Source organism: Macrosteles quadrilineatus, unplaced genomic scaffold (genome assembly GCF_028750875.1).
Source record: "Macrosteles quadrilineatus isolate MER2022 unplaced genomic scaffold, UCM_ALF_1.0 Scaffold_3__2_contigs__length_128488019, whole genome shotgun sequence".
Classification (NCBI taxonomy): Eukaryota; Metazoa; Arthropoda; class Insecta; order Hemiptera; family Cicadellidae; genus Macrosteles; species Macrosteles quadrilineatus.
This window is the reverse complement of record NW_026542596.1, coordinates 80435356-80562175: the sequence shown is the minus strand read 5'-3', so window position 1 is coordinate 80562175 and position 126820 is coordinate 80435356. Positions and strand designations below refer to the sequence as shown.

The 126820-nt window shown below is 34.8% G+C and overlaps 7 protein-coding genes across 11 annotated transcripts; 5 read left to right on the top strand and 2 right to left on the bottom strand.

Moving 5' to 3' along the window:
- The first annotated feature begins 9982 nt into the window (after nucleotides 1-9982).
- On the top strand, nucleotides 9983-13393 carry LOC128991069 (E3 ubiquitin-protein ligase siah2-like). Its single transcript, XM_054413796.1, has 2 exons — nucleotides 9983-10185; nucleotides 12576-13393. The coding sequence occupies exons 1-2, from the start codon at nucleotides 10183-10185 to the stop codon at nucleotides 13320-13322; spliced, it is 750 nt and encodes a 249-aa protein (XP_054269771.1). The 5' UTR covers nucleotides 9983-10182; the 3' UTR covers nucleotides 13323-13393.
- A 3872-nt stretch (nucleotides 13394-17265) lies between these two features.
- Nucleotides 17266-24639, top strand: LOC128991172 (E3 ubiquitin-protein ligase Siah2-like). 2 transcript variants are annotated; one of them, XM_054413953.1, is made up of 2 exons: nucleotides 17266-17421; nucleotides 24235-24639. In XM_054413953.1, the coding sequence occupies exons 1-2, from the start codon at nucleotides 17419-17421 to the stop codon at nucleotides 24622-24624; spliced, it is 393 nt and encodes a 130-aa protein (XP_054269928.1). In that variant the 5' UTR covers nucleotides 17266-17418; the 3' UTR covers nucleotides 24625-24639. The 2 variants fall into 2 exon arrangements, with proteins under 2 accessions (XP_054269928.1, XP_054269927.1); XM_054413952.1 differs by lacking the exon at nucleotides 17266-17421 and adding an exon at nucleotides 17743-17775.
- Nucleotides 24640-26078: 1439 nt separating this feature from the next.
- On the top strand, nucleotides 26079-29114 carry LOC128989325 (uncharacterized). The gene is made up of 2 exons (XM_054411206.1): nucleotides 26079-26229; nucleotides 27691-29114. The coding sequence occupies exons 1-2, from the start codon at nucleotides 26079-26081 to the stop codon at nucleotides 29112-29114; spliced, it is 1575 nt and encodes a 524-aa protein (XP_054267181.1).
- A 900-nt stretch (nucleotides 29115-30014) lies between these two features.
- Nucleotides 30015-31232, top strand: LOC128989324 (uncharacterized). The gene has a single exon (XM_054411205.1). The coding sequence runs from the start codon at nucleotides 30015-30017 to the stop codon at nucleotides 31230-31232; it is 1218 nt and encodes a 405-aa protein (XP_054267180.1).
- Nucleotides 31233-34633: 3401 nt separating this feature from the next.
- On the bottom strand, nucleotides 34634-52718 carry LOC128988833 (heterogeneous nuclear ribonucleoprotein H-like). The gene is made up of 9 exons (XM_054410518.1): nucleotides 52639-52718; nucleotides 50410-50512; nucleotides 47135-47293; nucleotides 46803-46946; nucleotides 44233-44371; nucleotides 42007-42191; nucleotides 41052-41260; nucleotides 39307-39496; nucleotides 34634-35014 (listed from the first exon to the last, which is right to left on the bottom strand). The coding sequence occupies exons 2-9, from the start codon at nucleotides 50498-50500 to the stop codon at nucleotides 34935-34937; spliced, it is 1197 nt and encodes a 398-aa protein (XP_054266493.1). The 5' UTR covers nucleotides 50501-50512; nucleotides 52639-52718; the 3' UTR covers nucleotides 34634-34934.
- A 22242-nt stretch (nucleotides 52719-74960) lies between these two features.
- LOC128989323 (aladin-like) lies at nucleotides 74961-96080 on the top strand. The gene is made up of 12 exons (XM_054411204.1): nucleotides 74961-75189; nucleotides 84365-84504; nucleotides 88063-88187; nucleotides 89396-89549; nucleotides 90360-90556; nucleotides 91705-91864; nucleotides 92532-92719; nucleotides 92901-93053; nucleotides 93310-93540; nucleotides 94132-94260; nucleotides 95335-95419; nucleotides 95860-96080. The coding sequence occupies exons 2-12, from the start codon at nucleotides 84379-84381 to the stop codon at nucleotides 96010-96012; spliced, it is 1701 nt and encodes a 566-aa protein (XP_054267179.1). The 5' UTR covers nucleotides 74961-75189; nucleotides 84365-84378; the 3' UTR covers nucleotides 96013-96080.
- Nucleotides 96081-103357: 7277 nt separating this feature from the next.
- Nucleotides 103358-124835, bottom strand: LOC128989575 (elongation factor 1-delta). 4 transcript variants are annotated; one of them, XM_054411483.1, is made up of 10 exons: nucleotides 124717-124835; nucleotides 118270-118373; nucleotides 117140-117382; nucleotides 115938-116024; nucleotides 113624-113720; nucleotides 112911-113086; nucleotides 112374-112443; nucleotides 111240-111365; nucleotides 104175-104290; nucleotides 103358-103602 (listed from the first exon to the last, which is right to left on the bottom strand). In XM_054411483.1, the coding sequence occupies exons 2-10, from the start codon at nucleotides 118360-118362 to the stop codon at nucleotides 103564-103566; spliced, it is 1047 nt and encodes a 348-aa protein (XP_054267458.1). In that variant the 5' UTR covers nucleotides 118363-118373; nucleotides 124717-124835; the 3' UTR covers nucleotides 103358-103563. The 4 variants fall into 4 exon arrangements, with proteins under 4 accessions (XP_054267458.1, XP_054267459.1, XP_054267460.1 ...); XM_054411484.1 differs by lacking the exon at nucleotides 115938-116024; XM_054411485.1 differs by lacking the exon at nucleotides 117140-117382 and having other exon boundaries at nucleotides 124717-124834.
- Nucleotides 124836-126820: the final 1985 nt, after the last annotated feature.

The window sequence follows — 126820 nt, the reverse complement described above, 5'->3', positions numbered from 1 at the left end:
TCCCATGGTCCGATCATGCTGGATCGCGAACTCGTTCGAATAAACGTAGGTTTACACGTTTGTACCAAATTTCATCAAAATCGGATCATTTTTGCTCGAGTTATCGTGCTAACGGACACATATGCTAACGGACACATATATATATATATATATATAAATATATAAATATATAAATATATAAATATATATATATATATGAATTTGAACGAATGGTGTTTTTGGCCTCTAGGGACCTCAAAACGAAAAAAAAATCGGTCCCGCGTCCAGGTCTTACCATGAGTACTACGGTAATAGCTTATTCCCTATATGGGAAATTCGCTAAAATGAACATTTTTACAAAAACAAGCAACAGCTGTTACACAACAAATATGAAAACAAAGCATAGACCAAAGGCAACACAGCTGTGGCTAAGTTGACGCCACATTGTGTTTTTGGTGAGTATCCAGTCAAAGAAGACCACTAAGAAAAAAGAGTTCACACTCTATAACGCATTTCCGCACTTTACCCTCACTCATAGTATTAAAGACATCACCTTCAGTCATTTGGGGATGAGGCGATGAATGTCAGCATCAGATATGTTTCTTGTACCTAATCAAAAAACATATCACTGACCTTACCTCGGAGGCGGCAGGAGATTAGATGTTGAAATACCCCCACCGCAGCAAACCTGCAGACTAAGCGAATTTCAACTTGTCTGATTACATTTTTACTAAAATATTTCCATAAATAATACATATTATTCCCTATTTAAATAACATTAGATTTAACGAGTGCTTAGGTTTGCTGCTACAGGGAAGGTAAAAAGTGTTTTTTGACCATACGTCAATAGTATAGGATGAAATAAATAAATTTGCCAAATTTGATCAATATACATATTAGTAAAAAGTCTCTTATCTATACACAAAGACTAAATCTAAACAAAGACAAGACTCAACAGCTCATCTGCTCCCTCGCGGGAGTTGTTGTAAAAAATCAGCCAGTGAAACTGCTTGGATTCTATCTAGACAGCAAGCTCTCTTGGAATGATCATGTCAGCGTTGTGTGCAAGAAACTGTCAAGAGTGATCTCCCTGATCAGAAAACTGAAAAATTTGGTCACTTTGCAGTATCTTGTCGTCATCTATCACTCCCTGTTCCATACACACATCTCCTATGGACTGCTTTTGTGGGGGCACTCTGCAGCATGTGAGAGAGTCCTCCTGTACCAGAAGATGGTTTTGAGGATTATGACAGGAGCTGAGTATAGGCAACACTGCAAACCTTTAGGCCCACCGCACATTGGAGCGAGGCTAGGTGCAGGCGAGATGCAGGCTAGGTGCAGGCGGGAGCGAAGACTTTTTCTTGTCACCGCACATTGAAGCGAGGCGGGACAGAGGTTTCCTAGCTTTGGTCGTACTTCGGAAGTAGAGGCAGATTTGTTTGATGTTTACTGATTCTAATTGTTAGTTGAATAATTTAGTTTTACTCTATTCGCTATCCGAAAAACGACTTTTTTGGAAATGTGATTACGGTAGATGAAAAAAGATTAAGTCGTGGAGATTATGTTTTAACTAATGAACTGCAAGACCGGTCTTTTTATGAGCATTTTTTCGTGTGAACAAACAACAGTTTGATGATATCCATAATTTTATTAAAAGTGCCACTAGCGAAAAAGAATGCAATGCTCAACAACTGTAGCCATCTGAATTAAATGCTCCATTACTATATCTTTCACTACAAAACAGTAGAAAACCAACGCAGGCGTGAGCGAGGTGCAGGAAAACTGTATTCTAACCACAACGCCGCGGAGGCCTGACAGAGGCTGCAGCTGTGCTGGGCGGAGGCTGCGTGCAGCCTCTGCTCAATGTGCGGTGCTCCATTTAAACACGTGTATTACAGAATCAGCCGCGCCCGCCTGCACCTCGCCTGCACCTAGCCTGCACCTCGCCTCGCTCCAATGTGCGGCGGGCCTTATTTCAAGAGCTTGGCATCCTGACAGTCTATGGGAACTACGTGTTGAGCTCCCTCCTCTACGTAAAAGAGAATTTAGCTGATTTTCAAATAAGAGGGCAGCTTCACGGTCACAATCTGAGAAACAACAACCTGATCTCTATTCCCAGATGCCGCACTTCTAAAGTGAAGGACAGTTTCCCACTACTGGCTTGTAAGATGTTTAATAGACTGCCTGAGAACATTAAGAACCTGGAGCCGAAACTGTTCAAAAAGAAGTTAAAGTCGTGGTGTTGCCAACAGAGTTTTTATTCCTTGGAGGATTACTTCAAAGCCCAGTTAGTTTTTTAATATTTTTTATGCCGCCTGACACTCAAGTTAATTTATTTATTTATATGTTGAAGTATTTTTTATTTGTAAGTTTTATGATATTTGTATCATTACTGACGCGACCTATCCAGAAATGGTCATCGGTCAAGAGGATGGTAATTATATATACCCATAAACAAGTAAACTACACCAATTTTCATTTTCTCCATAAGAATAACATGGGAATTTTAAATTACACTATTTTTGAATTTTCTCCGTGACCGTTAGGCATACAAAAGCCCTTCAATATACTTAATTATTTCTTTTTTTAAGCTCTACAAAACGTTTTAGAAAGAAATCGCAATTTTTTTTGTTTTTTTTTGTCAAAAATGGGAAAACCCCATTTTTACCCCATAAAAACCCCCATAAACCCCCGTTCCCATAGTCCGATTATGCTGGATCGCGAACTCGTTAGAATAAACTATGGTTTACACGCTTTTACCAAATTTCATCAAAATCGGATCATTTTTGCTCGAGTTATCGCGCTAACAGACACACATATATATCAATTTGAACGGATGGTGTTTTTGGCCACTAGGGACCTCAAAACTAAAAATTAAATCGGTCCCGGGTCCAGGTCTTACCATGAGTACTACGGTAATAGCTTATTCCCTATATGGGAAATTCGCTAAAAACACACAGCAAAGATTACATGACAGCTACAGAGCTGAAATTTGTGTAATTCTGTTCACCAATGATGCCAGTAAAATGGTGATTATCCTCGGTGTGGCGTACAAGCGAACTACAGATTTATACCTGAGACCAGCACTGGCCCTTACTTAAAAACCACACTCGTATTTAAATATTTTGAGGAGTCAGTTAAACCAAGGATGAATACAAGGGATTCTACTGAAGGGAGACAAGACCAAAACCGGTTATTAAAATAAAATTTAAAGAATTCATTGATGAAATTATGATATTTACAATTCCCCTCAATTTGTCCAGTCATTACTAAAGTGATGTAATTTTGTAATGAACTCTTGTAAATAAAAATGCATGTATCTCTAGTACATACATTTAAAACCAAACTGTCTTCAAGTCTCTAAAAGCTGGGCTGATAAGTTATACCAGTACCACTTGTTAACATCTATCTATTTATCTTCTATAATATTAAAACGAAACAGTGTTTTTTTATTTCACGATTCTGAATCAACCACTCGAAGGATTTTCATGATATTTGTGTTGAAAGGAAGATCATTTTGAAAACTAGGGAATGTCGAAGCCATAATTTTAGTTTAGGGTTCCAGTTTTTTAGAAATTAAGTTTTAATTTTTAAAAAGTCTAGCAGCCGACGCTAAGATTCTAAACTAGCTTTTGGCATAAAATAATTTGCTAAACATAACAGCTGTAAACATTCAGCTTTTGTGTGACAAATTCAGCATTTGGATAAAAATTTAAAGACATACTTAGGGTTGACTTATTTATACTATGTGTAATGCTAATTATTGATACGTCCAATTCTTCTGTAAAAGGATGACAGATTAATTAAATATACATAGTAAAATACTAGGATGTTCAAATTACTTTTTAAAGCAATCTTTGTAATCTTCGATTTGTTTTAGAGGGATATAATTTGTTTTAACTAACAGCTGGTTAAATACTAACTATGGAACTATGAGGTTATTTTATTACTTTCTCCCCCTATACCATAGTATATGGAGAAAGTATTGTTTTCGTCAAAATTTTCGAGTTTGAGTTTTGAGTGGATATATTCGTTTTGGGTCCCCCTGGACCCAAAAAAGTGGTTTTCGAAGTGATGTCTGTGTGTGTGTGTGTGTGTGTGTGTGTGTGTGTGTGTGTGTCTGTGTGTGTGTCTGTGTGTCTGGATGTGTACAGAGCTAGAGACTACACCTGTGGTCCGATTTCGATGAAATTTGGTATGTAGGTTCTAATCCATGGTATCTCCAGGCGTTTTTTTCATTTTTTTGAAATTTTTATTTTTAATGGGGATTTTCCCATAAAAACCCATAAAAAACCAGAAAAATCAAATCGTCTCAAAAATGGCCCGAACGATTTTAATAAAAATTTAGTATGTTGTAGCCCTTTAAATTCTGAATAAAATGGTACAAATCCCATATCTTTAAAAATTACCCTTCAAAAGTTATGGTCAATTATGTTATTTTCCCATTAAAAATCCCATAAAATAACAAAAAATAGGATTTTAGAAAAAAATCCGGCTTTGATTTAACATAGTATGTTATAGTCCTTACAGTTTTAATAGTTTTTTAAAATTTTTAGAATTTATTATTTTTAATGGGGATTTTCCCATAAAACCCCATAAAATAACGGAAAATACGATTTTCCCAAAAATGGCCCGAACGATTTTGATAAAAATTTAGTATGTTGTAGCCCTTTATATTCTGAACAAAATGGTACCAATCCCATTTCTGTAAAAATTACGGTTCAAAGGTTATTTGAAATTATGTCATTTTCCCATAAAACCCCCATAAAATAACAGAAAAATCGGATTTTCCCTAAAATGGCCCGAACGATTTTGATAAAAATTTAGCATGTTATAGTCCTTTAAATTCTTAACAAAATTGTACAAATCCCATTTGCGTATATTTACTCTCACCACTTACACATAATAAAGGTTGTTGACAAACTTATGGGATGTGTCAGAATGCTGATACCGTTTATTTACTCTTATTTTGTCATTGATTATAGGAAATAAGTAAGATTAGTAGAGATAATTAGACCACAGTTTAAAATAGTTTAGACCAAAATTAATTAAACCACAGTACAAATCGAGGCTCTGTACATGAGTCTTATAATGAAAAAGGATAAATGAAAATTATTTTACTGCTCCAATTTCAAGGAAAGAATAGAAAAATAACAATGTTTACATGTTTTAATTCTTTATGGTAGCTTTTTGTTTACAATTAATGTTTGGCTGCTTTAACTTTGTTTGGATATGGCCCGGAAATATTGATGTCATAAAAAGAAGATCAAGAATAATCAGGAATCACGATTTTAAATTACCACCACAACCTCAGCCGGGTTTTATACAAAGATAAACAGATGGATGACATAGATGAACACAACGTCAACTTGACCTAGGATACTGCAATTAGACAAACCATCCTTTTATGAAATCGTGTTCAGTTGTGGTTACGTTTGGGGGTGCCTATATCAGCGCCCCCAAACGTGAAAATATCACTTTTATTTCAACTATGAATATATTGTAGTTTAAATTAACTAATGTGGGAAATTACGATGTACATTTATTCAATGAGGGTGGGTAATTATCAAGGATAGAACTGATAACGGTATGGATAATAAACATTGACAATTACGTCATTAGCTTTACTAGCGTGTTTACTTTTTATATTCCTGCTACATGAGACCAGTTCTTTTAGTACCGTAATCGTTTTTTTTTAACAAGTATTTATTTACAATCTATTCTATACTAGAATAATAAGTAAATTTAATAACCATTTTAACATGGGTTAGTTACACTCCATCAAGTGCACTAACATACATAACAAAAACTTTTAAAAAGTTTAACTTAAAACGATTTGGAAGGTCTAATGGATTAACTCTTTTGAGCCTATATGTAGCTTCACTATTGTCGAGGAGGTTAACTGCCAGGAAATTTTGATGGGTTTCTAATTTTCTTTGGTATTTTTCACTTCGTGTTTTTATTTCTTCTTTAACATAGGGTAATTTTGTATCTTGATGAATTACTTTATTTGTGACAAACCAAGGTGCTTGTAAAATTTTTCTCAGTGTTTTCGATTGAAACCTTTGAACCATTTCTATGTTTGAGTTGGAAGTGGTTCCCCAGGGTTGGATACCGTAGGTCCAAATAGGTTTCAATCTAATTTTGTATAAAAGTAATTTATTTTCAACAGATAATTTTGAATTTCGACCAATGAGCCAATTTAGTTTGTTTGTTTTTAAATTTAAATGAAGTCGTTTGTTCCAAATGTGTGAATGCCATGTAAGCCGTCTGTCGAGATGCATACCAAGGTACTTAACTTCGTTGGATTGTGGAAGCATGACATTATTCAATGTTACTGGGGGACAAGTTCTTGCAGACATAGTAAATGTAACTTGAACGGATTTTGTTTCATTTACTTTAATTTTCCAATTCTGTAGCCACTGAGACAAATCGTCTAATGCAGCCTGAAGGTTTGATGATGCTAGAATAGGATCCTGATTTGATGATAAAAAAGCAGTGTCGTCTGCAAATGTTGAAACCGTAATACCCTGAGTACTTGGAAGGTCATAAGTGAACAAAATATACAAAATAGGTCCAAGAACACTGCCTTGTGGTACACCTGATTCAATTTCATGCACATCTGTAACTATATCTTGATATTTAATTTGAAAAAAAACGTTTGGACAAATACGATTTCAACACTCCATAGTATGTATGGGGCAGCAAAGTTTTAATTTTGAACAATAATCCTGTGTGCCAGACTTTATCAAACGCCTGGGCTACGTCCAAAAAAGCAGATGAACAAAAACGTTTATTTTCAAGATCTTCCTTGATTACATTCACTATTCTATGCACTTGCTCAATGGTGGAATGCCTTCGGCGGAATCCAAACTGATGGGAAGGCAACAATTCTTTTTCATCAATTATAATTTGGAGTCTTTTTAAGAAATTTTTTTCAAAAACTTTAGAAACCACAGGAAGAAGAGATATAGGCCGATACGAGGATGCTTGATTTAAAGGTTTACCAGGTTTCGGAATAACAACAATTTGTGAAACTTTCCACTGTATTGGGAAGTATTCAAGGCGTAAAACTGCATTGAAAAGTACTGTAAGGAAAACTATTCCTTTTCTAGGAAGCTCGCTGGGGGTGGCCACAATAGGCGACAGTTTCAACCTTTCAGTTTACTTTTTTACCATACCAGTAAATATTTTTTCAAAATGTTGTATTGTATTTTCAAAATCGTGACATTAATTATGGAAATAAATAATTATCTATGACAGTTTTTGATTGTTTTTGGACGATTTTAGAATACATGTACATGTTTTTTACTATTATTTGCAGTATCATACAATTTAAGCGAATTTTTTACAAATTAAATCATATAGTTACAGTATTTTCATACGTGCACCGGTGCCTCTTTATATTTCGTACTAGGTCACGTAATAGTTTTTAACTATTTACCTGCAACAAAAGAAATACAATTTTTACCGAATAAAAGTGTTAAATTATGTTTCTTAAACCAATGTGGGCGTCAAAATCGCCAAATCACAGTTTAATGCTTGCTGATGCTATTTATTGTATATCTAAATACCCCCACCACAAAAAACCTGCATACTAAGCAAATTTACATTTGTTTGGCTAGATTTCTATTAAAATATTTACTTAAACTTGTTGGATTTATTTCCAATTTAAATAAGATGAATTTAAATTAATGCTTAGGTTTGCTGGTACAGATAAAGTAACCTGCTGAGGTGTGCTTGTAAATTTAAATTTTAGTATAGTTTAAATTTATTTATTATTTTTTTTTGTATAAAATTAACAATATTGACAAATTTTATTAAAATATAACCGTAAACAAGCAAACTGCAACAGTTTATTCTCCATAAAAATGGGCATTATAAATTTACAATTGTTAAAAATTATCTCCGTAACCGTTAGGCGTACAACAACGCTTAAAAGGACAAAATCATTTTTTTTAGCTTACAAAACAGTTTGGAAGGGAATTGTGAAACTTATGTTTTACGGTCAAAAAAAGAAAACCCAAATTTTATACCCCATAACAATTTTTAACCCCCATTCTCATTGATCATTCTGATTTGAGAGTTCGTTTGAATTAACGTTGGTTTCAACATTTATACCAAATTTCATTAAAATCTCATCATGCTCAAGTTATCGCGCTAATGGGCACATCGAACTATATAAACATAAAATATATACACTGCATATTTATATAGATACATATGTACTTATATATGAATTTGAACAGAGGATATTTTTGCCTATGGGGACCTCAAAACGGAAAATTAAGTCGGTCCCGGGTTTAGTTCCTACCATGCAACCTAAGGTAATAGCTTAATCCCTATATGGAAAATTTGCTAAAAAGAAGATAAACCACAGGTATGGAGTGAATTACCTGAAACAACAATGTTTATAGATGGCGTATTTAAATATTGTAACTTTATAGTAGTATCTTCGGATGAGCATAGCTTTGGCGAGCTAATGACATTGAAGACTACGCTCGGCATTTGAAAAATACACGAGGTTTTGGATTCCTGTTATACCAGAAGAGTTAACTCTCATATAATATAATACTATGTACCTATACTACTATATATAATACATATACTTATATTATTATTATTATATTATTATATATACTATATGTAATATAATAATAATAATTCATATAATGATAGCATATAGCATATTATGCTACAGGACACATTTTAACATGTCGACACTTATTTTAAAGATAAAAATATTTGTATTTCAAAAGCATATTTTCCATATTTAAAAATTGCCAGTCCAAAACTAAACAATATAGATATGAAAATAGAGCAGCAAAGGGGGTGTGAGCGAGCGACTTGTCGCCTAGTATAGCCGGTGCCATAAGATAACATGGGGAGCGTATTTGTCGCCGCGACCGAAAAACGCTCCCGGTCGCGTTTATTTTTCTGTCGCCGGTGGTCGCTAGTCGCGAGTCGCTTAAGTGTGGCCGCCTCCATTTCATTTAATGCTACGTACTTTCATTCATTGTCGCCGCGACAAAGTCGCCAAGTGTGGCCCTAGCCTAACACTTATTTATTTAGCAATTAATGCAGTGAAATTGATATAAAGGATAGGTGTGACGTTTTATGTGTACTGTGAATTTGATTGGATATTATCGTTTTATTTTAGGTCGTTTCTATTCAGACCTACTGGAAATTGTGTATAGTAGTTGTATTGTGGTGAAAATAATTATGGAAGAGGCAGGTATGCTATGGAAGGTGGTATCGTTGACTAAGTCTATACACTTATCAATTGACTATTACTCTCTCTACTGTAGGCTACTTATAATCAGTGTGCGTCTGTGCGAATCGGCTGCAAATCTCACTTCAACGCTTTTCACATCGTAAAAATTGCAGAATTGCTGTTTTATTGTAAAATTATCGGATTTAAAAAGCATAACGTATAGGCCTATGATGGAATAAAAACATATTTGGTCACACAAAATATGTTTACAAGATGATTTTTCACATTAAAACTGCAAGAAACTTTGTCTTTATATGTGTAAACTAGCTGATCTGAATTGTACACGGTTTTAACTGACTACTGAATTCCCGTACGTAGGACGGGCTAACACCTCGTTTAGTTTATAATAAATTGTGTACTGAAGATAATACACCCTCTTATGTTACAATAACTATAGGTATTCCAAACTTCTTTTAGTACATTAGGTATTTACATTAACTATAATATTATGTTAATGTAACTAGACTAGAATTGACAAATTGATTCAAGTTTAGTATTTTATGTTCAAGGGTTGGTATAACTTAAGTCAGGACAAAAAGAAACATAGATCTTGTTATCTGTTATCCTTATCTTGACTAGAAAACAACTAGCAACTAGCTAATCAGTGTTTAGTTGAGTAGAGAGTAACTTCAGGGCACAGACAATGGAAACCCTATTGTAACATAATAACATTAAAGTATTATATTGTCTGTGTTCAGGGAGGTTAAACTGCACAGTTATCATCCTAAACACATGATGATAAACTTGATTTGATCAACTCTTGCAAATAGGAAGAAACAGGAATTTTTCTTTTCAAATGCTTGATGGTAGATAAAAATTACTGTAGACTTGCTCAAGAGAGTGATGTTGAATTTGAATGTTTAGTTGAACAGAAAAGGATATTAAAACATGGTTTGAATGTTTAGTTGAACAGAAAAGGATATTAAAACATGGTAAGTAAAGGTTATTTAATATTTTAGTTTACATCTGTTATCGAAGTAAAGTGTATATTTAAAACTGCATTTTCTGTAATTTATGTATAACTGCTATTAACTTATTCATTGTTAACATGAAATAGTTATTTACCGGTAAATAATTTCGGTTTAGTGTGTGAAGTGACACTTTGCTGCACGGCATGTGCGGTAAGTTTCTTGAGTGCAGTAAAAGGCACTTTGCTCTCTTGTTCGTGTTACATATTATATTTTTCCTACAGTTACTATCAGGCATATAAATAATCAATCTTTCAAACACTTAACAACATGTTTTAGATTAGGTTAAATCCAAGCGTTGAACGGAAATAGCCTGCTTTGTCAGGTAACTGTAGGAAAATATAGGTTTTTATTTGTGTTTGAAATTCTTTGTGATTCATAGCCTACATGAAATTCTATAGTAGATTATATGGTCCCGGTAACATCTATACAGGGTGAATATGTTTAATGGGACAACATACAATTGTACCCATTAATTTATTTAATTCTAAATTTTAAGAAAATTGGTTCATAAAAGGGAGGTAACTCATTTTAAAGATAGGCTGTTGATCAAACAATATGAGTGGTCAATGGTCATTATGGTTAAGATCAACACCATGTTCGAATTCATATAAATGTTTACAGGCAAAGTATGGTAATGCAGACATTTTAACTTGCTTAAAGCTTATAGGCAAAGTATGAAATAGTATAATAACAATTTGATTTTATTCACTTTGACTAGGCATAAAGGCATTTTGTATGTCGACATGTGTGTCAGGCAAAGTGCTTGGAAGTATTTAGCATATAAAGATTATTTTTGTGTATAATTAGATTAGGTTGGCTAATTTTAGTTAACTCTAGAATATGAATATACTTAACAGATTACCCGTCCTTCATACAGGGTTGGCGTATAAGAGTGTAACATGCTCATTGCAGTTATACTCATGCTTGCGTTTGCAACAGGGGGAAGAAGCGGTTTTGGAAATTTTGGTTATTAAAACTACGGTGATGGTTAACACATCTACCATCATAACCATAATGTTTTACCACTGCACCTAAACTAGCCTATAGAAAAAAATAAATGTTCAAACAATTAGCATTACAACTGAATCTAATTTCCCTTTAATGTACTTTTAGTAATGATACAGAATAAACTGGAATATTACGATTCTTAGTTGTAAAATGGGGTAGCATAAGGCCCCAGTCGGGCTTGCCCCATTTTACAACTAAAAGCCATAAAATTTCAGCTATTTCTTATTCGATTATTTTGAACTTGGCAACGTTTGATAGGGAATTAAAAATTCTAAATAAAAGTATCCTTGACATTTTTCATAAAATCAGCCATTTTTTTGTAATTTAAGTTAAAAGATTAAAATGGCTGCCACTAACATTTTAGTCGAATGAAGATGAGTTTTTTCTTCTAACATGGGTCTTTTCAACCTTAACAAACATACCAAGTTTCATAAAGTTCGGTTGTAAAAATTAAAAGAAAATGTTTATGTAAAAAATACAAACTGGCGATCTCTGGTTAACGAAGCTATTTTGAAAAAAATGTTATTCTTGGTTTTCTCTTTTTATTTTCACCCAAGGAATAACCACGTAAAATACATGTCCCCGCATTTTTTTAACATGCTGTATAAGACTATAGGATATGTATCAGTGGAAACTCGACAACAAGAGTCTCATGGGGATAATTTAATAAGACTTGTTATCAAGGTTGACTTCTTATCGAGGTTTGCAATGTGATTAGGGGTAAAATAAGTCCTAGGGGATTAAAAAATTACACTTGTTATCAAGGGTCTTGTTAATGTTAATTTGGATTTAATTTGGAATTAACACTGTATATATGAATTTGAACAGATAGTGTTTTTGGCCTCTGGGCTGATCAAAGTGAAATAGTAAATCGGTCCCGTGTCTAGGCCTTTCCATGAGACTTACGGTAATAGCTAATATATGGGAAATTTGCTAAAATATTATAAGCTGTCAGCTGTTATTTCAAACCTGTTGTTGTTCCACTTCCAGGGTAAGGTGGGAAGGGTGGAGGGGATATGGATTCCACTCTAACCTCCTAAATTTTGTGAACGGAGTTTAACAATGAGCTTATGTGTGTGTGTGTGTACGGTCTACACACGGGGACTATTTCAACATCTTACATTCATATATTTCTATTTATTTTGTGTTAAAATAACTTTAATTAGGTTAGCCTAAATAAATAAAACAAACATAAGATTATTGCAACCTTAAATGGCAATTTTACAATGAATAGTTTTCTGCAAGGTTCCTTTTCAAGACAAATATTTTGAGTTGAGGGTTCCAATTAATTATTTATGTTGAAGGACGTTAATTTGTGTTTTCTGAAAAAATTCCATTTCCAGGAGGATGAAGATTTAAAACAGTTGCTGGATCGGGTAGAGAGGATCGCTCGATGTCCAGTGTGCCTGGAGTTGGTCAGAGCACCAATCGTCTTGTGTGTCAACGGACACGTAACTTGCGGCCGGTGTAGGAATAATGCTGGCAACTGCCATGTGTGTCTTCAACCGTTCAGTGACGTCTCTTCCAGGGTCTTGGAGGAGGTGCTGTCAGCGTTGCCACAGCTCTGTCCTAATGAAATGTGTGGGGTTGTTACTATCTTGGATAATCACTCTAAGTACTGTGTTTACAGACAGATAAAGTGTACCAATTGTCAATGGTTTGGAGCCGTCATTGAGTGGATTGAACATGTTAAAACACACAATTCCAGTGTTCTAAAATTAAATGTCACCAAATGCTTATACATCAACGATTTCCTGGACGGTTGGAAATCTAAGTATTTCAATTATCCAATCGAAGACCAACATTTTATTTTTAAATGTTGGAAGAAAGGAAACAAATTGTATCACAGCTTCAGACATGTTATGTGTGAGAGATCTAGTGTTGAGTACGGTGTGATATTTGAGTACAATCGTGGCCAGCAAACTGTGTATAAAACTTTTGTCGAAGTCCTACCATACGAAGATGATGAGTCCATGGAGACAAATGCAGCTGTTTTTCCTATCCATGAATTGAAGGAACTAGTTAGTGAGAAAGGCAGTTTGCCAATCTCTATCACAGTAAAAACTCTTTCTTCAGGGAAAGTAGAATAACTGTGTGAAACCTTTTGTTGCACATTTGTATAAGAAATAAAATAACACAAGCGAGGATTTTTTAATAATTTTATGAGCATATATATATTATAATTATATTAATCAGAGGTCTAGCATATCAACAGATTTTCTTGTTTAGTATTCAATTAAATAACCTTGGGAAATGTTTAGCTATAAGGTAAAAAAGAATATACAGTAAATAAGTTTTTTCTTGAGACTTTGTTATCAGTTTAGCATTTTTTCCCTTTAAAAAACCTCTTGAAAAAAAACCTCTTGAAAAAAAACCTCCTGAAATCCTGTCAGTCTTAGGGATGTTTTGCAGATTTTGTGAGGAACTACAAAAGCTTACTTTACTCACCAAAATAATAATAAAAAAAATGTAAATCTACAATTAAGTTTACAACCCTTCATATACTAAATTATTTGATTTTTAAGCTCTGTACACATGACCTAGACAAACATTGCTAATTATTTGTTTTGTAAAAAATGGGAACATCTTTTTTTTACCCCATATAATCCTGTTCCCTTAGTCTGATCATGTTGGTCTGTGATGTTCGAATAAACATTGTTTAGTATGCAGTTTGTACCTTTAAAGAGGATAGCATAGCTAGCTTACCTTGAAAAAGTAAAGGTATACTATAGAACATACAGCAGGCACACAATAATTCGTCACCTGGGACTTTGTCAAGTGTAGAGAAAGTGATAAAAAGTTAACAAAATGGCTGCTGTCATGGCTATAGCCAACTATCTAGTGTTGCTACATCACTAGGTCAAGTCAAGTCAAGTCAAGTCAAATAAATTTTTTTTCAGATATACAACAATGTGTACATGAATGCATGAATGGTCTATCTTAGGTTAAGGTTGGAGGGAGTTCTGGAGTTGGTTACACACTGGATTGCCAGTTCCCACCTTCCCAAATTGAAAAGCTTTCTTTAGGTGGATGGTGATCAATAATTTAACTTGTTCTGTAACGATACGTCCAGAGTGCACGCCGATTCAGATTCAGATTTTCGGCACGTGATTAATCTGAGTCAGATATTTTGTTGGTGGCCACAGTGGAAGCAGGAAATACGTTGCCGGTACTGACTCGGTAGCAAAGAAGCAAGTCAGTCGTTGTTAGGAATTGTCGGATGAGGAATTTACGTGTAAAATTATATCGTCTGAAAATGTTGTGAAGTTACAGCCAGTGAAAACTGGTGTTCATGATATTATATAAATCTTTTCCTATAGCTGGAATAAAAATGATAGAGCTTCTTTCTAGGTTTATTGCGATGAATGGAGCCCGAAACCACCGAAACTTGTTATTAAAATTGGACATCGTATTGTAAGAAACTGGTGTAACCTAGATAAACAAAAATCCTGAAGACCGTTTAGTGGTAACCTTAAATGTAAGAATGAAAAAAATTCAATATTTTACTATAAAAACATAATTTATTTAGCTAAATAGTATGCGTACGAGCCAAATCTGAATCGGAATCTGAAACCAGAATGAAGAATTCATTCCGGTAAGCAAGTGCCTGCGCGCGGGCTCGGAAACCGGCAGCCACTACAACCACTTCCATTTGAATTCAAGTGCTATTTCTGTCGCCGAAAATCTGAATCAGAATCGGCGTGCACTCTGGACGTACCGTAATTCGACAATGCTGACTACCTTATTAGACATTACCAGACACCTTATTATCAAAGGTTTGTGATTTTATCTTTAGAATAGAGTTTAATCTTTAGACCAGGGGTGGCTAAAGATAGCGTGAAATTGCAGAAATATGCTAGGGAGTTTTAAAATGGCTGTGAAAATGGTCATTTTGGAAGGAATTGTGTTTTTGGTGAGTATCCAGTCAAAGAAGACCACTAAAGCACGGGTCACACTAGACTGTTTGCCAGCCGCTGGTGATCAGCAGCTGGCACCAGCATCACCGGCTCACCAATCCAGGCTGAGTCAGCTCAGTGTCAGCTGCGAATTTTCTGGTCACATTAAGCTGACAGTCGCGGCTTCTTTCAATTCGCCGCTGATGCCAGCCTAGTGTGACCCGTGCTTAAGATAAAAGAGTTCACACTCCACTCCATAACGCATTTCCGCACTTAACCCTCAATGGCCTCACTCACAGTATTAAAGACATCACCTTCAGTCATTTGGGGATGAGGCGATGAATGTCAGCATCAGATATGTTTCTTGTAATCAAAAAACATATCACTGACCTTACCTTGGAGGCGGCAGGAGATTAGATGTTAAAATACCCCCGCCGCAGCAAACCTGCAGACTAAGCGAATTTCAACTTGTCTGATTACATTTTTACTAAAATATTTCCATAAATAAGACATATTATTCCCTATTTAAATAACATTAGATTTAACGAGTGCTTAGGTTTGCTGCTACAGGGAAGGTAAAAAGTGTTTTTTGACCATACGTCAATAGTATATAGGATGAAATAAATAAATTTGCCAAATAAATTTGCCAAATACATATTAGTAAAAAGTCTCTTATCTATATACCCATAAACAAGTAAACTACAACAATTTTCATTTTCTCCATAAGAATAACATGGGAATTTTAAATTACACTATTTTTGAATTTTCTCCGTGACTGTTAGGCATACAACAGCGCTTCAATATACTAAATTATTCCTTTTTTTAAGCTCTACAAAACGTTTTAGAAAGAAATCGCAAATTTTTTTGTTTTTAGGGTCAAAAATGGGAAAAACCCATTTTTACCCCATAAACCCCCGTTCCCATGGTCCGATTATGCTGGATCGCGAACTCGTTAGAATAAACGTAGCTTTACACGTTTGTACCAAATTTCATCAAAATCGGATCATTTTTGCTCGAGTTATCGCACTAACGGACACACATATATATCAATTTGAACGGATGGTGTTTTTGGCCTCTAGGGACCTCAAAACTAAAAATTAAATCGGTCCCGGGTCCAGGTCTTACCATGAGTACTACGGTAATAGCTTATTCCCTATATGGGAAATTCGCTAAAAACACACAGCAAAGATTACATGACAGCTACAGAGCTGAAATTTGTGTAATTCTGTTCACTAATGATACCAGTAAAATGGTGATTATCCTCGGTGTGGCGTACAAGCGAACTACAGATTTATACGTGAAAACGGCACAGACCCTTACTTAACAACCACTCTCGTATTTAAATATTTTGAGGAGTCAGTTAAACCAAGGATGAATACAAGAGATTCTACTGAAGGGAGACAAGACCAAAACCGGTTATTAAAATAAAATTTAAAGAAATCATTGATAAAATTATGATATTTACAATTCTCCTCAATTTATCCAGGCATTACTAAAGCAGATTTAATTTTGTAATGCACTCTTATAAATAAAAAATCCAGGCATTTCTAGTACATACATTTAAAACCAAACTGTCAAGTCTCTAAAAGCTGGGCTGATAAGTTATACCAGTACCACTATTGTTTAATATTAATATTGTTAATATTATTGTTAAATCTTAATTTTGTTAAATTTTAATTTTCATAATCTATAATGACTATATAGTTTGTAAACATAGGTTTAAAATTTACTTGGATAAGGATGGTAGAAGTGATCTTTAATATAATGTAGAATCAAGTTTCTTTTTCTTTTAAGGTTTGTATGAGTAACTACAAATTGTAAGCATTTAGTTTATAATAAATTGTGTACTGCGAAGATAATACACCCTCTTATGTTACAATAACTATAGGTATTCCAAACTTCTTTTAGTACATTTTACATTAACTATAATATTATGTTAATGTAACTAGAATTGACAAATTGATTCAAGTTTAGTATTTGATGTTCAAGGGTTGGTATAAGTCAGGACAAAAAGAAACATAGATCTTGTTATCTGTTGTCTTTATCTTGACTAGAAAACAACTAGCAACTAGCTAATCAGTGTTTAGTTGAGTAGAGAGTAACTTCAGGGAGGTTAAACTGTACAGTTCGTCTTAAACACATGATGATAAACTTGATTTGATCAACTCTTGCAAATAGGAAGAAACAGGAATTTTGCTTTTCAAATGCTTGATGGTAGATAAAAATTACTGTAGACTTGCTCAAGAGAGTGATGTTGAATGTTTAGTTGAACAGAAAAGGATATTAAAACATGGTAAGTAAGGTTATTTAATATTTTAGTTTACATCTGTTATCTAAGTAAAGTGTATATTTAAAACTGCATTTTCTGCAATTTATGTATAACACTATTGCTATTATTCATTGTTAACATGAAATAGTTATTTGCCGGTAACTAGTGTGTGAAGTGACAATTTGCTGCACGGCATGTGCGGTAAGTTTCTCGAGTGCAGTAAAGGCACTTTGCTCTCGAGTTACATATTATATTTTTAGTTGAACGGAAATAGCCTGCTTTGTCAGGTAACTGTAGGAAAATATATTTATTTAAGTTTGAAATTCTTTGTGATTCATATTTTAGCCTACAAATTCTGTAGAAGATTATATGGTCCTGGTAGGTAACCTCTATAGGGTGAATATGTTTAATGGGTCAACATATAATTGTACCCCATTAAATTGATTTGATTCTAAATTTTAAGAAAATTGGTTCATAAAAGGGAGGTAACTCATTTGAAAGATAGGTTACTGTTGATCAAACAATATGAGTGGTCAATGGTCATTATGGTTAAGATCAACACCATACGTTTGAATTCATATAAATGTTACAGGCAAAGTATTATAATGCAGGAATTTTAACTTGCTTAAAGCTTTTAGGCAAAGTATAAAGTATGAAATATTATAATAACAACTAGATAGCCTGTTGCTCGAAATCGAGCAAAACTGCAACTTGTAATAAAATAATGAAGAACAAAAAACATAAACAGCAAAACCTCAATCATTGAATCGCTCTAAAGTAATTAAATGTGAAAAATATTATGATGTAAAAAATTATAAAAGTAATCTACGGTAAAATATTTAAATATAGATCCATTCTCATACTGCTTTGGTTATCTCTTATGTACTGTGGGTGGGTGTCCTCTATGAGAACTTACATGTCAACCACACACTGTAAAGCTGTGCTGTAAAGTTAGTTTTTCAGACCTAATGCAGCAAGCTAAATCCCTCTCTTGACGCCAACCAGTACGACACATACTATAGCATTGTTAAATTATTTCTACGATATGTTCTGTTTTAGGCGTGTTTAAATTAGGTGCCCCAAACAAAGTCTCCGGTTTGGAACAAAAGAGTGGATTTAATGACGTATCTAGAAGGGATTCATGTTTGACACTATTCTTTTTAGAAAAAAAAAGATTTATTTGGGCAGGTGGTGCTCTGTTTTCAGCTTTAAAATAGCTGCGACGTCTATACAGGTAGCATCATTGTAGCAAGGGAAGTCACTTATTTTGTCTTTTATGCACTGAAGAATCTAACTTGACTCCTCGGAGCTCTCGTCCCTACAAATTTCTGCCACAGTTTTAAAAGATTGGGCAAATGGGTTGGCATTGTCACCCTACTCCTGCATATTTTTTCGTTTCATTTTTTGTTTGAATTGTTTTACATGCGCTGTTGGGTTCTAGTGCTAACGTCGTACTTATAGATCTGTGCGTATTCAGGATCATGACCTTCTTGAGGAATTAGATTACCTACTCAGTGGTAAAACGTGTCATGGATCTTGAAATTGTAGATCCCCCTGTGCGACCCTCTCGTCAAAATTAACTTCAGAGCTGACCATGGCAAAGGCGGAATTGAATTGACGAATTTTATCCAGATAATTTCTGTATCCAAGCCTCACAGCCTTGTTTTCAGATTGGGAGTTTCCAATAAGTTCCTGAAAGTATGGTGAATTCCGAAAATGAGGTAATCGAACCTTTCATTTATGGCAACAAAGAGTAAAAATTGAACTGTCTCGGCCAGTCTTTTCTTGCTTAAAATGGAAGCCACCACAATGCAAATATTTAACGTGATCAATTATCAATTATTTAAGATGGGGATGCCACTATGTGCGTATTTTAACCCAAATATGAGTGAAGGATGAGTGGCGCGATCTTGTAGTCTTGTTAGTGACTAAGGCCGACATGTTAATTTGTCCGAGGTTGGATGTATCACCACGGTGGTACTGCCACTCTGTATCCGTCAAATTGGGAGGTTGATGCAAGCGGTCACGTTTGCGTTCCCTCCAGCCACTCACAGTTCTTTGTCTTTCTTGTGGCATTTAATTTTAAATTTAGATAAAATGCTTAAGTTAACCAATCAACAGAAAACACTAAAAGGAATTTTGATACTCATTGTAAATTACATGATAATATGGTAATGTAAAGGGTAACTGCACTGTGAATAATCACTTTCAAACATTCACTTAATCACGCCGAACTGTAAACAAAACTACCGGTACACGATAATTCAGTAAAATACGATGTAAGGTAAATAAATTTAACATTTACAAACAATTTGTTGTCAGGTCTTGCAAGGAAACTCTTTATTTTTATGAACCAGACTTAGTTAACAGATGTTTAAATAAAAATATAAAATTCCGGCTTTGCTCTGTAAACAAAGGAAATTGAGTTTGTTGGTTTGAACTATTGTCAACAGATAGCGCCGCCGATCCCAAACTTTAGCCCTTAACTGTACTTAAGTGCTGCCCTTTCTTAATATTCTGGCACATCTACATGAAAATACCTTTAATTTGACACCTCAAACGTTAAAATCCGTCCAGCCGTTATCGAGTTATGACTGTGAAAAGAAACCTGCTTGCGTATTAATATATAGATTTGATTTTATTCACTTTGACTAGGCATAAAGGCATTGTGTATGTCCACATGTGTGCCAGGCAAAGTGAAAGTGTTAGGAAGTATTTAGCATATTAAGATAAATTATTGTGTATAATTAGATTAGGTTGGTTAATTTTAGTCAACTCTAGAATATACTTAACAGAGTACTGTCCTTCGTACGGGGTTGGTGTATAAGAGTGTAGGTAACATGCTATTGCAGTTATACTCATGTTTTGAGTTTGGAATGGGGTGAAAAGTGGTTTTGGAAAATTTGGTTATTAAAACCATAGATAAAACATACTCCCTTAGTAGATTTCTCATATGGAACAGCTGAAGACAATTTTATTGTTAGTTCTGTACGGTTTATGTAGAGGTCGTGTTTTGTTAACAATTTGCTTCCCGTTATTACAGCCATTTAAAACCTCGTTTAAACAAATAATACGATCTAATCATAAATAATAACTTGTCCCCTAGTTATATAACCAAACAGTAAAGCACAAATCAAGAAATTAACCCTAAAATAATAGAAACAAAGTTTCGTCGACACTAGTGCCCATGTGTCACATACATGAACTAGACACGAAAAATGTGCTTCAAAATTTACTTGATACTTACTTGATACTTGTAGGTATCCCATTAGTAGCACGGGTGTGCCATGGTCGTCAAAGTTTTGGCCTATTCTTGATTTAAGAACTCTTCTACTGAGTAGTAAGGCCTAGTCGTTAAATATTCTTTAAACTTGGATTTGAACTTCTCCGCATCTTCAATTTCCCTTATGGCAGCTGGAATTTTATTGTAAATTCTTATGCATGTAGGTCTTGGTTCATCTCTCACTAAACTGGATGAAACTTGTGGTACATGTAACATTGGGATGAGAAGTCTACTTGTGTTGGTTAGTCTATGTTAAAACTATTGAGATTGTTAACACATCTACCATAACCATGTTTTACCACTGCACCTATAAACTATAGAAAAAAATGAATGATCAAACAGGGTGGTCGCGAATAAACGTTAAACATTTGATTGGAATTTTGAATTTTTTATGTTATTTTAAAACTTTCATCAACATTTAACAGTACCATCGCGTTCTCCACAAAACTTTGTATAAAAACACATGTATATCAACTTGCCTAAATCTGCATTGCTACTTATAAATTTGAATAGAAATAAAAATTTGAGTTTTTCAAAAAAATATTAAAAAATTTGTAAACATAAAACTTTATTAAAAAAAGGTTTCAAAGAGCAGCAAATACTTTTAAAAACTGCTCCATAATCTAAGCTTTCAAACAATACCATAAAACGTAATATTTGATCCCGATATATGTCCGCTATTCAAGTTTGAATGGCGTGAAACACAGGTTATCCAAAACATTTTACTATTAAAAACCGTAAAACATGGGTCTTTTTAACCTACACATACATACCAAGTTTCATAAAGATCGGTTGAAAAAATTAAAAGAAAATGTTTATGTAAAAAAATACAAAATGGCGGTTAACAAAGCTATTTTGTGAAAAAATTTATTCTTGATTTTCTCTTTATTTTCACCCAAGGAATCACTATGGATGGAATCACATATGGACTCCAAAACCGCTCGACAGATTGTAATGAAACTTTCAGGCATTATTAAGCAATATTCAAGGATGGTTTGTGTGAAGTTTGGCGCAGATCCGTCAAAAGGGCTCCGCCCCAGTGGCTCTGGAGATTCCCATGTTAACCTTATGAGTACTCATATTTAAATGGAATTAAAGAATCTTAACAGCTGGTTCAACTAAACAATTTGATTCTCTGATGTTCAATAGCATTAAAAAGTTAATAGGTTTACCAACAGAGTGCAGCACTATTATTAGCGAATTTCATATATAGGGAATATTAGCGAATTTCCTATATAGGGAATCAGCTATTACCGTAGTACTCATGGTAAGACCTGGACCTGGGACCGATTTACTTTTTCGTTTTGAGGTCCATATAGAGGCTAAAAACACCATCCGTTCAAATTTATATATATATATGTGTCCGTTAGCACGATAACTCAAGCAAAAATGATCCGATTTTGATGAAATTTGGTACAGACGTGTAAACCTACATTTATTCTAACGAGTTCGTGAACCAGCATGATCGGACTATGGGAACGGGGATTTATGGGGTAAAAATAGGGTTATCCCATTTTTGAACCTAAAAACACAACATTTCACAATTTCTTTCCAAACGATTTTGTAGAGCTTAAAAAATAAACAATTGAGTATATTGAAGCGTTATTATGCGCCTATTGGTTACGGAAAACATTCCAAAAAACTGTAAATTTAAAATTCCCATGTTATTCTTATGGAGAATAAGTCAACGGTTGTAGTTTGCTTGTTTATGAACATATTTTGGAAAATACATTCATTTCTTACTAAAATATTAAAATTTTCCAAAAAAAAAATGACTTTTTACCCTCCCTGTTACAGCAAACCTGTGGATGTAGTTTTACAATGAGCTTGTGCTACGGTCTACACACGGGGACTATTTTTACATCTTACATTCATATAGTTATATTTATTTTGTGTTAAAATAACTTTATTAAGGTTAGCATAACCCAAACATAATAGTACAAATAGTGATGTGGGCCGGGTAAATACCCAGTGGGTAGGTAAATATAAATTGGGTATTTACCTGGGTATTTACCCCAGGCCTGGGTAAATACCCAAAAACTGGGTATTTATAATTTTTATTAAAGTTAGAGAAGATTGAGATTTTTTTTGCAATTATTACCCTGAAAGGATAGTAAAATGATGATAAAATGTGTTGAACAAAATTTCATATGGTCACTACTAGCATTTTACTTCTCGGTATAATCGCCATAAATACCCAGGTCTGAGCATAAAGCATAATCTGCATAAATACCCTGGTCCCATGGTTGCACTGGTCCTGACTACTTGTGATTTTTTAATTTCTATGCTAGATAGATGAATTTATTTTATTGGAAGTGAAGAAAAATAATTTGTAAAGTAATAATTATTATTTAGAAAGACAGGAAAATGTAACCTAGTAGTGGCCTATGTGTAAACAACTTAAGAAAATAATTAAAATTCAATCTGTAGGATGGCAGGATTTAATAATATTTTTGTTCTAGATCTTTTGTTGGTATTAATAGTATCAAAATAAAAAAACTAATTTCATAAACTTGTGGTACAAAACATTTGAATCTATAGCACAATAAATCTTTCAACAATTCCTGGATATTTATAAATCAAAATAATTTTGTTTATGTTATTTAATTGGTTATAAATTTATAAAATGATAAAAATTGAAATAGCTACAGCCTTTTTTAATATAGGCTACTATTTTTTAGTAAGTTAAATATAACTGATGTTACTCGATTTAAGACACGAAACCCCATGCTTATTTATAATAAAAAAAAGTGCTAAATCATTAAATAAAAGGAAGCCTACTAGCAAAGCTTGAAGTAAAAGGTGTTATAGACTATCCGTTATTAATCATGTAATGATAACAATAACATATTAAGGGGTAAATATAAATGAATTTCAATCGATTTCATAAATACCCAAAATACCCGGGTATTTATGGATTTTGGGTACTTACCCGGGTAAATACCCAGGGTATTTACCCCGAGTTTTAAATACCCGGGTATTTTACATCACTAAGTACAAACAGTCGAGAACCCCTGAGTAAAATCAAATATCCATAGCAAATTTATCTGTGTAAGTTAAAGAACATACAAAGTATCCTTTAGTCCCCTCCCCCCTTTAGTTCTTTGAGTTTTTAAAGATTTGTACCTTAAATGGCAATTTTACAATGAATAGTTTTCTGCAAGGTTTCTTATCAAGACAAATATTTTTAAGTAGAGGTTTCATAGGGTGTGTTCCAGACCGCCTCGTGTATAATCCAATTTTTTAAAGTTGAAATATGCAAGAGGTTAATTTTTCTTTTAATCTGTCCAAGTAATCCTAAAGTTGTCTGTAGGGCAACCAGTTTCGACGTCTATGGTTGGTCTAAGGAGGTTGCGATTTTAAGTCCAGCTTGACAATGACGCCATACCCGTTGAAACCGGTCGCCCTACAGACGACTTAAGGATTATTTGGACAGAATAAAGGTAACTTAACCTCATGCTTATCATTTGTGAAGTAATCCAGAAGGCAATACACAAAATAAATATATGTTGAAGGTCGTTAACTTGTGTTTTCTGAAACAATTCTATTTCCAGGATGATGAAGATGTAAAACAGTATCTGGATCAGGTAGAGAGGATCGCTCAATGCCCAGTGTGTCTGGAGTTGGTCAGAGCGCCAGTCGTCTTGTGTGTCAACGGACACGTAACTTGCGGCCAGTGTAGGAACAATGCTGCCAACTGCCATGTGTGTCGTCAACCGTTCAGTAATGTCTCTCCCAGGGTCTTGGAGGAGCTGCTGTCAGCGTTGCCACAGCTCTGTCCTAATGAAAGGTGTGGGGTTGTTACCTTCTTGGATAATCACTCCAAGTATTGTGTTTACAGACAGATAAAGTGTAGAGTTGCCAATTGTCAATGGTCTGGAGCCGTCATCGAGTGGTTTGAACACATCAACAACATCCATACCTCTCAAACATCTAATCTATAAAAGAGTACAAACTAAATGTGGTCATTACATACTATTGTCAATCACCAGTTTCCTAGGCAATTGGAAATGTGTTTATTACAATCATGTAGTTGAAGACCAACATTTTATTATGAAATGTTGGAAGAAAGGAAACGATCTCTATCACAGCTTCAGACATGTTATGTGTGAGAGATCTAGTGTTGAGTACAGAGTTATAGTTGAGTACAAGCGTGGTCAGCAAACTGTGTATAGAACTTTGATTGAAGTCCAACCATATGAGGATGATGAGTCCATGGAGACCAATGCAGCTGTTTTTCTTATTGATGAATTGAAGGAACTGGTTAATGAGGATGGCCATTTGCCAATCTTTATTACAGTAAAAACTCTTTCTTCTAAGGGAGAGTAAAATAACTGTGTGAAACTTGCTGTTGCATGTTTGTTTGACAAATAACATAATACAAGTGATGCATGTATTTTTGTTAATCAGAGGTATAGCATATTATTTTCTTGTTTAGTATTCAATGAAAACCTCTTTGGGAAATGGGAATGTTGTTTAGCTTTACGGTAAAAGCCATATTATACAATAAATAAATATGTTTTTTCCTTGAAATTTTGTAATCTGTGTAGAATTTTTCCCTTTGAACCCATAAACCTACCTCAAATTCTGTCAGTCTTAGGGGTTTTTTTTTTTGCATATTTTGTGAATAACTACAATAGTTAACTTACTCTATAAAAGAATAATAAACTAATTTTAAATTTACAATTCTTAAAAATTGTCTCTGTTACCATTAAATGCACAACACTTTAATAAACTCAATTATTTGATTTTTAAGCCGTACATTGTCATTGTGGTTTAAAACGCCCATTAGTTATCCCATTAAATCCTGTTCTCCTAGTCTGATCATGCTCAGGGCCGCAGCTACACATTTTTCTAGGGGGAAGTCCTAAATTTGCCACCCTTTCACTATGCAACTATGGATTTTGATGATACTTTTATGTTGTGAACTTTATTGAATATGTTTCCACTTCATTGATTTTCCTTTTGATCTGACTGTTATATTTTTTCTAAAATACTGTGTTTTGGTTTAACACATGTTAAATATTTTGTATTGAATTAATTTAATTGTTTGAAGATTCAGTTAAGACTTTGGAATAAATAAAGAAGCCTACTAATCTGTTTGTGAAATAATTATTTTATCATTTCTGGTAATTATTTCAAGATTCAAAACATTTTGGCGACCGTGACAGGACCTTTTCTTTAATTTAAGACATCTGGGTTATTTAATAGTTATAATAATATGGAAAGCCTAGAAAATATGAAAAAGAAAAGATCACAGATTAGAAGGCTATTCACCAAGGTTTATAATGAACTGGAAGAAGCATTTAATAATGAAGACCTGTCAATGAATGATAAAGAAACTCAAATAAAAGTAAACTTTTCTCAAATTGAAGACAAAATAACAGCATTAATGGCAATGGATGGAAAAATCTCTGATGAAATGCTGATGAAAGATGCTTCTGATGCTGATCTGGACAATGAACTGGACACACAAGAAGAATACAAGAAGAAATGGTACCTGATGAAGGCTAAGTATGAAATGTTTCTTAAAACACCTACCAACAATGGTGAGTCAAACATTATTTACAAACCAAACCGTAACTTTCATTTGCCTAAATTGCAATTACCTTCATTTGATGGGGATATTAGGAATTGGATTGGGTTTTGGGGTCAGTACAAAAATATTCATGAAGATAGTGAAATTAAACCTGAAGACAAATTTCAATATTTAATTCAATCCTTGAAACCTGGTTCATCAGCTAGGGAATTAATAGATTCTTTTCCTCCTTCTGGTGAAAATTACATCAAGGCTATTGAACAATTGAAATCCAGGTTTGCACGTGATGAACTTTTGATTGAAGTTTATGTAAGAGAATTACTAAATTTAGTTTTGAAACAAGCCAACAAACAAAGTATCATGCCACTTTCAACCCTTTCTGATAAACTTGAGACTCAACTGCGTGCCCTAGAAACACTCGGGGTCACATCAGATAAGTATGCTGCCATGTTATACCCACTGGTTGAATCTGCTCTACCAACTGATACTCTCAGAGCATGGGAGCGGTACAGAACAACAAACAAAATAGGCTTAGGTGAATTTAAAGGTAGCGATCAGTCATCTAATTCAAATTATTTACAGCTATTGTTGAATTTTGTACGTTCCGAGGTCGAAAGCGAAGAACGTATAGCTCTTGCTCGGAACAGCTTTGCAGTCGACAGAGACATTACACCAAGTGACCGGCCACAGAAGAGATACCATCACCAACGTCCTGGTATGAAAAGTGAGTTTGAGAAAGGACTACTTTTACCTACAGCATCTACAATAGTTGCTACAGACAGCTCTTCAGTGGTGAGTAAGCCTACATGCTTATTTTGTAATAAAGGAAATCACAACACTCAAGACTGTTCTGGGTTACAAAAGCTTACTTTAAAAGATAAGAGAGAGTTTATGACAAAAAAGGGAGCTTGTTTCTCATGTTTAAAGTTAGGTCACAGCAGTAATAAATGTAAAGTTTTTGTATCCTGTGCTATCTGTAAAAGGAAACACTACTGCTTAATGTGTCCTAGTTTAGAGAAAATGATGCACAGTAATACTCATGATTATGACAAATCAAATGTCATTGAAAGTGTTCAAATTAATGACAAATCTGAGTCCTTGATTGCAAATCAGAATAAGGAAACCTTATTACAAACTCTTCTAGTAAAAGTAATAGGACCTGACCAGCAATCTTTACTAGTAAGAGCATTGTTGGATTCTGGATCTCAAAGGTCTTATATCTCTAAGGACTGTGTAGAGAAACTTAAATTAATAGAATCTGGTGAGGAATTAATAGTTCATGGTTTGTTTGGAGGTATTAAAACTAAAGAGACTCCACATAATCTTTACCAAGTAGAGTTACGTGACACAAAGGGTAAATTTGGCATTTCAGTTAATGTGCTTGATCAAGACAAGATTTGCAATTACATACCCAGATTAGATACAAAAAGGTATTTTCCCATTTTAAAGAAGAAGAATATATACCTTTCAGATATTGGACAAGATGCAGCAGAAGAAATAGAGTTACTACTAGGAGCTGATATCTTGGGCCAACTGCTCACAGGTAAAATTGAACAGCTAGATCACACTCTGGTTGCTGTTCAGACTGTGTTAGGATGGACAGTAATGGGACAATGTGGAAAAAGTTACCAGTCACTTATTAGTATTAGTTGCTTTGCTAAAATGGACATTTCAGATCTATGGCGTTTAGATGTTTTGGGCATCACTGATCCATCAGGTAGTAAAACAAAGGAGGCGAATGCATCAGATGTTTTGAAGCATTTTAACAAAACTATTGTAGTAAATAGTGAAAATAGGTACGAGGTGACTCTTCCATGGATTGAAGGCCATCCGGAGCTTATGGACAACAAAGTTACAGCCGAGAAGCGACTACATGCAGTGACCAAGAAGTTGATTAAGTTAGAAAAGTTCAATGAGTATGATCAGGTATTTTCAGAGTGGTTAAATTCAAACATTATTGAAAGGGTTGTTGAGTCCTCTGTAACTGATAGACCTGTACACTACTTACCTCATCACGCTGTGGTCAAAGAATCCAGTTTGACTACTAAGGTTCGACCAGTCTTTGATGCTTCTGCTGTCGATAGTAGGGGGAATTCTCTTAACTCTTGTTTGGAAAAGGGACCTAATTTAATAGAACTAATTCCAGCTCTCCTAATGAAGTTTAGAAAACACCCAATAGGCGTTATTTCAGATATTAAGAAAGCTTTCTTGCAAGTTAGTTTAACAGAAAGTGACAGAGACGCTTTAAGATTTTTGTGGTGGAAGGACTATGATTCTAGAGAAATATCTGAGTTTCGACACTGTAGGGTGGTATTTGGAGTTTCTTCTAGCCCATTTTTGTTGAGTGCTACTTTAGCTCATCACCTGGAGAACTCTCCTGAAACTATGAAAGATACGGCAAATAAATTGAAAGAGTCTTTCTATGTTGATAACTGTGTAACCAGTGTAGAGAGTGAATATGAACTTCATCGATTTGTAGAAGAATCTCAGCTTCTTTTGTCAAAAGCCAAGTTTGAGCTTCATAGTTGGGCAAGTAATGTTTTGCTGCCAGAAGAAATATACAAGTCTGAAGAAAAGAATATGTATCTCTCAGACAACTCGGTTCCTGTCTTAGGATTAATGTGGGATGTAAAATCAGACGAGCTTTACTGTAATGTGAATTCTGTAAGCATTTTTGATAAACCAATCACAAAAAGAAGTTTATTGTCGATATCTCATCGTATATTTGATCCGATAGGATTCACTTGTCCATTTACTTTGATCCCCAAGATGTTACTGCAACAGGTTTGGAAGCTAAAACTGAGTTGGGATGATGAACTACCATATGATATCTTACAACAGTTTGATAAGTGGATAAAAGACTTGCACTATTTGTCAAGTTGTAGGATTCCTTGAAGGTTTAGTGATTGTGTAGGTCCATCATTGTACATAAGTCTCCATACATTCTGTGACGCGAGTAAAATGTCATATGCAGCATGTATCTTTATAAGAGTTGAAGTAGGTGAACATGTCACAATCCAACTTGTTGAGGCCAAATCCAGATTGGCACCTGCAAAATCCCTGACTATTCCACGTTTAGAATTAACAGCAGCACTGATAGCGTCAAGATTGTTCGTTTCTGTAAAGTCAACCCTGAATATTCCTAATTGCAAATACTATTTTTGGACTGATTCAATGGTTAGCCTGACATGGATTAAGACAAAAGGAAACTGGAGTACTTTTGTGGGAAACAGGTGCAATGAAATATCTCTTAATACCAATGTTGAAGACTGGCGTCATATCCCTGGTGCTTACAATGCAGCAGACATTCCCTCAAGAGGCTGCAGTGGAAAATCCTTGGCAGAAAATAAATGGTGGTTAGGTCCTGAATGGCTAAAGCGTTCAAAAGACATGTGGCCACGTAGTGAAGCTATAGCAACAGCAGATGAAGTAGATCAAGAAAGGCGAAAAACTGTTGTTTCATCTGTTTCAGTTAAAGATCCTAAGTTCACTGATCAGTTGAATTATTTTGATCGATTCACAAAGAACGTCAGGGTAATTGGTTGGATATTCCGTTTCTATAACAATTTAAAAGGAAGCAAGACTTCTGGTGAACTAAATGGATCAGAAATAGAACATGCGGAAACAAAATTACTGTGGTGTATACAAAAGGAATCGTCTCAAGAGTTAACATCAAGAAACAAAATGCAGACTTTTACTGATGAAAATGATTTGTTAAGAGTGAAATCAAAATTGACTTTAATGAACGATGACGAATATTTTAAGTTTCCAATATTGTTGCCCTCAAACCATGAGATGACGAAGAAGCTTATAGCAGAAAAGCACCGTCTACATCTTCATGCTGGGATCAATACTTTGGTGTCAATTTTACGTCAAACATTTTGGATTTTGAGGTGTCGGAACTCTGTCAAAAAGATAATATCAAGATGTGTCATATGTAAGCGACACAAAGGAAAACCTCTTCAGTGTCCACCCCCTCCCTTGCCACTTGAAAGAATAAGTGATTCAAAAGTTTTTGAGACAACGGGTGTAGACATTGCCGGGCCATTGTTCTTAAAAGAAGGTATAAAAGCATACATAGTTCTGTTCACATGTGCTGTGTATAGGGCGATCCACCTCGAACTTACAACTTCTCTGTCTACAGAAGCTTTCATTTCTGCTCTTCGTCGGTTTGTAGCGAGAAGAGGTCGTGTTGTCACAATTTATTCAGATAACGGGAGGAACTTTGTTGGAACAAGTAATCTTCTCAGACGGATCAACTGGGATGAAATTGAAAAGTTTTCATCTGTCCAGAGGATTAAATGGAAGTTCAACCCTCCTTCAGCGGCATGGTGGGGCGGATGGTGGGAGCGACTTATTGGAGTGGTAAAGGAAATTTTACGACGAAACTTGGGAAATTCATCAGTCACGCAGGAAGAACTCTCAACAATTTTGTGTGATTGTGAAGCAACTGTAAATTCAAGACCTTTGACTTATCTTTCGAATGATGATGACTGTTTACAACCATTAACTCCAGCCCTATTCTTACAACCAACATCAACAGCTGAATTACCAGATTTGGATGAAATTGAGTGTCTAAGTTTAAATAAAAGAGTGCGTTATATAAACAAATTAAGAAGATCACTAAGAGACAGGTTTAAGAAAGAGTATTTGGCTACACTCATTCACAATGGAAAAAACAAGAAAAGTAGAGAACCCATTATTGGAGAAGTTGTATTGATAGGAGATGATAACACAAAACGAATAAGATGGCCTTTGGGGTTGGTACAAGATGTATATCCAGGAAGAGATGGATTCTCCAGAGTCGCAAGACTAAAAACTGGAAATGGTATTTTGACAAGACCACTACAAAGACTTTTTCCATTAGAAATCACAGCTTGTGAAAAAGAGTGTTTGAAAGAAAATAAACCACTTGAAGAAGAAGATGTTATAGTTCAAAACGAAGGCTTTGATTTCGCTAAGAAGAAAACCAGATGTGGAAGAGAAGTCAAAGTGCCCGAGCGATTTTACTGATTTAAAATTGCACATGTTTGGTTAGCAATTTTAAATGGGGGGAGGATGTTGTGAACTTTATTGAATATGTTTCCACTTCATTGATTTTCCTTTTGATCTGACTGTTATATTTTTTCTAAAATACTGTGTTTTGGTTTAACACATGTTAAATATTTTGTATTGAATTAATTTAATTGTTTGAAGATTCAGTTAAGACTTTGGAATAAATAAAGAAGCCTACTAATCTGTTTGTGAAATAATTATTTTATCATTTCTGGTAATTATTTCAAGATTCAAAACATTTTATTTAAGTTATTAAATCTCAATACATGAAGTTCCTCAATAATTAAAATAGATTTTTTCTTGATTTTTAGCTGCAAACATCTTGATTATGTCATAAAATTAAATTACACCTTACATATTTTAATTAAGATGATACTTGCTGAGTCTTTGATCGTCTTGTCTAATGTTCAGTGGCGGATCCAGTCAGGAGTCGAGGGGGGAAAAGAATTGCCTGCGATCGCGGCAAAATCGTTAACACCTCCCACTCACTATTACGGGAAATCGTTATTGTTACACTCTACAGTAGGAAGGGGTAAATTAGTGGGAAACAATGCTGTAATTAGTTAGTTTCAGCCTCCCATTTAAAATCATTATCCAAGTCCAAAGTTTCCCACTAATTTATTTTCAACTAGGGCCAGCAGCATGTGTCTAAGGAGGACAAGAAAGAAGTGGAGGACTCTTAGAGAGTTTGAAGATGGGGCTTGAAAATACCAGCTTTTTATTAATTTAAATAGCAATTTTTTATTATCTTTCCATGTAAAAAAAAATCATTTAAGGAAGATAAGTTTTCTTTAAGTCCAATATGGTGGCCAGTGAGTTGCTGTTAAAAACACAGTTCCAGTTGAACACACACTAAGATAGTAAGTGTGTTTAAGTATTGTGCCGATTTTAAATTCAAAGATTTAAAATCCGCGCCAGGCAATGGACAAGTCAGTCCAACATGACGTAACGCGGAGGAATACTACACTCGAACCGTGTCGCGTGCAAACGTCTCGTCGTCACTCGTGGCTCAGTAATCGCGTAGTCAACATGTGAAGTCGCGTTTTGTCGCTGGTGTAGGACGAATTTATTAATATCTTAATTCGTAGCTCGGAAATTAGCGTTCGGGCGGAAATTGTACGTGCATCAAACGATCGCAATTGTCAAAATTTCGCCGAATTGCATTTGGGGGTGTGTTTTATTAGTATTAAGTCGAGACAGTTGAGATGCCGGATTGATTGTTCGCGTTTGTGATGAAAATTCGTACATGCATCATATCGATAGCAAATGTCAGTTTCTAGCGAATAGCGGGTCGTCGTGAAGGTATTTTCAATTGAATCATTAAACGCCAGCTCGAAAAAACAAGAATTAATAAGTCCTACACCAGAAAAAACCGTGTCGTGATGTTCCGCTCGGTCAGACAAAAAGTCACAAATTACCACGAGTCAGTTTTTAAATGTTCGGTACGCGTGAATCTTCGTCGGAATGAATGTGTATGTGTCGACATGTGTACGTAAGTAAATGTTTGTGTTATTTGTGTTTTAGTATTAAAATAGTCTTGCCAATCTGCCATTTTTTCACATGTTCCACTAGCTTTACAAGTCAGAAATCATGTCAGAGCTGGTCTGAAAATTTCATGTTTCATTTGGTATACCTTGAGCACATGGTCGCAATTCAGGATGAAAAATGTTTAATTGAATTTTATCACGTTATGCAAAGAATTTAAGTTACATTAGTAATTATAGTCAATTGAAAATTATTTATTAAATCTATCTATTCTTATCTATTATTTTTAAGAACAATGATTGTCTGTGATATTATTATTTTGTGTTCTATGCAAAGGTCAAATTCTATCATCATCAGTATTATTATTTATAACGTTTTGTATCTCATATAAGGTAATAATTTTGAATAGAGTGTTACATTTTTAAATAGTGAGAGTTTGATTGTGTAACGTAAATGGGGGTAACAGAGTGCTCGGTCGAAGGCTAGGGTTGACAAAAGGTCATGAGGATAGACTCCCATTAAATTCATAAACATTAAATACTTAATAAAAATTATCAATTAATCGACTCAGTAGTCGATTGGCCCCGTTGCATTGATCAGCAAGGAGTGATGTAGATCACAAACTACATAATAGTCCCTGTTTGATTAAATTGTAAACTGGCCAGTTTGATATATACGAACATCCTTGGGGAGTCTGGTGGCCTAAACTAAATAAATAAAATCGTCAAGGCTAGGTTTTCCCGAGACTCTGCAGTGTTAAAATGTGGCAAATCACCAAACAACTACAATCAATTATCTCACTCTCTCTTTCAAATATTAATAAATTGTGCATAAAGTTTATTACATTGTTTATATTCAATATTTGTATCACAGCTCGTAATTCTGATTCATTATACAGTATTTTTACAAATCATCATCTTATCATTATCCTGTGTTTTATATTATATTATTAATATTATACTGGTAAATTTAAGAGTATTGGTTTAACTGAAGAAGTATACAAAGTATACACAATGAGTGTTGATGATCACATTTTTTAATATCAAGTTGGTGAATTCATGAATAATCGGCTTAACCGAAATCCAGTGTATACAAACATCTTGAAGTCATACTTTGATAAATAGTTTCTGAACAAACAGTTTCATAAATATTTTCAATCAATATTTTAATATGTTATTATTTGCAGTATTACAGTTTTACAAAGAAAACAATTCACATCACAATCTTTCATCTGAACTGACATTTCAATTCATAGAGTGTTCAAATAAACACATCCATTAGTTTTAAGAAGTGTTAGAATTAAGCTGAAGAAGGTGTGAAGGAGGACAACATATCAGACCTCTCACGGTCCATAAATCGGACTTCTGGGATGTTTAATTACAGGGCCCACACTTAACATCTTTAACTCCACTGCGCAGCTCTGTGATTGTAATGTCCTCAGTAGTTCAATTAAAATTAAATTAAATTCATTAAAACCCCACCAGGGGCCTATTTCATAATAAACTACAAGTTACAAGTTACAACTTGTAACTTGTAATTTCCATTAGATTTGCATTGGGCGATCAGCTGATTTACTAATAATATTAGTTTGTACTTTATTATGAAATGGGCCCCAGGGGGCAACTTTTTGTTATACTCACACCTGTATGAAATACCTAAATTGTATTACATAAAGGTGTGAGGTGATTTTGCTTGATGGAATGATCAATTAAGTAAAGAGTATATTTTGAATATAAGTGAAGAATTTCTTTTTTTTCTTTACAGTATTTATAAGGTGAGTACCAGTAGGCTAAGTATATGGCTATCTAGTGTACATTTAAAAAGGAATGCAAGTATATTTTTGTTTACGGGCCAGTTATAAATAGACAACAGCATACTTATGACAAGATTTATTTTTAAGTGATCACAACAAAAATCCACATAGTAAAAAAAGAAAAGATTAAAACTAAAACACATTTGAGTTAATACGAAATATACAAACTGTCTCGGCAACAGTTAATTGATCTAGTCTTCAATGATTGGACAAAAGAGAAAAACTTGAAGTTAGTTTCACGTTACAGAACAACACTACGGACCCTGTAGCCACCGATCTCTATTGTGCTAGACTGTTACAATCCGAACAAATCACTTTAATAATTAGTGTTATTATACCCTTATTTTAGAAATGAATTACATTCAAAAAGAGCTGTACTTAAAACCTAGATTGTTGCTGCTGCTGTTTGAATATCCACCACCTCGGAATTTGCTCCCCATCCCTGCAACAAACAGCACAAAATTTCAAAGACAATTAAACTGTGAAGTTTCACAAAGAGTATAAATCAAAGATTTTTGGAGTACTTTTTTTACCAGAAACATAAAGTGATTTTTAAAATAGAGTCATGGAATGATTGTTGGTTATAAGGGGGGAAGTCAAGTAGTTTTATCTTTTCTGATAAGTTTAACAAGCTACCTTTTACGTCTTACCACACACATACTCTTCCGCCAGCTTAATCAAATGGGGTTTCATACTGTACTGTAACGAGTTTTTACCGGACACCAAACAGCTGATTATACTGTATTTGGCAATGAGTGGTTATAAACAAAAACATAACTTCTTGTAGAGGTTATGACTAGTAATTGTTAGTCCTTTAGTCAGTGGTAATATATACGCATTTGTACAGATTTAGTAGTATGGTGTAAAATATCGTACGTCACTCTTCCAAAATGTGTTTACCGGACTCGTATGGTAATCCTGTACTCGACTTTGTCTCACACTACTCCAGTAAACACCTATTTTCAGGACTAGTAACGTAATATAACTATTACGCCACACTACACTGTTTTAATGAACTTCCCACGCAAGGATTTAATCAAGAAAACAGCTGTTGGCACCAGCTTAATCAAATGAGGTTGCATTACATACTACTGTACTGTAATGAGTTTTTATCTGACACCAACCAGCCGATTATATTTAACCCCTTCGCTTACAACGACGGCGATCCGCCGTCGCGCTCCCGTTAGCCATTGTGTGAAGCGACGGCGAATCGCCGTCCGCTATTAAAACCTGTTTGTGCCGAGTTAGTTCCCCAGAAATCCAATAGATCGCATATGCTTCTTGTTCTATGATTTCCAGGCTTTCTTTTGGTTATATTTTCGTCATCTCAGTCCAGTCCAATCGGCAAAAAAACTGAAGTTGAAATGGTGCAACTTAGCAGCTGACGACGTCTACTCTGGTTTCACAGCTGATACGTTGTTGTGTTTACTTCGACGATGTAAACATTGTGTTAGAGCCTTGTTTTACTTTATTATTTTATTGAAAAGTGTAGTTATCTTATAAAATAAGTTATAGAATTTACTTAGTGTAAGTTTTTATCAGTATTTTACTTTTTCGTCGTTATAATGACTGAGTTATTAGGCCTATCATGTCGTGTTTCACTTCGTCGTGATAAAGATTGAGTTACAGTATCTTGTTTTACTATATTATTCAATTGAAAAGCTTTTGTATAATACGATGAGTCTTCAAAATAACTTGGTATTTGTGGATGAATGTGGAAAAGAGTTAGATGAAAGTGACATCATAAAACTTATAGGGGATTGTGACAGTGACAGTGATTGTGACTTGTTTGAGGAGAGTGGTTGGAGTGATGATGATGATTTGGAAGGGAGCAGAATTCAAGTGAGTAATAAGTCTAATACGCCTATTGATTATGAGACCACAGTTTCCCCAGAACATAATACTAATTGTGTTAGGCCTAGGCCATTAGAAAGTGACCAGTTGTTGCTTGAACAGCCTTCTTGCAGCTATGCTAGGCCTATGACCCCTCCAGATGCCCTTACTGTCCAATATAATTCAGATTTGTCTAGTAGGCCTGAAATATTTGATCAGCATGTATCTTCTCCATCACGTGATGAAGAATTGCCTAAATCAGTCCAGTTTCTTGATCGGTTATACCGCGGTAGTATGAGCGCGCCTTCTCTCTCGCCTACACCGAGTGAGGAAGCTGACGACCCTGGTTTCCCTGACTCTAGGCCTATAAATGATATAGATAGTGGCAGGCATAGGCCTATGACCCCTCCAAATGTCCAATCTGATTTAGATTTGCCTATTAGGCCTGAATTATTTGACCAGCTTGCATCTTCAATCGTGCCTGCCCTCTCACCTACACCGAGTGAGGAAGCTGACGACCCTAGCTTTCCTGACCCTAGGCCTAAAAGTAAACCTGTTAGGGGCAGGTCTAGAGGAAGAGGTAGGCCTATAGGAAAAAAAGCTATTTCACAACCATCTAAGCCTACTAAAAGGTCCAAAACTCAAACTAGTAATGATACAGCTCCACCAAAAAAGAAGAAAAAGGAGGGTTGGCAGTGGACCAGTACCATAGAAAGTAATATAATAAATAAAATCCCTTTTACTGGTTGTCCTGGTGTTAGAGCAAGTTTGGCTAGAAGTTTAGGCTCAGCTCCCTCTGAATTAGATGTTTTCAATGCGTTTCTTGATAATGACTTTTGGCAACATGTTGCAACAGAGACTAATAATTATGCCAAAGAAACAATTAAGAAAAAGAACGAAGCAGGCGGGGTAGGAAAAACTATATACTCAGAATGGTTTGACACAACTGCAGATGAGATGGCTTGTTTTTATACACTGTGTGTCCTTATGTCGCTTGTAAAAAAAAGAACCATACAATCATACTGGTCGCCTAATGCTGTAACTGAGACCCCTTTTTTTTGTAAAGTGATGCCATTCCGCCGTTTTTTGCTACTGTCCACATTTTTCCACCTTACAGACAATAATAGGAAACCTGTGAATGATAAACTGTGGAAGTTAAGGTACGTTATTGAGTACATGAACAGGAAGTTTTCCCATCTGTACATACCTGATGAAAACATAGCTGTCGATGAGAGTCTTATGAAGTTCCGAGGGAGGTTGGGCTATGTTCAATTTAATCCCAAGAAGAGAGCCAGATTTGGCATAAAGTTTTACAAGTGTTGTGAATCTGGAAGTGGTTATTGTTCTAAATTTAAGATCTATACTGGAGCTGAAGTCAAAGAAAATGTACCGGTTGAAGAAGGAAGTGGGGATTCTACACAGGAGGAAAAGCTGTTAACGAGTGAGGCGATAGTCGTTGAAATGACAAAAGATTTGGCAGGAAAAGGACATACTCTGACAATTGATAATTGGTACTCCTCACCTCTTCTCTTCTATAGACTTAAGCAAATAGGTTTCAATGTAATTGGAACAGCTAACTGGTGGAGATCAAACATGCCAGAGAGCTTCAAAGAGGGTAAACTTAAGTTGGGCGACTACGAGACAGCCTATAGCCACGATATGTTAGCAGTAAGGTGGCAGGACAAGAAGCAAGTTTGCATTTTGTCTACCTTTCATCAAAAAGCTGACAAAAGATCAACTGGCAAGAAAGACAGAGTTACCCAAGAAATTATAACAAAGCCAGAACCAGTGATCTACTATAATCGTTCAATGGGTGGAATTGACCGCGAGGATCAGCAATTAGCGTCGTTTCCTAGTATGAGGAGGTATGCTAAGGGATACAAGAAGATCTTCTTTTACATAATGGACATTGGCCTTTTTAACTCTTATGTAGTGTTCAAAAAATTAACCAGAAAAAAATTGGGGTTCAGTGAGTTCAAGGAGAGGTTTGTCAAGCAAATGTTTGAGTCGCGACAACTGCCACCGTACAATCGAAGAGGACGATCATCCAACTCAGAAACACCTCTGAGGCTCCAGGCAGCAACTTGGGGACATTTTCCTAGGCCTATTCCTCCAAATGAAGTCAAACAAACACCTTCAAGAAGATGTAAGGTGTGTAGTGCCCAGGGAAAGCGCAGTGACAGCCGATGGGAGTGTGAGCTCTGCCTTGTCGCACTTCACATGCCAGAGTGTTTCAAGGCATACCACACCAAAATGAACTTTGCTTGACATTTGGTGAGTTTTTATAAGTGTCATACAGTATTATAGACTAGTTCCAAAACATATATGAGCCCTATGTAGCTAAAAATTACCAATAAAAAAGTTTTTTTTAATTTTTTTATTTTTTTATTTTATTTTTATATGGTATAATAAAAAATTATAGTTATATTTTTTTGGGAAATATTTATATATTTTGAATCTACATTTAATTTTGAATAAGAAAATAATAATATCTTGCATATAAATAGTAAATGTTGCCTGAAAAAAAATTAAATCAGAAATGAATGAAACTAGCCACAACAAATTCGTTTGTTTTGGCCTAGGCGGGTAAAAAAAAAAATCATAAGTGAATGGGTTAAAAACATAACCATGAGTAGTGATTGTCCTTTAGTTGGTGGGGATAAAAGGGGATTTGTACAGAGATTCGTTATTGTTCAGTTAGCTTAGAGTAGTATCGCGTAAAATATTGTACGTCACTCATACAAAATGTGTTACCGGACTCGTATCGTAATCCTGCACTCAACTTCGTATCCCACGGGGACGACCACACTCGTCTGGTTAACACCTATTTTAAAGGACTAGTAACATAATGTACTATTACAAATCTTGATTTAGGCTACTTGTAAATGTATATTGTCTCACCATATCCGCCACCGCCTGGGGTGGAGTTGAGGAAGAGTTCGATGTAGCGATGTTGCATGTGACTCTTGTCTTTGGACATGGCTCGCAGTGCGTCGTCGTGAGATGCAAATTCTACATCCGCCTCTCCACTTGGCCGCCCGTTGTCATCGTACACTATGCGAATGTTCACTGGATTTACCGGTCTGAAGAACTGCAACCAAACACGATAAATATTTTGGTCGGGTTATGTTTCTAGTATGGAAACTTGTTTGTACAAGATAAAACACCAGACATACTTATATTCCAAATATTTTACACCCTCCGAATATAATTTTATTCAGATGAATTATAACTTCAACACAAAGTATAAAGTTGATAGTGTATTTTAGCAATTAATAGTTGAAATATGTAGAAACGAAGAAGGAATAGTAGCTGGCTTACCATTACCTTAGAGGAAGTATAGGTAGGCCAACACAGATAAGACATAAAACACACAATATCTCGTCCCTTTGGGAACTTTAAGTGTAGGTACGACATGAAGAGTTATAGCTGTAATGTAAACTACACAGGGGAGCGAGCTGGTGTAGTGGTTAGAGCGCGGGACTTCAGTCCCTGAGGTCCCGGGTTCGATCCCCGCCAATTCACCAATGGATTTTATCTAAGTGATAATGCCGCAACCCCTAGGTCTAGTCTTAAGTAATGTGAAAAACAATCCTAGGCTTGTGCCTAGCATCCTAGGACAAAAAAAAATGTTAACTATACAGTGTTGCCACTTTTTACTAGTTCCCTAACAACCAAGTATAAAAAAAAATATTTATATACACCTAACATACAGAGTGTCCCATAGAGCGGTTGCTATTTTTAAATTAATTTACCAGATGTCTATTGTGTGTAAAAAAATACCCACAAGCCTCATTTGATTTTGATCAGGACAAAATGGCAGAATAACAAAATAAGCAAATGAACCAAATTAATTTCATTTATAATTTGCCACTGTCCTACATCTTCAAATACTAAAAATTTTATTAATATGAGGAACAATGTAAAACAAAATCAAGGATTAACTTAAAATTGGCATGTAAAATCACTTTACTAAAAACACACTACAGTATTATTTTATATATGACATTTTGTTCTTATTGGTCGGAATCAAGTGGGACTCTAGGATTTTTTTTATACGCTTGTTGCAGCTGTGGAATTTCAAGTCTGTAGTATTTTCAATGTGTCTGGATTCAAAAATAGCAATCTCTTCCTGGAACACCATATGAACAGGCCTGTTTTGCATTTAGGTAGCTCGGTAGCTGCCCTAGATAGGTTGAGGTTGGAAGAGCTCTGGAGTTGGTTACACGCTGGACTAGTTCACATCTTCCTAACATGGAAGGGTTGCAATAATCCTTTGATTTTTTGCCTTTTGTGGTGAAGCAGCTACCAAAAGCTGTGTTTGTTGGCATATGAATGGCAACTGATTTTCTTTTCCTGTTTCAACATACTGTCGTCGTCGAATTATCCTCTCCCTTCAGGTGTTTTTGTCATGCCAAATTGGGCATGGGCATTGTTGCCATCTAGTCAATACTCAATAGCCTATAATGGCTATTACGGACCTTTTCCGTTAATTCACTACCACTTGTGGAATGTGGTTAGGTTAGGTCAAGTTTTTCCAACTCTGACCTGGTACCGGTAGTGAATAAACAGAAAATGTCCGATATTTTGATTCAAAAATTGGCCATGACTTGAACATGGGGGTGGAATGTCTAGGTTCTACTTACATCTGCAATGTCAGTCTGTTGTGCTCGGAAGGGTAGTCCTCGCATGTGTATACTGTGTTGTCCACTGTTGTTCCAACCCCCTGAGTTGTTCATGCCTCCACCATAAGGTCCACCCTTTGGTCCTCCACGACTCTGCATTCCCCTCGGCCCATTGCCATTACTCCATGGCCCATTGCCTTCCCATCCACCATCATCAAAGTCACCATAGCCTGTGATGAGAATTTCAAATAAACTTTTTGTAATTTAACCAGTTTTCTTCAAACAAAAGAAAAATATGTTTTTTTTGTTTGTTTGTAACACTGACTTCTACTCAATTCATATTTTAAGTTTGGCTTTGATTGGAATGTTTTATTTTAGTGATATTTACATTGTTGGATTTATGTTTATGATATCTTCTGTGCATACAAGAAACTGGATATGATTTAGCAGTGTTTGTTTTGATTTATGCTGGGTTTGTTAGACTCAATTGTGATTATATCCTTAACTATACTCTCTATGTTATTTAGATGTTAAAATTTTGGGAAATGTTATTCAAATTGCATATTCTTTTCTCTACAACAGGACGGGATTACACAGAACAAAAGCATTTGAAAAAAATCCAAGAGGAAAAGAAATTTTGTTAAGAAAACTAACTAACCTACATTAGAAAATTAAAGTTTATATGCTGATACTGTAGATAGCCTATACAATAAAAATTCACATAACATAACACTGCTATTTGGCAAATTATTTTTTCTTTCTATTTACCCACTGTATAAGTCCTATTTTATAAGGAAATAATTGTGGTTTTGTGACATTTTATTGAAAATTTGTTAGACTCTTGAATTCCTTGGGTAAGCTAGATAAACACAATCCATTTAAAAAAAGAAACTACTAAAGACCATAAGTCCTATAATTGGATACTATAATTTATGTACTTTATTCACTGGGATAGTTAGTTGTCAATATGTCAAACCTTTGAAGTTTCTGGAAGGCCTGGACATGGGGCCCATGTTGCCTCCGTAGCGGTTTATGCCACCAAATCTGTCACTGCGGTCGTAAGGAGCCGGACGTTGGTTGAAGCCTCCAGGAACCATCGGACGCATCTTTGGTCCAGCAGACCTGATCTCTGCTAGACTGCTCCGGAATATCTCAATGTACCTGTCACATTCCAGATCGGTCAAAGTCTAACACCATTATAGATTGGTAATTGTTTTCGGTAGATAATTACTTCGCTTAATATATATTTTGTCATATTAAAAAAATGGCCAACTTTTAGTACAACCAGTAACGTATGGTATTTGTACGCAACAAAATATGTAACTTATTTCTCCATTGTAGACTTAAAGAACTTAGAGAACATCACCAATACATGTCTAACATTGTTAATGTTTGTTATAGATTTAATAATGTGTCACCTTGAGACTACACTCATAGTAATTCACTAACTATTAAAAAAATATGAAATTGTAACTGAATGTAGAGGTAAAGTAGAACCCTTCGTATCTGTTGTGAACGGGACGATGTGGTACAAAAAGACGAGAGAATCAGAGGAGCAAAAAAAGGGTTGGATGGGCATTGAATCAAGGTTGGAAAACGCATAATACTTAAATATTTTGAGGAGTCCGTTACCCAAGAATGAATACAAGGTATTCTACTGCAAGGAGCCATGAACAAACACAATTAGTACAATATAATTTAAAAGAAAGCATCTTAAAATTAAAATATATAAATCGCTCTTCAATTTTGTACAGTCATTACTGAAGCAGATGTAGTTTTTTAATGCACTCGTATAACTAATTTCTAACAAACTAGCTATTTTTTTAATATAAAGGATTTTAAATTTGATTATACAGACTCTCCATTTAGAAATCTAAGCGTTTTCAGATTATGACAAATTAGGTTCTCATTTACAAGCCTACCTGTTACGTGAAATCAAGCTCTATGAGCCGATTTATGTTATATTTCAAAATTAAGTAATAAAACCAGTAAATAAGCATAAAGAATTGTCATTTGTTAACTCTTTTGTTGATACTTTTAAAGTTTACAAAGTTTCATTATCTTTTGGTGATTTAACACAAGAAAGATAATACATTAAGATGAAAACTTAACAAGTGAATAATGTAGAGCACTAAGGTTAGATTTAGTTTGAAGCCAGCAAAAGTGTATCTAGAATAAAGTTTTATTTGACAACAAATACATAGAGGTTACAAGAAGTGGAATTTTGGGTTTGGGCTAAGTATTCATTATTAGGCTCCAGGTAATTTATGGGCAAAGTTAAAAATTTATAAATTAGTTTTTGTGTACTTAATTTGGATCCCAAAATATCAAGTACTAAATCCTGATACAATTAACAAAAGATTGGGATATGTCAATTCTTGGTACCAAAAATCTTTTGGACATTAGTATTGAAAATTGCTTGTCCAGAGTGGATGACCAGGCTATTGGGGATTATTGAAATTTTTTATTAATTACAAAATTCACTTACATTATAGACTTTTTCAAGCCATAAAAATTCACTTAAAATCTATTTAATCAGTTTGGCTGGAAAACCCCGCCGGTATTGGCTAAAAATGCAGGCATATTTAGTACCTAGTTACCAATTGGCTGATAATATTAATTATCATGAAGCCCGATTTTGGTTTTTTGAATAATTTTAATTGGCGACATTGCTGATCTAAAGGTGTTTGGAACATTTGGACCAATGTAAAGCGGTTTTCTCGATTCTTACATTATTATTTTTCAATGTCAAAATGAACACTAAAACAAATTACTCGCTTACCTGGTTTTGCTTTACTTTACCAGTTTACCTTATTATTTCAAGCTAAGTAGAGAAAAAATTTCTGTAAGTGTAACTAAAATGTTTCCATTGTACAAAAAAAACCTTGTAAAATGTGCTATATTCACATATCACAAGGTGTACATTCTGAGCAAATTGTGTTCAAAAAATATTTACTGCCACCCTAAAAATTTCAAATGAAATTTGGAAAAAACACAATGCTTTGACACAATATACATACCATTATACAAAACTACTAAAACAATTCCAACACGAGACGAATGAATGAAAAGTGCAGTGATGTCTCTTGGTAAGTTAAATCGTAATAATTCATGCATTAGACAACCTACCTTCAATACCTAGTAAACAGTAACTAGCCACAAGAGAGGTAAGACCCATGTCCCTCCCTCCCAGAGCCCCCACCTGTGTCCTATTTTTTCCTTGTGTTTCTGCAGACCCTTTTCTGCCACGTCTTTGTTTACAAACTGAACGTAAGCCTCCCCCGTACTCCGCCCATTGTAGTCAGTCGGAAGTATAATGCCATTGGGGACTATCTCCAACCCTACCCAACCAATCAGATGCCACATAATCAGTTCAAATCCCAACAAAAGTACAATCTCATACAAAAACAAAACACCCAGTATATATTTTCTACAGTTGACAATATTGTATTAAATCAGTTATCTAACTTTGTTACATCCAAATGGCTCCCATCAAATACAGGAAATAGGGCAGGAAGAAAACTGTTGCAAGAACTAATAACTAATGGAAATGCAAATTTCTGAAAATACAGTTTGGATTTGTATAATGTGTTTGTATGTTGTTTTTTTTTAGCTCAGTCAATACTTAAAATAACAAGGACAACAGTTCATGATCATTAGAGAGTGTTTTTTGTTTGATGAATTATTTGATTGTATATTTGTTAGTGCATTTATATTATCTATTTATTTATTACATTGCTATATTTCAGGTTTGCAAGTTGTGTAGTCTATATTCAAATTATATTTTGTCTACGTTGCGGTTTTTATTTATACACAATCTCTTGTAGGCCTATATTATGCTTGTCTTTGTAATTTGTATGTATTGGCTTCAGCCGTGGGAAAGGAATAAAGAATGAGGATTGTTTAGAGTTTGTAATGCAATTAATTGGAAAAGTGTTTTAAGTTTTTCTTTGTTTACAGCAAGCTACACTTTGGTTGCGTCATTATAGCGTTAATTAGGGCATTTTTTTATTTAATGTGATCCTTTACTTTTGTGGACAGCTTATTTCTGGAATATTTGATACAAAACAAATTTGCATAAATTCCTATATCATCACAGATATTATCTAAAAATGGACCACACTAGCAAGTTTACTTTTCGTTTTTATCAAAAGAATGGTACCAATTAGAAATCCAAAGCAATGTACCTACAGTCATTATCATTGCATTATAGATTTCCACGATAGAATAGAACCCGAATACTAAGACAGTTAACCATTGGAGCAAAAACTTCCAAATCTTGTCTTGAGAAAACAATAGTGGTGATTATTTAAATAATTAATCATAAATAATTCTTGGACACACAGAAATTGTGGTTCCTGGTTTTACATAGCCTATCTGGTGTTTTAAATAAAGGTGTTTAGTCCATTGTGTCAAAGTTGGTTAAATACACAGAAACAATTTTGGAACTTCAAGGAGTTGATGGGAGCCTTTAAAATGTTTAAAAGAAATATGTAGCCTATTGTAAATACAAACCCAACCACTTCTGTCCCCTTCCCCTGTAAAAAAGTCATTATTAGACCTGAAAAAGCAACTACTGTAACCACTTGAAATCACATGTTTTACATTATATTAATGCAGTTAAATAAGTTGTTCTAGGCCAAGGGGATGTGTGCTCTGGTTTAAAAATTAATCACCTCCCATGTTGTAGTCGTAGTAAATCACCTGTTAAATTACTAAATAAAAATATGGGGTGGAAAATGATGTAACTAACAACCATGAATGATCAAGTTTCTAAATGTCACTTTTGGTATTAAAATGTTTACCATGATGTATCAAGAATGTGATCGCCTAATACTGGAGTGAAGAGAAATTTAGAATTGGTTTCTTAGGCTCTTAAGTTAGTTTCTTGTACCGGCAGAAAAAAAACATGATTAGACCTATTTTGTTAACTTACTCTACTCCCATGGCCATCGATACACTAGGTGGTATTTGGCCTCACCAACAAGTTAACAAAATTAGGGGGGGGGGGGGGAAACAACTTGTGCATGAATTGATTAACTTTGGCAATGAAAGTGTAAAAGAAAAAAAACTTACATTGACCTGACTAAATTAGTTATCAGGTTTATTAGATTATTATATAAGGTCACCGGTCTGATCCTGAGAAAGGCGTTTAGCTTTTTGATGGTTCAAAACTGCTGTCCTTGATCATTGGGCATTTAATAAATGGTCCTAGCTAATGAAACAGCTGATCAGTAACAAAGCTTCACAAAGCATCCAACTCCGTTCTACACTTGTCTTTCACTCATATTTGGGTTAAAATACGCACGTAGGTGGTGTCCCCATCTCACATGATAATAATGATAAATAAACCCAAACTCTGATTTCCAATTTAAAGTCATATTGACATTAAAGATACAAATTCATAACACTTTAAAAGTAACAATTTGATGATATTTACAAAAGGAAAGAATAAGGTGAAGTATAGGCAATGATTTTAAAAATAATGGATTGAAGAAGCCACCCTGTGTATACCTATAATAGAAAACTTTTTATAACTAATTGATTTGTAGCCTGGCCCGATGAAATCAACTAAATGAATAATAATGTGTTAGTAGAAAATATAAACAAATAATATAGTCGTACGAGTAAAAATAATTTATACATAGTGACACTAATCCAGACAATAACACATAATCTTTGTACACAAACCCCTTTCAAAATTTGTTACAGTAATAACATTATTCAAGTCCACATCATGCAAAATTGGTTCTGTTCTTTTATGACAAATACCTGCAAAAAAGTTGGCAATTTCTTCCTTAGTGCATCCGAAAGGCAAACCTCTCAGTCGAACACAGCCATCGTCCATTGAATGCTCCATATTCAGGCCACTTCTCTTCACCACCCAGTCCATCTCGGACCTTTTGGCACGAAATACTGAAAAAAAAAAACGGTTGAGTTAAATTTATAATTGCCATGACAGAAACTCTTTATCATCTCAGTCTTAAGTTCTAGCAAGATTCTGTATTGAAAGGAAGAGGGTTTTTACAATTGATGCTAGACAGCTTTGCAATTCTTTTTATCTGGGAAACCTATCTATTTAGAAAATATGGTAATTACATTACCTTCTATATACCTATGACCCATGTGTTCTCTGTCTTTCTTACACGCCATCTCTACATCTTCTTCTGTTTCCATCTCTACGTAAGCCTCCCCACTAGGCCTACCTTCCCTGGACATGGTCATTTGAATTCCCAGCTTCCCGCCCTTGATGTTGCAGCCACCTAGCACAAAGTTTCATCACATACAAATACAGGAAGTAAATAAAAATGTGTTAAATAAAACTTGAAACATATATATTTACACTCTTACAAGTATGTCATACCTACAGAAAGTCTTAAAATGTACGTAGTTGCTCTGAAGGAATTAAAACTTTCTTGCAATTTCCACTTTTACAGAATATTTACATTTTAACTTCATAGCATTGAGTTCTTACTTTCCTTAACTATTATATATAGAACAATGACCTGCTGTTCTTAACCCAGTTGGTAACACAACACACACTTAGAAGTTGTGCCTGGGGCCCTATTTTTGAAATGGTTGACAGTTGAGTCTACCGTCAACACTCAACTCAACCAACAACAGGATTTGGTATTTTTGAAATCCAACAGTTTGGAAGTGAGTTAGGAATCACTAGTTGAGTGACTCGTTTTGAAAATGTAGGGCATACGACTGCATGAAATTCAGATGACGTCATTTTAAACCAATCACAATGCAGAGTTCTTGCGATCTTCGATTTTACCTCTTCTTACTCTAAAATCTGGATCAGCTAATCTCAATCTACCATATTTCGAGATACTGAGGTAAACTGTCAACTCCGTTCTTGAGAGAATGAGGTCATATCTTGTTTAATCTTAGTGATTGCAAAAGTACCTTATATAAACTTAAGTATTAACAATCTATATATTAATACGCAAGCAGTTTTCTTTTCACAGTCATAACTCGATAACGGCCTGACGGATTTTAACGTCAGAGGTGTCAAATTAAAGGTATTTTCACATAGATGTGCAAATACGTCTGTAATATTTCATTTCATTTCATTCATTATTTAGTATTAAGTTTTTTTTTAAATGTTAACTTCTATTCATACACCTAATAATAACTCCTCAGAAAGACTGTCCTAATATTCATTTTCCTAATTTATATAATTTCATTAATATGTTCAATTAATCATTAATAATATTCATTCCATAGCCTATATTTTTTTTTACAGCCCACAACCTAATTATTTATTAAATATGTAAGAGAATTGCAATACATCAAAATTTCTTATAATATCATTTCAAAATTAGTCCTTAAGGAATCAAAATTTAAGAAGCAGTGAAAGTGATCCCATGTGTTCAACAATGAGTGATGTGAACATTGAAATTGAGAGAGAAGGAAGCCATTGAGAAGTTGAAATTGTTAGAAGAAGGACTCAAAATTTTACCTAAATCAAATTCATTCATCAAGAAGACCAGTTTCAAGTTATATCACAGTTTTTTTTAGCCAACTCAATCATTATCTTCAAAATTATCTCAAAAATTATCATTAAAATAATCTTAAATGAATATTATAAGGTGAGTTTACACGTCTCAGAATATTAAGAAAGGGCATCACTTAAGTACAGTTAAGAGCTAAAGTTTGGGAACGGCGGCGCTATCTGTTGACATTAGATCAAACCTTATATAAACTTAAGTATTAACAATAAAATTTTCTATGGATGTTTGTTTTATGGTGTAGGCCTAGCTCATTCTAGTACGATACATTATTATTTGCTTTCTTCGTATCTATTTCAGAACACATCACCTTATTTTATTTTGGTGCTGCTTCATCGTTTTGTTTCATGTTATTTTTAGGCTAATTGTGTTTTTATTAAAGGTTAAAGCTTATGGCTATTTGCCATTGCACTGAAAGCTTATCGTAACTTAAATTAATTTGATCCATTTATTAGGTGAATGATATTGAAACAAACGATGATATTGTTTCTCTCTACCACAATCTTTAATACCTTAAATCATCTGTCTAATAACAATAATTATCTTTTAATAAGTTCAATTAGTATGCCTAGTCTATTTCAAACATACCAACAAGGATAAAACGCTTGATTAAATAGTCTAGTATTGACAAAGTAAATAAAATTAAAATGCAATTATTCTACGGAAAACAATCACACAAAGTATTGGGCTGCTAATACATTGACAATAAATACATAACCTCTAAATCACAATTAGTAAATTAAAGCAATAACAATATGGCTTCGACTCAAAAAGAGCAATTTTTTGCCGAAAGAGAGGAAGAAGAAAGTGCAGTCAACCGTCCACTCAACAGCTCGATAGGTGGTGAGTAGTTTTGGTTGGATAAGTCCACCGTCAATTGTTTGGAAAATACAAAACTATTGGAAATAGAGTGTCTCAACACAAGACTCAACAGTCAACCATTTCAAAAATAGGGCCCCTGATTCGGGTCCACGGATTGTTATAAAAATTATAAATATTCACTTTGGTATCAAACGAAACTGTAGGCCAAAACCAAAAAATCAATCAGTTTAGAGGAAAAGCTGATTAGGCTATATTATATTATATATTATAATCAGCTTTTTCTCTAAATTGATTGATTTTATGGTTTAGGCCTGGCCTACAGTTTCGTTTGATACCAAAGTGAATATTTATAATTTTTATAACAATCCGTGGACACGAATCAGGCACAATTCTGTGTGTTGTGTTGCCAACCATAAAATCAATCAGATTACCAGTGAAAAAGCTGATTATAATTATTTATAATCAGCTGTAACTTAGGCCTACAGCTAAACGAAACTGTAGGCCTAAACCATAGAATCAATCAGTTTAGGAAAAAAGCTGATTATAACAATCAGCTTTTTCTCTAAACTGATCGATTTAACCTTGTTTAGGCCATGGTTGTTAAATATTCTCTACATTACAATCAATATTTTGTGTGCAAACCCTCGACACATGTACACCTGTTTGAATCATACTACATCACGACTGAGGAAGTTGACTGTGAATGTGACCGGTCCAGTAGAAAAACGTTTTTCTTACATATTGGATGGCAGAGTAGGCCTACTTTGAATTGTAACCAAAATAATACATCACTTTGTGGCTAGGGATCTTAATATTTTTTAAAACCTACTTAGGCGGCTTTGACGGATTTTTGTACAAATTTTCAATATTTGTAATGGGATTTACAACTGCATTGACGTCGAATCTAGTGAAAAAGATAAGAATTTTACATAGGCCTAATGCTTAAACTAGCCTATATGATTTTCAATAGGCCTACGATGAAGACTAAACACTTGAAATTCTTAAACTTATCTTGATCCAATGAAGTCAGGGTTACTTACCAAAAAACTTCAAGATTTCTTCAACAGTGGTGGACCATGGAAGCCCACGCATTTTGACAACACAGCCTTCCTCATCATGGTCCCCAGACATGGTTGCGTCTCTCTGCAATTATATAATGTGTTAGATTTGCTTCGTTGCTTCCAACATTGTGCATGGATCTTAAACCAATTTGAGTGGCCAGTGAAATGTGTACCAACGCCATCAGTTTTGTTATATTGTAAAGTAATTTCAAGAATTAATTTAATAATAACTTAGTAGAAGGCCTATGTACCTGTGTGATACTGTTTTGTTGAACCCACATACAAAGTAAGATAGGACCTATCTGATTTAAAATAAGTTTGGAAGTACCTAAATAGCAGCCTAATGTAAATAGATATAGAGGTAGGTTAGATTAGGCCCGATGGTATCCCTGGCTTCCGGGGGCGATGGGGCTTGCGTGCTCTGACAACCTCGAGAGCTGTGCCGGCGGTAGCTTCTGGTAGGGCCTCCGACTGGTAGGGCCTCCCTTGCTGGATAGGACTTCGTGAGGTAGGATCCAGATTAAAAAGAATAAGTTACACTGGTCCTCCAGGTTTGGGGTTGGGCGTAAGGCTGACAACCTTACCCCAGAAAAAGTCAATTGTTCATAAAAAGTCACTTGTTCAGAAACGCCAAGATTTTGCCTCGGACCCATATGGAAGTAAGCTAACGGATTTGCTTACGATTTGGAACTAGCAACGTTAGAACCTCAGCTTTAACTGGAAAAGCGGATATAGGCAGTTACCAAATTAGAATCATATAGCCTAAAGCCGGGTTTTCATAGGCGCGGAATCGGCGAGCGGAGAGAGGAACGCGGAGAGCGGACTCCACTTGTCTTAGGCAATTTAATGTTACTGTTTTCCTAGAAGCGGAGCGGAATGCCATGTTAATTTCAATTCCGCTCTCCACGTTCCTCTCACCGCTCTCCGCTTCCGCGCCTAGGAAAACCCAGCTTAAGTTAGATACTTACAGTTGGTCTACAAGAGACCAGATAGCCATTCAATGGCAAAATTAATTCTAATAGCTTTACCCTATAGGCCTACTATAGAGGCTGTTATAAGTTAATGGGAGAAGGATCACATTACAGCGCAGGGCTGCCAAAAGCTACTTACTTACATTTCTTCCTCTTCAAAATGACATATTATATGACTAGTAATAATAACATACACTGTATGTAACTTAATTTGTATTTCCCATACCATCACCTTGTGATGGTTGGCCATTTGTTATAAATTTCGAAAACAACTGTTTTCATAAAATCGTACCGGTTGTCCAATCAATATTTAGTTCTAAATATCACTATACCACAATGAAGATAAAATCAATAGCTATCTAGTGGTACCACCCGCAACATCCCAAGCCGAAAATGACCCGAGCAGGGTAATGCCAAACAAGACGTGTTTTGTCAGTTCCCAAGGGTCGGCTGCAAAAGTCGAGCCGCGCCAAACATTAATTTGATTTCTAATCGTCGTGACATTGTTATAACTTAAACCTACCTGCTACAGGGGGTTTGTTTATGTAAGTAATAAAATGAAAGTTCAGAACGTGATCTGGTAACTTATTATTGTTCTCATCTGAGTTGTTTATTGTGTTTTTTTACCGTTAAAATAATTTCTGTGGCCATTCTAAGCACAAACAAAACCGTCACGCGGTGACGGTTGGCCACTGGTAGGCCTAGGGTCAACTTAGGGTAGGAGCTTAGGCTGACTTAAAAATAAAATTAACTTGGCCTACTATGAGTTCCTATTTTATTTTTTTTATTTTAGGCCTAGGCTTACTCATATTTGAGGTCTCGCAAATTTAATCCAGCCAAAAAAACTACTTAGGCCTATATGAACTTATTCATCTGTGTCTATGCCGATTGACAAGGTAAGCACAAACTTAGTCCTTGGCTACATATAAAAACAACGAATACAAACAATAGGTGGCAACAAAAAATGTAGGAATTTGCTCAGGGATGCAAAAATAAGAGTTCTATTGATCAAAATACACTTCACTCTATCCAGTGGATAAAATGCGATAGGCCCAATTAATTACGAGTAGGCCTACGTAAGTTAATTACGCCGCTTATTAGGACCGAGTTTACTCTATGTGTCTTATAAATAATAAAATACCATTAGCATATAATGAATAATGTTAAGTATAAAAAAGGCTTGGAAGGCATTATTTCTTTATAAACTAGAATAATCGTTCCTAAAGAGCAGAATTACCTGTGTAGTGTATTTTAAGTGGTCAAAATATAATTGCAATGAATGCAATGGCGAATGGCGGAGAGACGGAACGAGAGGAACTGAAGTGAACAGAACAGACAGGAACGGGGACAGCTCACTTACTCTACAGATCATAGACTATACGAGCTTTTTAAATAATATTGAAGGTTCACTTGCACTACAGGCTCGTATACTATACGAGCCTATTGAAAATAAAAAGTAAATGAAGAGGGTTCACTTACTCTACAAATCATTGTGCCTATGAGCCTCGTGTATTATATTTAAAAATACAGTAGGAAGGTTCGCTTACTCTACAGATCATAGTGACTATGAGCCAAGCTTACGAATTATTTGAAAATTCAGGAATCGGCTCGTATAGTATACGAGCCAAAATAATGAATAATATAAATTATAGGAATAGGCTCGTATACTATACGAGCCTGCAGAAAAATATTAGATGGCTCACTTACACTACAGATCATTGGCACAATGATCCGTAGAGTAAGTGGACCCTCTTCAAAATATTAGATGGCTCACTTACTCTACGGCTCATTTAGCTACTCGTTGCGCGGTTGCGTTCGTGAAACTCTAGGCGCTATGCCCGGCTTCGACTGCTGCGACTGCCTACATAAGTGTATTGCATCACCTCAATTATTTATTAAAACGAAATAAATATGTATGTACAAGTAAATTTATTACATTTTTGGACTGAATACTTTAAAAATGGAGGGAGCATGACTTTTATGTTTAATTAAATTAAAAGTTATAGAATAAAACATATTTTGACTATGTGATTTGATCATGTTATATAATACACACTTGTATGATCCAGATACAGAACTACAGACAAAACCTGTGGTCCGATTTAGATTAAATTTTATCTGGATTCATCCACGAGTCACTAATTTTTTAAGCACGGGTTGAGAAATAATGGCAAAAATTTATAAAAACAGTTCACCAGTTTAGAATATTTCTCAGTTACTGTGAGTTGCAAAAAAGTGTATACAGAAGCATATGTGTTCACAGAAAATATAGAGGACTAGATGTATACAGAAGATATATTAAAATACAATACGCATACAACTATCAACGTTTACATATGTAAAATTAATGAATTTGTTGTGGTATTGAGTATTTTTAACATTATGACGAAGCCTTAACAAAATATATTTTCATTTTGTTTGAGTTAAGCCTCCGAATCACTGATCAATACGTGTACTGGTGAAATTACCTGCTGTCAAGTGATCCTTTTGACCTTGAAAGGCGACCGGTTTCGATCCTCACGGGATCATCTTCACCCCATTAAAAAAAAAATATTTTTTTAAGGAGTTCTAGGGTGTTAAACTATATTGTATTTATCTTTTGTGGAAGATTCTGTCCACGATTTATGATTGCTAACAATTTAATACAAAGATTTAAGTCTCTGTACGTGAAGACTAAAAACACGAAACAAACTTTAAAGGGATAGAAAAGATTTGATCAGGAGCTGGCGTTTGATACCTTTTGGGAATAAATATAGCCTCTACTTCAAAGGTATACATGGTGAGGTAGCCTCTGGAAGTCCATCTTCTTCAGGTTAACAAAAACGTCAATAGGTCATCTAACCAATTTGGTTAGATGACCTATTGACGTTTTCTGAAGATGGACTTATTTTCAAGTCCGAAACTATAGTAGTGTAATACTGAAGAAGGATCACTTGACTAAGCCAGGTAACTTAAACCATTTAGCTTAAAGTTATACAAGTTGGTTTCACACCAACATTTCATGCACATATGAAATCTATATAATTAATACGCGAACACGAAGTTTGTCGGTTGAACCCTCCACCATTTCTAAACCGATTTTATCCACTGACGTCTTATTGGAAAGAGCGTGTTGCGTAGATTTGCAAACTGGCCTAAATTTTTTGAAAAAGTCCCTTGGCCTCTGCCACAGTGGCTTTTTATTAAGTTCCCATGTTATCCTTACGAAGAACATAATATTGTTTACATCAGCTGTTTAATTTAATTGTGTTCTTTGTTTTTCAATTCAACGAAACGCATTGGTTACATTAACTGATTTTGTGGAAATTAAATATCTATCTATATATTAATTACGAAAGCCGATTCTTTGCGTCAAAATTGTGGGCGACTGGGTAGTCGTAGAACGACGGGAGCGGGTTCAAATTAAAGGTCTCGATCCCGGAAAAATAGTGAAATTCCCCAAATTTTAACACAAAATTAGACATAACCTTTGACTTAGTCAATGATATAACGTAAAATGTTCTCCATAAGAATAGCATTAGAAGCCATTTGTCTGTTGATTTTTGTTTACCTCAATACAGCTGATCGTGATTTATCATTAAGCCAGTAAGCAATATTACATTTGGATTTAACTAGTTTGCCAGTAAATTCTGCAATGTACTGTATACTATATAAAACCAGGGATGACGTTACATACAATTGAGACTTTTGTCGTTATGTCTTAGAATGTTGAAATTAATTTTACTGTGCAATTTGTGTATTTGTATGTAAATTAGCCAAGCGCATGAAATTTAGTAGAATCGTGGGAGATGGTTAAAATCAAAGTAAATGGAAGTAGAATGGCTGAAATATTTAAGCTTTGGTTTTTTTTAAACATATGTTCACGAAGTTTACAAAATTATTTTACTTTGATTACATTTCTTCACATTAGTAGGTTATTGTTGTGCTGAAGGAATGTTTAACATGAAATAGCCCCATTGACTAAATAATCAACGATGCAAGATTAGTTAGAAAACTTCTGTTTTGTTTTTATTTCAAAACATATATTGAAAATTTATTCAAAACTTTTGTTTTAAATTTCATAACATTTAATTTGACACGTAATTGTAGTGTTTAATCTATACTTTGTATCGAGTGGAATAACCTTAACAGTTACTCTAGAGAATAACCTGGGAATAAAATTTGAAATAGGTTTGTACAGGCAATACATATATTCCTTTCATTAATTACTATAACAAATTCCAATGGGCGGAAAAATAAAATTGTTTGGAGTAGATTTTAACCAGGTATCTACTGTCTGTTGCTCCAAGGAAAAAAGGTTAAAATAATATAGCCCAACATGCATTGTATATATATATATACAATCTATATAGATAGTAAAGAGAGAATCTATAACAGTAAACCCTAGAGGTAGTTTCAGATTCGTTATGTTTCACTAACCAAAAATATGTACCTATATCAATGCTGATGAATTTGTTTTCTTGATTGGTTTCATTAACATGATAATGGAACCCTAACCAGTGGCAAAAGAGTTAGTAATCAGTCGATGATTAGTTTTTTTAACTGTAGGCTAAATAAATAATATAAACGGTAAAATGTTTCCAAACAAAATTTACATCCATTGAATGAAAAATAATCTACTATTAACATGACTATAGCTGACATGGCTTAGCTGTCGGCTGTCTGTACATTGCGTCATAACAGCAGACAGCGCTATGTTATTAACTTAAAAATTATAACGGATTAGCAAATAAATACTTTACTATGGTCTTAACAAACTATGAACCCACTGAACGTTTAAATTGGCCTATTTTAAAGAGTGTATAAAATCAATCACAGCTTAAGGACGAATACCACCACATAAGCTGACACAGAGAGTAGTTTATATTTTATGTTGATCAGAAACGAAACTAGGGCAGCCTTTACACTAATTCAGTTGTGCCTTTACAAAAGGAGTAGAGCTATAATATTAGAAATAATAACTGGGCCAGGGTACTAATATGAGTACATGTAGTATTGTAGCACTGTATCGATTCTGACACATGGATAATTTTATTCTGAGTTTGTTTAAATATTACAATAGTTTGTTTTACATTTGAGCTTTTTAGGGACTTATGTCCCTACAAGCCACTAGTTGATCAATATAAAGCCCAAAGTACACATGAACTTTTGTGAAAACTACAAGTCACACCCCCATAAACCATATACTTAAAATGTTCGTCATGACGAGAAAACTAGCGCAAAACTATCCATTATTTCATAAATCACCCTTTAAGGAATTGCTTTCCAAAGGGAACTTTCCTTATACATAATGTTAAAAAAAAACCTCAGCTGTCCTTATTTGAATGTTATTCTTTCAATGTATTTCCTTATTAAAATCAGGCGTAATTATTTGTTTGTATTTCATGTATTCTGTTTTGTTTATTCAAGTTTAACTTAACCAATCAATAATTTTATTAATAGGGTGACTTGCCCAGTGAATGACCGGTGCCTATGAATGACCGTTTCACTCTAAAATGTACATTATTTTATTATTTTATCTAAACAGCTGTTAAGATTCATTAATTCCATTTCTCATAAGGTTAACATGGGAAACTCCAGAGCCACTGGGGCGGAGCCCTTTTAAGAATTTCGAAACGGGAAATAGTTTACGTCCGATTCGCATACCTACAGAATTTACACACCAAATTTAATACAAAAGCAGGTTTAATAATAAACTTTGCATATATTTTGCTAGCTGACCCGGCGAACTTCGTATCGCCTAAGTTATAGGTTTCCCCTAAGACAGACCGATGGAAAGAAAGTACCGTTACGTTTAATTTTCAAGATGATCTCGTTCGCATCGCTCAATCACGTCCTGGTTGAAGTTCGTTCGCTACGCTCACTCACCTTTGGGTTGGAGCTCGTTCGCTACGCTCACTCACCTTTAGGTTGGAGCTCGTTCGCTGCGCTCACTTGCCTTCAGGTTAGCTCATTCGCTACGCTCACTCGCCTCCAGGTTGAAGTTCGTTCGCTACGCTCACTCACCTTTTGGTTGCAAATTAGCTGTTGTCATAAATTTAAAAGAAATAATAGTGCTGCACCCTGTTGGTAATCCTTGTAACTTTAATGCTATTGAACATCATAGAACAGAACCAACTTGTTTAATTGAAACAGCTGTTAAGATTCATTAATTCCATTTCTCATAAGGTTAACATGGGAAACTCCAGAGCCACTGGGGCGGAGCCCTTTTAAGAATTTCGAAACGGGAAATAGTTTACGTCCGATTCGCATACCTACAGAATTTACACACCAAATTTCATAACGATCGGTGAAGTCGTTCCGGAGGAGTTTGCAGACAAACACTGTGACACGAGAATTTTATATATTACTACCGAGTTAATAATACTCGGTTAAATCATCTATAATAAGAGTTAAATTAAGACTGGAGTGAAAACAACTAGTTTAGACAATAGATATTACTATATTCTTCATATTTAATCGTAATTTTTTAATTATTGTTAATTATTTATGTTTATTTTGATGGTTTAGCTTGGACATGTTTTGAATTTTCGTTCTTAGCTTCTGCCACTATAAAAACTCTACAGGAAAGGCATATTTCATTACTTTTTTTGTGAAAAAGGCTGTTGAAATGGCGATTTATTTGGCTAATACTTAATATTAGAAGTTTATATTAATCTTAAACTATCTAATTTTATACGTAAGCCAAAAAATAAGTTTTTATTCAAGCGGTCACACACTGGAACAGATTCCTGGGCTAAACCAATGAATGACCGCTCGGACTCAAATTTACAATTTACTATCAAAATGCTCAGAAATTATAAAGGAATATAATTATCGATATCAGACTAAAATTATAATTCATTTTCTTTTATCCAACCAGTGAATGACCGGACTCTATGTGAAGTTATCTACTTATTTTTCTAGTAAACATTTGTCATTGAAATGGTTATTGATTTGTGTTTTAATTAGACCAGAGTTACTATTAATCCCAATCGAATATCCTCTTTGGCACTTTAAGACGTTTTTTCCATCAGCTAATCAGGCCTGCCTATGTTTTCATTTTACATTACATGTCAAATGTTATATACTTCTGATAATGTTTTTATATAGCATTAGGCTTTTTCTTTTAAGCTTTGTTAACATTTTTAAACAATATAAATCCCCTTTTTTGTATATTACTGATTTTATAAGTGATTTACTAAACCTTCCAAAGTCGGTCATTCACTGGCATAGGACTGGTAATTCCACTGGCATGTCATCGGTCATTTACTGGACTCATGACTTTGGTGTATAAAAAAACAATTTTTACATGCATAATTGATCTTTTATGGACAATTTATGATATAGGGCAAACCCTTGAATAGCAACCAAGAAGTAGGTGTAATTATATATATAGGCCTAATTAATACTCTCATTTAAGAGCATTGTTAAGTTAACAAAGAATTTTACCCTTAACCGGTCATTCACTGGGCAAGTCACCCTACTTATGAATTAAAACGGGGTGAAGCCCGTGGGTAACAGCTAGTATATGCTTTAAAACCTTTTTTCTCAGCTTATGTGCATCGCAGGGAAAATCTACGCATACTGTTAGAAAGATAGTTTCCTGTGGATGTGCAGAATGCCTTTATAAATTAAAATACAAAAATAAGCACAAAATTATAAGTGCTTCGCTCAATAATATAAATGGGGTATTTGCATTTTTGTGACGCTTAACATCACGCACACTGCGCCTCTGCGATGAAATCAAGCAGTAGTGAGTAGACAGACACAGCTAAAAACCGCCAACCGGGCGCTCGAAGGCTTGTACAATAGGAAACAATGCCATTGTTTGCGCTTCCGTTGGTAACGCAAATATTTAGAGCTCGATATACTAGGAGCAGCACACTACTATAGCAGGGTTTATTGAAATCGTATTGGTGGATCTTTTGCAGTTAAACACTTTACCTGCTCTGGTTTAAAAAAATGCTAAATTTTTATAATTTGTTAGTAGTGATTTCTATATGTCCGCTATTTTACCAGTGTAAAGCAGATTAATCTATGATTTTATATAAGAAAAAATATCTGTTTGTTGAGAAGGCACGTTCTAACTTCAAAGGGATGTATATCCGTTTTTGATTTTTCCTTCGTCTTGTCGCGTCAGTTCATATCTTACATATGTACTTCTGTGCCAATGAATAACCCTCTATCATAGTTTTGAGAAATTGGTTGTGGGGTTACTGTTAAAGCTAAAATTCATTGACATGGGGGATGTCAGTTAGTTGTCTCAGCCTTATACATAGGCTACATAAAGTTGTCAATTAATCTCTCTACGTAATGTTAGGGGCTTACTCGTTTATATGGTCATGTGGCTTCTTTTGCAACAAATGATGCAAATAAAATAGCAATGTGGCATTTCCAAAAAGCAAAATAAATACTGTAAATTGTTTGTTACGTAAATATTAATTTGTCTGTATACGTAACTAGCCAAATTAATGCCAATCTATCTATCAAATATGACAATATGTATAATTTTACACTACTTTTTAATGAAACAGTATGTATTTCTTGTAATTTCAAGAAATACATAATGGTAATTTGTAGGAAATCTTATTCTCTTTCAGAATATCACGCTCCACTTTGGTCGATTTCCTCGCCATTTCAAAGTTATTTGCAAAAACGTTAAGCAACCTCCAAATGTATAGTAGTGAGATAATACTGAATTAAAGATGTTGTTCTTAAGCTTTGTACAATTAAATCTACAGTTCTACTGAACCGATTTTATTAATTAATAGGTCATTGGATAGCCTAATTTGTGAATACACTGTATTTGCAAATAATTATCAAAGTACTGTTGAGGTTGCAAGCAAGATCGTTTGGATATAAATCGATGATAAAGAACTCAATTTTTTGAACAATTTGTGTTGGTCGTGATTTAGCTGTGTGCTTTAATGAAATGGGAGTGGTATTTCAATGAAGGTTCTTAGGTCAAAACAAATAGAATAACGTAGTTAGAATAAATTAAATATATTTAAAACTAAATTCCATATCCAAGATATAATACAATTTATACTTTATGATTGAGCGATACAGTATCTTGAACTTAATTGATTAAAACTACCAATATCTCAAGTGAAAGCTTTTGAAGTATTTTAAGACCAAGACATATAAAATAACTTAAATAAAAATAGAGTTACGTATCATTGATTGCAGATAGGTAATTATCGTTGATTCGTGATTCAGCAGTGTGCTTTTGGTAGTCCGATCTCAATAAACAATAGCTCAAATAAATCTGCGGTACGTCCTTAGTTGGCGAAAAATTATGAAAATCGGTCGGGTAGAAGAGCTAACCCGACTAGGAAAAGAAAAACCAATTATTTTTATAGATGGTAATAATTGGTTTACCAGTATGTATAATCTAATCATACGAAACATGTGTTAATAATTCAACAGCTTATTGTTACCTATCTAATTAATTTTTCTTTGATTAAATGTTGTTGTTAAATTTGCATTTGTAATTAAAGTGTGTTCATTATGGTTAGTATGTGATTCTAATGTTATGTGCTTAAACTGTACCATTAATATTAGTGAGTAAAGTGGTGTATGGATTTCATAACCATTATTTTACTAGATACCGTCGTGTTTAACCATAACGGGCACTGTTGCTAGTAGATCTATAAAGCAGTTCCTTTGCTTCCTTCATTAGATATAAAATATGGACTAACAAGATTGGGTAACATTTAATTGCGATTTGCGAAGCATTCGTTTTGGCTTGAAACGGTCAGACGAAGCGGTATTTGCGAAGGTTTATATGTATTCCTATACAGTAATAGTTTTTCCAGCATATCTGGAAAAGTGCACACTAAATATGGAAACCAACTCCTGTTCTAAATTTAAGAAATTTCTACTTACTCACAAGATTCCCGTACGTAGAATGGGCACCAGCTAGTAGTTAAATATACTTACTTTAATAAAACCACTCGGTCATTATAGAATATCTACTGTGAAATAGGGATGTGATTCCTAATTCCAAATCAACTAATTATTATTTATTATTTAATTATCGTCTTCAAATTACTCACGATTCCCGTACGTAGAATGGGCACCAGCTAGTAGTTAAGTATACTTACTTTAATAAAACCACTCGGTCATTATAGAATATCTACTGTGAAATAGGGATGTGATTCCTAATTCCAAATCAACTAATTATTATTTATTATTTAATTATCGTCTTCAAATTAAGTGATGGTTGCTTTTAAAATAATAAATTTAACATAAGCAAATCCATATATCTATCTATCTATAATATTAAAACGAAACAGTGTTTTTTTATTTCACGATTCTGAATCAACCACTCGACGGATTTACATGATTTTTGTGTTGAAAGAAAGATAATTTTGAGAACTAGGGAATTTCGAAGCCATAATTTTAGTTTTGGGTCCCAGTTTTTTATAAATTAAGTTTTAATTTTTAAAAAGTCTAGCAGCCGACGCTAAGATTCTAAACTAGCTTTCGGCATAAAATAATTTGCTTAATATAACAGCTGTAAACATTCAGCTTTTGTGTCACAAATTCAGCATTTGGATAAAAATGTAAAGACATACTTAGCGTTGACTTATTTATACTATGTGTAATGCTAATCATTGATACGTTCAATTCTTCTGTAAGAGGATGACAGGATTAATTAAATATACATAGTAAAATACTAGGATCTTCAAAATATTTTTTAAAGCAATCTTTGTAATCTTTATTTGTTTTAGAGCAATATAATTTGTTTTAACTAACAGCTGGTTAAATATAAACTATGGAACTATGAGGTGATTTTATTTACTCTTATTTTTTCATTGATTATAGGAAATAAGTCAGATTAGTAGAGATAATTAGACCACAGTCATAGATAAAACATACTCCCTTAGGTTTAAAATAGTTTAGACCAAATTTATTGAACCACAGTACAAATCGAGGGAGGCTCTGTACACGAGTCTTAATAAAAAAGGATAAATTCAAATTATTTTACTGCTCCACTTTTCAAGGAAAGAATAGAAAAATAACAATGTTTACATGTTTTAATTCTTCATGGTAGCTTTTTGTTTACAATTAATGTTTGTCTGCTTTAACTTTGTTTGGATTATGCCCGGAAATATTGATGTCATAAAAAGAAGATCAAGAATAATCAGGAATCACGATTTTAAATTACCACCACAACCTCAGCCGGGTTTTATACAAAGATAAACAGATGAATGACATAGATTGAACACAACGTCAGCGTTTTGTTCACTAATTTACTTATTTATTGACCTAGGATACTGCAATTAGACAAACCATCCTTTTATTAAATCGTGTTCAGTTGTGGTTACGTTTGGACCGCCTATATCAGTGCCCCCAAACGTGAAAATATCACTTTTATTTAAACTAAGAATATATTGTAGTTTAAATTAACTAATATGGAAAATTACGATGTACATTTATTCAATGAGGGTGGGGTTTGCTGATATAGGGGTTTGCCCTATATCATAAATTGTCCATAAAAGATCAATTATGCATGTAAAAATTGTTTTTTTATACACCAAAGTCATGAGTCCAGTAAATGACCGATGTCATGCCAGTGATAGACCACAGTTTAAAATAGTTTGGACCAAAATTAATTAAACCACAGTACAAATTGAGGCTCTGTACACGAGCCTAATAAAAAAGGATAAATGCAAATTATTTTACTGCTCCACTTTTCAAGGAAAGAATGGAAAAATAACAATGTTTACATGTTTTATGAAATCGTGTTGAGTTGTGGTTACGTTTGGGGGTGCCTATATCAGCGCCCCCAAACGTGAAAATATCACTTTTATTTAAACTATGAATATATTGTAGTTTAAATTAACTAATATGGGAAATTACGATGTACATTTATTCAATGAGGGTGGGTAATTATCAAGGATAGAACTGATAACGGTATGGATAATAAACATTGACAATTACGTCATTAGCTTTACTAGCGTGTTTACTTTTTATATTCCTGCTACATGTGACCAGTTCTTTTTTTCAAATGAATGTTATTTGAACCAAACAGCTGTTTCAAAACAAATTGTTATTGTTTTTACTTTTCTTTGTTTAGACTTATTTATTTAGTAATTAATGCAGTGAAATTGACACAAAGGATAGGTGTGACGATTAGTTTGATGTTAGGACACCAAAGTTAAATTATGTGTACTGTGAATTTTATTGGATATTATCGTTTTATTTTAGGTCGTTTCTATTCAGACCTACTGGAAATTGTGTATAGTAGTTGTATTGTGGTGATAATAATTATGGAAGAGGCAGGTATGCTATAGAAGGTAGTATCGTTGACTAGGTCTATACACTTCTCAATTGACTATTACCTTTGACTATTGGATACAGAAGTTGTATAAGATAAAGAAGTGTTGTATTAATAGTCAAAGCTATTACTCTCTCTACTGTATGCTACTTATAATCAGTGTGCGTCTGTGCGAATCGGCTGCAAATCTCACTTCAACGTTTTTCACATCGTAAAAATTGCAGAATTGCTGTTTTATTGTAAAATTATCGGATTTAAAATGCATAAAAACATATTTGGTCGCACAACATTTGTTTAAAGATGATTTTACACATTAAAACTGCAAGAAACTTTGTCTTTTTTAAACTAGCTGATCTGAATTGTACACGGTTTTAACTGACTATTGAATTCCCGTACGTAGGACGGGCTAACACCTCGTACTTATTTAATACGCAAGCAGATTTTTTGTGACAATTACTCCTCCGAAACTACAAAACCGATTGACATGTTTTTGGTGTCATTGGAAAGAGCGTAACGTGAAGCTGTGCAGGAAACTTTTTTTTATAGGGAAATAATTAGAGAGTTAGGCCCTGGGGCCCTTTAAAGTTTTGTATTTCTCCATAAGATTAACATGGGAAACAAACATTGTTATGAAACTCCAGCTGTTGTCAGAAATGCTGTTCTGCTATTTAATTTAATTTGTTTACAAGGAGAAGTTTCTTGGTGCCATGTGGTCAATGAGTTATACTTTTGCATATATTTTAAATTATATACACTATATAAAATGATGGTACTGTAATACATTAAGAGATATTCATTTAAATAATCAATAGGTACGATTGAGCCTTTGCCTATATGTTTCCTGGTAAGTGTGTTGTAACTGTACCTTATAGTATATTAAAGTAAAACCAAATGATTCTTTTCTGCATCCTCACCCCGTAGCGAAGCACGGGCAGAGCAACTAGTACTTATTTAATACGCAAGCAGGATTTTTGTGACAATTACTCCTCCGAAACTACAAAACCGATTGACATGTTTTTGGTCTCATTGGAAAGAGCGTAACGTGAAGTTGTGCAGGAGACTTTCATTTTAGGGGAATAACTAGAGAGTGAGGCCCTGGGGCCCTTTAAAGTTTCGTATTTCTCCATAGATTAACATGGGAAACAAATATTGTTATGAGCCTCCAGCTGTGCTGTTGTCAGAAATTAAAAGTGAGAAGAAGAACATAATGTTAATTGTAAACAGTCAATAACTTAGCTAATTTAACAGTTTGCTACAAACATTTACTGAATTTAGAATTTAGAATTTTCCTAACCTAGCTTTTGTTTGTAAATGAACGTTACTGTTAGAAGATGAGTGAAATGGATAATGATTAATATTGTTCGTAACCTCCTGTATATTGTCGGGTCAGGTAAAATCTTGTACGTTACACGTTACGCAAGAGCGTGTTTATACATCACTTAGGTAAATTATGCAACTCGCTTCCGCTCGTTGCACAACCTTTACCTGCGTGATGTAAAAACGCTTTTACTACACTTGTAAAGTAAATAGCTATTAAAAACAGAAAATAACATTGCAAATACTTCTTTTGGACAGTTCAGTAACTCCTAATAAATGTGTGTTGTTTAAAATACAATTTAAAAATTAACAGCTGTTTCATTAAAAAGTATTATCCACATGACCAAAATGTAAACAAATCTGTGGAGGGATCTTTAAAGGCTTCTGGGGCAGAGCCCTAAGTGAATTTACTTAGTTTTTCTTTTGATAACTCATCTACAGACCAAGACCTTTATTTGGACACCTCTACCAAGTTTCTACGCCCAGCCGTTCTCTCGAATTAGTGGACACAAAGTTTCCAATTAAATATTTAGATTCCTCCATGTTAATCTTATGGGAGAAAACCTAACTTTGATGGATACTCCTGCCCAAACTAATAAAGATTTCAAAAATTTAAAAACACTTTGCAAAACTACAGATCAGGACAATTTTTTTAACACTTTAATCATTAAAATCGGTCCAAAAATGAGGGAGGAGTTCTGTTTACAAAAATCGGCTTAGCGTATTATATATATAGATAGATAGATAGATGATGATGATGATGATGTTTTGTTCTGCATCATCTGATGTTTTGCAATATAACGATCAATTACGAAATCTTTGGAAAATCTGAATACTACAATAACTCTTAAAATGTTTTCTTATCGAATTATCTTATATCTATTGTACGTGTTGATACAATAGATATAATTGTACTGAGATATAATTACCAGGATTACTATATATTTAGCTAAGTAAATTCCCTCACCTCATCACATCAGTAAGCCTCTCTATGAGTGATTTTGATCTTTTTAAACCATGGATCTTTCATATAACGTAACACACTAAAGAAATTTACACAGTTAGTTCTTGAGGGTGTAAAACTCTCTAGCCTCTACTCCTCTGTAGAGGTAAAAGAAACTTACGAAAACCTTGACCAAACAAAATTTACTTCAAAGGGGGGGAATGTAACTAGGGTAGAGTACTCAATAGGTGGAGGACCTCTAGGATCGTGGAATAAGTGAACATCAGTTCCAGTATAATAATTATGATTTAATAAAAATAACTAAATGTGCACACATAAAATAAGTACATAAAATGAAGATAATTGTTATACAGTGATATTATAATGATTCAGAATAGAAAAATTATAATTAAAATTTAAATAATATAAATGACTATTTACACCCTATTTTGTTTTTATACTCTGTTTCTTATATAAGGATATTTAAAGAAAATTTCCCTTAACACTTAAATTGTATTTAAAATTTCTGTATACAAATGATAAGAAACAAAATAATATTTCCCTTGACACTTAAATGTTATTAGTTATATGAATCGTAAACACTTAAAACATTCTAAGCTAAATTAAACCCAATATTTACATACAAGTTAGTTCATCTCTCTGATAATATATATTAACTAAACATACATTTAAAATACGTGCTTACGTGGTTAACACCCTAATTTTCAATTATTTACTCATATTTGAAATTGTCTCTATTATTATATACACGTCTATATTAATAGTCTAACTAACAGGTTTATTTATTTGGATTCGTTTTGAATCCTGTTTTATTCAAACTTCAAAATTGCTCTTGTTTAGGTTGACCCCTTTTAGTTTAATTGAGGGTTGATGTTTATATGAATTTTAAAGTAACTCTACTTCGTCTGCCCTATTTTTATATATTTACATTATCTTTCTTATAGTTTATTTATTTCATTTATATATAGATTTTGTTATATCTTATGGAGTTTCTCCCTAACATTTAAGTTGTGCACGCTACCAATTGAGTGAAGATATTTGGACATACCACAAGACGAGGCAGTTGGGCAACGATTGGAAGGTTCCCCGGGGCGTTCCTTTGGTGCGGGCGTAGACTCCGGGGTTGTTCGCTCGAGACTCAAGGGTTGATCCAAGCGTAGTCCTTCCTCTCGTCGTCGGTCGCTCGTCCTGGGCCGTCCTCTTCGGGTCCTCGCTTTGGTCCTTGGTAGCGTGGTAGTGTAGTGGTGCCTTTGGTCTTGAAGAATAGCCGTGGTTGTGTCCTCGTGATCTTGAGTCTGGTCGGGATCTTAATAGGTGCTTCAAACTACCCTGTTAAGTCACTGTCCCTACTCGATCAGGGACTCCCGACGGTTTCTTCTTTGAAGTGCTACTTCTTGAGACCTCTCCAAGACTGATTAACACTTTTCTTCCCCAAGACCTCCTTTCCCCTCCTGGATTATCGGTTCTTCCCCCCGATGTCTTCGGGAAACGCCTACCCTCCAATCATCGGTGGAATATCTTCGATCATCGTCCTCATTGGCTTCTCCCCTCATGACCAGCCTCCAGAGGGCGTGGTGCTGACCGTAAGTAAAATTATTTCTTTATGCATGTAAAATTTCTCGGAATCGGTGGGAACAATATTGTTTCTCGTCGATTGTTCCCATCGGTTACAATTTCTTCTACGATGCATTCCAGATCGAAATTCAATCTATGCCTGACTTGTTCTCAGCCAGGTCTTTGCCCATGAGAACGTGACTTGAACTTGAAATCTTGCGATCATCTTTACTTTTCATTCCTATGAGGGGTCAGCGAACGTTTTGTATTGTTCATGAGTTTGTAAAGAAAATGATTTAATAATTAATTTAAATTTTTAATTTCCATATGTTTATAAGGGCATTTAACAACCGCGCAATTAATAAGTACTGTAAACCATATTACTGTAAAAGGCCAGTCTTTATAAATTATATAGTTCTAAAAGAGATTTCTATTTGACCTCTTTGTCACAAAAACATGCTTCTTTGTATAAGGATTGTTATGTAAATGCAGTTGTCATCGTAATTTACAATTATTGATCTGTCTAATTGTTATTTTTTCAATAAGTGTAAATATCTTGTTTGGTAAACAAAGGATGTAATTGAATCTGTAAGTTAAGACAAGTATGCGAAAACTACAGTTTTCCATTAGCTCAAGCCTAAATTATATTGTATGTAATGTAGCTTGTTATATTTCGTTATTTTTGTCACGTAAAAACATTTAAATTCTGTATGATGTATAAATATAAAAAAATTTAACAACAAATCCATTTGAAAGTAAAGTTTAGACATTGGTACGGTCGACATTGGTACATTATCATTGACGAAAATGCACATGCACATTAACATTAATGCGGCTATGTTCAGTTCAGTTCGAAAATCTTTATTCACATAAAAAACATTTTTTTATACAAATATTCAACCATGTGTTGTAAAACACGCGCGGTTGAAAAACTTAAAACTATACTTATATTCTATAAACACTGTCTTGAGTAGGTTCATTTTATTTTAACTGTCTTTTTTCTGTTTAACTTTAAATTCACTGTCACTGATACCTTATATCTAATTTGATTTTTCTCAAACACTTAGTGTTCATCCCTTCACTGGCTATTCACTCTTACATACTATTTTATATTTACAAATCGTTTAATGGTATAGGCTACATTCGATAATTAATTATTTCACTTTGTTTGTTTGATTGAGTTATTCTTTATCAATTCCTTTAATTTATTTTTATATAATTCAATTTTCAAATCCTGCATATTTTTGAGTACTCTAAAATTAAAGTTAAAACATTTTACTACTTTATGGTAACACTGTAACCTGCTTGTGTCTTTCATAACAGGTGGTATCATAAGCATACCCTCAGTATAGTTTCTCGTATTCCTATTAATAACAACTGTTTGAAATAAACTAGTAAACTTTTTATAATAACATAAAATTGAATATAAATATATCTTCTCTAGCTGCATTACGTCTAAGTACTGAAACAGTGGTGCAGCTGAGTCAAATTTCTTTACACCACAAATAGTTTTTAATGTAAGTTTTTGCATTATTACAATTGGTTTAAGTATTGTTGAAAACGTCCCTCCCCAATGAATTAAACCATACTTAAGAGTAGATTCAAACCAGGATAAATATAGCGTTCTAAGAAGTTTAGGAGTAATAAACTGTCTCAAATGAAAGAAATTATAGTTAATTTTTCTACGTTTTTTACATAGTTGATTAACATGTGTATGCCATTTTAAATCTGAATCTATATGAAGGCCAAGATACTTGACCGAATCAACAAAATTAATTTTTGTACAGCAACAATCATGAAAACAAGTAACTAAATGACAATGTAGATCGATCTCTTCTTTCAACGACTCTGTCAAATGAGGTTTGTAAGTAAATATCATTGCATTAGATTTAGAAGTATTGACGATTAATTTGTTTCTTATCACCCAATTTGATATTACGTCCAAATCATTATTAATTTTCATCCTCAGTAAATCATAATTGTTAGCACTGCATACTAAAGATGTATCATCAGCAAAAGCATATATCTTCGATTTTAAATCCATTGATAACATGTCATTAATATAAATTGTGAATAAAATTGGGCCAAGCACTCCCCCTTGAGGGACGCCAAGCCTTTGAGAACATACATCTGAGTAAACGTTTTTTATTTTAACCATCTGTTTTCTTTCATTTAAAAAAGTCTCAAACCACTTAAAACTATTGCCCTGAATTCCATATAACTTTAGTTTATGTAATAATATGTCTTGATTAACTAAGTCAAATGCCTTAGTAAAGTCAAGATAAACTCCTATTATTGGTTTACGCTCATCAACATGATTAACTATCTCGCTTATATGTATTTCAACTGCTAGGTCAGTATTTTTACCTTTCATGAACCCAAATTGATTATTTGAAAATAAATTGTTATCTGAAAAATATTTAACTAATTGGCTTTTCACACAAGTTTCTAACAGCTTAGCAAAGGTGAAATCGGTCGGTACAGCTCGTGACACCTAAGCTGGCACTTGGCCTATCGCTACTAGTACCTATTACAAAAACATTATGTCTCGTCATGCGGGTTGCATCAACTGTCCTCGCGACCGATATGAAGGCGCTCAAGTACAATGCAAGGAGAGTCAACCCCGTGAGGCAGCGGAAATGTTTGCAGTCCGGTCTTTTCCCTACCTCCACTCTCCTCCCGCCTACACTGCCCGCGCTAGGCCAAGTGCCAGCTTAGGTGTCACGAGCTGTAATTATTAATTTGCCATGGATCAGCTGCCTTATATACTGGAACAATGAGTGCTGTTTTTAGACTAGAAGGAAGTAACCCAGCTTTATAGATAAATTAAAAATGTGACGTAATATTGGGACAAAAATCTTAACATTTTCTTTTATAGTATTTATGGAAATACCATCAAAGCCAACAGACTGTTTATTTGGTTTGCTTAAGATTAAACTTTCTAATTCTACCTCAGTAATTTCAGATAAACGTAACCTTGAGCTGCACGCTAGACCGATATCCGGCATGGCGGGGAATCCCGGCCCATACAATTCTCTAATCAGCTTATCCGGCATACCAGTTAAATAGTTATTGAATGAGTCAGCAACTATTTTTTCATTACCCTCAACCTGTACAATTTTATCATCTATATTAATGGATGTTAGTTCATTTTTTGACTTTCTCATAATTGATTTGCATATATTCCAATAAGACTTTGAGTCACCCTTTACTGCTTCAATTTTAGATGAGTAGTAATTAATTTTTTCCCGTCTTTTCAAATTAGAACATTCTCTAGAGAGTTCTTTATACCTATTAAACAAATGTATGTCATAGTGCTTTTTCAATCGAGAGTGAAGTCTGTTTTTTCATTTATCTTTTTAATTAGTGTGTCCGATATCCATGGAGTTCGATGCCTATTTTTACTGTTAATAGGCCTTAAAAAACTTGATTGCTCAATACATTTATTATAAATATCGTAAAAAACTGTTAGAGATTTATCAACATCCTCACAATCAAACACTGGCATCCAGCTCACTTCAGCCAACCTTCTTTTTAAAATTGAATGATCTACAGCCTTGACAAACTCCTCTTTCAAAGCACTATCACAACTTGTTACGCAATTTACATTAACTCCAGCATGATCAGTAAAGTCATAGTTTTCTAAATTACTATGAAAAATTAAATTAGTCTTACTTCTGATGAATACATATGGTCTAAACACTTTACCCAATTTTCTCTCCCCCAAGTTGGCTCATTTATAAACGACTCAAAACCAAATGAGTTCATTATACTTAAATAATCAATGACACTGTTATTTTGTTCTAAAATGCATAAATTTATATCTCATAACATAATAGCTGTGTTTTTACAATTACTCAAAATACGTTGCAAATCATTGCGGAAAAAATAAAAATCATATTTATAGTTTCTATACAAAGCTATTAAGTCAATTTCAAAAGGTTTATCATTTATGGTTAAAACTAATGTCAGTTTAATTAATTCAACTTCACGTGACTGAAAGCGTTCATAATTAAAAGTTAAATGATTAGAAATATAAATTACCATTCCACCAGTCTATGTGTATAAGTTGAGACACGTTTGTAGAAAACACTAAAAACGCAATCTTCTAAACAATTTTAAAATATTTACAACTTTAATTATATAGAAATGTTCATAACATATTAAGTAATTCCATTAGTTGCATAAGCTTTTACGTGAGTCTTTTTAATTAATTGAAAATTAAGTCTGTAATAACTCTTAAAATAGCTCCTGTAATACCGGTACTTGATAATTGCTTGATTTCTAGCAACGAGTACACAAGTTAAAAATTCAACAATGCATTAACATAACAATTAAGCTCTCTTTCACGCTGCAAGACTAGTAAACGGCAGAAGTAAGGCAGAACGGCAGAACTGCGGTATTGGTTTACCATACACGCCTGCAACGATGCGCTGCAAACCGCGCGACGAGTAGCTAAATGAACCGTAGAGTAAGTGAGCCTTCTAATATTTGTAGAGGGTTCACTTACTCTACAGATCATTGTGCCAATGAACTGTAGAGTAAGTGAACCGTCTTCTATTTGTGTAATAGTTATCATGAAATAGGCTCGTATAGTATACGAGCCTACTCCTGTAATTTATTTAAATTCAGTATTTTGGCTCGTATACTATACGAGCTTATTCCTGAATTATTCAAGAATTCATACGCTTGGCTCATAGGCACAATGATCTGTAGAGTAAGTGAACCCTCTTCATTTATTTAATATTTTTGATCGGCTCGTATAGTATACGAGCCTGTAGTGCAAGTGAACCTTCAATATTATTTACGAAGCTCGTATAGACTATGATTTGTAGAGTAAGTGAGCCATGTGTTTTAAGAATTACATATTTGGAGGCTCATTGTGTCAATGATTCGTAGAGTAAGTGAACCCTAACCGACAGGAACAACTGAATTTTATAAAAAATAAATGGACGCGTCACAATGCTCACATTCTGATTCTTTCCTTAAAATCAAAGACCGTCAAAATCACTTAGTCAACACACTCACACAAGGCTAGTACAGCGCTACCATAGTTAGTTGTCGCTACTTAAGGTGGCCATGGCCAAGCCCACGGCCGCCTTTAACTCCAGGCCGCGGCCTTCGAAGTGGCAACGTCGCAAGTGGTGTTGTATGGTGTTGTAAAAGCTGTTTTGTTTGGAAGCAACTAATGGTATTTGTGTATTTACGATAGATTGGTTACTGGACTATGACAAAATTGACTCTTCTTAAAATTATATAGATTTTTAATTAATTTATGATGTTTCGGTTTTCAATTCTGTATGTTTTTATTTTCAATATTTTAATACATTTATGTTCATAAATTTAAATTTAAATCAACAAAGTGCGAATTAATGAGCTGATGTCACCTGTCTGCCATGTTATCTTATAGGACGTTTGTCACTAAACAACACCACTTGCGGCGTTGCCGGTCATAATAAACTACAAGTTACAAGTTACAAGTTACAACTTGTAACTTGTAATTTCCATTGGATTTGCATTGGGCAATCAGCTGATTTACTAATAATATTAGTTTGTACTTTATTATGAAATGGGCAGGCCGCGGACTGTAGAAACAGGTGGCCATGACAAGCCCCTTTTGTTTGTTTTGGATATATTCCCAATAATTTCATCTCTCGTAGTATATTCTTTTTGAATTTAAGAAATATTACACTGACTTAACGGGTTTTCTCGGGGTTTGGACACGGCCACCTTCAATTCCAGGTCCCGGTGTTTGAAGTGGCAACACTGTCACTACTGTAATGTTTACCAACAACTACTGTTGTCTTTCCTTCCCCTAAGTTTGTCTACTGTTTTGAAGTTCATAACTTATATTGTACTAGCTGTAACCCGCGGGCTTTGCCCCGTTTAACTTCTTAATTTTCAAGATTATCTCGTTCGCATGGCTCAATCACGTCCTGGTTGAAGTTCGCTACGCTCACTCACCTTTAGGTTGGAGCTCGTTCGCTATGCTCACTCACCTTTAGGTTGGAGCTCGTTCGCTGCGCTCACTTGCCTTCAGGTTAGCTCGTTCGCTACGCTAACTCGCCTCCAGGTTGAAGTTCGTTCGCTACGCTCACTCACCTTTTGGTTGCAAATTAGCTGTTGTCATAAATGTAAAAGAAATAATAGTGCTGCACCCTGTTGGTAATTTTTGTAACTTTAATGCTATTGAACATCACAGAACAGAACTAACTTGTTTAATTGAAACAGATGTTAAGATTCAATAATTTCATTTCTCATAAGGTTAACATGGGAAACTCCAGAGCCACTGGGGCGGAGCCCGAAAGGATTTTTGAAATAAGAATATGCCTATATGTTAATCGGGAATGTGAGCTATCATCATGCCAAATTTCAGCCCAATCCGACCAGTATTTTTCGCGTTCACTTGTCACAAACATACATCCATACATCCATACATCCATACATCCAAACTTTCTCATTTATAATATTAGTAGGATTAGTAGTAGGCCTACAACCATTATGACTCTGTCTATTACATTAGGCAATAAAGATTGATTCAGATTCAGACTTTGAATATGAATACTGTAACACCACATAGAATAGACTAAAACGCAATTAAACTAGCGGACGCCACCTGTCTGTAATGTAAGATCTTCGGATGTCTGGCTCTAAACCAAACTTCTTGCGACCTGGAAAATTTTACTAGGTTGCGGACTGCGACTGAGGTGCCCGTGGTTTGGGCCACGGCCGCCTTTAACTACAGGCCGCGGCCTGGTAGAATTGGCAACGTCGCAAGTGGTGTTGTTCAGCGACAGACGTCCCATAAGATAACATGGCAGACAGGTGACATCAGCTCATTAATTCGCACTTGATTGATTTAAAATATTTAAAATATTGAAAATAAAACCCACAGAATTGAAAACCGAAACAATATGAATTAAAATCCATATCTGTACATTATTAAGCGGAGTCAATATTGTCATAGTCCAGTAACCAATCTTTCGTAAATACACAAATGTGACAAATACCATTAGCTGCTTCCAAACAAAAACAGCTGTTACAACACCACTTGCGACGTTGCCAGTTCGAAGGCCGCGGCCTGTAGTTAAAGGCGGCCGTGTTTGGGCCCAAACCTGACGTATTTAGATTAAACGTTGAAAATTATAGCTAATGATATAAAATAGGCATAATAATGTAGAAATACTTACATTAATAAAGTATTATTAAATTTTCGTAACATACAAAAAAATATTCGTTTTACAATTTTATGGCCAAGTTCGTTCATTGAGTAGGTTTAATCAGTGATAAATTCTAAATTTTCAATACTATGCAAAATGAAGAAGAGGAACGTTTGATTTTTATAACAAGAAGAAAAAAGAAAGAACAAAGAAGAGGGAACTTGAACTTGGGGAGGAATGGAAGAGGGAGCGTCTGCGTCAGCCTCAGCCCAGCCGAGCCGGTCCGGTCACTCGGTCAGCGACTCAGCGTATGCCGCCAGCTGCAGCAGGGAAGGAGGGAATTTTGGAAGTTGAATGGAATGTCAACTTCAAATCAAAACAGTCAAATCTCACTTTTTGTCCTCCTCTCGCTCTGTCTAGTGTCTACTTTTATATCTCAATTTTGATTGTAATCTTCTTGCCTACTCTAAGGTTAAAAACTAATTCGTTAAAACCTTAGGAAAACATCACGTTTAACGTACCAAGGTAGGCCTAAGTTACCTACATGCATTTCATTTATTGTTTATAGGTTATGCCGCTTGATAGACTAACTTACTAACATAGCAGTCATGCCTATCGGCAATAGGTAATGGTAATATCACAATCATATTTTTAAACTATTGACTTGGAAATGTATACTATAATAAAACTTAAATATTGAAGATTAGTCGGAAAATTCTTTGTTTATATTTAAATCATATACTCAAGTTTCATTTTTTCACGCTTTTACGTTATTGTCGTGTTAAAGGAATAAACGACATAGAATAAATATTCTGTATAAATAATCAAAGAGTCGAAATTAAATCTAACTTCTGTTTTGTTTTTATTTTTAAATCATATGTTCAAGTTTATTTTAAATGATGTTGTTTTCTTTATATTTCTACACATTTTAAGGTTAAGGTTGTGTGAATATATACAACTAAAATAACCTATAAATGTTATTGGTTCTAAAATGGTGTATTTGCATTCCTTCGTAAGTAAATTTTTTTAGTGCAGTGAATATACAACGTAGAGTAATCATATTCGATCATACTTTTATTAAATCACCAGGGATTCAAGATGTTTTGGTATGTAGGCTGCTGGATATATATTCTTTTCATTATAAGTACTGTAATTAATATGAACGCCAGGGGAATACCACAAAGGCGGGGAACTGTTCATAGGAATGACAGTGCGCGTAGGAGAGCAAGAGTAGATAATGACGAACTTAATCAAGATATGTTACAACCCCTTTTTAGGAGACCCATGGTAGACGAGAGAAATGTAAAGATCCATGATGCAGGATTACTGGACCAAGAGTACATTCAATGTAGTGCTCTTCATTTTAGAGAAGAACTAACGAATAATCATTTTATGACATGTTGCTATAACGGACTTATTAACCTTCCTCAGTCAAAAATTAATGTAGAACTTAAAAGTTTGTTTGAAGAGAGCCCACAACTGTAAATTCATTCGACAATGCAACAGTGCGATGGCTTTTGCTTATTTTTCAGCCAGTAAGAAAGATATTCCAGGAAAAGGACCATACTGTTTCAAAATTCAAGGACAGATTTATCGTTCAATCTCAGATTTGCTGCCTCAACATGGTGAAGACCCCGTGTATGGCCAATTGTACATTATTGACACATCAACAGCAACAGAAATTCGTCAAAGGCGTCGAGAAAATAGTGACTTAAAACCTGAAATATTGTCAAAACTAGCTGAAATTCTATTAGAAAATCCATTTGCACAAATTTACAAAAGAGCTTCGGAAGAAATGGTTGTACAAGGTGACAGTGAATTAGGACTTAGGTTTGTAGACAGGATAAATATGGATCGTCGTAGGTATAATAAGCCTACTGCAGATGAAAATGCATGCGTCTTCAATTCATCTGAAGGCGAACCTCCGATGAATTTTTAAAATTCCAAACAGGGAAGCTTTTATTTATCCTCATTAACCACAAGACCAAAGCTACCTTAGTAAACCAGTATTTATTCACAAACAATGATATGTTTGCTGCCTTTTCATGTTAAACCACTGGAGTGATTCAAATTATTTATTGAAAATGACATCAACAAAAGCAAACAAAGAAGAACAACAACCTGGTTTTTACACAAAAGATATGGTGTAGGGATGCCTATTCTGACATATAGATAATGTTATTCTGAGTTTGTTTAAATACCGGTATTACAAAAAGTTGTTTTACATTTGAGGTTTTTAGGGACTTATGTCCCTACAAGCCACTAGTTCTAAGTAAAGTCATGCCGACCAAAAGTATGTTCCTGTGAAAACCTGTGTGTTTCAAAATTTAAACATGTTTTAAAAACTACTCTAACCCAGGCTTGCCTGTATAAACATGAAGAGTACTTTGGTTTAGAGTTTTAGTTTTAGTTGCCATCTTGATTGTTTTCTTTTTCTTTTGACGATTGTCATGGACTTTGTACTCAGTTTTAACGACAATAAAGCATTTCATTTCATTTCCAAGCTGCACGTGATTTTACTCAGTCTAACTGGCTATAGGCCTAGGTCTAACTTTGTTGTTGGTCTAAGTTATGATCAGTTTTTTTATAAAACCAAAACAATCCCGGGGTACAGTTTCTTAACTGGACTAAGTTATGCTAATATCGAATTGAAAATATTGATTAATAATCGATATTTTTAAATATATTTATTATCAAATAACTTAAAACTATCATAACCTAACCAACCAAACTTGCTGATGGTGAAAAAATCGCACGAAGGTTTACTAATCGAATCCATAGTTTCAATCGATATTAGCATACCGTAGCCCAGTTTAAGAAACTGTACCCCAATCCCACTAAACACGCTGAAAAAATCTAGTTTCAATCTGCGTTAATGTTCCTAGTAGCCTAGCCAAACATTTTTGTCTTAAGATCATATTTTAACACCTTTAAGGTTGATTCACACATATGAGTTCTGTTACAGTCTAGTTACAGTTCAGTCCCAGTTGCATCCGAAATTCCGCAGTCAACAGTCCGTCAGTTGGTTTCAGTCAGTCTTTCCGTCTCTAATATTTACAGTAATTTAAGTTACAGTCAAAAATTTTAAATTATAAACCTATATTCTATCAAATTTTCATCATCCATTTTGTTGATTGTTACAGACAGTAGGCCTACCTACTCAAAATATAAACACAATCAATCATTTAAATAACAAAAACACTGTTTTCTAACCTCAAACACGTCCGTCAGGCATCCGACCAATCCAAAAATATCGGTAAAAAGAAATCTGAAATAGACTGGTGGGCACCGGCAGAGCGACTGACAGGACTGGGACGGATGAGTGTAGATAGTGCAATAGAAAATCCATTAAAGAATATATTTGCTAAATGTGACGTGCCGTAACTGATGTGTGTGAATCAACCTTTACGGAGCCTTGATATCTATGACGTTGATAGAGCCACCTGGTCTCAGAACCAAATGCGTCTAAAATACCGTTTTTAACGATTTCTATACATTTACCAAATGGATTATTAAATCAAAACAAATAAATATTGATAAATTTTTATTAGCCTACATAGGTATATACTATACAGGGTGTCACAAAAAAGTGTGATGGGCTATACAGGACCTAATTCTACATGCAAAAATAAGTCAAAAATGAAGAATAAATTTTTTTGGATTTCGGCTTAGTTTAGCCGTAATCCGCCATCTTGTTTTTGGGGAAAATATTTATTATTTCAAAATCCCTTTGATATATTTTTACAAAACTTGGCAAAATTGTTAACACTATAGTAAGTAACATTTATAAAAAAAAACTATTATTTCAAATTTCAAAATTTCAAAATGGCGGCCGTTTGAATATTTTAATGCCAAATTTCATGAAAACCGGTACCTAAATCAACATTTTGTAAGAGACAAAAGTTTTAGTATTTATTATAACAAATCAAACAAAACAAAAATGAATAAAATCGGTTCATAAATAAAGAAGCTGTGTTTATTTTAGTAATTTAGACTGAAATTACTTAATACGTTACATAAATTATTACATTACATTTAATACATTTTAATATTAATAATTTCAGTCTAAATTACTAAAATAAACACAGCTTCTTTAATTATGAACCGATTTTATTCATTTTTGTTTTGTTGGATTTGTCATAATAAATACTAAAACTTTTGTATCTTACAAAATGTTGATTTAGGTACCGGTTTTCATAAAATTTGGCATTAAAAAATTCAAACGGCCGCCATTTTGAAATTTGGAAAGTTAAAATAATAATTTTTTTTATAAATGTTACTTACTATAGTGTAAACAATTTTGCCAAGTTTCGTAAAATATCTCAAAGGGATTTTGAAATAATAAATATTTTCCCCAAAAAACAAAATGGCGGATTACGGCTAAACTAAGCCGATATCCAAAAAAAATTATTCTTCATTTTTGACTTATTTTTGCATGTAGAATTAGGTCCTGTATAGCCCATCACACTTTTTTGTGACACCCTGTATATTGTAAAATCTATATATGTGACATAATTAGGCCTATTATATAACTTAAAGAATATTTTTTTTTAGAAATCAAAGAATTGTTGGAAAAAGTGTTAACAGTTAAATACGTAAGAAACGTTTACGAAAAGACTATGATTGGTGATTGTATTATAGAGATGTCAACTGTAAATGTTTCTTGGTCAAACAATCTCTTGAGCACAGTCCACGCAGACTTTTTGAGTGCATTTTAGGCAGACTGGTATGTGACACTAAAAACACTTACTGTACTGTGTCTTCCTCTCCTTGCTGACAGACACTTCCCACACGTCTTCCTGTTTTCCATTTTATCTGAAGGAATTACTTCAACTTGCCTTTCTGGTTCATTTTCAACGAGCACTTTATTTATTTCTTGCTTTATGTCTCAACGAAGCTGGGGGATCGTGAGACGTCGCCTCAGGTGGGGCTCCACAAGGGTTTGAGCCAGCTGCTTCACAAACTCGAATCGTGTCATGATACGGGAACCACTGTAGCACATGTACAGTTTAAACGAGTTTACACTGGCTATAGTGAGGGCAGGTCCCTGAAAAACAATGCCAGTGGCCATCTTCGAGTGCGCCGGTTTGAATCGTAGATTGCAAATTTCATATCCAGTAGATCAATGCCAACTTTGTCTTATTATTATAAAAACACACGATTCCGGTTTGTTCTTGTCTGGGTTTATCTCCATGTCATGATGCTGTTTTGTTTAGCTACCATAGACATGATATTATATTGACCATTGAAGCCAGCGTAGTCATTACTTGCCGATCTATGTTTGGAAGAAATTCAGAAGGTATGATTTTTTTGTTCTTTCTTTGTTCCCACATAGGTTAGACTTCTCTTTATACAAAGCTTCGGCGGTCTCAATACTGGAAAACCAGTTGTCAGCTGTTACATTCCTATTATTACTCTTCTGGATGTCCTTAGTTAGTCTTATAACTGACTGTGTCGGCTTGCTAAGTTCTTGCTCTTGACGTGTAAGCTCAATGCTATCGCTGTCCTTGCCTGTAAATATAAGCATCGTACAAATATGATTTTTTTGAGTCAGCATGATGCATGATCTTTATGCCATATTTGTGAGGCTTTGCAACAACATTCTGAAACTACATTTGCCACAAAATGGAACCAACATCTCGTCAATTGTTACAAATTCAGATACACAACATTTTTCTAAAATGAAATGGTGTCTAGGTAGGAAATATTTCTTATGTACAGTCCAGTGTCCAGGTTTGGAGTAGCATTGTTGAAAGAAAAGCTAAAAACAAAGGAAGAAAATGTGCTTTTGGTGAAAGATATGGAAAGAGATGAATGTGGGAGCCAAGTCTCCAGTGATTAAATATTCAAAAGTCTATAAAATTAACATTCAGATCATATAGAAATATCAATTATAAAGAGACATTAAGAAAGAAGATAAGTATTCAACAAAATTTGGTTATATCAAACTCAATAAACATTTAAAAACCCATCATTAATTTCCGACCACCATCACACCATATTGTGAATAGACTAAATTCAAGTGACTGTTTCAAACTAAGAACTCTAGCCTAAATTTTTGACTCTCATTATTATCTCATATTATTTAGCCTACATTAGTATAAATTAAGTTAATTAGCCTATCAGAATTTCATACCCGGCACGAACCAACCCCTAGATTAAGATCATTGTTATCTAGCCATCTATAAAATGATTACGAAGCACGAATCGATACATATTTCGATACATGCAATCGTTCACAATAGAAATTTACAACTGAGTTGGTTAACAGCTTATTTTTACTCCATAGAGGCTAAAAACGATTTTTATTCCCTAAAGAGTAAAAATGGTACTTTAGACCCGCAACGCATGCATTAAAAACTACTGTTTTTACTGCAGTATGACAAAAACAATATAATATGAACCCTTGATAACTCCGCTCAATTTTGTGGATGCCTCTGCGAACGCCACTTAGTGATTATCTATTTTAAGTAAATTTATATTTATAAAATCCCTTAATAAAGTGGAGTAGGTTGCAAGGAGTATCCTGGTCCAAGTTCATTTTTCCTATGACGTCCACTGACATATTCAGTTAAAAAGTCATCATCCAAAGCAGCACTTTCACTTACCTCTATATCAGCAAGCTGATGCTCATCATCAGGCTCATCGGGATCTGGTTCACTTCCACTATGCTCATTTGGGAGTACAAAATCTGGATCTGCGTCTGAATCATCCACTTTACTTTCATCAGTCTCACTGAGTTCAACGTCTCTAAGCATTCTTTTAACCACATTGGTAATGTCTTTGCTGTTTGGTCTAACCCTAGGACTTGTCCCACGACAATTCATTGTCACTCCTAGTTTGTATAAAATAAACACTATGTAAAAAGGGTAATATATCCTATATATAATACGAGTAAAGTTTGAATACTTGTCAACTCGATCTGGGAATCGGCTCTAACAAAAACGTTTATATTTACGGAATAACTAAGTTCTGGGTCAAAAATAAGTTCTAGACCAATGGTATAGCCAGGAAAAATCTATTTTCGCCATAATATGAGTACAAACTTTTGAAAATTTAACATGGGCCTTATGAGAAAACATTCCGCCATTGTTGTCATTTTGTTTACATTTTACGACATAACTTGACGTTCTGTACCCACGGGCACCTTAGCTTGCGCATGCGCAGAAGTTCTCTATCCACAGTATACTAGCAAAACAAAATACAGTACAAAAGGAAAAACATCAGTTGTTACTATTAAGCAAAGATTAAACTGAACTCGATACATAGTAGTCAAGGGTAGCAGTGTGGAGTGTGGGATCTGTTTATGACGATTAGATTACGGTATCTGAAATTTTAAAATGCAATGTAAAGGGAGGGAAACAGGTCCGTGACGTAGGAAGTGATGAAGGAAGTAGTTAAAGGTGAGCAGTCTGGAGTGTGGGAACTGTTTACGACGATTAGATTAAGATATCTGCAATCCTAAAATGCTATGGGAAGGGAGGGAAACAGGTCCGTGACGTAGGAAGTGGTGAAGGAAGTAGTCAAGGCGAGTAGTCTAGAGTGTGGGAACTGTTTATGACGATTAGATTAATGCATCTGCAATCTTAAAATGATATGGGAAGGGAGGGAAACAGGTCCACGACGTAGGAAGCGGTGAAGGAAGTAGTCAAGGCGAGTAGTCCGGAGTGTGGGAACTGTTTTTGAAGATTATATTAAGGTATCTGCAATCTTAAAATTATATGGGAAGGGAGGGAAACAGGTCCACGACATAGGAAGTGGCGAAGGAAGTTGTGAAGGCGAGTAGTCCGGAGTGTGGGCACTGTTTCTGAAGATAAGATTAAGGTATCTGCAATCTTAAAATGATATCGGGAGGGAGGGAAACAGGTCCGCGACGTAGGAAGTGGTGAAGGAAGTAGTCAAGGTGAGTAGTCCGGAGTGTGGGAACTGTTTTTGAAGATTAGATTAAGGTATGTATCTGCAATCTTAAAATGATATGGGAAGGGAGGGAAACAGGCCCGCGACGTAGGAAGTGGTGAAGGAAGTAGTAAATGCGAGTAGTCCGGAGTGTGTGAACTGTTTATGACGATTAATTTAAGATATTTGCAATCTTAAAATGCTATGTGGAGGGGGGGGAACAAGTTCGCGACGTAGGAAGTGGTGAAGGAAGTAGTCCAGGTGAGTAGTCCGGAGTGTGGGAACTGCTTTTGAAGATTAGGTTAAGGTATCTGCAATCTTAAAATGATATGGGGAGGGAGGTATACAGGGCCGCGACGTAGGAAGTGGTGAAGGAAGTAGTCAAAGCGAGTAGTCTGGAGTGTGGGATCTGTTTATAACGATTAGATTAAGGTTTCTGCAATCTTAAAATGCTATGAGAAGGGAGGGAAACAGACCCACGACGTAGGAAGTGGTGAACGAAGTAGTAAAGGCGAGCAGTGTGGAGTTTGGGAATGGATTAATGTATCTGCAATACTAAGACTGCGTTCATGTTAAACTAATGATTTTACCTGAGCAAAGCTCGGTCCCCAGGTACTACAATAAAAACAAAGTAAACTAATTTTCTTATAATCACCAATCGAGCCAACCAGTATCACAAACCGCCGTACTATATTACGTTACTAGAGCTGTCCGGTATGTGAGACCAGCAGGATTTCCAAAAACGATACACCTTTCAAACGACGTAACGATTCCCTCAAACTGATGTCTGAGTAATACAATAGGGTGGAGGGGAGGGGGAAGAAGCTATCTGAGCGTGCGGCTGTCAAGGTTAAACAGGGTGGCCACAATAGAAACGTAAAATTTCCCCCAGGTCACAGAGACAGGTGGCTCGGTAAAGGTGTAAAAAAAAGTTCTATAGGCTACGAACCTTGCTATAACTTAATTGGCAAGTTATGCTGGAATAATTTCATCAGTTGGGGTTAGTTTTTCATCTGGATACTGTTTAAAAAAACAAATTAAACATCAGAGCTAAAAGTCCCGAAAATGGAAACACTGAGCAAGTTTAAGTTACACCTACAGGCTGTGAGGCAGGCGAAGGACTCTAAGGGATTACAGCCCTCACACACACACACACAATAGGTCACGCGCTGTGGGGTAGATAGGACCTGGTGCGCCCCTGCTGGCGAGTGTGTGTGCGTTGGTGCAAGGGATGTTTATCGCCCAGAGTCCTTAAAGTCAAGCCCACTTGTGTATTTGTATGTGTTGAATAATGTGTATTCTACTACTTGGCGCAGATCCTACATTTGCTTTCCTTTTGTAAGCAGTCAAGTCTATTGGATTACTTAGACCTAATGTCCCGGCCATAGGACGTGTTTAATATGTACAGAGTGTTCCACAAAGATTTGAATTAACTTTGTACTAGCTTAGTTAACTTAGATGTGCCGAATGCGCTAAACAATTGGACTCTACAGTTAAGTTAAAATTATATTAAATTCTTAAATATAAAAAAATAGGCCGGCCTCGATTTTTGATTGTGATTAATTTGGACAAAATGGCAGAACAGCTTGTTTTCTGTGTCTATCTTGGTATCTATCTATATTGCTGTTGTTAAGCCCATCTCTTCAGTGTGGGTGAGATTTAACACTAATACAAGTCCTTTTTTCTAGAATTCTCCCCCCCTCATAATGTAGTCCTTTTTCCCTCAGTATGATTTGCTTCTCGAGTTTTATAAATAGACACTACTCAATTGACTCCCCATTAACAGGAATGAAATTTGTTGCAGAACACAAAGGAAAAATGATTTGCAGTTTATCAGATTTCCCACCTCTCCCTGAGAGTAATCACTTACCAGTTTGTCTTACTGAAGGGAAAGTCCAATACAGCGCCCCCATGTTCACAAATGTCCATATCTACACTACTGCTGTGAGTATTTTTGTTTATTCATATCCATTTAAGATGGGGACACTATCTATGTGCGTATTATAACCCAAATATGAGTGAAGAATGAGTGCAGAATGGAGTGTGATGCCTTGTGTACCTTCGTTACTGACTAAGACCAGCTGTTTCATTAGTCAGGACCACGGTTACTAGAAAAATACCGGTATGGAACATAAACATAAACAAATGACGTTTTTGGTCCGAAAATAAACATGATTTAAAATTGCTTAAATGGAACTGCCAAAACATATGTTCAATGCTATTAGTATAGGATTCGGGCCAACAACGTCATTTTGTTTATGTTTATGATCCATACCGGTATTTTTCTAGTATTCGTGGTCAGGACTATTTATTGAAAGCCCAATGATAAAGAACAGCTGGTTCCAGTTTCAAACCATCAAAAAGCTGCACACTTTTCTCAATATTGAACTGGCAAAAATTAATTATTTAAAGAAGTTGGCGGCCTCTTTTAAGCTTGTATTTGCCTGCCTACATGGATCTTTGAACTGTGCGTGAAACATATCCATCAAAGCAAGAGGTGAGTCTGTACAGTACGTACAGAGAGAACTGTACTGAAAGAACTTTTTGTTAGGTACGGTACTTAACTTTTTTGTGATCTTTGAAATGACTTACGGTACTTAAAATTATAAGGATGTCAACTTTGAAATTACTTTAAATATAAAAAAGTTTTATTTACAAGACTGTGAAAATAGTTTTGCCATAAAATAACAACACATTGTATATATCTAAATATAAAAAGGACGCACATATATCAAAAGAGAAAACATTTGAGTACAGTAGCTTTGTTTCTATAATGGTGCTATTATAGAAGTGAAGAAGTGTGTTGTTATTGTAGAGTGAAGCTGTTTATTAAAGTTGCAACAGGACAGTATGTTATTTCTGGCCAAGAAATAATTACGGACAATGTTGTTGTCTGGCCAGAAGTTCTGTGAATTTCTTTACAATAATTATCTGTGTGAATTAATTTGATATAAGGAAATTGAGGACTTTAGCTGAAATAATGTACCTATCTAAAGAAGTTTTCTTTTAAATTAAAGATGTTTCACTTTTTTATTCATGATTTCATATGGTATTGGAAAAACTAATTACAAAGTTATGTTCAGGGTTTACTTAAAAAAATTACAAGTCAGGGATAAGTTAGTTATTGGTTATCACGTAAAAAACAAGATAATTTTCAAATTAACTGAGAGCAGTAGAAAATTGTAAATTAATTCAAACCAGCTGTTACCCACGGGCTTCACCCCGTTTGACATCATAAGTATTAATAAAACTACTAGTGGAACCCCGTCGAAATCGACGGTTAATCTTGAGGTTTATGTAAATTCAGCTAACTGCATTGGATAGAGTGAAGTCATTAAAATCTTAGTTATATGAAGGGAGGATAAGCAATAATAAGTATGACGATTGTGTTCCCTAAAAAACGTGATTGATGAATTCGTTTAACACAATATTTCCTACCTTTCTTTTTATCGGCTTTAGGTTGCCCAAAAGGTTTTTTAGGAGTCTTATAATTGTTTGTTCATGAGTTTGTTTCATACCAAAGCCACTTTCACTATATGGGAGAGTGAGTTCATATAATTAGTCTATAATGTTACGGAAAGAGTCAATATTTATTACTAACCTAACCACTAATTCCATCTGCTTTAGGAAAATCATTCAGATTGTATCCAGATTTATAAGTAAATCTTCATTTTTTTTTTTTTTTTTTTTTTTTTTTTTAATATCTGATTCTCCAGAAAGCAGTAACATTCTTCCTTCGATCTCAGCAATTTTAAATCCTTCTCTTGCCACATCGACCCATGTTATACTACCCCATAAGTTAATGAATTATCAAGTAAGAACAGGATGATTAAATGTTTACCCATGAATCATCCTGTTCTTACTTGATAATTCATTAACTTATGGGGTAGTTTTGCCTTGGCTATATAGATCACATAAAGCTGTGCATGTATTTCGTGGATTGGAATGAACCATAATTGTAGGAAATTTGATCACAAATTCTAACATTTGCGGAACCAAATCCATAACCTAGTCCAGCATTGGTAAACAAATTATGCAAATGCGATGAGATGTGATGACACTGTTGTGTTTCCGAATGTTTTGTATGTAGTGAGGTTTAGATGCGTTGTTCAACCTAGCTACATGTGTACATCAAAGTAAAAACTGTGTACACATTTTTTTTAAATACCTGAATTGACATTAGTTCACCTACTTTACCAAAACCATAGACTCCGTAGTTAGTCTATTCCAAAACTTGAACACAGCTCTCATCCTCTACGTACTCATCTATGACACAATTTTCAACCCGATTATAAAAAACTGTTATACCAATAAATGAATCTCAGGTGTTCTTTCTTGAATTTAAAAATAAATGGTGATTGAAAGTAGGAAAAAAAGGCAAGTGCCAACCTTACAATATGTATAAGCTAACCCGATAAGGAAAAGCATAGATTTTTGAACAAAACATTTCAAACGTATCATAAATTCATCATTTTGTTGAAACTATAAAAAACTTGCCATGCAGTGGAGAATCCATTTAAAATCATAAATAATAATGTAAACATTTAATTTTGACAGTTTCAGTAGACCTTTGAATACAATTTTAATATTAACAGCTGGTTCATTAAAAGTAGTGTAAAATTATCCATATGGTCGAAATGTAAAGAAAATTGCAGAGTGAACTTTAAAGGCCTCTGGGGCAGAGCCCCAAGGAAATTTACATCGTTTCTCTTTTGAGGGCTCACCTACAGACCAATACCTTTCTTTAGACACCCTTACCAAATTTCTACGCCCAGCCGTTCTCTCAAATTAGCTGTGACAAAAACCTCGTTTTCCTCCATAAGAATAACATGGGATGGGAATTTAAAGGCCACTGGAGCAGAGCCCTGAGGGAATTCTCCATTTTCTCTTTTGATGGCTCATCTACAGACCAGGACCTTTCTTTAGACACCTCTACCGAGTTTCTACGCCCAGCCGTTCTCTCAAAATAGCTGTCACAAAGAAAAACAGTTTCAAATTAATATATAGATTGATTGGTTAACCTGAAATAAACAAAATACAGTAAAAGAAACAAATAATCACACCTGATTTTAATAAGGTAATAAATTGAAAGAATAACAAACAAATAAGTACAGCTGAAGTATTTTTAACATTAGGTATATGAAAAGTTCCCTTTAGAAAGGAATTACGACCTTAAAGGGCAATTTGTGAAATAATGGATAATTTTGCGCAAGGTTTCTCGTCATGACGAACAATTTAAGTATATGGTTTATGGGGGTGTGGCTTGTAGTTTTCTCAAAAGTTCATCCGGGTACTTTTGGCTTTATATATAGATACATTGCAGATTTTGAAGTCACAAAGTGAAGCTGGCTGCTAGTTTAGATTATTCAGATTTGTATATCAACATTATATGTTGTTATTTGGCACAATGTATTCTACAAACCAATAAGACAGCATTAATTTATTTTACTTTTAGATTTAAGAGCCAACAAGTGTAATGGTTAGTTATTTTTCTTTTTACAGTTGTCATCCCACCCTCACATAGTGATAACAAATGAAATGTTACATCCTTCAATGTCCAAAGAGGACGGTAGCAAAGTGTTCCTGCCAGTTTCACAAACTTTGTGGAAAAAACTCCAGCATACCTGGTAAAACATTTCATTACGCTAATTATAGTAGACCCTCTCTTAACCGACCTCACATTAACCGATAATCTGCCCTCGCTTGTAAAATATTACAAAGTTTGTTTTAACCGATCTCGTTTTGGAATCAGTTTGGTTTAACCGCTGCTATCTAGGAATCTTGGCATTCCGCTCCCACGCTCTGCAATGGGAACAATATGCTTAACTCTATAGGATGTTACAAAGAATAAGCTATTTTTTTATTTATCCTAGATAAACATCCTGTCTCGTAACGAGATGGTTGCTTGTTGGCCTATTTTTAATTTGGACTAAGTTCGGAACACCGTGTTTTGATAGATTTTGAAAGAATCAATAATTATCACTAAAGGTATTAAACTAAGAATTTTTATTGACTCTTATCTACGACTGTAATTTATTCCACTGAAAGTATTTGATTTAACCGTGTTTTGGCTTTATTTGCGACTTTTCTATTGTCAATACTTAATAAAGGAGATTAAGTGTAGTTTATTTTCTAAATAATGCACCATGCACGACTTCAGAATAATGATTAGGATATTTAATTCCAAATGAATAGCATTTCATTTTTCAAGTTTTTAGGGATTGCCCGTTTCAACTGACCCTTTGAGTCATCCTTAGGTCCGGTCCCGTTAGGGTCGGTTAAGAGGGGGTCTACTGTCTATGTGTATTCCTATTTGTTGTTTTTAATAGTGTGTTTAATCATAGATTAAGCCAAAACAATTCTCATAGATTTTTCATCTTTATATATCAGCTGGAATATTTCTGTTCGGCATGTTTAATATTGTTTACTATTTACAGTAGGACACTCGCTAATCGGGTAGATTTGGAACTTTGGCAGTGCCAGATTATTTAACATTTCTGATTACCAACCGATCGTCTTCTATTGCAGTCGTTATTGCAATACTGCTGATTTTAGAGCACCAAAAGAAAATCATTGAAGTATGGACCAGTAGTTCAATCATGGGCTAATTATAAACCCATACTTCCAAATTAAAATAACAATGATTCTGTTAATGTTGGCTTTAAAAAGACTGTATAAGCTAGATTTATTAACATTTTTTTGTTTGACCTCTGTTCTTTATTTATATTAGTAAACAAATACAAAGTTTTTTGTGAAATTTTAAATTTTTTTTGTTGGAAGTTTTGTGAAGTACTTAGATTATTGCAGTGATTTATTCCAAACCTATGATTTGCAGGTACGAGAAAGGATTTGTCCCGATGCTAGAAGTGGCTGCACATCCGAGAGAAAACCAAGGCTTTATAGTTTTAGAGTTTGTCGCCAAACAAATGTTGGCCGCAATACGCTTTGCTTCAACTCTTCATAATGTTGTTCCTGGGTACAAGAAGAAGGTAAGATAAAACCATTCGTTTGTGAAAGGGTTTTGAAAATTTAATTTTGTACATATCAGCATACTACCATCTGCTAAACCAACAACCATATTGGGCAAATGAAACTTAGTAGGCTTATACATTGAAATTAAGGATTTTTTTAAAATTTCAACTTTTGCCAACCAACCAACATTAGACAACCCTTATAAAAACCCATGTTTGTTATAACGTGAAAGAACACATCCGGTCATTTTGACCGTTTTGTGCATTTTGACCTATTTTAATGGGTTTAAGTTAGTGATGGTCGAAACCAGAAATTTCAAATCTCAAAACCGAAACCGAAACTTAAAAAAACTGAATCCCGAATCTCAAATCCCAAAACATAACCGCGAAACTTACTTACTTAGATTTGACAAAGGTCAAAGTTTCAAAAAATACAGGTAATAATTAGACGTTAAGTATGCAATCTAATCAAAGCTGAAAGAGTTATCATGTTACCGTTAGTTTTATTCAAGGAAATGCGCAAAGTTAGGATTTAGATTTGCAGAAAAAATAGTTAGCAGTAAGATTATCTTAGGAAGAAAAGTCCAGGTAGCCCATATGAATATTCATTTATAGAACGCACAGAAGACACAATTCAGTTTTTCAATGGAACTTTGTCAAGTGTAGACAAAAAGAGAGAAGAGAAAATGAGATTTCCCTCTCTTTGTCAACACTAAAGAGAAAGAACTATGCTGTATTCCGTGGCCTAACAGGATTTTTCTAAGGTAAGCTAGCTGCATTTTATTGTACATGTTACAGTTGCCATTTTCTTAGTCATATATGTTAAAGGTTAAGGAAGATCTGATGGTATCTCAGAACCCCGTGTACAGTAGTAGCAACATCCGGTGTCTGGCGTGGCATCCCCACTGCACAAGACTGGCCGTGGCCGCTAGTGACGACTCTATCAGGGTGTATCTGGACAACTCACAGCTGACTCCGTTGCTCAAGTGTCGGGGACAGCGCTTCGTCTCCTGTCTCGTCTGGAGGTCTGTTGATTAAAATCGTTTTAGAACACATTTAATTTTGCTTCTGATAGGAAAATCAGTTACGTGTACAGTGGGGGAGTATTCCCTATATGTAACACATAAATAAACTTACCTAATTTGAAATTTATCTATGTCACTGACCACTTTTGAGGGTTTGGGAATTTTCGAAATTCAGTGACCTCCAAATTTTAACTCCAACACCTTTTCTGAGCAGGACTATAACCAGTGAATCAGCTAGATTCTCAATCTTGTATGCCTAAACAGGCCTGTAACATACCTACTTATTTACAATGATTATTGGTGTTGCCAGGTTGGAACTACAGTAAACTTCCTCTAACCCTGCTTGTCTGGGTCTTGACATATGCTTGATTATAGAATATTCTAGATTAAAAAACTCCTATTGAGAAATTAGTGGGTTAAGAGTCCTTGGAGCCTAGCTGTGTCAGCTCATAAAACAATTAAAAATCAAGTTTCAGTCACTAAAAATGTTTTTGGATGATGAATAAAAATAACTTTTTTTACATTGTATTTAATTTACAATCTGTTCAACAAAAATAGAGCAATAAGCAAATATGATAAAATTTAAATCCAGTAGTTAGTCTTTATCCAACAATAAAGCTAATACACAAAATTTGTATATTTGGTACAAAGTTTAAAGTATAACTTATTTATCATCTAAAAATATTATATCAGTTTTTTTTTTTTTGTAAATAGATTTAGTTTGTAATAAAACGTTGACTAATAAAAAATATGTGATTTTAAAACTGACAAAAGTGTACATGCTTTGTTAAATTTTATTTCCCCCTTAATATTAATACTTTTTTTCAAAATATAATTGGCATTAACCAGTATTAGAGGAAGTTAACTGAACTGCATCCTACACCACCATTGTGGACAATCTTTTCTATGTGTGACAAAGTGAATGAAATATTTTAATTTTGTGTGTGGTTGTTTCTGTTTGTGTGCTATGCCTACATATTGAGAAGACTTTCACTGTGCAGGTAAGCCTGAGTGCCATCCTCAGGAGCATTTGGCCATGCAGGGCGAGGTCATAGGTTATATTTGAGGGTTAAGGGTTGGAAGTCCCAGGAATACTGTATTTTATACTTGTCAATTAATATATGGAATCCTGTTTGTTTGTGTTGAAGACCACTGTGTGGGTCGGAGCTGGCAGTTGGCTGTGAGGTTGGAGTGCTTGTGTGGCATGTAGACCCTAACTCTGTCATTACTCGTCCGTCTGCCTCCAACACACAGCTGCTGACTCGTCGAGGCCACACGCACGTGTCTGATCTCGCATGGAGCCCTCAGGTTCGATATAGTAGAGGAAGGATTATCCACAGTTCCTCTCCTCACAACCACATTAGATGTGTGTCTTAACTGAAATATGGATATATAAAACAAAGGACAATCAAATTATACTGATATAGCTATGCTCTGTGCATCAGAATAGGAGAAATAAATCATCCAGTTTGTTATTGTTGACAATGTTTGTGAAATTCCTGAATTTTGTATGTGAATTTCATTATGCTGTCTGATATACAGCAAAAATTTTATAATGAGACGATACAAAAAAATCCTGGTCAAAGTTGACAACATAACTTATAATTAAAATTCATTTTCATAGCCCCAGGATTGCGTGTATGACATATTATAATGTTATATGTAATATGACACTACATGTTAAGGATTGTCTGACAAGGTATGTTTTAACCATTATAGGCCTATGTCATAACTTTTAAAACTAACTACATGCAAATTTGTCAAACCTCTTTGTGAACTCTTACTAAGATTTTACAAACTGATACAGTTAAGACCTGTAATGCCCACACAGCTAAATACCTACTACACAAATAAAATACTTTACTTTATACTTTCTTATGAAATGGCGACCATACTATGTAGGTAGCATGATAAAGCTAATAAAAATTCCCACATTTTTCTACCAATACCCGGGTTACATTGGGTTGTGTTTCAGGGGGACCTGCTAGTCAGTGGCAGTGCCCGAGACCAGACCATGTATGTGTGGGCTGTAGGACTAGACAATGCTGTACCTCTCAAGAGAGTGGGTGGTGGTGGAATAAGCCTAGTGTCTTGGTCACCTGACTCTCTGAAACTGTTTGCCGCTACTACCAACATGGTGTTGTGTTTCAGGGGGACCTGCTAGTCAGTGGCAGTGCCCGAGACCAGACCATGTATGTGTGGGCCGTAGGACTAGACAATGCTGTACCTCTCAAGAGAGCGGGTGGTGGTGGAATAAGCCTAGTGTCTTGTTCACCTGACTCTCTGAAACTGTTTGCCGCTACTACCAACATGGTGTTGTGTTTCAGGGGGACCTGCTAGTCAGTGGCAGTGCCCGAGACCAGACCATGTATGTGTGGGCCGTAGGACTAGACAATGCTGTACCTCTCAAGAGAGTGGGTGGTGGTGGAATAAGCCTAGTGTCTTGGTCACCTGATTCTCTGAAACTGTTTGCCGCTACTACCAACATGGTGTTCAGGTAGACTTATATCTTCAGTGTATTGTAATAAGATGTTTTAATTGCAGGAAAAAGTGCACTATTGGCAGATCATTTTGCTCAACAACAGTCTAGGCTCTAATCCAAGGGAAGTCTGTTGCTGATTAGGGGGTTTAGAAAATTAAAATTAGTCCAAGGGTTATAGCCACAAAACTAGACAGATCATTAATATTTTTATTTTGCGCATAGTGTGTCTATAAATAGTTAAAGCTTTTATTGTGTTCCTTGACTATGACAGGGTGTGGGAGACGTGTCAGTGGAATGCTGATCGCTGGGCGTTGACAGTTGGTCGTGTGGTGTCTGCCGTCTGGTCTCCGTGCTCCTCTCTTGTTCTCTTCGCTGTGTCCCTGGAGCCTGTCATATACTCCCTGATGTGCAGTCAGACTGCCGGCGTGTTCCAGGAGGAGGACCGTCGGGCTGCCACTCCCTTGATAGACCTCACCCCGGTGGAACTCGACAACGGAGAAAGGTTGGTGGACCGAAATCATGTGTTCAAATTTATTGCCTTGACATTTAAATAATTAGCATTTAATTTAAACTACTTTTTTTCTATCTGCTCAAACATCTGTAGGGTATAGTTCTAAAACCAAAAAGGCTAAAACCAAATATGTAAATGAGTCACTGAATCATAAAGAAGGAAAATCAAATCATATTCTCCTTTAACTGTATGGAGACATCAGTTTCTACCGTTTTCACTCACTTGAGTCATGTGGTTGTGTGTATTCGATGGTCCAATAGCTCATGTTATAGTCGTCAGAATTACCTGGGTTCGGTGATAAATTATTAGGAAGCATAAATTAGTCTTCTATTGAAGGCTAACCTAAGCTATGATAAGTGTGATGTTTTTTGCCAATTTAAAGTGGAATTCAGCCTGTAATAATGTATTTGTAACTGCTGCATTTCTACCTATTTCAATTCCCAAATACTTATTGTCTTATTTCATTTACCTAATATGCAATAATGATGGAAAATGTGAAATTGAGCTGTGCTTTACACGTCCCGCATAAGGATCAAAACCGCTCTCAAGCAAGCAGTTTTGACTGTGCAATGTTGTCTGCAGGGTGGGAGGTGAAGTCAGCAGTCTGGCGTGGGACAAGAAGGGACGTTACCTTGCAGTTACGTTCAAACAGTGTGATATCATAGCTGTGTTCATGACTTCTCTAGGTCATACTCTGCATGTGTCACCTTGGTAAGTTCTTCAATGTGTTCAAAAGAATCATTAGGCCTATTATATTAAACATGTAAATATCAAATTAGTTTTGTTATGCACTTTTTGTGGGTTTCTTTTTTTTCTATTGACACTTTTTTTTTTTAAGTCGTGTATACATCATTCTTAGTCACCTTGGTAAGTTCTTCAATGTTTTCAAAAGAATCATTAGGCCTATTATATTAAACATGTAAATATCAAATTAGTTTTGTTATGCACTTTTTGTGGGTTTCTTTTTTTTCTATTGACACTTTTTTTCGTAAGTCGAGTATACATCATTCTTAGTCAAATTATTCTTTTGCCAAATTGCTTTATCCTAAAAAACTAAGATAGAATAGATTAATAGGTTATTCTAATTTTTGCAATTCTGTTAAATAAAGAGTAAATACATTTGATAAAAAGCTTGAGTTCTGACTTGGCGTTTTGATTTGGGTGTAATATTTAGTTCATAACTTCTTCAGTGTTCAGTTGTATTATATTTTTATTTACATGTGTCTTACTCTTAATAACAGTAACTTTGGAATCCGCTACCACTACTCATGTGGTAGTTGTGATAAATAATGCTAAAATACCACAAAAACTTTAAATTGTTATTAGAGAAGTTCTCCCTTTACCATTATATTTTATTTTATATTCATATGATTTTGGAAGTTTTAAAAATTTTGAATGGGGTGTGTTTACAAATCAAATCAATCCACCCCTCAAATTTATCAAGTACTTGTACTTTGTAAACCCTCTAAAGAAAGTAATTGATAGTGAGGGATGAATAATATCTGCTTTAAAAATATTTTATCTTTATTATATTCTCAACTAAGTCAAATAAAAGTAGTCAGTTTTTCAGTACAACCGAGAAACGAATTTTGAAATAAAGAATTAGATAATTCAGCGTCTACTGTTAAGACTTATGGTTAAAGACAGTCAAAAGTGTGGTGCCTTTCTTCATTATCTTTGCACTTGAAGGAATGGAAATATTATTTTTCTTGTATCTAAACACATTTTATGTTATTTTATACTTACGCTACTGTTTTAAATGTTTAACCAAGTCATATTTTCCAGTTGCTTTATCAAAGGAGTTGCTAACGAGTCACCTGCAGTTATTTCATTCCAGAACAACTTTAATGATGGTGCTAACCTCACAATTGTAAGTATTAGTTGCCAGATGTCTTAAGATAATGTTTATCACATAACAAGGGTTTGTAAATTTTTTAAAAATGTATTACTGATTCTTTTATACTCTGTGTGTTTGAAATAACCCCAGGGAAACATTGTTCTACCATTCATAATCATTGGTTTAAAATTCAATATCGTTGCTGTCAGTTCTGAACCCAAAAAAGTTGTTTTTGAAGTGATGTCGTGTGGATGTGTCCAAAGCTACAGACCTGTGATCGAATTTTGATGAAATTTTCTATGTAGATACTAACCAACACATGCAAAACCAACCATGCTACAGGTGTTTTTCATTTTTCTAAAATTTGGATTTTTACATAAAAACCCATAAACAGTATTAATTAAAATAAAATAAATATAAAATGTTAGCTGCAGTTGGCAGTTCTAAAATCTGAAACTATGAACATATTCCAGGGTTGGTCCAGTGGCCGAGTCCAGTACTTCCCCATCATCTACTCGGAGCTGGAGTCCCATGACAGGAGTTATGGAAACATTACAAACTACGATTTACCAAACGTCTCTTCCTACGCATCTCCCTCGGCGTTCCATGATTACACTTTAAATTGATTCTTTGCTCACCCTTTAGTCTTGTACATTGATTTATATTTATAGATAAATAAAGTGATCTTTCTATTTCTGGTTGTATGAATCTATCAAGAGTCGACTTTTTTCATTAAAAATAAGTTTGTTATTTATGAGAGATGCATTTGTCTGATCTAAAAAACTGGAAGGTGTGGGAAATGTTTTATTCATAAGTGATTTAAAGGACATTGGTTGGATAATTTATCAACATATTTATATATATTTTTTATGGTGATTTGGTCAACATATTTATCTCATATTTTATTTATATGACTGGATTTTAACTTATTTTCATCTTAAATTTTATACCTAACGGCAATGCCAATATTTATATAACAACCAGTAAAAAAACGTTTTCTTAGTCTTGAGATAGCAGTTTTGCTAGATTTAAGATGTGGAAACAGAGAAACTTCATCAATGGCAATTTCAGATTAAATTATAATTTTTACCAGTTCAGTTCTTTAAGTAGTGTCCAAATTTTCTATTGAAACTACCATAATCAACGGATGAACTTACGTTGATTTATTAAAAGATAATGAAATGAAATGAAAAATGTCTTTATTTAGAAGATTAGGCATCTTCAGAAACACAACTTGAATAGAAAATAGTTGGCCTCTCATTGCATTTCATATTCCTCACTGTTAAATTTTGGCAATAAAAATAATGATTATGGTTAAAAAGTTAACATTGTAATACTATAGGTTGAAATATTTGACATCAGTACCGCTGAACCTTGACCCACAGAAGAACCTGTGTGTCAAGTATTCAAGTTTCTATGCGTAGTAGGGTACTATACTTTAGTACTGTGCTATATTTTTGTACTAGTAAAAAGCTCAGCTATTTCACATCATCACACTAATCAGAGTGAGTTAAGTGTATAAACCAATATTGTGTACTCAGAAGTTTCATACACAAAAAAATATCATTCACATTTCCAAACTAATTATTATTAAGTTTTAACGGTAAGAATGGTATTTTACCTTTAAAGCCTCGTTATAGCTGACATACACAAATAACTAGAAATTAAGGTTTCTGAAACAGCAGTTTAAAACTTTAGCCCAGGCAAATTAGACATATGCTCCCCAAAAAATCGTCTAAAGCTGGAAAGTGTTTTAATACCTTTTGGGGGTCCCAAATAAGACTCCTGTGAGTTTGCGACGGATTCTGACGTCTGCTTAAGTTTTGGGAGTCGAAAAACTATGAAAATTTTGCTCTTTTTTCAGTTTTTCGCTTATAACTCCTAAATAACGAATCCTAAGGAAAATGTTGTTCAAAGGTGACTTTTAGTGCATTACATTCCGCGTCGATTGATGTTAAATACGTCAAAATCGGCTTAGCCGTTTAGCCGCTGTAGCTTTTCAAAGTTGAGATATTTTCATCAACATGGCCAAAAGGTTGATTATTTGACCAGTTTTCGGCTTAAAACTCCTAAACGACGCATGCTATACAAAAATGCACCTGTAGTTAGTTTGGAAAACACAAAATTTTGCGTAGAATTATGATTATGAATGACTAGATAGTGGTTTATTTCATGGTTATCATCCAGAGGTTTATCCAGAAATGTGTGAAGGGAAGGGTAGCAAGACCCCCTATGCAATTTTAAATCTAATATTGACACTCCGGAATGATGTTAAGCGATTCTAATATAATAAGATATTACAACGAGAAAGATTTTATTAAATATAGCAAAAATGTTATTTTTTAGCTTAATAAACGAAAGATGATAATGGGACGGATGTACATAGTTTTACTATGTATTTAGCCTATTAAAAAACACGATTGAGATTTTTCGTAGATTTTACCATTTAACTTTTCTACTTCTCATCATTGGAATCTTAAGAATAAGGATTCATTCTTTGCTCTTATTGGTCTTGCCACAAATGGTGACATTCAGTACCATCTTTTTCGCCAGATATCGAATTGAGATAATCGTGCCCCTTGCAAGTCTTTCAGACAGTAGTGCATTATATCCCTGCATTTCATATGGAGCGAGAAAATTTAAACCTTTTTAACATGTACACGATGGTTGAGATAGGTAGACGGAGTTGAGAAGTTCTTGTCGAACCGGTGGATTAGCCGTAGTGATGGGAGTTAACCCAGACGTTAATTTTCCATACCTATCTCTCTGAATTAAGTACAATTTTAAATGAGCTCTAAAGGATTGGTTGAGCAGCCCCTTTTGTTAGAATCAAAGTCAACATTAGTTGAAAGTGTCCTATAGAAGAGACCAACCCTCACTTGATTTGGATATTTTCTGCTCCCAACCATGTATAGGGCCAACTTGCTTCTGCAACTTCGCCAAGCGTTGTAACCCGTCAGAACACAGTGAGATCCACATTGATTGGAGTAAACAGCATGAGTAGTTTTAGGCTACATCAATAGTTGGATTTTCGACTCTTCTACATCACGCTTTCTTCATCAAACTGCGCTAGTGGGTACGGACCTATTTTAAATCCAAAGTATGATTTAAATTGAGGCTTGGATTTAATGTGGAATATCACGTGTTGACTGAGGGGGCAAATTCTTCTTTAACCTTTGCTGTTGCCATCACAGCTCGCGATTAATGTCACCACTTCCTTTTATTCTGCACAGTTTATGGTCATTATAGGCTTGCCTATTTACGATTTTCTTGCAAGCTGCCTTTCCATTATGCTTTATACATATCTCGCGTTGATGCTATCATATGGGATAACTGCTGAGCTGATTGACATGAGCGAACTATTTTCAGTAAATGGGTCGTGACACTGGTACCATTTGATGAATTTCTTTTTGATCCCACCGTATCCGTGGAGTTTATATTGTCAACTTGCTGATAATATGTTGAAGAGGTGATCCCACAATATACCTTAACTTGATGGGTAGCATTCACTGCGATGGGCCTACCAGCGAACCATCGGGCTAGGTCCACATCATTGATTCCCCTATCTCGGAAAAAGCTCTCCACAGTAAGATGTTGCGCAATGTGCGCACATTGATGAGGTGAAGGAGATTTTCAGATACAAAGATTTTGATTTAATCGCAGTTTCTGAGTCGTGGTTGAAGCCAAGTATTCCATCACAGGAAGTGAACCTCCCTGGTTATATTCTGCAGCGCAATGACAGAACTGGCAAGCAGGGTGGCGGTGTTGCAGTTTATATCAGGGAGGGAATCAAATTTAAACTGGTAAATTGCTCAAACTCTGAGTACTCGGCAAAACCGGAATTTTTAATTATTGAAGTTAGCCTATCTGGGGCTGAGAATTTGCTGTTATGTGTATGTTATCGTCCACCTAGAGCAGGCAATCTATTGGATTTTGAAAACGCTCTCTTAAATTGTTTGTTTGGATACAGTCATGTCTTGATCATGGGGGACTTCAATATTAACCTTCTTTCAACCAATGAAAACTATGAATACAGACAACTGACTACATTGTTCGACTCATGTAACTTTAACATACTCCCACTTGACCCTACACATCATGCAGCCGAGTCTGACACTCTTCTTGACTTAATCGTAGTATCAGATGTTGTAGACATTGTACATCATGGGCAGCTTCCAGTTCCAGCAGTATCCAAGCATGATCTCATATTTTGTGTGTATTCAGTTAAGGCACCTAAACCCAAGACTAAATTTATAAAATATAGGGATTTTAAGAATATGAATCAAGTTGAGTTTATGTTAGATATTCAGAAAACACCATGGCACTTAATAGAAAATTCTCAATCTCTTGATGAAATGTTAAATGAACTTAACAGCAAAATTATAAATCTGTTTGACAAACATGTTCCAATTGTTTCAAAACGTTTGACCAAAAAACAACCAGTGCCTTGGATTACCCCTGAAATACGTAGCTTGATGGCTAGGCGCGACTGTCTTTTCAGGAGAGCAAAACGTTCCCGGAATCAAGAAGAAATGGAACAGTATCGTTATTTTCGAAATAGAGTTAAACAACTTTTGCGGAATTCAAAATTACGACATATTCGTATGCTTTTTGAAAACAATAACCAACCATCTAGAGTTTTATGGCGTAACGTAAAAAGTCTTGGGCTTGGGAAACAACCTGAAGCACAGAGAGTCAATATTCCTCTGAATGAATTAAACGCTTTCTTCTCTTCCTTTGGTCAAAGCATCAATCAACAACAAGTTGAAAGTTATATAACGGAGTTAAGAAACTCCCCTGTACAAGAATTAGGATACCCCAAGTTCACTTTCAAACCTGTACTGCAGTCTGATGTTCTGAAATCTATTCGACGTATTCGCAGTAATGCTATTGGATCTTATGGCATTCCAATTCGCTTCTTTAAGGACATTCTCTTTGCTATACTCCCCACTATCACCTGCATTTTCAACACATCTCTAAGGCAAAGCATATTCCCGATTTCTTGGAAGTCTGCCCTAATTCGTCCCTTAAATAAGATTCCAGCACCTGCTTCTTGCCAGGATTTCAGGCCGATCAGTATATTGCCCGCATTATCTAAAGGCCTTGAAAGAATCGTGCACTGCCAAATCACTGAGTTTCTGACTGAAAACAATATCTTATGCAACTCACAGTCTGGCTTTCGAGCAGCTCACAGTACAGAAACAGCACTCTTACGTGTGACGGACGACATTAGACTAGCAATGGAACATCGGCAGGGTACGATTCTTACCCTATTTGATTTTTCTAAAGCCTTTGACTGTGTAAATCATAAGCTCCTTTTGGAAAAGCTAAGGGCCATAGGGTTTTCAAATGGTGTATTGGACTGGCTGGGATCATATCTGTCAGACAGGCGGCAATGTGTTGAGGTTGATGACTTACGTTCTGACTGGGAGACAGTTACTAGTGGTGTACCTCAGGGGTCCATCCTTGGTCCTCTGTTGTTCGTACTATACATAAATGACTTGAGCTCAGTCCTCACACACTGTAAATACCACATGTATGCTGACGACTTACAGATTTATACACATTTTTCACCCAAACAGATCAACGAAAGTGTTCTGAGAGTGAACGAAGATATTGAGAAAATCATTACTTGGACTAATAAACACGGACTCAGACTTAACCACGAAAAAACTAAACCGATCATAATTTGTCATCCACGTTTACGGAACTCTATTGACTTTCTGACGACGAATCCAATAACTATAAATGGAACAGATTTGCTTTACAATGATAAGGTCAAAAACTTAGGGCTTACTATCAACTCGACACTTACTTGGGGCGATGCGGTAGTAGACATCCGTAAAAAGGTGTTTGCATCAATCCACTCACTTAAAAAGTTACAGAATTTCTTGCCTTTGCACATAAAGTTACACCTGGTTAAATCACTTGTTTTTCCCCACTTCACTTACTGCAGCTCTGTGATCAATGACATGACTGTAAACCTCGCTGATGCTCTCCAACGCGCTCAGAACTACTGCCTAAGATTCATTTATGATCTAAGACGCAGTGAGCGCATCACACCTTTCTACATTCATTCTAAGTTATTAAAGCTATGTGACCTGAGATCAATCAAAATTCTTTCGCTAACCTATTCAATATTAAAAAACAATTTTCCAAAATATTTTGTAGATGATTTTAGGTTTGTAGCTGAAGAAAGTGTCAGATACTCACGCCATGCATCATTAACTTTGCGTATGCCTCACCATAGGACCGCAGTTTACGACAGAGCGTTTATTGTAACTGCTTGCCGTCTTTGGAACGATCTTCCTTTAGCTATTAAATCCCTCGATAGTCGTTCCCGGTTTGTGGCAGCGCTAAAAAATCTCTATTTTGAACGTATGGCCATGGTAGGTTTGTCGTAGGGGCCTGTGCGCATGGCGGTCTCTGACTTGTATGTATGTGTGAGTGAGTGTGTGTGTGTAAGTATTTTTAAAATTTACTGATTTTTGATAAAAGTTTCTGTATCTGAGTTTCTGTAGATTTCTGTTTTGTTTTATTGTATAAGCTGATTATGTTAAAATATTTATATTATGTTTTAAAGTACAGGTTAAGTGTAAGAAAGGGCCATGTGGCCCTAACTTTGCCTGTATAAATAAATGATTTTTCATTTCATTTCATTCATTTCATTTCATTTACTTGTTCATAGGCCATGCTGCAGGATCCATGACGTCACACTAGTGGATAGATTCACTGCCATATCCCCTATGTTTTTGGTAATTAGGATGGTTGTTTGCCAGATTTCAATGGTAAGATTTTAAACTTGACAAGCATCTGATGTAGTGTTAACAATCAATAGCGGTTAAATGGTGAAGCCGATCTTAATGAATTGGAAAACATTCTACGCAGACGTTTATGCTCTTCAAACTAACTACAGGAACATTTTTTCTATAGCATGCGTTAGAAGATGTGAGCCAAAAACTGAAAGATGAATACAGGGATAGATCGTATATAATGGGTGGTTGGGATGAATCCTAGAATTTTCGGAACCTCAGACAACAATATTAGACCTAAAATTACATAGGGGGTCTTACTCTCATCACACCTTATTAGATAAACCTCTAGATGATCATCATGGAATAAACCACTATCTAATAATTCATAATCCATTTAAGGACAGGATCTATGTTGTTACCAATTTTATTAAAATCTCCCAACTTAATACTTAATACTTTAATACTTTTTTTCAATGAAATGGCGTCCATACAAAGTAGGTAACAGTCAATTGCCGTTATTGATTAATAAAAAAACATTATATGCAGAATTTTGTGTTTTCCAAACTAACTACAGGTGCATTTTTGTATAGCATGCGTCATTTAGGAGTTTTAAGCCGAAAACTGGTCAAATAATCAACCTTTTGGCCTTGTTGATGAAAATATCCCAACTTTGAAAAGCTACAGCGGCTAAACGGCTAAGCCGATTTTGACGTATTTAACATCAATCGACGCGGAATGTAATGCACTAAAAGACACCTTTGAACAACATTTTCCTTAGGATTCGTTATTTAGGAGTTATAAGCGAAAAACTGAAAAAAGTGCAACATTTTCATAGTTTTTCGACTCCCAAAACTTAAGCAGACGTCAGAATCCGTCGCAAACTCACAGGAGTCTTATTTGGAACCCCCAAAAGGTATTAAAACACTTTCCAGCTTTAGACGATTTTTTGGGGAGCACACCCTATATTTGATCTAATTTGCCTGGACTACTTAGCAAAATCCAAACTCATAGTTTCAAATGCCCAAACATTTCCTATCTTTTACACTTTCTAAATATGATGGGGGGGCTCCCCCCTACCCCACCCCCTTGGGCAACGCCCCTGTGTGTACTCTTCTTGACTAATTGAGAGTTCTTACTTGTTCCATAACAGGTGTGACTCATTTTCGGCATGGTGATAGTGAATGTGGAAAGGTACTTAAAAAAAAATCAATACAAGTAATAATTCACATACCGATTTATTGATTGTTATTGCAAATGTTACAAGTTGCATTGCACAAAAAAAATATTAGACACATTGCAGAGGATAGGTTTTTACTGTGTTGAAAACATTAACATTTAACATTGACCAGCAGTCTGAGGCAAGGTGTAGTAACTAGGTGGATTACATTGAAGATTGCAAATTTAATTAAAATACAAATTTCATTAAACCTTGTTAAACGCAGCGATGTCGATACTTTGAACCTGAAAAAGAGAAAAAGCGTGTGTAAGCTTATTTCAGTTATTTCATGCAGTATTAAAAAAATGTATTTACTTAAACCCAACAAGCCCAAGTTAAACAGGATAATTATTTTTACTTATGCTAGTGAGCAGGAATATTCTCTTCAGGGGTCTGTGGGACCCTGATATTTTCAGGTCGGGTTGGGCCAATAATTGGCTTGAGGGATCGGTTCCTGCCGGAAATGAGAGTCGTTAATGTTAGGGATGTGTGAGCTTTTGATTTTTGTACCGATCTTGATCTTATATTTTCACAAAAATGTATGATGGGTAATTAACCATTTCACAATGACCTACCTAGTTTTAAGATGTCCTTGATTTTGCCTAACTGCGGAGGGTTTTCAAGATTTTGTCATGTTGGTTAAAAATTTTGCTGTGACTACGATTGAAGTTGACGATTTGACTTTTTCCAAAGCAACCCGGTTTTTAACCGAGACACAAAGGCCAAATTTTAAATGTACCCTGAAGTAAACAGTTCTGGCCTGGAGACCCCTAATTATCTTAATAGATAAAACAATAGTATTTTAACGAATACTTACATAGTCTTCTATAGCCTCTATTTGTTCTTGAAGGTCATCTACAGAAACTTTGTCATCCTCAACAACGCAGGATATTTGTAGTTTTTGGATACCGTAAGCCAGAGGAACAAGCTTGGCTGAAACAAACACTAAGTAAATATTTAGCTACTTTAAACAGTCCTTAACTACTTTCATTTATATTTGCTGTTCCTTCACCATACATAATACTTTAGTGCATCTATTAGGGTTTACTAAGTCACATTAAGACAAAAACTTCATTCAAAACTTGGCAGTGTTTTTAAATTTTTGGTTGAAGTTATATTTATTTTGAGAAAAGACTAACAATTGTTTTTTTGTTACTTTTAATTGTAACTTCAAATTCTCTTTTATCTCATTTGCATTGTTCATGATTTGTAAGCATACAGTTTCATATTCTTTACAACACATTATGGGAACCATGAAGACCCTGACTGAATTTTTCCAAAACATTTTGTTTCAAGCAATTATGTCCTGTAAACAATTTGTGGTTACAATTTCATTAAAACCTATTCAGAAGTATTTAAATTGTGCATTCAAATTGACTACTTTCCTTTTTTGGCACAACTTAAGATAAAATTAATACTGTACATTTAAGAACTCAATAGGTTTTTACAAAAAGAGCGTGCATGATATTACTGTTAAAATTCAAATCCAACTTATAAAATGTAATAAGCTACAACCCTAAATCTTAAGGTTGCGGATACACATTTGACAAGCTCTTTTTTTAACTTGAATGCTTTGAAACTAAACCTAACAAGTTCAAACTAGACAGAAACTTATTGTTCTAAACAAGGCTGCAATGTATGATGGGAATCTATTTCCACAGATGTTTCTAGTTGCTGCGACAGAATTTCAGATCAGCTGTCTTTCTAATTTATTATTAGTCTACAGTATTATTAGTTTTACAATTCTTCTGGTTATAATAAAATTAGAATTGTTCTCAATTCCTGTAAAAGGATTAATTACTGAAACAAATCAAACTTAGAAACAATTAAACATTGTACGGTTCAACTTTTGTTTAAATTAGACTATTCGAACTAAATTACAGAAAAAATCTATTCTTTTTTAAATGTAGCAATTTCATCATTGTTTTTTATTCTAGAAAACTTACAAAAAGTAAACATAAATCAACTGTCAAAATTATACAATTAAAATACAGCTGATTTTCAAATCTATAAAATATTAAGCACAAGTCCAGTCAAATATGAGCGTCGATCATAACTTCATCAGTCATTTTTCACATCCTCCCACCTTGAGGAACATAAGGTAACTTGTTCCTCAACACAAGGTTTTTAGTGGAGAAACCTTTTTGGTTGTTTAACCATCCGTCCACTTCTAGTCACAGTTTTCTTATCTATCACTTTATTATCCTGCTTCGTTTTTTTTCTTAATTTTTTCATTTTTCAGGAACTCTTCTTTCTCACAATTTTGTATTTCAAGAGGGTAAATTTTTTGGATAGTCCGCAAAATTATTCCTGAATTTGTCTTGAGTTTTGCGAGACAAATTTTACCATCTCTACCCGGTATGAGTTCTTCTACGACTGCCAAAGGCCAATTTAGACGTCTTTTGTCGTCCGTCTCCACAATGACAACTTCTCCAGCTTGTATGTCCCTTGTTGACCTTTTCGACTTCATCATTAGTGCTCCCAAATACTCGCTCCGAAATCTCTTTCTCAGATCTTCTTTTAACTTTTGGCAGTACCGGACCCTGCGGTTCAACTCTTTGTGATTAATTTTGTCCACATCAGGTGTTCCAGTTTCTTTAATGTCAGTCAAGAACATTGCTGGAGTCAAAGGTATCAAGTCATTCACTTCGTTAGAGATGTATGTGAGGGGAAGTGCATTTAAAACTGATTCACAGTCAAAAAGGATAAGAGTCTGGAATTCTTCATAAGTTAAACTTGAGTTGCCCAAACATTTCCGAAGAAGTTACTTCATCATTCCTATCAATCTCTCCCACCAGCCACCCCACCAAGGTGATGAAGGGGGATTGAATTTCAATTTAATTCGCTGGACCGAACTGTACTCCTGGATTTTATCCCAGTCAACTTGCGTAAAGGCATTGTTTGCGCCAACAAAGTTGGTCGCATTGTCGCTGTATACAATTGAGGGTCTGCCTCTTCTAGCTATGAATCTTCTCAAAGCCTGTAGAAATGCATTAGTTGACAAACTTGAAACTAGTTCTAAATGAATTGCGCGATAAACAGCACAGGTAAAAAGACATATCCAAGCCTTCTGACCATCTCGCAAATATATTGGTCCTGCAAAATCGACACCACTAATTTGAAATACTGCAGCATCTTTTACTCTGTCTTCTGGAAGACCAATTGGCCCAGTTTGTAGACTTTTCCCTTTGTATCTTAGACACTTCACACAAGACGATATTACAGATTTTACTGTTTTTCGCCCACTTAATATCCAATAGTCTTCACGCAAAATGCTTAATAAATACTGAACTCCTGCATGACAAGCCTTGTTATGCTTAGAGCGTATTAAAATTTGCACAACAGGATGTTTCGATGGTAGTACTATTGGTGTCCTGAAGTTTTCGTGGTCGTTTCTGTCAGTAAGCTTCGACTTTACACGAATCAAACCATTTTTATCTTCAAAAGTACGTAATGTTGCAAGTTTAGCATCTTTCAGCCCACAAAAACTCTCTTTCTGGACTAGTTTCCAAACATTGGCTTCAGCTTTTTCTATTTCTTCCAGGGTTAAGGAACCATTTACTTTTTCACTTCTACGGCAATTATTATAAAATCTATTTATCCATGCTACCATACGCACGATCTTTTCAAAATTGCTGAAGTATTTATAATACCAGCCTGACTTAGTTTCTTCAGCATTCGTACAAACTGATACGATTCCTTTCTTCTTTTCACTGTGGATTTCTTCGTCGTTGTAAATCATTTTAACTTTTGGCCATTCTTCTGGAGGCTGTCTTAGCCACTGAGGGCCCTCCCACCATTTACAATCAACTAGATCCTTAGCCGAGCATCCTCTACTAGCTACATCAGCGGGGTTTAGGTTTCCAGGTACATACCTCCATGAGTCTTTACAAGATAATGACCTTATTTCTTGACATCTATTCCAAACAAAAGTAGCCCAATTGTCTTCTCGTTGAATCCAAGATATGACTGTGGTTGAATCGCTCCAAAAATGTGTTTCTAAATCAGAGATATTAAGACTATCGAAGATTGACCTTCCAATTCTGGCTCCAATTGTGGCTGCTAGTAGTTCCAGTCGAGGGATTGACAGGTCTTTCACTGGTGCTACTTGTGACTTTGCTGCTACAAAATGAAGATTGACTGATCCATTGGCCTCAGTCCTTAGAAATGCGACAGTAGCATATGCAAATTTACTAGCGTCACAAAATATATGCAAACTAAAAGTACCATCCTCCCCAGCGAAAAAACGAGGGATGTTAATCTCACTTAAATATCCCAGATCTCTGAACCATTTTAGAAAGTCACATCTTATGTCATCTGAAACCTCTTAATCCCATTTGAATTTCATGGACCAAGTCCTTTGCAATAGAATCTTAGGGAGCAGTGTTACTGGGGAAGAAATCCCAACAACATCATAAACTTTGTGAGTAATAGAAAGCATTTTAGCTTTGTAACTACTTGCAAGTCAACTGATTTGAGAAAATCAACATTAAGTTTAAGCACGTCAGTTCTCTTGTCCCACAGCATACCTAATACACCAACAGGTATTAGTAGTAGGTGAGAGAGTTTTGTCAGTAAACTCCCACCCTCTAAGTTCAAATTTCCCATCTAAAAATAAACTAGTTGCTTGGGAAATGAAATCATTCAGTTCACTTTCAGAGCTCACACTTGTTACACAATTGTCGACATAGAAACTATGCATGAGCTGTTCGACATAAGGCTTGGAATATCCATTTCCCCTTATAGCAAAACTTAAATGATAGTTAATGGTAGCTGCCAGTAAAAATGGACTGCAGGTCACACCAAAAACTACTCTTTTGTGTCTATAAATTTTGAGGTTTCCATCATCATCATACCACAAAAATCTTAGGAAATCTCTATAGGACTTAGACAAACTGATTTGCAAAAAAGCTTTCTTAATGTCAGAAATGACACCTATTTCTTTTAATCTGAAGCGAAACAGAATGGAAGGAATTAATTCAATCAAATTAGATCCCTTACTGAGACAGTCATTCAATGAAGGTTGATTATACTCCTTAGCGAATGCATCAAAGACAGGTCTTACCTTTGTTGTACTGTTTTCCTTGTAGACGGGCCGATGAGGCAAATAATGTCCCAACTTACCAAAGTCAGCGGTGTATGAGACTTCTTCAATTATACCTTCTTGTTCCCATTCTTTGAACGTGGCATCATAAACATCATATGTTTTCTTTTCCTGGAGTTTTTTCACTGTTGATTCAAGTCTCTTGACCGCTATGTTGACATTGGTCGGCAAGGGTGGATGGCCTTCTCTCCAAAGTAAAGGCACATCATAACGTCCGTCATCATTGATCTGAACAGATTTGTTGAAAAACTCTGTAGCTTCAACTTCTTCTTCAATCTTGTTCTTCCTTGAATTCGGATCTTCAATTCCAATGACATCTAATTCCCATAGCTGTGAGATTGTTTTGTCCTTCAGCAACATTGTATGAGTAGTCATGACATTAGGGGAGTCTGTAGATACCACTGCTGTAGATGGAGTCTTTCCTAACAAAGTCCATCCTAACAAGGTTCTTACTGCAACGAGACCTGAACTCAAAATTATTCGCTCATCCATTAAAAGTTTTCCAGCGACATCTGCACCGATCAAAATATCAATAGGCCCTGAATGAGTATCAGAAATTGTTACCCCTAACTCCTGTAACTCCTTCATCCAATTCCCCAATCCTGCAACTGGTAAAGCATTGCAAATTTTTATTTTATCTAGAACTTCAAAATTGCAAGCGTAGTTGGTCTCTGGGTTACTAAGTCTGACTCTATAACAAGTGTGTTCTTCAACATCACTACTAACTCCACCGAACAGTGAATGTTGTAGCCTCTCTTTTCGAATGGCTTTATACTTAATTTCTTTTGCAAGATTCTGAGATATATGGGATCGCTGCGATCCTGTGTCAATTAGCGCTCGCACGAACTTAACCTTATCGTCGCTTTTGATGCATACACTTAGCGTTTGCAATAAGACCTCTGATCTGGTATTAGCAGATAATGAATTTTCAACTTGGGCTTCAGAGACTTTATTGCCACTGTCATCTTGCTTAACTCCCTGCCTACACATTAAAGAGACATGTCTTCCACCGCAAATGTTGCATTGCAATTTGGCTTTGCAATATTTGGCTAGATGTTTTGGTTTCAAACATAAATAGCAAAATCCCCTTTTCTTCTGATTTTCCCCCCGACTGACAAATTTCAAAGCCATCCATAGCTAGTCTTATTCTTTCTTCAGATTCAACTTCACCTTTTAGAAAGAGAACAAGGTATTCTAACTTTGTTTTAAGATCTATAGGTTTATCCCTCGAACTACAAAGTGATCTTTGCCATGCCCTAAGACGTTCCTCAGAGAGACATGACTCAACTAAGGGGTACAGTAAGGCTGCACACTTTTCAGTAGTTACTCCCAAAGTATCTAAAGCTCTAAGTTGAGTTTCAATCCTATCATACAAATTTGAAATGGGAATCTTTTCAATAGAGTTTTGAAATGTTATTTTCGAAAGCTCCCTAACATAGATTTCCGTTTGTAAGTCTTCTCTCCCAAACCTGGACTTCAGACATTCAATTACTTTGGGGTAATTGTCAGCTATAGGGGGAAAACTAGTGACTATTTCCCTAGCCCTAGATTTGGGTTCAGTAGCTTGAATAAGATATTGAAATTTATCTTCATCTTTAAGTTCAGAGTCTAAATGAATCTTTTGGAATTGGCTCCAAAAGTGTAGCCAATTTTTCATATCTCCATCAAAATTTAACAAACTCGATTTTAGGAAGTTTTATTCTAGCTTTTGAGGTATTCGGTTTACTTGAACATGATTTACTACAATTTGAAGCTACATCCTCATTAGATTTCAAAGTCAAACTGTAAAATTTAGCTTTTATCAGAAAGAACTTATTTAAATACTCATCCGATCCGCTGAGTTCTTCGGTGAGTTGCACCTCCGGACAGTCTGATTCGAGAAGTTTTTCCAGTAGCTTATCATTGAGTTCGTTAAGTTGGTCGTTCTTTTTCTCTAATAGTTTCATACTTGCTTCGATTTCAGGGTAATCATGGTTGTTAGAATTCAATTTGTCCAAGATACTTTGCGAAAGAGTTGTAAACGATCTCCGAATTACCGTTCTCTGTTTCTTAAGTCGATTTATTTCGATAATTTCTGGTCCTGTCACGGTCGCCATGTTTTACAATTCTTCTGATTATAATAAAATTAGAATTGTTCTCAATTCCTGTAAAAGGATTAATTACTGAAACAAATCAAACTTAGAAACAATTAAACATTGTACGGTTCAACTTTTGTTTAAATTAGACCGTTCAAACTAAATTACAGAAAAAATCTATTCTTTTTTAAATGTAGCAATTTCATCATTGTTTTTTATTCTAGAAAACTTACAAAAAGTAAACATAAATCAACTGTCAAAATTATACAATTAAAATACAGCTGATTTTCAAATCTATAAAATATTAAGCACAAGTCCAGTCAAATATGAGCGTCGATCATAACTTCATCAGTCATTTTTCACAATTAGTATTTTAGTATTTCATACCATGGTGGAAGGAAAAAACATAGGTGTGCTATTCCCACAAATTCTGACGTCACTCGGATTGCAAACAAAAGATCACCTGATTGTAACTGTCAAATTAGTATATGTATTTGTTTTGATTTGGTTGTTATTGTTTTTATTATTATAAAAACAATAACAATCAAATCAAAACAAATGCTTACTAATTTGACAGTTACAATCAGGTGATCTTTTGTTTGCAATCCGAGTGACGTCAGAATTTGTGGGAATAGCACACCTATGTTTTTTCCTTCCACCATGATTTCATACTGCCACAACATGTTGCTGTTACGATACTCACAAGCACCCCAGATGAGTCCGTCCATCGTGATCTTTCTCACTTCCTCCTCCATCTTCTTCATGTCGGTCTCGTCATCCCACGGCTTCACGTCCAGGATGATATTGGACTTGGCAATTAGAACAGGTTCTAGAAATACATAATGTTACATGTAAATTTGACCAATAACATAAAATGTGTTAAGGATCGATAAAATTTACCAATAAGCTACTTTCAATTGATAGTGGCCTACTGGTACATAATGATTCAAAAATATTTTCAGCTGATCATGGTACAGTAAGCTAATATCCTTTCAATTTTGTAATGTTCTGTTATGCCAACTAAAACAAACTAAAACATTAAGGCCATATGGCACACAAAGCAAAATAAAACAACAAGATTCGGCAGCAAGATTAGGCTCAAAATCAAAATTAACACCTATTAATTAAATGGGCATATAATATTATGAGTATCTTGTTGTTAAAAGTTTAGATTCAACAAAGAAAACTTGGAACTTTTCCGTTAATTCATTACCACAAGGTTTTCAGTTTGAAATGTTTGAATTATCTAAAAATCCTGTTTACAATAATAAGGTTATTTTAGGCTAGGTTAGAACCAAGACATAACTTACAAGTTGTATTGTTACTTATAAATTTTATAGTGATGGTGAACTTGACGTACGATGATAAATCATTTACAAAGAAAACACCTCAATATAATATTCTTATTTGTTTGCCAAAAGACTGTTTTCTTATATAGATAAATAAACAGTCAGATGTTTTAAATTGTTTTTGGTTAAAAAAACAAATAATAGTTTTAGTGTGTTTTTTGATGTATGAAAAATAAAGAATATGGTTTGGTTTTTGTTCACATTTACTTTTGTCATTTCTGATATTCTATATTAACTGATCGTCCGTGATATCAAGTAGATTGAATCACGCATATTGACGATTTCAAACTAAGGGAAAAGGCCCAAGTTAGTCTAGTTTTTAATTCAATTGACAAATTCTACTTGTATTATTATTTGCAATAAAACAAGAAAACAACTGTATTTCTAACAGTGCAAAGCACTTATATGAACATTGTTAAAATAATATTACAAAGTTATAAGTTTTTTTTAAAAAAACCTTTGTAGGTGTAATAATGAGGAAAACTTACTCTTGGACTTTCGTGCTGCATATTCAGCGAGTCGCTGCTCCTTGATCTTTTTTGCTTCCTCGTCTTCATCCTAAATTCAAGAAATGAAAATTAAATATGCTCTAGAAAATTCTTGAATTTTCTCTGGAAATTTGAATTTGTGTCAGGATTAAATTTTGGACCTTTTTAACAGGACTCGCAATTATTGTAAATGTTATCACAATTGCAGAAGATATCCCCTTAATTGCATGAGATCACGAAGGACAATCACAATATCCTCTTTAAATGAAATTTCTAGGTCAAATCTTACTGTTTAATAAAATAAAAATAAATTATTAACCTACTTTTACAGTTGTACATTGAAGATAACCTACATCATTTCAAATTGAAGAAGAAACATATTTATAAAACATTTTTGTACAATGAATAAGTATTTAATCTATGGTTTGTAGTTCCAATTCATTGTCATTACCATGACATTAGCTGTTAAGGTTTTACAAATCCAACTCTAAATCTCTCTAAGCAGCTTTGAAACACAAGCTGAGACGAATTTCTCACCTCAGATTCAGAGGCGAACAGATCCACGCCATCGTCATCATCATCGTTAGCGGGGGCCTTGGCGGGAGCAGGAGCCTTGACGGGGGCAGAACCACCAGACTTACCAGTTGCTGACTTCTCAACAGCAAACACTCTGTCATTGAGCTGCTTCACCAGCTCTGTCAGCTTTACAATATCTGAAAATATGAACATATTTAAAAGAACATTCTCTCTTGTAATAGACCAACATCGATAAGATTATAAGTAAATTTCCATTTTGATATCGACATAAGGCTCTGCTCCATGGGCTTCCAAAGCTCCGTTTTTAGAAGAACAAATACTGATCGGTGTCAATGGCATAAAATAGAATACCGTAGCTTAACAAATTAAAAAATGATTACACTTTATTTACTATGTTTAAATATTTAGCTCTCTCAGCTAAATTTATTTTGATAATCAATGTAACACCGTACTTTGAGTGAAAAATACCAATATTTTACGATGTTATTTTTAAAGTAGCTTTAAAGAGCTGAAATGTCATCTTATGTGTTATCACCCTGATGTTAAAGCTATTAATAATTTTAAAAAAAATACTTTCTGTTACTATTTAGAAAGACCCATTAGGATTCCTTGTAAAACCAGTTATGTTGGATTTGTAATAGGGATAATAAAACTGCCTGTCTACACTTATACAAGCCATTTCCCAAACAAAATTAACAGCAGTTAATACTTACCCTTTTTTAAATGAGAATTTTCAAGTTCTAGAGATTTCAGTCTGTTTGTTATCTCAGCAGCCATGTTGTCTGTAGATAGTTTTGCAATCCCATCCATCTAAAAAGGATAGAAATTATAGGTAAAAAATAATACAAACAACTTGAAATCTGTATTTATATTGTGAACAAATAAATAGACAAATTGAATTTATGATGGTTTTCAGCAATTACTGCCTAAGTAGGTATTATAAATTATAAGACACGTGTACATGAAATGAAAATCATGGTATTTAGTGATTTTTAAGGATAATAAAATAACTTGAAATACATTTATAAAAAGACAATATAGGTTACCTAAAAGATGCAAACATTTTAATTTTAAGACAAGGTTTTCCCAAATTTCACTTTCAAAAGAGTATAATTTTAATACCTCTTCACCTCTTTAATACCTCTTCACCTAAATACACTGCTTCAGCAACCAATTGATTTTAAAATTACTCAGAATAATATCTCATAAAATATTGTCTACTAACAGTTCTTAACATATATTGTAAGAAAAAATTTGGAGCAACAATTGAAAGAGGCAAATTACAAATAAGAAAACCCTTTGAAATCCTTCAGTAGCATCAAAATCCTGACATTGAGGCTATCATGGTAAGATGACGATGATGAGCAAGTCAAATAGGAAAGTAGGGGAGAAGACAGCATATTGTCGGTCACCAAAATACAGGACAGGGAAACTAGGTGAGATGAAATATGACTTTATTTTACAGAGTTAGGACTTGAGTGTAGAAGGATCTAAAATGAATGGATGCATGCTTTGTATTTGCGAGTAATGAAAACAACTTGTGAGTGAGGCCAACAACCTTAGATTTCAAGGTACAAGGAGGTCAGGAAAACACTAGTATAAATTCAGTAAAAGACGGAAATTTGCTCTTTACACCACTTCTGGCGCTAAGGAGTAAAATAATGAGAGAACCAAGTGGATATAGCTGGTGAAACATTAGCTGGACTTGGGCCATGGACAGTGCAAGTGGGGGGAGGGCGGAGGTATGGAGAAGACCGTACAGCAAACATTTACGCTGACTCACAGGGTGGACTCCCCGTGTTTCATGTAGCCTACTTAAGCACATTCATGTGGGTTGCGAAGACAGTTGACGCAAACAGCATGATGGCACATAATGTTTTTGAACTAGGCTAGTAGCGATCAATGAAGTGCCAGAATTACACTTAAATGTCACCAGCTGTACAAAGGAGGCTTGATAGCGGTCAATCAAGTACTCTATTGCCATAGTAGCTTATTAATATCCATCAATGAACGAGTGAAGTTATATTTTGTGATTATTATTGCCCAAAATGACTACTTAAACAATATTCTATCTTTTAATAACCATGACGTTTTATCCCTGTGTGAGAAGTGATAAAGAAGTCTAGACAGAAAAAATGAACTTTGTTAGCCTAATGACTTCTCAACAAAGTATCGAGAGAATCAAACAGCAGGGCTGGATCTCGGCCGACACAGAAAACCCAATTTCTTCTCAAAGAAAAGGGCCTAAGAACAACATGAAGATGGCCTTAATTTTTCTCAACAGATATGGAACGTACAGATGACAAAATTAGTTCTACGCTTCACGAAGGAAAAGGTTTATTAAGTTTTCAGAGGGAAAAGTTGTAATAAGAAAATAAACTAGGAACAGTAAACTGTTATTGAAATTTCTCTCACGTATTTGACAAATTTTCTCTTACCACCTAGTTCATTTCGTAATGTCACTTGTTACTATCAAATTCCTGTTGTAATTTAATAACCATGACTGCTGGAATATTTGGTTCTTTGTTTTACTTATTCCACTTGCATCTCATAAGTTAAACAAAACTTGCTTCAAATAAGTAAGATAAATAAGACTTACATATTTGTAATTCTACTGAACTACGTTAAACAAATTGTAAATATTTAAAACTACAGTTAGGTTAATACATTAATTATGTGTCAATCAATAATAACAGCTTTTGAATAATTAAATGTGAATACAAATACAAACCTTTGAATCTTGTTTAGCCAAAACAATACATGCTTTAGTATAAACGAATATCTTTTTATCAACTTATGGCCTTAAAATGCTCTCTATACGATAGTAATGAAATGAAGTAAAGTAATGAAATTTCATTAGGAATTGAAATGGATTAACTTCAAACATGTTTCAAAAATCCCCTTTGAAAATATACACAGTATAAAACTATTCAAAGTATATTTTGACAAAAACAAACTGCACCATTCAATACATTGTTGACTACGTGACTAGATGTTCAATAGACAATATGTTCAGAGGTTACTCACACACTCAAGAGAGCTTTTTATATGTTGCCTCGCCCTTGCTACTTCCTCTGCCAAAGAGTTTTTCATTATAGGATTGTTAGAAGAAACCTAACACCAAAGAACAAACATGTTATCCATTGTAAAAAGAACAGCGTGCAGAAAGCATTAGAGTCCGTCATTCTCAACTAACTACACATGCAGGCTAATCATGCACAAGTGCTTAGTTTATTTTGTGATCAAAATATGAGAGCTTATCATAAAGATCTTGATAGATTAAAAGTAAACCTTTATCTGTTTGGACCGCCTTTAACAAGTGATAAAAAAAACTCTAACAACACAAAACTAAAATATCAAAGTAAAAAATTATGAAATAAAAATCACATCCTACATTGGCAGTTTTTACCGCATAGATAATTGTTGAGTGAGTGGGTAACTGACAGACAGCAAATTTGTTGTGGGTTCTTGTCACCAAGCTGCAAATGAAAAGTATTGCTGTTCATTCTTTCACTTCACAAGACTCGCTCCGTATTTTTGTGCTACATTCCTCAGACAGGCTTGAAGCACATGTGAAAAAGCTAATTGAAGGTTCAAGGCTGCCAACCTTTATTACAGAAAAATACCAACTATGATCACAGAAAAATAAAAATGCCTGACCATGACACTCACTCTTCAGTTTAGTATACCTGGACAAAATTACCCGAAAATTACAAATGTATCCTGCCAAAAAAAATGTAACTTAGTAGAATTGTGAGAAATTAAAAATCTTTATTTTAAAACTGATTGTTGCTGGTTCAATCCTGAACAATTCTCCATCAGGCTATGAAAGAAACGTGAACTGGGTATACTTTCTAACATCATTGCAGGTCAAGGATTGAATTATACCCTTAGAAAAACATTACAAAAGAAGACTGTAGTTGTAATACATAAAAATAAGCAATAATAAAAGCTAAACTGATTTCTAAATTAAAACAATAGTTTCCTCTATAATTATTTTCCTCAAAAGATTTACGGTAGATTAAAGATATAAATAAATTTGTATAAATTAACTGACATAGAAGTAGAGCAACACCAACATGCTTCACAAATGGGATAAGAAAAACACTTTTCACACTCTACTAGTTATGGTGTCTGGCGGTATTATTTACAGGAAATTAATCTTATTTTCAAAGGCTTAAAAATAACGCCACAACAGCTGAGCCAAACACTCATTCTGACAATCTCACCTTTACTTCCTGTTTAACAGGTTTTTCGATTTTCTTTTCAGCATCCTTTTTGTTTCGGTTACGGTTCTTCGCTTTGAACCGTTTGTCCTCTACTCGAGGTTCAGGAGCGGTAATAATGGTAATAGGTTCATGGCTAGGGACAACTGGAGGGGCAGGGGAGGGAGGGACAGTGGCAGGGGAGGGAGGGACATTGACTTTGGGGTTATCGGTACTTTTGTTTGAACGTCCATCCAATGCAAGCAGCTTGCAAAATATATCCAAAATATCAGAAATTTTCACAGTAATGGACAAGTATTACGATAGGCATACAACCAGTAAAAATAAAATATCTTTAAGTTTTTACATTGTTTAAACAAGCATTTTTGGGACACCTATTTAGAATGGAAGTTGAAGGCGTAGGTGCATCAGTTGTGCGAAATGTATAGAATAATAACACCAAATAACAAGTACAAAGGTTCCAAACTAGAAGTAGGCCTAAGCCTAATTTTTTGGTTCAGATTTAGGTTAACAGCATATCTCAGCTAAATTTGGCTTATATGAGTGATTTCATCAAAGTTTTTAGTGTAATTTCATGATACTACTTTCTATCAGCTAACACATTAGTATAATTCTCTGCTGACACATTAAAAATGTTATCTTCTATTTTCAAGTTATACTTGAACCAAGATTCCCACAACTAAGTCTTTAACATTACGCTTTCAATGGTATAATATTGGCACATTGTTACTCTCAGTTCATAAATCTATAAGCTATTAATTATATTATTTAGTGTACATATAACAAGCACAGTTTTTTTTTTTTTTTTTTTTTTTAATTAAAACCTTTAAACAAATTTGAATTCTTAGCAAACTGTAATTGTATATTTATAGCTAAACTTCGCATCATATACATATGTGAACAAACTCAGGCAATTATTCTGAGGAATGAAAAAGGAGATCATTAAAATTACAATATGACCACTTTTTAAACTAACAAAACCCCTTACAATCCAACTAACACAATAAACCCTGTCCTTCAACAAACACCTCCAACTTATGTGATCTGTATACCAAGCAGTAAAATCAAGACTACTTAAGTGTGGGACCCCAAGACAACTTTTGTAACTTAAACAAGCTTTGCACTTTGCTTACCTTTGAGAGATTTTCAAAGTAAACTTTTTCTGCATCTTCATACTTGTACTTATCAAACCAAACTTTTTCTTGGGCCAAAAATGCAACCTCCATTTTGAAATATACTGGAAATAAGATGAAATATTAGTCAATGATGACCATATTAATGCTTACAAAACTGCTTTCATCTGCTTATATATCTGTTTCTTTTCTGCATGTAATGGTTTTCTTTGTTAAATTGCTCATATTATAAATTATAAGGCATTGTTTGATCGTGCAATATCTATTTCCTTGTAACTTAAGTATTTCTAGTCAAAACTTGCAATTTCTCCCCCATGTTTATACTTGTCCTATTATTGCTTTACTATCTATTGTTGCTGCCTAGAATCACAGAAAACATACTACTATAACCCAGAATGCCAACCGCATGGAAAAAAACATTAAGTACTTTGAGAGAGCTTTGCCTTTCAATTCGTAGGCAGCTGGTGGCGCTGCCTACGAATTGACAGGCAAAGCTCTCTCAAAGTACTTAACGTTTTTTACCATGCGGTTGGCATTCTGGGTTATAGTAGTATGTTTTCTGTGCTAGAATGGAAAAACTCACTGTTTCTGTTCGCTTAGATCTTGTTAGTGTTTGTTATCGTATTGTAAATTAATTTATTGTAATTATTGTTCTGTTTTTGTTCTTGTTTCAATTTTTTGCATTGTTATTGTATGTAATGATATTTCTCGTTGACTGATCTGTTATTGTTTCTTTTGTTGATTGTTAAATTATTGTTCTTTGCCTTTGCTTGTGAAATTTGTTGCACGGTACAGTATCATGTATAATTTGAATTGTCCATGTATAAATTGGCAATTTTGCTGTTGAAATAAATGAAATGAAACATGTTTTAAGTGATTTCTGGGAACAAAACTTGACTTAAAGTCAATCTTTTTCTTTCAGTAAATTAACTGGTCATTAAAACCGTTTGATTAATTTAACATGATATATGGATTTAGATAATTAAACATTACAACTCTGACATTTTTTGTTCCTACGGTAGTAGGCCTACATTAATTTTAATGAATATACCCTACTTTTAGGTTTTCTGAAACAGAGAAGGTTATAAGGTGTTTTTGGTGTTGCTATTTATGTTGATAGCTTAGTATGAATATACAAATTTGCTAAATTCAATTAAAATGTTTCCATAAACAAGCAAACACCAACAGTTGATTTATTCTGCATGCAAATAATGCAAGAATAATTTAACACCTTTGTTTTTACTTTAACATTTTTTTTTATTACTCGGTTACAGTTAAAATACAACAATGTTTCAATACTAAATTTTGAATTTAAGCTCTACAAAATAGTTAAGGAAGATATTGTAACATTTTATTTTTTAGGGGTACAAAATGGTAAATCCTAATATTATTACCTACCTAATAAAACCCCATTCCCATAGTCTTATTACGTACAAAGGTTTACACATTTGTTCAAATTTAATCAAAATCAGATATTTTCTATTGTAGTTAGGCCTATTCCACTAACGGACACACATAACTTATAAATAAATTTGAATGGATGGTGTTTTTGGCCTCTGGGGACAACAAAACCAAAAAGTAAAATGATATAGGATCTAGGTCTTACCATAAACAAAAAGAATTAAATATAGACTGTTAGCCGTGCTGGGGTTACCATGGTTACCATAGGTTCTAGCGCACACCAATAGACAATAAATCTTTATTTACACATTCATTAAGAATAGTAGTAGCGTCAATTTAACATTTTTTCTAAATGTCTGGTTGCGGTGTTTAGTCAAAGATCTGTTGATGGTATTCTTTTAAGGAGTAGAAAGGTCGATTGATGAGCCATTGATGCAAAGCTGGTTTGAGGTCATCTTTTCTGTCTTGCTTCTTAGATCTGTAGGTAGCCTGTTGTAGATTTTCATTCCTGCGTATGAAGGTTTCTTTTCAAACTGTGCCATGCGATGTTGTGGAAGGTTGTACTGCATGGTGTTTCTCAGGTTGTGTTGGTGCATTTCGCCACGCCTTTTAAGGTTATTTCTTACTGCAAATAACACAACTTCCTGTATAAAGAGTACAAGGGTACTTAAGTACTTGATTGGCCTGAATGCTTCCCTGCAGCTGTCGAGTCTGTGGAGTCCTGCAGTTATTCTGACTGCCTTTTTTTTTGTTCTGTGAGAACTCTTTGCATGTTAGTGGCAGAGGTTCCACCCCATGTTACAAGTCCATTCCTCATGTGCGACTCGAAAAGTGTAAAGTATACTACTTTTGTTGTGATGTCATCTGTTGCATTTTTTATATGCTTAAGAGCATAGATGCTTGAACTTAATTTTTTACATACATTGTCCACATGAGGGGTCCAGGTTAAATTCTTGTCGAGTGTGCTGCCCAAAAACTTAGCTTCATCTTCCACCTCTACATCTGGAAGTTGTGGCACTTCATGAGATTTACGGCCAAAAGCTATTTGAGTTGTTTTAGACATGTTAACTGCGAGATCATTGTTATAACAGTATTGGTAGATACTGAGTGACACGTAGGATTTTACTTCTAGATTTTCAGCTAGTGGTTCATTAAACACCAAGGTTGTGTCATCAGCATTCATAAGAGTAAGGCAGGCGTCTCCTATTTGTTGCGGCAAATCGATGGTAAAAAAAGAATAAATAGTACCGGATCCATAACTGACCCTTGGGGAACTCCTCGATTTATTGGTTGAAAACTTGATCTTGCTTTCCTTATTAGGCTGCTATTTCTGTGCCTTAGTTCTACAAACTGACTCCTGTCTGTAAGGTAGCTTTGAAACCATTCTCTTACAATCCCTGATACCCCCAGGGAATCCAGCTTTTTAATGATTTGCTGGTGGTCAAGGCAGTCAAATGCGTTACTGAAATCAAGAAAGATTCCTACTGTTAGATTTCCTTCATCTAGGCTGTCAATCAGGGACTCAACCATCTGAATTATTGCTGTTGTTGTGGATTTACCTTTTGTAAATATATGTTGCAGGTTGTTTAGTAGGTTGTGATTTGTGCAGTGGTCTAAAAGTCTTTTTAAAACAACTTTTTCGTATATTTTGGAGAAGGTGGAAACGAGGGAAATTGATCTGTAGTTGCTTGCTTCTAATGTGCTACATTTTTTTTAATTTCAGGTATTTCGGGTTCTGGGAGTTACGCGCCGTGTAGTTATGTAGCGTGTACGTCGTGACTACATGGCGCTCCCAGCGGTGTGCGCCAGAACCTATGGTAACTGCAGCACAGCTAACAGTCTATATTTAATTGACCACGAGTCCTGTGGTAATAGCTTTAATTCCCTATATGGAAATTCACTTAAATCACTTGAAAGGTAAGTTATTGCTACGAGAGCAAACCGCTGTTGATATAAGACTCACTAAAACAATAATCATTGCTATAGTTCGGCCGCTTAGAAAACGACCTGCGCGCTAATGCTAAACCAATGTTGGAGGAGGTCGCTTTCTAAGCGGCCGAACTATAGGTGATCAACCAACATGATGTCAAAAACTTAAGCAGTGTGTTTTGAGACATGAAAAAAACTTAGGAAAAAAACTGCTTATAATATTATGAGCAGAGAAATGACTCCTACCCCTATCCCCAAACTCTAAACCAAACAAGATTCTTCATTGCTCTCAGCTATCTTTTGTAAATTACTGTAAAATGGTGAATGCCCTGGAGAAAACTAAAATTAAAGAATTAGCTTGTAAGCCTAGCTAGGTTGTTAATATTATGAATAGCCTAAATTGCAATAATTGAGTGTTTAAGTATTCAATAAAGATAGGCCAGCTGATGTGACAGAGAGAGAGAGTCAATGGGACAGTCCGCAATGATTTTGCCGCGATAGCGCAAGACGATCACGTTTAGGTGACTGCGAAAGGCAATGATAATGATGTCTACACGGCCGCGAGGGATGTTCACGATTTATAGGTGATGTTGGGTTAGGTTATGGCCTGCGGCGGTTAGGTTATCATAATTTTTGTTGTGACTCATCTGGTATCATTTGATTCATAACAAAACGAGGAAAGTCCTACAAACATATTTATGATAACCCGACCTAACCAAACTGCGCTGTAAAATAATTGGCCTCCGTATAGCCTAATACGAAAGTAGGCTACCCAAAAAATATTGTTTAGTTAGGTATCCAACAATTGATACAAAAAATATTGAACATTGATAGAAAATCATTGATGTTTCCAAAATATCGATTGTCGATAGTCATCCCTAGAGCCGCGTTTATACCGGAGATAAGAATACATCTTTACAACAAATGTCCCTAAAAACCCAAGAAACATTACTTTTTGAACGGATATATTTTGATGTTGGAAACAGTTTTTTAGTGTTTACAACAGAAATCAGTGACGGTTCCAGAGAGGGGGCTATTTTAGCTGTTTTCTAAGTTAGGTTAGTCTAGACTCAAAACAGAGCAACCGCCATCACAGTGGGCCAACTACAGGTGCAACGTTGGCGATGTCTACCTGACTACCACACTGACATTTCTACAAGTATTCACTCAAGAAGACATGTGTGTTCAAGTGCATACATCAACAACGTCGCAGTGTCGCATGCGCACCTGCCCGGCTTGAAAATGTCGTACAGATAGGCCCTATTATAACTTAATAAGGAGGATGCTTAATCTATGTTAATACTCCCCTGGATACTGGCTCGCTTTGTGGTGGAAAAACAGGCCGTGCCCACCATTCGAAATGGTGGGATTCTGAGGCCGGCGGGTCATATGAACCTTTCTCTTTTACACAAACATAAATTCTCTCAACCTGCTCTGCTATACACTTCTTTGTTAAACATAAAGATTTCAAATTTATATGTTTTTAAAAATACAGTGCTAGTGCTTATTACTGTGTAGTTAGTTTGAACCTTAACATATTTTTGTATAGTTCATTTAGGCAAATTAAGATTGATGGTAGTTTTTAAACACCACTAAAAACCTCAAAAATGTAGTAAGCCAGGAACTTTATTATTTTCTGAAACAATCATTGTTGGAGGAATACAATGCGCGTCGGCATTATGTAACAAAACATTTAAAAATAGATAGGCTAGGTGAAATTACAGGGCCGGTAAGAGCAGAAAAAGTTGTATCACTAAAAAGAGAAGTTTTGCACTTAAACTCTCCTTTCAGATTAAAAGAGATTAAACTCTTTCTTCGTCAGAGTGCTTAAAATGTTGACTTTGTAAGTAGGCTATAATTTTTCCCCGGACCCCCCGGTAGTTGTGGCCATGCTGGCCTAGAATTAGAATACCCCCCCACACCCTCAATAGAATGGCCCCCTCTGAAAATTAGCCCTGGAACCGCCCTTGACAGAAATTTTGTTTTCCACTAGGCCTAGATGTCGGTAAAGTTAGGAAAAATTTGTTTCAGAACAAATGTGTCTTAATGTTTCTGTACTTCTATGATATTCAAAACACTTCCCCGCACCTATCAACCACGACGTGACTTAGGTGCTGCACCTTCGGCGCCAGTCAGTCTCCTGTGACTGACCTTGAGTGGGCTTGAGTTCGGTGATTAACTTATGTTTTCAACAAAATTAAAGAACGGTCCACTATTTTTTGTAAACTTTTGTTTTAGAAACTTTTGTTTCAGAGGGTACAGTTTCTTAACTGGGCTATGCTAATATTGATTGAAACTATCAAATTGAAAATATTGATTAATAATCGATATTTTTAAATATATCAATTATAAAATAAAACTATCATAACCTAACCTAACCAACCAAACTTGCTGATGGTTAAAAAATCGCATGAAGGTTTACTAATCGAATCGATATTAGCATAGCCCAGTTGAAACTGTACCCCATAGATGGATAAAACCACAGAAAACGTACTACTATAACCCAGAATGCCAACCGCATGGTAAAAAGCATTAAGCGTTTTGAGAGAGCTTTGCCTGTCAATCCGTAGGCAGCGCCACCAGCGTTGCTATGCTATTGCATGGCAACGCTGGTGGCGCTGCCTACGGATTGACAGGCAAAGCTCTCTCAAAACGCTTAATGCTTTTTACCATGCGGTTGGCATTCTGGGTTATAGTAGTACGTTTTCTGTGATAAAACTAAGATACTTAGACCAAGCCTACTAACTTAGTGCAAAAACAAGCAAGGTACAAGTTGTTACATAGGCCTATTTGACCTAATCTAGGATAGCCTAGATAGTATTATCAAACTGCCTGTGGTTAATAACTGATGTAACATGCAAAAGTTAAATGTTCAAGCTAAATCTTTCAAGTTAATGTTAGGATGACTAGATTGTCACATTGCTACGGTAATTCTATAGCAGACAACATAACCTAAAATACATTTTAAATTATAAACCCATTAGGGGTAAAAAGTGCGAGATAAACACTAGAATTGTAGTTAAATTACTTACGAAAGCAATAAATTATATGTTATGACGAAAAGAACCCTTAATTATGAATGTGACTTATTATATTTCAATTAATTAATCATCTTACCTCTTGGCAAACTCGTTCCTCGGACAACAAACGTGTAGAATGAAAGAGTTTGACTTTTCTTTCAGATTTTTGTCTTTATACGCCTCTGCTTTCTGCTTTGTTTCTCTTGGCAGAACACGATTATGTTTCCTGTTCCTACGTAACAAAATCAATAATCATAGAAAAGAACAAGTACAGTAGATAGAATGCGATAAGCATATTGGCATAGATTAAACATAATGCTTTCTAGTTGTTCTATATTATTATGTTCATGTAATGTTTTTTAAATATATATATTAAAATTATAATTATTAAATTATTGTTATAATCCTAACTGATTGTATTTTGTAAATGGCATTGCCGTGGAAAATAAAAATGAAAATATTTTTTAATAAGGGATGGATTATAAGCTTAAATGCAGCACAAAATAAGATAAAAAGAGGATCAGAATTGTAAAGATGCTTTGTTATGGTACAAGAAGGTGAAAGCATAGATAAAACGGACTATGTTTTATTCATGGTGAAAGGTAAGATAATGTATTGATCTTGATTTTGTCAGTGTCTCCACACCCACAAAAATGCCTATGTCTCTTCATTATTGTTATTGTTATTACTGTTTGCACTTTTGTTGTTATTTAGTCATCACTCATCAACTCAATAGCTGTATCACAAAAATTTTATTATTATCCTGTTTGTAATGGTTTGTCCGTCAAATAAATAGTAAATGAATAGGGCAGTAGCACCATAGACAAAAGTAGCGCTCACTACGCTGTATCCATATATAGATCCCAAAGTACCCATGAACTTTTTGAGAAAACTACAAGTCACAACTTTCCATATACCCAATATCTCAGCTATACTTATTTGTTTGTATTACTGTTTTCTGTTTTGTTTATTTCAGCTTAATTTAACCAATCAATAGTTTTTCATCAATACTTATGAAGTCAAGGGGGGTGAAGTTTGTGGGTACAGCTAGTTGGAACTACGCAGCATTTCCCCATAATCAAGAAACAAAATACCGAATAAATATAGTGTACAAATCTCACTCACTATGTGCACTATGTGTTGCTTCGAGGTCAGGGGGCAGTAAATTGGATTCTCAGATTTTTATCTTTCACTCACAACTTTTGCGTTTCCTTTCAGAATTTGGTTTGGCACTTCAAATCCTTAACCTCCTTGGACACGTGAATAGTGCAACTAATAGGAAAAGCGGCTCTTCCATGTCATCTTCAATAATTACCACTATATAACTAACTATGTACATTAAATTTTACTACAACGGGAAAACCTCCACAACATAGCGAAACGGCACACGGAAGATTTCTCAGGTGCCGTTTGACGTCACTAACTGCTGACGTCACTTTGAGGGAACACCAATACCGCAACGATACGGTTTGAGCCATCGGCCTCGGTGGTGCAGTGGATAGCGATGCGGGCTGATTAGATAATCCGAAGGTTCCGGGTTCGAATCCCGCCGGCGGCACTAACTTTTTGTCATCAATTTTTTCATATCAGCAAGTTAGGTTGGTTTGGTTAGGTTATGACAGTTTAATTTTATAATTAAAAAATTATAAAATTGAATTTTAGGCAATTATAATTTTATTTTATGAACAAAACTATTTTTTAGATTAGTAAGCCTTTATTTGATTTTTCCATTATCAGCACGTTTGGTTAGTTTGTTTAGGTTATGACAGTTTAATTTAATAATAGAAAATTATAAAATTGTCTGTTTCTTCAGACGCAGCAGTTAGTGACGTCAGCAGTTAGTGACCTCAAACGGCACCTGAGAAATCTTCCGTGTGCCCCACCGCACAACATAGAGGTAGCTTATTTACCGTAAAATCATATAGTAAACTGAATATTAACCAAAATCTTAAAATAATTATAGCATAGGTTAAACACACTCTCTTAGATCTACGGCCGCCTTTAACTACAGTTCACAAGTTGCTTAGTCAATGATAATTACTAGGAGTACGCTCCGAAGTCGCGTATGAGAATGAACGAAGACCATTTCATACATACAAATATGTTATTTATAACAGTAGAGCTAACCACACATATCAGTTGATCAGCTGCTCAAGAAGTTTTAACTTAATTAAGGCACTTATCAAATCCATAATAGTACT

Bases quoted from the DNA above. Each gene is read 5' to 3' on its own strand.
- LOC128989575 (XM_054411483.1), bottom strand. From the start codon at position 118,362: ATGGAGGTTGCATTTTTGGCCCAAGAAAAAGTTTGGTTTGATAAGTAC. The intron at 113,087-113,623 runs GTAAGTATTAAC...TCATATTTTCAG, and splicing joins AAATTCTCATTTAAAAAAGG to ATATTGTAAAGCTGACAGAG. The intron at 111,366-112,373 runs GTAAGTTTTCCT...ATGTATTTCTAG, and splicing joins TGCAGCACGAAAGTCCAAGA to AACCTGTTCTAATTGCCAAG.
- LOC128988833 (XM_054410518.1), bottom strand. From the start codon at position 50,500: ATGTCTGGGGACCATGATGAGGAAGGCTGTGTTGTCAAAATGCGTGGG. The intron at 47,294-50,409 runs GTAAGTAACCCT...ACTTTGTGCTAG, and splicing joins AGAAATCTTGAAGTTTTTTG to GTGGCTGCAACATCAAGGGC. The intron at 35,015-39,306 runs GTGAGACAATAT...TGTTTGTTGCAG, and splicing joins CCCAGGCGGTGGCGGATATG to GGATGGGGAGCAAATTCCGA.
- LOC128989323 (XM_054411204.1), top strand. From the start codon at position 84,379: ATGATTTGCAGTTTATCAGATTTCCCACCTCTCCCTGAGAGTAATCAC. The intron at 88,188-89,395 runs GTAAAACATTTC...TATGATTTGCAG, and splicing joins AAAAAACTCCAGCATACCTG to GTACGAGAAAGGATTTGTCC. The intron at 93,054-93,309 runs GTAGACTTATAT...TGACTATGACAG, and splicing joins ACTACCAACATGGTGTTCAG to GGTGTGGGAGACGTGTCAGT.
- LOC128989324 (XM_054411205.1), top strand. From the start codon at position 30,015: ATGACGAAGAAGCTTATAGCAGAAAAGCACCGTCTACATCTTCATGCT.
- LOC128989325 (XM_054411206.1), top strand. From the start codon at position 26,079: ATGGATGGAAAAATCTCTGATGAAATGCTGATGAAAGATGCTTCTGAT. The intron at 26,230-27,690 runs GTGAGTCAAACA...TATACCTTTCAG, and splicing joins TAAAACACCTACCAACAATG to ATATTGGACAAGATGCAGCA.